The sequence below is a fragment of the Hoplias malabaricus genome, chromosome 4, assembly GCF_029633855.1.
Source record: "Hoplias malabaricus isolate fHopMal1 chromosome 4, fHopMal1.hap1, whole genome shotgun sequence".
In the NCBI taxonomy this organism is placed as follows: Eukaryota; Metazoa; Chordata; class Actinopteri; order Characiformes; family Erythrinidae; genus Hoplias; species Hoplias malabaricus.
This window is the reverse complement of record NC_089803.1, coordinates 27764027-27908205: the sequence shown is the minus strand read 5'-3', so window position 1 is coordinate 27908205 and position 144179 is coordinate 27764027. Positions and strand designations below refer to the sequence as shown.

The 144179-nt window shown below is 38.2% G+C and overlaps 1 long non-coding RNA gene across 1 annotated transcript; it reads left to right on the top strand.

Moving 5' to 3' along the window:
* Positions 1 to 29824: 29824 nt before the first annotated feature.
* Positions 29825 to 102019, top strand: LOC136694081 (uncharacterized). Its single transcript, XR_010802139.1, has 3 exons — positions 29825 to 29875; positions 80112 to 80182; positions 101920 to 102019. It is a non-coding gene; the product is annotated as an uncharacterized lncRNA (long non-coding RNA).
* The last annotated feature ends 42160 nt before the right edge of the window (positions 102020 to 144179 follow it).

Sequence of the window (144179 nt, the reverse complement as noted above, 5' to 3'; positions counted from 1 at the left end):
ATAATTAGAATCATAATGAGCCCCTGGATTGTGAGTGAAGCTTGCCTGCTGAATAAAAGCGTAAAACAAAGTCCCCAATTGTTACAGCACCAGTAGGAACAAGTAAGTATTTTATACTGATTCCTGTAAATATTAATCTGTTTGTTATGAGAAGGTACACTGTGAGTACCAGTTAAATCCCCCTTTAAAACATTGAGAAGATGCAGTAAGTGTCAGGGACGTACATGTAAAATTGTAGGCTGGTAAGTATTTTAGCTGTACGCTGTAAATACATTTTAAAATGCGAAAAGATACGTGTCGGGGACATACTCGTAAAAACAAGTATTTTAGATGCACTGAATTGTAAGGGAGGTATGGGAAAGCAAACTGTAAGTACCCGTTAAATACACTTTTAAACACAGGAACGTACACCATGAAACGCATGAAGATACACAGTAAGTGCCGGGAAAGTACACATTAAGACACGGGCTGTATTATAAAACGTTACCAGAAATCCTGCTGTTTCTAACCTTCTGGACCTAACACATAGGCTTAAGTTTAAGGTTATTGTTAGGGTTAGGTGCAGGTTTGAGATTAAAAACTGAGAAGGCATCACAAATTCACTTGCATACTCAGGAAGCATCACCTATATTTCATATAACTAGACCCCATGCCCTTGTGTCTGATATAAACAGCCATTTTCACCTTAGCTTTATCAATGTTGGTACTTTTGGTACAGATGATTTATAAGTTCATGAAACATGTTCTTATGTTTAAATACATACTGAAAATATGAAATCTAATCTGTAACTGAGGTCAGATTTTGACTTAGATGAAATGCTATTTTTCTGGGGTACAAGATGTGATTCCCTCATTTTTATAGCCATGCCTTTAGCCATAAACAAGATTACAAAATACACAGTTTAAGACATGCGTTATTCAATGCTGCTAAAAAAAGCCACATTTTGTGTTTTGATAATAAGTTTGAAACAAACACAGCTGTAGAAAATGTACTTGTTTTACCTTTTTTATATTTTAAATATTACAGAGGTGGCAGACAGTTGTACAAATATAGACAGTATTCACTCGATCTAGTTTTGAAAGCTTTTTACAGTTACAAAACTGTAACACTAATTTTATCCACCCTTGCAGCTCATGTATCACATGACAAGTTGACTAAGAAACAGAAAAGAAACTTTGCAGTGTTGTGCTCTTCTCAACCTGGAGCTGGACAGCCCTTCTGTGTAGACCTGAAATTTTGATCTGTAGATATTTTCGACATCATTGTAAGGGGCTGGTTAAGGCTTCAGCATTAGTAGAATACTTTGACACTTGGCATAGTTGAAAAATAGCTGTTTCTGTTCCGTGCCTGTATATTCCTATGTTACTATGGCAAAGTCAGCAGCACCTCTAGAGCCTGTACAACAAAAATCACAAATCCCAAAACAAAAATCCCATTCTCAACCTTATTCCAATGCCAAAATAGCCATTCTATTTTGGTTAGAATGTTGTTTTACACTAAAACAAGAAAGGTTTTCCTACACTGCCTTGAAAAATAGAATCTCAATATTGGTGCCAATGTCAGAAATTGATATTCCAGTGATATATAGGACCAGTTTGTGGTGAGAAATTGTGCCATTTGCCATTTTATTAGACTGCATTTTAGTGCAGGGAAAGGACAGCAAGGAAAAAGAACATTTATGTTCAGAAGTGCATCATGGAAGATAGTGTCTGCCCAATCCACATGTCTTCAAGATTTATATCTGTAGTATGAAGCATGAACCTTTTAAATACGGGTCAGTAAAACTACAGGCTCAGATAAGGCTGACCTCTCCTGACCGGCCCCTGTCAGATAAACTTAACTTCTCAGGAGTATTGCTGTGTGTGGATGGTAAAGAAACTATGACCTTAGCCATTTCAGCTGCAGAGAGGTCTACACCATCAAGGTCCTTAAGGGACCAGGAAGGAAATGGGGAGGGAGGGAAAGAGAAAGAGAAAGAGAGCAAGAAATACAAACACAGGTGCCCATTTTGTAATTATTTATTTATTTATTTTTCCTGTGGATAAAAAGCACAAGGTCAAGTGCTTCACCCTGACATTTCTAAACATTAGTCTTAAAGGCTGGAACACTGCTTTGCCTTCCATTATATTCCATATGGCATTGTATTAAATTGGAAAGCAGTACTGTACAAAACTTAGACACCATCCTCCTTGCATTTAAAATCCTGTCATAATATCTGTGATGTGCAAGTTATTCATTTTTCAGGGATCCACTGTGGGGTGTGGGGGCCCTGATCATTGAAGAGCAGGGTAAAATGGGAATAAAGTATGCAGAGAAACAGGTGGCCTGTAATTATAGACCTAGAAAGTGCTCTCTTATGGTCAGTAATCCACTCACATAAGTTACTGCAAACAACTGTAACATATAGAGGAAACGTAATTTCTTATAACCAAACAAGTCAGGGCAGAACAAAGAAACAGAGTACGATGGGTGGGGAAAAAAGCAAGGCAACTCATTGCTTCAGAAGCCCTACAGGAAACTAACAAGGGCAGGACAAAAGGGAAAAACAGAAAGTAAATCTACAGTAAATAATGGAAATGTGAAATTACTTATAGTTTTCTGTCTAATGATCTTTTTACTGAATGATACCTGAAGGCTGTTTTGACTAGAAATTACATGATGGATGGTTTCTGACTTTTTATGGATGTGAAACTTCCACATAAAACCAGAGACATGGTGAAAGATTTTATCATAAATCGGTTGCATATTGATTTCTTGCCTTCTGAGTCATAATGAGTTAAACCAGTCTATGTCAGTTATCGATTTACATATTGTCTGTTTGCAAATCCTCTCTGAAGTCTTGCTCATAATTTATTTTTACTCCCTAACCAAGTTTTTCCCCCTCAAGGGTGGAATAGAGTAATCAAGGATGTCCAGGGGCTAAACATGAGTCCAGTTCTCCTGAGCTCTGCTTTCAACATGCTTCTAATCTCACTAGGTGTGGACAGATCGATGTAGCCAAGCCTTTTCAATTACAGAGCTTTGCCATAGCCTTTCTTCTGAGATTGAATTATTGACACTTCCATGTGTGACCCAACACCTTCAACCAAATCCTGAACACAGAATGTCATTTGTTTTAAAACATATGACCACAGGCTACAAAAAAAAAAAAAAAAAAAAGATTGTTTTTCCATGTGCTAAATCTGTTATGAACATATTACCATAACAGATCATCTGAACAGCTAAGGCTATATTTGATCAATTTCTAATCATTCTTTTCAATACTCTGCTCTAGTAACTCATCACTGGTGTTAAATGTAAGTAGGTACTTGACTTGATATCATTTTCAGTCCAGCATGAATAAAGTTAATAACATATCAGAATTAAAAGGGAGAATATTAATGGTGATGTCAGGGGACTGTGATTGCTTAAAATGAATGTCTGACCTTTAGCCTGTTGGGTGCATTTTTGGAATATTGGACACAAGTATATCCAGACGTGTAATTATTTGAGAAGAAAATGCTAACAGTTTTTGTCTGTAACTCTTGGCTCTCTTATGAAGCTGGGTGACTGTTATTTTGGGTAATTTTTTAAGCTGGGTTACTCTCCCACTCTCCCTCTCTCCCACTGATTTTCTGCAATAAGCTTATCATGTTTGTAAGTTAAAACTTTTTGTTTTAGTTATACATAATATCATATATGTTATAATATCATCAGCAAACTGCAAAGTTTTATGGGCTTCTATTTCTACATTTCTAATTTCTCTCTGAGATCAAAAAAGCATCTATCTTTCTAGGGCATGAAATTTGTTTACCACTCAGACAAGTCTAAAGTGGTCATGGAGTGTGACCATAGAGCTCAGTAACTTTTAAATGTGAGGATATGTCTGATTAGAGGGATAAGAGGGGTCTGAGAGCAGATTTACAGTAAACTATGACCCCCTCATGTCATTAAAAACTGAGTTCTGTGAAATCAGTCCACCTCAGATAAATACACTGAGGAGGATGTACTTGACAAAACATGCTCTTATACTGCAAAGAGTGTAGTTTTCCCCAGATATAGTTGGTGGTAGTTTTTGGTCAGATTTGGAAAAGCTCTTAAGCAGTTCAGATTTAGCTAGTGAAAAACATCCTAGGTGGGGCTGTTTGTGCCACGTTTTCAGCAACCAATCAAATGCAATTTAAATCATACTGTAACACACTAGAGCTCTTAATTGACATTAAAAACCGAACAACATAATTATCAGGATCATACCTTGCAGCCCTAATGTGCTCAGATACAAGGTATGTTACATATTAACAATTACATTACACATCAGTTCAGAAACATGCATAAATATGTGTAAAAAATGATTGTAAAACTGTGATAATATTTGACCTGCAGTTTCTTCACCAAATATTTTCTGTCAAAGAGAAGAGAGAGAGACCTTAATGAATTTGGTGGCTGCTGGAATCCTGTGCCCTGTTTATTACTGATAACCATCAGGTGTCTTTGATCCACCAATAAGTGATTCTGCTTTGGGCAATAAACCAAATGCCCCCGAGGCATCAAATCTGAGGACGCTGATTGCCTGAACTGATGGTGCTAAATGCATATTTACCGTTTTTCTGCTGTGTTTCTGAAATCACAGACCACATGAAATGTAGCAGAGCAGCCAATGGAAACATTACCCAGTAGCAAACGAAAAGATTTCTATACTATTTTATATACAACTTATTTTGTAACATACTAATATCTCAAATGTGTAGTTAATGATAATATAAAAATGTTTAGCTCATAAACCACAAATGGTTTTATTGCACCAGGGAGGGCAAAGCTATAGTGCCCTCTATTTGCCAGCCGCAGGATTGAGAGCTTTGGTTTTGTTATATTGTAAAGTGTACTGCTTGTATGACAATGTTTTCATGCCATTTTCTTTTAGAACCCTTATACATTTACCAGGTATTTCAGTGGTCATACAAACCAGATATATATTTTGTGAAACATGATTGATAAATGTTTTTCATCAGCATTATAGCTTGGTATTACAATGCTGGAATTCCTTTGTGGACCTTATTAATTGTGTACTGAAAGAAAGCATTCATTTGTACTATGGTATTACTGAATTATCACAGTTCAGAAAACTTTGTGGTTAGAAAAAATATAAATAAAATATTTGGAGTCGCCAATCCACCTATCAATGTGTGTTTTTGGACTGTGGGAGGAAACCGGAGCACCCGGAGGAAACCCACGCGGACACGGGGAGAACACACCAACTCCTTACAGACAGTCACCTGGAGCAGGAATCGAACCCACAACCAGGTCCCTGGAGCTGTGTGACTGCGACACTAAAAGACAAAAAAAAAATATATATATATATATATATATATATATTTATTTATTTTTATTTTTTTATTTTCCCCTTTACCCATTTCAAGTAAGGCCATGCTGACACTACTGCAGCTATCAAGGCACTGTCATGGAATGCTGACTACTGAGAAAGTTATTAGGAATCACAATTCGGAGGCATGTTTGCAATGCAAAGCAATTTTCTTGCCTGAGTGTCTGATAATTGTGATTTTTAGCTGCACTTGAGTGTTTGTCCCAGTTGGAAGTAAAGCAATTCTAGTAATTTTGCTGCCTCAAATGCAGTGACAAGACTGGGCCTCAATCTACATAAAAAAAACTCAGCTATCGAGCTTCTGGCTTGACTAAATAATCCAGCTTTTATTAGACTAAATAGATCGTGAAACATGAATGAATCACCATGCTAACCAAAAGCTACATGCTAGTGTGGGATGAGATGTTTAAATGCAAATTCATTATAACTGCGCCATGACCAAAGATGTAAATGTATTATAGCGCATAAATGTATACTCGTGTCTATAGTTCTATATTCCAGTATTAGGTTGATGTCCATGCAGCAATGACATTAAATGTATATATGTATAATATTGTAATAGTAGATCCATAGATTTAATATATTTTTTACCTTATTGTGACTAAGAAGTTTTAATCAATATAAGGTCACAGTACATCACTTGATTTTCTTTGGTTTTACAGTCATTTATAGCCTGTAATTTGATCCATTATTCTTCATTTTAATCCTTCATATTAAAGGATAATGATATTGATGTTGCCATAACAAAATATTCTTAATGTTACATTACATTATTTTGTGTTGTCTACCCTGGTCAACACACATTGATGGAGGTTTGAGGTCACCAGAATAGGATGCACAGTGGCTTCCTCAGTTGAAAGAAATTCTCCAAGTTGCAATGGTTGAAACAGCGCCTTTAAAACTGCTCGGGTCAAGACCACTTGTTCAAATATAAATGGACTGCAAATCGTGTTCATTTTTCTCACTCATTTGACCTCTCTGGGCCTTCAGATCTGTGGACATTTGGTAAGTGGATTTCTAAGATTAATTTTTGAGTGCACTTGATTTAGTGGGTTCTGTGTTTGAGTGCCTGTCCAGTAAAGAACATTTAGCTAAAAATCAGCATGTCTTGTTTCCGTTGGTGATTTTGCTACAGTCGCTTTACCTCTTTAATTTTTCCAGTCATAAAACCAACAATTTACCATTGTGTCTACACACAAAAGCTGCTCTCAGAAGGGACATATTAATTAACAAACATTTACACAAGCACACTATAGATGCTTTTAGTCTAATGTGAAACAAGAAAAGAGATGTTCATAATGTGGTTTGTGATAAGATGATCCACTTGAGTAAAAAGGTTGAAAAACAATGTGATTACTGGGGAGAAACAAGAGTTTCCAAAATTGGAATACAAACCCATCTTCCTCCTTCATTTTGCTTGAAGTTAAGTCCTTATTTAGAGAGTATAAAGAACCCCACCTCAATTAAACACTGCATTTAGAGCATACGTATGACATGATCTATATTTCACTATTCCACTGGTCTATCTACTCCAGAATGAAAAATGAGATATATACAGGTATGAGATATTCATTGTCGTGTCGGCATGGTTACAGTGACAGGCCGGACCCCTGTTCACTGCTACACCCCCCTGCTCCAGTCTGCTCCACCTGCACACACTTGTCTCTTCTTTCCTCAGTGATGGATGCTCACTGGTGCCCTGAGTCTCTAAAAATATTTGCTACTAGACACTATGAAATTAATTCTCTCTCTCTCTTCTCTCACACTCACACTCTCTCTCTCACACACACAGTGTTCTCTGCCTCTACAGCATGTCCTCCCCCGTCTTTCATTTTGATACATTCTTCTGCTGTCCCTCAGTGAACTCACTTTCTCTATTGTTCTCCTTTTCACTGTTCCTTTGTCTTTGTCTTGGAGTACTTTTGGGATGTGGGGAAATAGTCATATCTTGACAATAAACTAATGTTTTGAAATTTTTTTTTTATTTGATAATTTTATAATTAAAAAACGAAGAGAAGGTTGTGTTTAAAAGAATAAAACTGTATTATTGCAAAAATTAATCCGATTTATACAGAAACCAAGCTAATGTGACATTGACTCTCCTCTTTTACAAATCAACAGTGTGTATGATAATTTGAGATAATTTGAGGCATTAAACAAAATATTTTATTTAAAGTTATTGTTAAAAATACTTTCAGTATTTTCAGGACCAGATGGATTTGAATGTTTGAATGTCACACAAGAAAGCATGATTACAAGTCAAACAAAGGATATGGGAATATCTTGAACAGCAGTTTTACAGGTAAAAGAATTATACACTTTTCACCACGATTAAGAGACTATACTTTTCATGGTCACAAGCCTGTCAAACTGTTTTGAGCAGTGTTGGGCAAATCTCTAAACTATGAAGAGTTTCTTACATTTGTGGATCAAAATGATAAAGTTAATTCTCTTCAAAAGAGAACCTGTGCCATATCGTAATCAGAAATGGCTTGGAGATACCTTTATTATTCAAAGACACGCTGAAATGAATGGGAGTGAAGGGAAAGCTACTCTCAAATGGTCCTCTCATAATGCTTCCGCTCACTTCCTGTAGCATGCTTTTGAAGGCAAATCCTGGGGGCCTGGGTTAATGTGGCCCCACTGTTAGGATTCTGCCGGTTGCATTTTGACTGGCTACCTGCCTCCTTCTACACGTCATGTCAGATTTGTGATTGGTCTTTTGTTTGATAGTCAAACTTCTTTTCCTGCAGTAGTAGGGGGTTCTTTGCCACTTTAAGTGACAAAAGGTACTACACATGCAGTGGGCACTGATGCATGCTCATACCATGAGAGATTGTGTTTTTCACTGATATTAGTCCAGATTTTGTCTTTGTCACAGAGAACTCTATTATTGATTTTTCTGAAAACAATGTGAAATGTGAACTCAGCTGAGGGCTCATACACTCAGAAAAATGGTTTGGTAGAGATACATTATTGTAACTAAAGGTACTCACAGTTTAAATGTAACTTTAAAGGTACAACAGTGGTTTTGTGTTCCCTAAATGTATATTATATTCTCTTCTTCAGAAGCAGAGGTCTATATTTGTAATCTTTCATTACTGAACTGTGTAAAATGAATAATAAGTTATTATTTTACTTATTTATTTCTATAAGTCTTGGAGATGTGGCATATGAAATCAAAACAATTTTAAATCTACAATTATAATTGACTAAGTTACAAAAGAATTCCCTATGTAAATATACAGTATATGTAAATTTGCATGGCAGGAACACACTGTGTGCATGGCACAAGTTCACCATACGGCAGCACACACTCAACCTTTCACACATATGGACACTTTTCAATAGGTATTCTACCAACTATTGTGTGTTTCTCAACTGCTGGAGAAAGCAGAGCAGATTGTGAAACCCCATGCAGACAGTGACCCGATGTAACATTTGAACCCACAACCACAGAACCCTGGAACTGTGTAAACACAACACTACACTCTCTTATCTACTACTTTGTCATTCTCTCTTAATATTTGTCTTTTTATTTTTCCTGGCAGGCAATTGGGCGGCACGGTGGCGCAGCAGGTATTGTCGCAGTCACACAACTCCAGGGGCCTGGAGGTTGTGGGTTTGATTCCCGCTCCAGGTGACTGTCTGTGAGGAGTTGGTGTGTTCTCCCCGTGTCCGCATGGGTTTCCTCCGGGTGCTCGGGTTTCCTCCCACAGTCCAAAAACACACGTTGGTAGGTGGATTGGCGACTCAAAAGTGTCCGTAGGTGTGTGTATGTGTTGCCCTGTGAAGGACTGGCGCCCCTCCAGGGTGTATCCCCGCCTTGCGTCCAATGATTCCAAGTAGGCTCTGGACCCACCGCGACCCTGAATTGGATAAGTGGTTACAGAAAATGAATGAATGAATGGCAATTCCAGTGCTCTCCTCTGTCGTTCCTGGGTCTTTAGTTCCTTCTCTCTGTCTTGAAGCAAGTCATGAGTTGCTTTAAGTGTTACTATGTATGACTTTAATTCCCTGCATTTGTGTTCTTGTACAGGGTAATGAAGATTTATCTTTTCACATACTGCTCTGGCCATTGTAGATGGATGACTTTATACACAATAAACATGTGGCTTTGTGTAGCTATGAATGGCTGTGTTTAACTCCTCACACCAAGTATGTACTTGATTTATGTGTTTAGCTTCCAAAAGTCCACTGTGCTTTTTCTGTTGGTGTGTTTTGGAGCTAACACTGCAACCGTTGACTGGATATCCCTAAAACAGTTTCAAAAGCACAAAAACACAATCTTCCACTACGTTCCTAAGACATACACCAACTTAGATCTGTGTAGGAATGAGGGACAGTGTTATTTACATTTCTAAGATTAGGATATTGCCTTTTTCCATTTCACATGACCATTTTTTTGGCAATTCTTATTTATTTATTATATTATTATGTTCCTTATTGTGTCAGGATTTAACCTGAGATCATTCTTCAAACCTAAAATAGGAGAGAGTCTTTTAAAAATAGATTTTATGAGCATGTTTGCAATGATCCATGGAGTTATGATTATCATTATTAGGAACTCACAAATCATTACAGGGAGAGTGGTAAAACAAAGTCTCCAACTGTTTGGGGCTGTAGAATTGGCTATGCAGTGAGATAATTCCCTGGCAGCTGTGAAGAGAGCAACAGAAACAGCAGCCAAAAATCCAGTGGCCATTACAAATGGTGCTGTCCTTCAGAGAGAGATGGCAAGGACTGTGGGCCTGCAGGAGATGAGACAGAGAATCTTTCCCACCTGGCTGGGGAATGCTGTTTCTGGGTAAAACATATGCCAGCACCTGCCTCATCATGTCATTGTCCACCCTGAGGGCTGAGAGATGGACCGCTGCCACTGGCCCAACTCCTACTGTCCTGGAAGGCTGTCTAGAAATGGAAGAGATGATCAAACATGGGCAGAAAGGCACATTGTGATTCAAACATTACACAAACATTTACATCAAATCATTACAGCATTTGTTTATTTTATTTTATTTAGATTTAATCATGCAGCAGACATAGGCTAATCAGATTCAGAAATACTTTGTTGATCTCAGAGGGAAATTGCTGAAATGCAACACAGTGCATATTGCCCAGGATGTAGTGTAGTGTAGATGTAGTCTTCTATGAGGAGTGTAGTACACTACATTATCCCAGCTCTCAGATGTGAGTTTAAAGGTTTTAATACACAGAATCACATTTTTTGTAGTGGACTTTAGAAATACATTCAGCAATAAATGAAAACCTTAAACAAAACAAACAGTTAAAAAGAGACAGATATGCAGTACAGTATATGGTTGGTCTCACAGCATGTATCCTGTATAAGCTATAGATTTATACTGCACAGAGAGCCACATCGTTGTCACTCTGTTTATAAGAAATAAAAAGCTATACATTTGTATGTAGCTCAGTGATTGTTGATGTTACATTGTCTGAACAGATTTTTGAAAAATCCATCTGTACCATAGGTAAGCTTTTAATTCATGAACAGGAAATGGATGCTTTACTTACCCAAACATTTCATGTCTGAACATGCAACATGAGAAAATATTTCCAGTATCATAACTGCAAATCTGTATACCTGCAGTTCTCACAAATGTATCCATTATCAATATTCTCTCAAACTCCTATGATATTATTTGTTTCTAAGTTACTCTCTAAAACAAGCACAGGCAAGTACCAACTACAGCAAACTGAAATTTTATGAGGTCAAGGCTCTCTCCTTCTGCATTCAACAGACTTTTTTTATATCACTGTGATTAGACAGATGTTTTCACAGATGTTTGCTTCTACTTGTGATTGCTCTGTGCTGTTCCCATTTACAAAATGCTTATTCACATCTCAATTTTTATAGTCAACTGATGAAGGTTGAAGATGCGCTCACAATTATGTAAGAACATGTAGAATTATGTATGTTATGAAAGAACAGTTTAGGATAGTCTGTAAAGAAAAAAAATATTTTTAAATGTATTGAGCTGCGAGTTGAGATGTTATTATTCAAGTATTACATTAAATTTTTATACAAATACATCTTCACAACCATAAGTCATGAATATTGAAATACATAGCTGTGTTTAATTTCACCTCAGGGCTAACAATTTACTGTAGAGTGCTGTTCTTAAGGCTACATGACACCTACAAAAATCCTTAATGACAACTGACATAAGCATACATGAACATTTTTAAACGCTTATTCCAAAAGGCTGCTTTTGTCAGCTTTGATGTCAAGTTGACGTAACAGCTATGTCAAGTGACATTAAGGTGTGTCACAACATTTTCTGGGGTGACATGACATAGTACGTTGTGACAACTGACACTAGCTTTTTTTTGTTTGTTATTATGTTATTCTATTGTACTCTTTATAATCTATGGATTCTAAATCAAATGGCACAATACCGTTATGATACCTTTATGTATGATTTCACTGGCCCATAAAGAACGTGAGTTCTATTTTATTCTTTATAATATACTTATACATTGTTATTGAATAAGCCAGAACTTGGAAACAAAAGATACATACAAAGTTCATTCATTCATTGCCTGTAAGTGCTTGTCCAGAGCCTACCTGGAATCATTGGGTGCAAGGCAGGAACACCAGTTCTTCACAGGGAATGTATACAAAGAGCACCCAGAGGAAACCCAGGCAGACACAGAGAGGATACACCAAACTCCTCAAAGTCACCTGGAGCAGGACTCGAACCAGCACCTCCAGGTCCCTGGAGCTTTGTGACTGCAACACCAGCTGTGTAGGAGTGGTGTGTCTGCGACGCTACCTGCTGCGCCACCGTGCCACCCTCAAAAACACTGAATTCTTGACAGGTTGTTCCTTGACCAAAGAACCAATTTTTATGTGACATAACGAAAAGGAAAAATGAACTACAGCATCAGTTGTCATGTCATTTCACCCCAAAAAATCTATCTGAACTTCACATAGTTGTTATGTCATCTTGACATCAAAGTTGACAAAAGCAGCCTTTACTGACGTCATTTGGAATAAGTGTTTATAAATGTTTATGTATGCTTATGTCAGTTTTCATAAAGGTTTTATGTAGGTGTTGTGTGATTTTCATACTCTTGTATGGTTTTTTGATTTTGGGTTAAGTAAATTCTATAAGTTCATTTGCTGTAAAATTTTTAAATAGTTAATGGCAGATCAATTATGAAACAAATGGAAATAAACTGAATATCATCACTCTCATGACCATATGTTGTAATTTGTAGGTGCACCAATTTTTTGGCTCTTTCATTGTTGTGTGTGTGTGTGTGTGTGTGTGCTTGTACATTAATTTTGGCTTACTTTCAGAATCTGATGGGGGGGGGAAAGCATTTTTGAAATGTCCCTGAGTTGCCACCTCATCAGTGTGTTTACTGCTCTGCTTGGTGTTAATGCAAGTCCAGACACCCACATGTTCTCCTGGAGGATAAAGAGTATTCAGCACATTCTCTTTAATCAAACCTGCCATGAAGGTGACATTTTCAATTGATCCACTGCAATTTACTTCACCCAGTGTCAGGCCTTTTGTTCATTTGGTGCTGTTTATAGGTGGGCAGCTAGCAACATGGCTGCATGTGTGGAAAAACGTTTTCGTTTCTTTCTCATTTCTAAACGCACTGGGTGAATTCTCTTCATTCTGTGTTCCAATGCTGATGTATGTATACAAGTGTGTGAGGCTGTTTACCTGTTGTCGATCTGCAAGATATAAAATGCTCTTGATTTTGATTATTTTGACTGCTTTTGTGTCTATTGCCAGGGTGATGAAATAATTGGTAGGGAACTATACTGAGTGCTCTTCTTCTTCTTCTTCTTCACAGACAAAGTAGCTTTGTAATAAAGTTCATTCCTTTTATTACAATTAAAAAGGGACATTTTTGTAGCCAAAATACACACATTTCCGAATGGGTCCATTTCATTGGCCTTAAAAACAATAAACAACTAAATCAATAAAGGCTTGTTGTAATCCTACACCTTCACCTTCATTCTGTATGTGTAGGTCAGTGAATATGAAATTGGTCCCAACCTTCTCTTGTAAGAAACCCTGGCTGTCTGAATCCTCCCATTTGAGACTTGGGAGCACTGCAGTTTCAGAAATATTCAGAAAGGCCGTTGTTCTGCCTCCTTATTTCAGAAGTGATAGATCTTCCAGTGTATAATTTATAAACAAAATGGAAATGTTAACAAGGTATTAAGGAAAAAAAAAGATTTTTAACTTGATTATTCTACTTGTTTCTTACATTGAGAAAGCATGTTTCATGTTAAAAATTTGCAGCTGTATTTTACATTAATTGGAATACAATCTTGTACCCTTTAAGTTTTGTTTCATTTAAAGCATCAGGTTTGCCTATAAAAATTGTTTACAAGTTATTGTTTCTATATCTTGTGCCATTAGTTTATCACTAGACTTCTCAATGGAAGTCATTTATTAATATTGATTGTGACAGCACACATCAACTCCAAGGCTGCCACTTCATCCAAAAACACTGTATCCTCTATGATCCTCTGATGATCAGTTAGAGAAAACAAATGGCCTATTGTGGCATGTATCTGATATGTCAGAGTGTCTGTTTAGAGGCTGGGGCTGGTGATGTGAATCTCATTTGGGTCAGAGTGGATTAGAGCCCAAGCGCTAGTGGGATAGACACCCAGCGGCTGTGTCCAGCTGGCTTTAGATCAGGGGCAAAATGACTGTGCATACAAACCTGGGACTCAACCAGAGAACAGGTTGGAGGTTTCGCAGCCATTATAGCTGGCTCTCACCTCTGTGTCCCCTTTTCATTTAGTGGGCTATTTAGTCCCAGTGATGTGAGGTCTTAATTAGCATGCTTAAATGCTGGAATTCACATCCCTTTTTGCGCTGGATCTGTTTCAAGGAACAGAAATGAAAATGCAAATGGAGCTAAATATTTCAGGGGGAAAAATAAAACAAGAATTGGAATTTAGTGCATGCTATTTTACTGTTTTTGTGCACTAAATCCACTGCCCTTCAGTGGTACTGCCTGAGAAAAGAGGACTGATAAGGTGTAATGGCTGGTGTAGCATAATGGGTTACACCTGTCTTAAGAGTTCACTTTTCATCCATGTAAGCACCATAAACCAATTTGAGTCCTTGTGTGAGACTTTTAATGTTGTATTTGCTTATATCTACCAGAAGACCCTCTGCAATGGTTCATGAATTTGTATGGAGCCAGATCGGAGGGTTTGGTGTGCTGGGTTAATCCATTCTCCTGTTATGCAAGGTGTGTGTAAGGGGGGGGGGGGGTTGGGGTTAAATCAAAATATCTGTTATAGTTCATCCCAAAGAAGCTATAATCAGGGTTCTTTGCGAGCCAGTCAAGTTCTTCCACACCAAAAGCCCCCGGCTATGCCTTTATGGACCTTGCTTTTGTGCACTGGGGCACAGTCATGCTGTAACAAAAATGCCATCGCAAACCATATTATCACAAAGTTGAAAGTGTACTGTTGTGCAAAATGTTTTTTTTGTGCGGAAGCCCTTAGTTCCCTTTACTGGAACTAAGGACTAACACCTGAAAAAATAACTCCATAACATTATTCCCTCCTCCACCAAATTTCACCATTGGCACAGTGCAGTAAAGCAGGTAATGTTTGTTCTGGCATTCACCAAACCCAGAAATGTCCCTCAGACTGATAGACAGAGATGGGAACATGTTTAATGTTTCCACTACTCTAGAGAGCAGTGATGGTGTGCTTTAAACCATGCCACCTGACTCTTGCACTGTTTTGGGGTTCTGCCATTTTGTAGTAGTGTCCAAAAATATAGTGGACAATTTTCAGTGCACTCAAACAATCCATGTACACTACCTGGCACTAGCGGACAGAGGATGCCCATAATGCACTGCACTGTTTGGTAAAAACCAGCATAAGTTAGTGTCTGAAATTGTTCACTACCCTCCTGAATTCAGTTCCCTATAATAGTACACTGTATAATAAGTAATATGGAGAATAGCGGATAGGGAACAATTTCGGACACAGCATTGGTGTTGTGCTTGGGGATGTAAGGCTTGCTACTGTCTTTTTGCATCAGGAGGGTGAAGGCTCTCACTGCCGTGTATGATGAGGGGAAAAAAATTATCTTTTGTTAGCCACATTAGCATTGTTGACATGTAATCTAATGGAACATTGTTAGCATGTTAGTCTCAAATGCATTTCCCTGGTCTTCTGACCAAATATGACATTTATATACACAGCTTCAGTAATCATGTTATTTTATTCATGTTGTCTTAGTGTTTAAGAGACAACAGGCACAAGCCACATATATTTTTGCCTCAGTCTTTCTCCCTGTTTATAGGATACATGATCTGGTAATGTTCTCCCTGAGCTCTGAGAGTTCAGCTTTCGAGACTTGAGACTCAGTTCTCTGATTTGGCTTTAAGTTTAACAAAGTAATTTTCTTTAGAAGGGGAGTAACTAAAAATATCCAGTCAGCAATGTCAGGTGGGCAGAGTCATGTGAAGGACTAGAGGATGAACCAATCAGCTACTGTTTCTGATTTTACAAGGTGGACTAATTAGGTAGGTTTGTCTAATAGGGTGGACACAGTGTTAAAACACTCCAGCAGCACTGCTGTGGCTGAACTGTTCATCCCAGCACAACAACACACCACCACCACCACCACGTCAGTGTCACTGCAGCACAGAAAATGACTGACCAAATAAATCATCTCTGCTCTGTGGTGGTCCTAACCATATTTTTATAAGCATGTTGGGATGGGAGTCCCTAAAACCCACCATATGGCTTCTCCATTATTAAAATAAACAGTACTCTTAATACTGTTAAAAATATAATTTATGATCAGTAGTGGACTTTACTGAAATATTTCCATTTTAGGCAACTTTTTACTTTAACTTCACTACATTTCAAAGTCAAATATCTTACGTTGTTCCGGTTTCCTCCCACAGTCCAAAAACACATGTTGGTAGGTGGATTGGCGACTCAAAAGTGTCCGTAGGTGTGAGTGTGTGAGTGAATGTGTGTGTGTGTCTGTGTTGCCCTGTGAAGGACTGGCGCCTCCTCCAGGGTGTATTCCTGCCTTGCGCCCAATGATTCCAGGTAGGCTCTGGACCCCGGTGACCCTGAATTGGATAAGCGGTTACAGATAATGAATAAATGAATATCTTACGTTTTATTCCACTATATTTTGAAAATCTGCTGTTCATTTTGGTCAATGTATGGCTAAAATAGTAAATGCGGAAACAAATCTCACTGCTCCACATAGCTCTCCACGTGGCACTGTTGCCAGGAGAAGGATGGAAGCAGTTGGAGTGTTAAAACAAGCAAACATCGAGTTCTGCCTAAAACAAAGTAATAAGAGAGGCAGCCTTTTTATTTTAACATATTTATTATTTTAACATATTTTAGCCTTTCAATAATCACTTGTTTCAGAACCATTATGAATTAACAAAATGACTTGTACCATTTAATTAGAGTCAGCAGTGACTACTATTCATTCACATTACACGGTTTATGGGTCTGTAGATGTCAACCCTTCTGTTATGTTAGTTTTGGCTAATGTTCATAGTGTTCTCAGTCACTTTTGACCGGGATCATTTTATTCTGTTATAAATCAACAGTAATACTTATATTATCACCTAATGTTGCATTAGATCTTTTTATCATCTTTTATCAACTTCTGCTTCTTATGATCAACAGTTTTGAACTTGTGTTTGCTGTTTATGTCCTGCAGGTCTCATTTGCTTGTATTTGTAGGGGAAAAACATTATATACATATCATAATGACTGTGTCAAATAATAAGATGGAACATATTGTAGTGTTTGTCACGGAGTACTTGACTGAAATGTATACCAAAGTTACTTTTTTTTTCTTAAACCAGTTAAAGTTTCTAAACTGTGGCTCAAAAAATACCAAAAAAAAAAAACATTTGTGTTCCCAGTCAAAACTGACCGGTATGATTTATTTATTGAAAAACAAAAGCACAATGAGTCCTCATCCTCTTGGTTGTGTCATCTTCAACCTCTGACACTTCCTGCTCTAAGGCCTCCTCACTGTCAACCTGGATTCTCTCCTCCTGATCATGGTCATGATCAAATATGAGGTCCAGAGCTTCAGCTGCTGTATATCTCTTGGCCACTGTGCTGTCACAGACTGTGAGCAACTGTGTGCTGTCACAAACATACCAGAGCTGGGAGAAAGTTGTACGATTGAAACAATGTTTCAGTTTCAGGATCCTGGGATTGTGGGTTTGAGTTCTGCTTCGGGTGACTGTCAGTGAGATTGATGTGTTCTCCCCATGTCCATGTAGGGTTCCTCCGGGTGCTCCGTTTTCCTCCTACAGTCCAAAAAGACATGTTGGTAGGTGGATTGGCGACCCAAAAGTGTCCATAGGTGTTAATGTGTGCATGTGTGCCGCCCTGTGAAAGAAAGGCGCCCCCTCCGGTGTGTGTTCCAGCCTTGCGCCAAGTGATTCTGTTTAAGCTCTGGACCCACCACAACCCTGAACTGGATAAGCTCTTACAGACAATGAAAGAATGAATGAACTTGTTTCTATGGAGGTTGCACATATAGAATAGGTCACAAATCAGTACAGCGAGATAAGTCCAAAAAGCAAATCCAAACATCAACATTTTCAGTCCAAAAGTTAAAACTAAACTTATTTAAGAAACAAGGCTTAGAATATCAGAAATAGCTCAAACAATAGGCCTACTTTGCAAATATGGAGACAAAGCAGAGAGCTTAAAGGAACTTTATATAATATTTTTTACCTTAAAATTACAACTTCAAAATTATTGCTTCACTGAGGTGTAATAGGGAGGATAGAAGCTGCACTTCTCTTCTGGAGGATCACAGTCATTGCGTTCTGCATTGATGCAACGTGTAGTTAGTTATATTTCTGGAGAGGTGCGAGTCAGGCTACGGTGTAGGGTTTGGTTTGATGTGTGCCCTACGGCGTAGGTTCAGCACAGAATCATAAATCGAGTTTAATACTCAGGAGACTGCGACCTCTGTTGGTTTGGAGGGGAAATACCTTGGGTGTATGTGACAGCTGATATAGCATTCATTGTAATTTGTCTTTGTCCCTTTCTGTTGTGTTCCTCAGTGTCAGAGTAATTAATGACATTCTATAAAAAGACAGGTGAATCAAGCGTGACACTAGAGTCTTTTCACCTACAATGTTTTAAGCATGTTTGTTGCAAAAATCATAATAGGATATTAGAACCATAATAAATCATGTTACCTTTACTTTCAAAACTTAAGTACATTTGAAGGTAAATACTTTTGTACTTTTACTCAAATGGAGATCTAAATCTAGGACTTATCATTTTCCTGTAGTAATATTTTACATTGAGTATCTGTACTTTAACTTAAGTACATGAATTGTATACTTTGTCCACCACTGTTTTATAATGTCTAAGCTCTTATAAAACTGGTAAAACTGGACAGGCATAAAATAAACATTCATCTACAAAAATGTGAGTGTACTGGGAAAAGGGCATAATACAAAGAAGTAAAGTTCAGTGTCTCAGCCCCCACTTGCAATATTCCCCATTTTCTTATTCATGTCTTTTACATATTTACCAATTTGGATGTATATCTTTCATGTTTTGGGATATGGTATAATGTATGCCAAAAAACATGTGAAATTATATAGAAATGAGAACTTGATTGGTGCATCATTCGTTTGCGTGTTCAAGTGGATCTTCATAGCCATCTTGATTATTATGTAAATCTGTTACTTCCTGGCACTCCAATCTGGCAGAGATGAACGCGGCCATATTTTACAGAGCTGAAATTAATTTGGTCAAAGTAGATTGCGTAAATCCAATGAAGTAGACTGGAATACATTATTCAAATTGTCTTGCTTCTGAGCACAAACAACAAGCTAGATCATTATAAACTGACCCCAAATCATTTCAGATGTCATTCTTCATGCGGGGACTGTCCCAAAAATGCTTCAAAATCACATATCCCTCTCTCTCTCTCTCTCTCTCTCTCTCTCTCTCTCTCTCTCTCTCTCTCTCTCTCATTCCCACCATTCTCTATTTCATTCTTTATATTCACTGTCTTTATATTCTTTTTATTCAATATATTTTGTCTTTTTCTCATTTATTATTTGACTCACTCTCTTCATTTGAGAGTTTTTCATCCACATTCACACTAGGATGAGGTGGGAATGTTAGAATAACATAATATATGTTAACATTAAAATGTACCAAGAGAAAATGCAAAAAAAAAAAAAAAATACTCAAATCTCTCCATCTCTTCTCTGTCTGGCACAGTCCCTGGACAGAAGGTTTAGCCCTACTTTTTTTTGGAATAAACAAGTTAAATGTTTCACATTGGGTTTGTTTTATGTTTTATTTGTTAAAGCAAATATCTGAAGGAACACTTCGTTTTTAATTGGTTTAACAGTGTTATGTTCTGTTAACCGTGTTATGCCCTGCCCTTACCATGTGTTCTGTGAGGAGAATAGCACTGAGAAATGAGAGAAATCATGCTTTGGAAGATGAAGTCAAAGCAGGGCTGCGGATCTGCATTAACCTTAGACTCTTGCTCACACTCTCTCACTCTTTCTCTCTTTGTGATTGGACTCAATACTTGAACCCCTGTACCGGAGCCAGTAGTCCACAGCAGCCAGTGTGTGTGTGTGTATCTCAGCTGGATCCCACAGGCGGTCCCTCGGGGGGTCTCTCTCTCTCTCTCTCTCTCTCTCTCTGTTTGTCTGTGTTTGTGTGTAGGGGGTGAGGACAGTGCTCTACCTGTGCTCTTAGCTTCCAGACATGGCCGTGTATTTCTCTCCGGGGAATGACCTCTAAGCTGGCGCTCGGCAGCTTTTTGCTTCAGTCAGTGGAGGAAAGTGGCAGCTGACGGATGGCCCTGCTTTGATGCCAGCGGCTCAGCAGCCACACAGCCACAGCCGGAGCTCACACATTAAAGCATTAGAGTGACTAGACTGCCTTTGAAGTAAAAGAAGATTCACATTTTTCTCTCATTCTTTGATGGGATGTCTGAGGCACTCCCAGGATTACTCAAATGGATTTTAATCATGTCATCTTCATCCATGAAGGGGAACTTCTGGAGCCTTTATTTATCTTTTTTTCTTATAGAAGAAAACTAAAGTCTATATAACTGTGATAAAACATAGTTACTGTAGTGCATTAAAGAAAAGACTCAATATTTATGAATAAATATTTTTTCCATTACCTTTTATTCAACTACCCCTCCAAGTTCAGCCTGGTCTCAACGTGAATTCATTCACTTTATTAAAAGAACATTCCCAGGATTCATTCACTGTGTATGAAATATAGTTCACCAGGGTAAGCATATATATATATATATATATATATATATATATATATATATATATATATATATTTTTTTTTTTTTTTTTTTTTTTCCTAACAAGGATTATCCATTTCTATGCATAATCAGTTTACTAGCAAAGGATGCTATAGGTTTGAAAAGTATCACAGGACATTGGCAAAAGTCAAATTTAACCTAATGACACCTCTGTCAAAGCATTTAAATTATGCACAGTAATAAAATTGGAAATAACACATTTGAGGTCAACTGACAGACATTATTAATTCACATTCTCTGTTTATGTTGATTTCTGTTGCAGGAGTGTACAGTGCTGGTGTGCTGCAGTATTTCATTTGCCAAATCTGTTTGTTTTTGGGTTAGATCTCCTTTCTTCACATTTTATGTGCAGAAGCTTTCCATTCATACAAATGAGCCTTATTGGCATAACAGTAAACTGAAATGCAATGAAGCATTTTCTCTGACATTTACCTAAGGCTTAGACAACACAGACACGATTAAACATATGTCAGACTGAATCACCTCCACCTTCTACTTCCTTTGAAATCCATTCTCCACAAAAAAAAAAGACATTAATTACCCCTCAGTATATTTGTAGTATCACAAGGGCAGCTTCATTATCATTCTACTAAACATTTTGTAGTTCTACTAAACAACTTTGCAGTTTTAAATCTGAAAGCAGGTTATCTGGCAATAGTTCTCAGTCTTCAGAAGCTTGTCAATAACCCAGTAACTTTTCAATTTTTCACAGCCTACCACTTGCAAACATATCATCAGGATTTTATGAGTTTAAAATGGCCAGGGTCCAATTCAACAACTGAAATCAATTCAACATAAAATAATTTGGGGTACATTGTTTCAATTAGGTCACCATTCCATCAGTAAAAAAGCATAAAGTATGTTGTTGAATATAAGAAATAGTGCATGTACTACACAAATATCACTGAATATATTTCATTTCCCAGCAAAAGTAATTAACAACTAAATATAATAACACATTGTAACAAATTCGATTCTTTCCTGTTGACTTGCATTACATTTTGCACAGAAATCTGCAGAATTATTTCCACATCTCAACTTTCAGTCTAGTATATTTACATTTGTCTGCTCCTCAAATATTCATTGCAAACTTCCACATGTTCATAAAACCACATGTTGTGTATGTGAATAATGTGTATATTGTGTAAATATTTTTAGAAATATATATATAACACTTTGGTAGGTGGATTGGTGACTCAAAATTTTCTGTATGTGTGAGTGAATGTGCATGTGTGTGTGTGTGTGTGTGTGTTGCACCCCCTCCAGGATGTGTTCCTGTCTTGTGCCCAGTGATTACGGGTAGGCTCCAGACCCACGGCAACCCTGAACTGCATAAGCGGTTTCAGACAATGAACTCTCTCTCGCTCTGTCTCTGTACAGTGCATTGCTTAAAGAAAATTAAACCAAATCCTCTTATATTCTCTGTTGTTTAAAGTGGTCATGGAGATTATCTATAAAGAAAACTGAATATGAAAGGAAAAAGTATGGAAAATGGGTATATAAATATATTAGAAATCCCTTATTAACTCACTCTAGAGCAATCTTGTATCTCAAATTATTAGATAGCAAATTACCCATTCAAATTTCCCCATGAAACATTTAGACTTAGACTTAGACTAGTGGGAATATACCCCCAAGATATAGCCCCTACATTACAGTCTCATTCAATATAGAAGATAGAATTGGAAAATTCTAATAAGTTTTAAATATGCCAGATCAGTATCATTCATGGAGCCACTAATCTGGTCATAAAGATTTTATCAATCATTAATGGTGCTGATAATAAGTAAGGTACAATATCTGGGAGCAGATTCTCTTTCCCTCCTTTTTTTCCATTGTCTCTGTTTGCACTGAATTGTTAACGATTAATTTGGTCTGGTTTCATTTACACGTTTTGCATTTGCAGATGCTTGTAGCCAGAGTGACTTACAATGTGTATCATGTTTTAGATGTAGGTGAATGTTACCATTGGGGGGGTTGTTATATTCTATGCTTTACCATTATTTATGTGACATGACTCTTATATTTTCAACAGCGCTGAGTCACATTGCATGATGGAAAACAGAATTTTAATGTGTAACATACATCAAAACTGCTACCGAGTGTAAACACTGCATAACTGCCAAAGATAATATCTATATATATTTTCTCAAATCTGGCAGAAAAAGACCCACTACTGGCTGATGTAATATTTCACACTATGCTCTACATTTAAAATTTATTTTTGACAGCAAAATGATGTTAAATCGTACTGTGTAATCCAGATAAAATTAATAAAAAAATCCATCCAAAGTGAGGATAATAACTAATCTGAATAGTTTGTGCAAATCCTTCTCATCTTGTTAGACTCAGAGAATGAATGAATTGTCTATCATCTCATAAAACACCATTATTATATAAACCCAGACATTGCCATTTTCATGACAAGTGCCAAATGTTACATTACTGAAAGCATGTGTGTGTGGGGAAGGATATGATTTTTTAGTACAGTAATAACAGTACAGCCTTAATAATCAACCATAATTTTAACCAACATTTGTTTAATTGTTTATATGATTAACTGGCAGTCTCCTACGTCCAGGTACTCACATGGAGAAGGATCTTTGAGAAGGAAGTTTGATGAAGATCTGACAATTTCCTAGCATGATATTTGAACCAAACACGACTTCGGAATTTTTATCAAAAGGTAAGTGCAGTGTAGAGCTTTTCTATTAAAAATCTAGCGACATAAACTAGCAACAAATTATCTGACTTATAATGAAAAATGAAAAATAAATGGTGTAGTTCAATTAAGCACTTTCACCAACTTGTTCAATGCATTAAATATTTTTTTAGTTTAGTGTTTGTGCGACATCAGTATAAACTTTTATTTAAATCTGGGCCCCTTGCTTCACCTCATTTGATTTAGAATTTCTCACAGCATTAAAACCTGCACAACCTGCCATAATCTTTTATATGTTATAGCTGCAATTCCACCACTCCGATATTTACAGTGCTGCTGTCATTTCTAGCAACCTAAGAATATGACTATAAGCAATGAGAACTTATCAACATGTAAACGCAGTTTTATATATGAAATCCTTATTACAACTATTTAAAAATTGGTTAATTAAATAAATTAAATTAAATCAACTGAGGTTTTTTTTGCCTATGCAATAGATCAACTCCACTCCTCTACTGTAGACATAACCCTATCCTGTTTGAAGATACTATATTTGTCCTCTATTGGCCCCTGAGTACTGTTTTAACTGCCACAGTAACGTAAGAGCACACGTTGTGTTTGTACCGCAGAGCGTTGGCCAGGCATTGGCATTTGCGCTAGTGTCCTTGTGTAAAACATGTTTTGGTCCTCAGTGCAATTACACGGCTCCAGCGTGGCAACAGACGTGAACACATACCCCCTCCTCGGCTGGCTCCATGTGTAATAAATGTGTTACCTGCAAACTCCAGTCCAAACTCTAGTCCAATGTGAAGGCTGCTTCACTCTTTGTAATGTATACTCATCACTCAAACAGGAGGTGTCTTTGTATTGCTTTTGCCGGATTCATTTGCATACATCTCTGCTCAACTTTAAGCCACAGAGGAGCAGTGTAAATGCACAGAAGAGTAAAAGCATATAAACATTTTGACGCATGTTTGTTGTACTAGCTGTCTCCTGTACTCCTGACATTTTTATTTCCTCAGTCCGTACTCTGGCCGAACACTTACATGAGGAGGCGCTCCAATGAGCCCCTTCAGCATTAATTAGTGTGGTCATTAATCAAGTCCAGTGCAGATAGCTGCCTAATCCTGCTGTAATGCATTTTTCTGGAGGGAAGCTCCTAAAGTTAATTGGATTTGATTGGATATTGCTATGATAGTCCCACATGAAACATCTTTAGCTATTAATTGAAGTATAGATCAATTGTTGCCTTTGATTAAACATTTTTCTACAAGCATGCACTGCAGACAGAAGTTTGCCAGAAGTCTACCTTTGGCATGCCCTCTAAAGGTTGTCTGGAAATTCTGAATTGATTTCTTTGTGTATGGAGGAGGATTCACAGCTTGGGTTCAATGAAGTTCAGAAAGGTTAGCATACAAATGAACTGTTCAAAGGCGTTTCACCAACGGAGTTAACACCTTAACACAATTTTTTTATATATTGTGGATTAGAAAAATATAGTTATGATTCCTGATTTTACTCCAGTCATTGCTTGGATTCATTAAGTTCCATCAGAAGAGACCGATGTTAGGTGGAGAGCTGTTGATTAGATGATGCAAGTACTAGGTGGTAGCTGCCCATTCTGCACTTCCTGTAAAGGGAGCTCTGAAAAAAAGTTAAGCTAGCACACTTACTTATTAGTGTACTCTGAATTTCATTTGGGCAGTGCCAGATCCTCAAGACTGTTTAATTTTGATTTTTCTTTATATGTTTCATAACACTGTCTTCTATAATTAGTCATGAATCTGACCAATGGAAGCTGCTTCTCTTCACTCTTTAGTGTGTCTGGCAGCTGTGCTGTACTTTTTGATTGCACATGTCATTTAGTCTTAAGTGGCACTGGTCTTAAATCTCATGGAGGCTTTTTGAGTCAGGGTACCCTCCAGTTTGCTTTTATTCTGCAAACACAAGCTTAATTTAGGACAGTATAAGAGGTCCTACACTCACACACACACACACACACACACACACACACACACACATGCACAATCTTCAAGGCCTACTCAGTGCCTCTGTTCTTATATTACCCTTTCTGTTCATGAGTAGACTTTTATTCTTTTGCTTGCTATTATTGTGTTTACTATTCATATATGTATACATTTTCAGGACAGGGTTGAGTTGAATATTTCCAAAGAAGGGTAAATAATTAGCTAATAATAATGGACACAGTGGAACTTATGGGATGTAATCGCTGTTTTACGAACCTCTCTCTTCCACCCACATATATTTCTGTCTCATTTCCCTTAAGTTAATCAAGTTGATGTAAAATTACTAAATGTTTTATGATCATTGTGCAAAGGTGCACCCAAGTAACAGTTGTGTACACACAGTTTATGTTACGACCACAGAATAGCTCTGCTCAGAAGCAGCTGCACATGAGCCTAAGATCATCTTGCTCAATGGCAGGTGAGGGTGAGAGGGATATTAAACTCACTAGCATTGGGTAGTGGAAACTTTCTCTAAAGTTGAAGGAACACCATCCTATTCCTATGAAATTACAGGAGCATTCAGTATTTCAGTACCTCACTATTTATTCATGGCCAAATGCAATCAAATCCCAGCAGAAATCGTTCAACATCTAGCCTAAAATATTAAATAGGCCGTGTTACTGCAACAGGGACAAACTATCTGTAAATATCTTTGGATAAGCATGTGTCTCTACCTTTGGCCATATGCTGCATGTCCTTTCCACTCGACTTTACTCCACTACTAAAGTACCTTGTGTAGAAGAAGCTTTTTCCACACACGTCTTGATGGAATGGATTTCTCACACTTGCCCTCTTTTCCTATGGGGGATTTTGAAGTCATGTTGTTTATAAGAGAGTGGAGAGCACACCTCAGAAAAAAGAGCGATGAGGTTTTCCTTGCACTCCATTATGAACCTGTAATGAATAGTGGGCTCTGGGATGGATCTGAGTGCGTTTCCTGTGAGACGGATGATGAGGAGGCTTATGGTTTTAATAAGCATCTAAGACCACGTCCTCCTCTTTCACCATTTTGCTGTAAGCCCTCACCAGCTGCTTTATAATAAGGCAAATTCCAGACACACCCACACACACACACACACCACACATGCATACATGTACTGACTCATATTCACATACACTCATGCACATTTAAAAAAAAAAAAAAGCTTTGTTCATTCTTACCAAGAAGCCATACAGTTTCTCACTCTGTGCACTCTAGTCCATATTATTTAGTCAAGTCCTGCTCAAAATGGCAGGTGTATTGCGATTATTGCTGCTTGAACACTGGTAGGTGCACTGAAACTGACCCCCTGTCCACACATCCCCCGAGAGGGACGACTAACTATCAGGTTCAGAAAAAAGAGTCAGGGAACTTCTAGGTCATGTCTGCAAACACAAGATCCCTCAGAGAACCTCTGATCAAAACCTGCTGTCAAATCCAGCTTCAAGGGTTCTTCGGTCTTTCCTCTTCCTTTCTTTGCTCAGTTGGAACTTCTCCCTTGATTTTTGTTGACACCATTCGATGAACTTAAAGGACCCATATGTCAGGAAACTAGACTTACTCTCCTTTCCCCCCGAAGAGTTCAAGAGTTGGATATAGCATGTAAACATTGTCGAAGTTACAGAGAAACCTACTTCCCAGTTAATGCTTATGTAAATTGAGCTCAATTTGAATAGTTTGTGATAAAACAATAAAACAAAGAGCATTTACATATATTCATTCCATTTATACTGGAATAATGAGAGTTTTAGCCCAGAATGGATTCTAATTGAAGCAAAATACAAGGCAACCAATAAGTTTTAATTAAATAATTAATTAATTCATTCATTCGTTCATTTACTCACTCATTCATTTTCTCTAACTACTTTATCCTGTTCAGCGCTGTGGTGGGTTTGACACCTGCCCTGGATCACTGGGTGTAAGGCAGGAACATACCCTGGACAGGGGAGAAGGCCAAAGGCACCTTCGAGTGAGCAGTACAGCTCCAAGTGGGAGGTACAGCCTGACCCTAAAACAATACCTAACCCTAACCATAATTTCCCACTTGCCTACTTGGTATCTGCCTACTTATTCCAGCCTGTATGTCCCTCCCATTTGCTGGTCTCCAGTCTGCAGAGATATATAATTGTGGAACAGGGCAGCAGTCAATCATGCATAAAGGCATCCTTGTCAATTTAAGTGTTTACCCAGTCAAGAGATCACCAGTCCAAAACACACTGCCATAGGGGGCTGGGAGTCAAGAGTTGAACTCTCATAATTTTTCTTTTTGTATCTCTATCTCTCTCTTTCACTCAGAGTGGGCAGGTAGGACAGCCAGATCCCTCTTGCTCACCACTCAGCACAATGCTGGCCATGGTTTGAATCATTGGCTTTATCACTGCACGGAATTTACTTGACTTACCTTGGCTTGTGTTTATTTTATTTTTTTTTTGCTTTATAATTTATATATTTATTTATTTATTTAAAAAAATGATTCCCATAAAATGATAAAATTGGGAAGGAATTTATAGACATGTATGTATTTGTTTGTAGGCTTTTCACCAGTCACTGTTTTTTTAGTTCACATGTTGCTTCATTATATGAATAAATGTCATATAAATGTATGAATACATAGAACTATGGTTTTGTAAGGTAGATTGGGACATATAAACATGAATTATGAATGTTGTGGCATATAACCCACTGCAACAGCAACAACATTCATGGACCAGGTTGGACCTACATTTAAGATGCAGTCTTTTTAAACCTTCCATGAACTGAAAGTACCATAGATTAAACTATATGAGGAATGTCTAGACCTGATTGTACTGCTGCAGCAATCAGCAATATTACAACTCCAATCAGATGTCAGATGAGGAGATTGTAGATGGCAGGGGCTTGCACAGCATCACTGTGAAAGGCTTGCTTGACTTAGTCCTCTTACATCATGGCCTATGCTCCAGGGCTTGTGTGTGATGGTTCATTTCAAAATGCAGGTCTTTGGTAGTGCTTGTCCTACTTTAATTCCATTATTACCCATATATTAGAATAACCATAATGTCCACATGTACACACTGGACCCCTGCTTACCCCTATACGGCATTAAAAGGCTTCATTATGTTATAGAAATGGCAAACACAATATAACTATACTGCTCTTTAAAGTAGGCTCAGTGTAATTAGGCCAGTGTCCCTGTGGTTTTTCACAGGGTTTCCAAGGACATAGCTGTCTATCACAACTTACTGCAGGCACTTTGACTCACAGCAAGAGAAGCTGAAAGTTTCCATTGTGACGTATGGCAGAGGACAGAAGGACAGGATGTCCAGTGTTGGTCAGAGTGACATTCCTTCAGATTTTATTACCAAACAAATTCAGAGGGGCTGCAGCTAATCAGAATGGGCTTACCAAGGTCATTTTTCAAGTTCTTCAAAGAGTGTCCTTTCCTTACCCAAGAGGGAAAGAATTACTATATGGATATTTGAATATGATCAATAAATACAATGAATACTACTTTACTACCTATAATGATTGAGATCTTGGCAAATATAAATATAATGGCCCGACACTGAAAAACTCCCTCCTAAAGCTTGAAATGCACATGCATACATACTTTTGGCAGGAAACCAAAGACAACAGTGTTTTCAGAAGACATGTAGAAAGGTACTTTTGCCAACTGTGAGGTAATCATGGGGCTATATCTGTAATGTTTTAGGGTCATTTTATCTTCAGAGGGCCTGGGAATCTTGTTAGGATTCACTATATATATATATATATATATATATATATATATATATATATATATGAGAGAGAGAGAGAGAGAGAGAGAGAGAGCACTCTCACCACAGAATCAAGCTCTGCACAGGCCCAATCCTCTGACCTTCAACTCTGTTGAAACTCTGTGGGCTAAGCCTAAGAGAAGAGTCCTTTAAGACTCCGAAGTATTAGGGTATCAGGAGATTTTGTATGAAAGACTGGTTTCGGATCCATTCTATTTCTTCTCATACATTATTAGATCCAGCATTAGACTAGAATCAGCACTGTTATCTTATGAAAGGGAGGTTCAAAATGTATTTAATGCAGGTGTGTCAGAAAGAGTCATATTTTTTAAAGGAATACAATGCAGAATTTTAACCCTAAAATTATAACTTCAAAATGACATGAAATAGGGAGAAATATGACTGTCCCACTGCTCTCCACAACTAGACTATGAAACCTCAGAATCATGGGGAGGAAAACTCTCATAAGAACTACATAACCCTTTATGCCACATATCTCATGGGTGTTTAGCTCGCAATAAGAAGAATCTAGCTCATTTTCCGGCAAGGACATTATGGCAAAGGGAGCAGCGACACCGATTCCTGTGTGTGTGTGTGTGTGTGATAGAGAGAGAGAGAGAGAGAGAGAGAGAGAGAGAGAGAGAGAGGGCCATACAAGAGTTGGACTGACTTTACTCAGTGGAGGGAGGTGAGAGATATGTGACACAAGACAGACGATGACTTCTTGTTGGACTAGTAAGTAATACCATGCTGCTGTAATTTCTTTATGTGTTGTTGTGTTAGTTAATAGTTAGTATTGTTAAAAAATGTGTTATAATCATGTTTTGAGAGTTACTGAGCAGTGAGTCAGGCTTTGCGGTTGCTATCTTTAGCCAAATTATCAGTCTTTCCCCTAATTCCGGCCACTGCTGTATATGGTGCAATTCCGCTCTCTCTCTCTACGCCAATCTCATTGGGTAAAACAATAAAACGTAAGTTCAAGCCTTAGTAGGGCATTTAAACACCAGTCTTGCAAGAAATCACATATCTAAACAATATTTAAGTATCTCTAACAGTGTTGTAATTATTTGTGTGCAAAACTGCATGTAGAACACAACACATTTCCGTTTAAAGACAGATATTTCCCTCAGTGTAAAAGTTAGCTTACTGGTTAGCTTCCTTTTCTCTGAGGGGAAAATCTACCGCTATTGTAATCCTTACATGTAGAGTACGGATACCAACACAGGACAAACATAATCTCATTGTGAGACTCTCAAAACCACTGAATGTGGTAACCACTGTCTCATTTGACTGTCACAAGCAGGGGAGGTGGCCGAAGTTAGGGGGCACCAATAATCTTAGCAGTATTGGCACCTACTTATCTAAAAACATATTTTCTTTCAAAGTCAAGCAAGTCTTCGACATTAATCTACACATATTTGACTCCTGAAAAATGTTGATTTGAGTGAGTAGAGTACTTCTATTTATTTACAGTTAGCTAGAATTTTCAATACTGTAATTACAAGTGGCCGGAACGAGGGGTCCCTACGCTAACTTACTTTTTAGCGTTGTACATCGGTTCTAGAAAAAAGTGTTTTTCTGTCGGTTGCTGTGTGGTTGAAATGGCTAAACTACCACTAAAGTTGCCCTTTAAACTTGTAAAACCGTGGTCCAATGAATATCAAGAGTGATCTATAGCATTTTCTCATGTATTTAGCAGCATTTTTTTGATTACACACATTCCCCAGGCTCAAATTTCATATGTTTAGTAAACATAGCTGTCTAAATAGGTTGGAAATGTCAGCGGTATTTCAGCATATGTATAACATTCTCATTATTTTATTATTTTTATTTGTTTGTTAAGTTCATAATTTCTTTAGGCTATGAGTGAGTGAGTGATCATTTCCTGACAATATGGGAAATGTACATTACCGTCAGTCTATGTTTCCTGACAATATGGGAAATGTGCATTACAGTCAGCAACTGGTAGGGGGATGCAATTCTATAGTATTCCTTTAAGGAAAACATTCATTTATAATAATTAATTTTGTTTATTTTACCTCAGTCAAACGTTGCACATCACTTACACATGAGTCAGCCATAATTTTACATTCACCTCCTATCAGCTCCACTGACCTCACTGGTGCACTTGGGACTGCATTGACACTCATGTGTTGGTAGTGTGTTAGTGTGTGATGTGCTGGTAATAGTGAATCATAAACAGCAGTGCTGCTAGAGTTTTAAAAACTATATGCACACTAACTAGCCACTCTGTTAGACACACCTTCTTTGTTGATTCACCTTGCAGATGTAAGATCATCTGTTGCTGCACAGTTTGTGTTCATCTTCTTCTAGTCTTTAATCAGCGGATACAAGATGATGTTGGCTGGGTTTTTTTTTTTTTTTTTTTTTTTTTTTTGTGTGTGTGTGTGTGTGTGTGTGTGTGTGTGTGTGTGTGTGTGTGTGTCTTTTCAAGTAAAGCAAAAATATAGGCAAATTAATCCAAACAATAGTAACATACAAGGTTTTCCAATGGAAAGCAAATTTAAGATAGCCTAAGAAATGTTGGACCAATTCTGTTGACCAATTTATTTGGAATTTTTCACACCAAATAAAGGGCAAAGTGGTATTTTCTAATTATGTTAAATGAAGAAAAAAATATATTATTTCTTGTACTTTTTTCATGAACCCACATGGCAACAGAATATTTGTAGAAGAGAAAATGCTGTTGCTATTGTCATTCCTATTTTTTCTTTCCCTGTTCCCACCCTGTTGTATTTACTTCATCCCTTGTCATGCAGTTACATAGAATTCTGCATTCAGTGTATCTCTCCCCTTCATGCTGCTGCTAATCCATAATTCAGCTGCACTCAGTGGGGTCTCTGAGGCCTAGATCAAACGAACTGATGAGCTCAGTGTGGCCCAGGTGTGTAAGAGACTCTGTGCATGTATGTGTGTGTGTGTGCACGTGCATTGGAAGAAACAACGCCCAACATTTTCTCATGAACAAAACCATTATCCATGCTGTCTGCAATTTTTTGAAATCCACTACAAAAACAAGAGTGCTTGCTTGTTGCAATTACACAATTGAATAATGGTTGTATGTTTCTGTCAGTGTTGAACTAGAGAAATGGTTTTGTCCCAAATCCATGTGCATGGCACAGGTGGGAATTATTACGATGCTACACCAAATAGACTCATATATATATATATATATATATATATATATATATATATATATATATATATATATATATATATATATATTTAGTTAATGTTTTGTATTTTGTACCTTATTTGTATACAGAATTTTTTAGCATTCATTTCATTTCTTATCAATTTATCTATAAACCCCATTTCCAGAAATGTTGGGACATTTCTAAAAATGTAAACCAAAACAGAATGCAGTTATGTGCAAATCATTTAAACCCTCCGGGTGCTCCGGTTTCCTCCCACAATCCAAAAACACACATTGGTAGTTGGATTGGCGACTCAAAAGCGTTCGTAGGTGTGAATGTGTGTATGTGTTGCCCTGTAAAGGACTGGCGCCCCCTCCAGGGTGTATTCCCGCCTTGCGCCCAATGATTCCAGGTAGGCTCTGGACCCCCCGCAACCCTAAATTGGATAAGCGGTTACAGATAATGGATGGATGGATGGATGAATTAATGAATGAATTAATGAAAATTTCCTGAGTTTCATAATCTACAGCACATTACAGTACAGAAAGATGTCTTCATGAAATGGATAATGCCCAAAACCAGTATTAGCTGGCTGTGATCTTCTGGCCTTCAGTTAGCACTAAATTAAAAACAAACATATTGCTTTATTGTAAATCACTGCTTGGGCTCAGAAACACTTTTGAAAAGCATTGTGAATATGGTATTCCACTGCATCACCTTTGCATTTACTCTGTCATGTAAAAACTAACCGTATATAAACACCAGATCCAGAAACAGCACTACATTCTATAGGCCCAATTTCATTTAAGATGGACTGGGACGTAAAACTGGGTCCTGTGGTCTGACAAATCAAAATTTTAAATGTTATGTTCTCTGAGCTAAAGAGCAAAGGGACCACTTGGGTTGAAATAAGCACACAGTGCAAAAGCCAGTATCTGGGTACTTCAGTGCACATAGCATGAGTGACTTACACATATGTGAGGGCACAGTTAATGCTGAGAAATATACAGGTCTTGGAACAGCATGCTGCACAATGTATTTTTTGGGAAGGCCTTGCTTATTTCAATAAAATAATAATTACATAATGTAATGGAAGACAAAACAAAACCCTAATCCAATACCAAGCAAGATATGGAATTCATTTCAATTTTTATAAAGCTGTTGATCTCTTTAGTTCTCAAACATTTACAGAGTGTTGTTAAAATATTTTTCAAATGCATGTTCTAAGTTGCAACATTTGAAACATTTAAAATGATTTTTTTTTTCTGTCAACACGTGGTGTTTGGCAAATTCACTGTGCAAAATTATGTGTATGAGGGACAGGGTGTGTGTGATGCCCTGTGATGGACTAGCACACATGTAAAGTATGCTTCTGCTTTTCACCCAATTATTTTAGGCAGTCACTGTAAGCCTTATCAAGATGAAACAGTTAACGGAAATGAATGAATAAAAGCTTTTATAACTTTCAAATGCTGAAATCTTATATACTGTTTACAAACATAAAGAGATCTCAGATATAAATTTTGAATGAAAAAAAATCAACTGAATTTCTTCCCTTGTTTCAATGTTGAATGCAAGAAAAATCCTTATGAACCAAAATTGTCTTATTGCTAATGAGAACATAACTTCTAAATTTAAAACAAACAAATAAAGATAACAATATAACCCTCACATTGTTAGCTTGATATAATTGAAAATAAGGTGTTAGATAACTAAACATTACTCTTCAGGTAAAAGTTAGAACAATGGTCTGGGAGTCTAGAAGCATAACTTAACCAATAGACATATTCGTACCTTTTCATAAATGAACACATTTTTAAATGTAAAATAGATAAAAAGCCTAAAGACAAGATATGGTAAATATTGCTCAATGCATATTGTAGTCTTCCTCTCAGCACTACTCTATTTGCGTATTCTATTGACTGTAAACCATCGAAACAGTCTTTTCACATTTTTAGCAGGGCTGCAGTTATATTACTGAGCTAATGTTCATGTCTGGGGACACATAAATACTAGTCTCTGTGTTGGTTTAGAATATTGCATCACTATATCTTGGAGCACTAACACCTTGCCTTTATTTCCTAACAACCCTTCATTGTGCTATCCCTGTCTCAGGGGGTTTTAAAATATGGCAGGAAGCAAAGTAAAATCACAGGCAAATTAAGTTGCACAATGACAACAACCATGACAACAGGCACAAATATGAAGAAATGTGAGTAATTCAGTCAAGGTTTCCGGTGGTTATTTCCACAGCAGTTATGCAGAATTATGCCATATGGAAGATAATGGATATAATTTAGTGTAGAAAGCAATGTTTTATTTTCTGTCTTTCATCTGATTTTTCTCTGTTCAAAACAAATGCTTTCTCCACAATAAAATCAAAATAGCATTGAATGTGCCTGCACAGAGTTTATTTGATTATGTTTTTAATTTATTTATTTATATTTGATTATATTATTTATATTGATATTTCAAAGTCAATTCAGTGTTGGTAATTTTATTAAAGTGGACTATGACCGTAGTTCATAGATCATAGTTAAAACCAGAATCCACTAACCATTCACCAGCTAATGTTTGTAAATCCCAGCATTCTTAAGTAAGTCATTTATTTATAGAGCACATTTAAAGGTGATGTTCATGATTTTAATCAGAACAAATTTTATAAAACTCGAATGTTTCCATACCATTAGCTAGCACCCAGATATGTTTGGGTGCTGAAAAGCAGCATAATGTGTTTACGAAATCCTAGTGTCAGTTAATGAGTAAAAAAACAAAGTGGGCCAGTCAGACATGCCAAGCTTCCTCTCTGTTGACTTATTTATGTTGTTTCACATTACTTAGGTAACTGACTTTAAATACGAGAGAGTGCCAATTTAGATACACAGATCAAAAGGGCTACACAGCTAAACAACTAGACTTAAAAATGAGTTTCTGTGGTCATTCAAACAGTGAATAAAACTTACAGACAAGTTAAATTTCAGCCATGTACAACTAATGTTTTATTATTCCATCTTTAAAAACACAGAGTTTCAGAATCTAAACAGTCCAGAGAGCACCCACAATTACAGTTGTTTCCTTTAAAACTTATACACAAATATCCACAAAAGTACAACATATACACCAATGAACAGATAGTCATTAGTTGTTTCAAGCAAAAACATTTCCAGAAATGAGTACAAAAAGGATGAAAAGTAGCACCCCATATATTAATAACATAAAACAGAGCCTGAAACATCTTAGGGTAAGGTTAGTAATAGGGTTAGGGGCTCAGCTAAAGTTCACTTCTCATGTTGGGTAGTTGTCCAAAATTCGTGCGTTTATCCACAAAAGGTGACATATATTGTATACATTGTACAAATCCAGGGAATGTGAGTTTTTCTTTCTTTCTTAATTTATAAAAACGTTCTGCTCTAGATGTTCTCTTAAGTCACTTAATTCTGTAATATTCTGTTTCATCCTCATTGTTGTACATTGTTGTTCTCTCTGTTCATATCGGCTGTGTCTGAAACAAGCTGAATGCTGTTTACTAAGGCAGTGTTCTGAGGGAGGAAGACACAGAGTCATGTCTGAAATGAATGCTTCTATAAATGTTGCCTGACTTTCTGCTCCAATATCTTCAAAGTACTAATTATTTTGGCGAGGACTGTAGGTGTCCTGATGTCCTGAAATAACATGCTGAAATATATCTGTAATGCAAAAAAACTTAATTTCAAAATACTACCCTGTAAGGCACAGACTTGAGACAGCAACACAGCATGTTATTGAGGTTGCTGCCTTCAGTTTCAGACACAACTGTGGCTCTAGGATGTTCACATTATGCAATCAGTCCTAGAATGTTTTACACTATCCTCACAGTTACTCATTCTTTAATGTTCTGCTCACTTATACTTTTTAAATATTTTTATTTTATTTTATTTATTTATTTATTTTTGCCTGTCCCATATTGGGGACCCTTTTATTTCAGAGTGGTTTCAGAGTGCAGCACTAATGTAAACAGATCTAACACAGCTCCTCTCCCTGCACTGGAGAGAGTGTTGTAACACCTAGAAGCACAGGTGTCCACCGCCTCTTTGCACCAGGGGCATAAAAGTGCCTACAGACTGTTAAAATCTGTTAGCCACATTAGCATTTTCTTAAGTAACTAATGGAAAACTGTTAGCATATGAGACTCTAATGTGTTTCTCTGGTCTTCTGCCTGAATCTGAGTAGGTTATTCATACAGAGATCACATACAAGCTTCAGTAATTGTCTTATTTAACCCGTATTTTCTTTTAACGTGTAAGAGGCTACAAACACAAAACACAATCTTTTGTTTCATTCTTTCCCCCCTGTTTACAGGGTAAATCTATCCTGCTGTCACTGTGCTCTGAGGGTGACACAGATTTGTGGAGGATAATGTTGTATTTTGACTGTCTGCTTAATTGATTCCCCTGGTTGGGCTTAAAGTTTAATAAAGTAGATCTCCTTGTCTGGAAGTGTGGATGATCATTTCATGTCACAGCAAAGCCTAGGCCAAATCCCAAATGTCTCCCTACACCCTCCATAGGGCACAGTCAGTCATATAATAATGGTTTCTGCACTCATGTAGTGTATTTTAGGTCGAAAATAGAGAGCTATAAAAAACAAAACCTTTATGTGAGCCATACGTTTCATATTTCCCTGTCAAATTAGGATCCATTTGCTGTCTAACTGCTGTATTATTTTTTATCTGTGATGTGCACTATTTAGGGTGTAAGGCTCTACTTTGGGACGAGGCATGAGACCAAAGCAAACAGAGCTCTGTTTACAAACATGATGTGAATAAATGGGTCAGGAATCCATAGTTATATTTCTTTATCATGTAAATGAGGACTAAACGTGTTGAGAGAAACAATAAAACCATTTTAAAAACCCCGGTTGTTATGAGTTGCATGATTGAGTAATGAGTATGTCCCCAGTATTACTATTTACCCCACCCCCCCAAATAAATCAATACATACATGTATTAATTAATCTGTCAATCAGTCAACGTGGTCACCAGTGTAGCAAATGATTTAACATTATAAAAATGTATGAACTGACTAGGACTAGGCTACACCTTCAATTTGGCATTTATCATTCAGTAATTTTGTTTTAGGATGAGCAGTAAGAGTTAATATTGTAGTTATTTTATTATTATTATTATTATTATTATTATTAAAAGCTGTTCCATTATTCAAAAGTGTCAGGAAAGTTATGTTGTGCATGCTTCTGTGGTCTAAGCCTACATAGATTTCCTTTATCTGTTGCTTAGTAACAAGAGATTCACAATGCTCTTTGATATGCATTCAGCTGATGAAGTTATCAATTGCTTTTCCCTAGAAAGTGGCACTCTCAGCATCGCTCTCGAATACCATTTAATAATTTGAACATGAAAAAATGAAACATGAACATAATGAAAAAAATGGCTAACATATACAGTGGCACTCTTAAACAACCAGGGTATTAGAAGGTTCTTTTTGAATCCTACTGGGTACCACTATAAAATAAGGATACATTTATAAAGATGTATAAATAGCTTTAAAAATATGTTTATTACATGGTTATTAATTAGGTTGTAAACCCCTTAAAGTCATTCATTATCATTTGTTACACAAAGATAGAAAGGGCAACAGTGACCAATGTTTTTGCTAATACAGCAAGTGTCAGAGAACTTACAGAAAATGTGAAAGTAAAGAATAAGCTGAGTAATGAGAATGTGAATTTATTCATTTCACATGTTGAGGTAAATCATATTATCACTAATGTATTAATTAATGTATAAAGTTGTTACACATTTATAAACACATATTGCAGAATTCATAATTACAGTTTTGAGCAGAACCAAATAATACTGACAGGAAGATTGTGTAATTACTGCACTGGTAACAAATGGTAGATGAATAAACAAAGAAAAAAAATGTGTTCAATTAAATTCGGGTGCTATACATGTATAAGTGACAGGTTAAGTGATTGATGTGCTGAGATGGACTAGCACCCTGTACAGGTTGTGTTCCTGCCTTGCTCTGGACCCAGAAAAACCCTGATCAGGATGATGCAGTTACAGAAGTTGAATGTATGTTATATGTATGCGCTACTCAAGAGATGCATAAAAAGGAATATCTTGATATACTTGATATATTGATATATATTATTATAATGTCACACTACGATGAAATTTAGAGGTTGGCTCTTGTATCACTCTCTATGCCTACCCAGGTGATGGCACACTGACTTCTACACAAAATCTAAATGTTATACAGGGAGTTATGCAGCTTATGGAATGTGATTAAAGTGCTTCATATTAAAACATATTATACACTACTTCCATAGATGCTGGCATTTCATTGATAATTAAGGGAGTAAGGAGACAGTTTTCAGGCATGCTTGGGTTTTTAATTGCTTTAGAATTAAGCGCAGGAAAATGTATTTCAGATGTGCTTATTATTTTTAAGTTTTCTCCAGTTATAAACACAAATATTGTTACCTCTGAAGACGTGCAAAACATAGTCACCTTCTCAGACTGGGAATGTAATCAGATACTGCCATTTCCATGATCATTATCCTTTTAGCTTATTATTCTTTTTCCCATGGCTATTATACAATTCAACTGGACAGAAATATCATTATGTTTTCCGTTCCAAATGAGCTACTAGTTAGAATATTAACAGATTATCAGGTTATACATACACATAAACATTGTGACATAATCTGTGTAGTATAGTTGTGCTTGGTACTGTATAAGGTATGTGATGAACCCAATGTGGATTAGTGTTGATTGAGAAATGTTGGATCACTGTTCTTTACCTGCTGGTGGTCAGATCTCCCTGTAGATGTTTTCTGCTATAAATGGAGAAGGATTTACGATAATAGTCATGAAATACAGTGACAAGTAGGTGCACAGCAGTCCTTATGCCTTCTTTTATGATCATATCTTTATGGTCAGGACATAGTTGTGGGCCATTTATATTCCTGTATTTGACAAGCCATGTGCCCCACCATGTGTTTGGCAACAGGCCAGTAATATGTGAATGTGACTTAGGAGTGAAATGAGTGTTTTCAATTGTGTGATATATGCGATAGTCGTGATGCCACATCACATTGCAGAATCCATTACAAAGGTTTATAGCAGAACCATATATTATTGACCATGTCTAAACAATTAATACAATACATTTCAAAGTGATTCAGCCTCAGTAGAAAATGTTACTTAAAAGGTTACTCATATAGATAGCCAAATGGAGAGATGTTAATTGTTTCCCTGTAGAGGTAGAGAAAGCATTTGTGCCTTGTACATGTAACATAATTGAAACTCAAGGGTCTGTCCCTATATACAGCACTACATTCTTCAAAGAAACTATAGAGTTGCTTAAAGCTGGCACCTCTACAGCTGAAATTTAACGGCTGGGATACAATTTATTCCACAGATGAGGATTAAAAAAAAGAAATCATACATTTGTCAAGCCTAATTTCTTTTAGTATTACCCTGCTTGGAAATTGTTTTCAATTCGTTAATATCTGAATGCTGTAGAAGGCAAGCAAATGAATACAAAGCACCACAGCTTCCACAATGACTGGGTCTTTCAGTGAAGGCAAATCTTTATATTTTATCACTCCTTTGGACTGTAGGTTCGGCAGTTTTCAAGCTGTGTGTGTGTTTGTGTTGAGTGTGGTAAGTGTTATTTAGAATTGAGTGCATCTGAATGTGCTCTTCCAGAAGTGTACTGGAAACATGCAGTAATGAATGGCTGTGTTTGCATTAAACAAGAAAAAGAAGTCATTTATTCAGTGATTTCGAAGCATTTTCCTCCACACTGATTCCACAGGGATGCAGCATTTGCACAAAGTGTAGAAAATACATGTTTCATGATCGTATGCACAGTTTGACTGATTTTTTTCTCTCTACTCTGAAATCTGTATATTTTGATCTTTCTTTTTTATTTCACCATATGGAGAGCAGTACAAGCTATGAAAGATAAATTGTGGGAGGATTAATAGGGAAAATCTATCAGATGTTCAACATGTTTTATAATAAGCAAATGCATCATGGATCTGATAACAGAAGCTTTAATATTGGATTTGTTCTTTATCATTTTTTAATGCAGCTAGTGTTTAGCATATACATTGATCAGGTTTTTTTTTTCAATAGAATTTATTTGAGCATATTTACAACCCTATATCTGAGTTGGGTTTTTAAGAGCCATAAAAACAATCTATGAATTGTTTGTTTGTTATTTAACTGAAAAAAAAAATATATTCTAGGTTTTGACTAAACAATTAGATTGTGTTTATATATATATAAAAATAAATAAATTGATGTATTCGATGCAAAAAAAATGTAGACAGATATGTCAATATGTTTGCAAGTGAAATTTTGCCCAATGTTTGATTCCAGCTTCTCAACAGTTTGTGGTTATTGTCTTTTCAATAAGTAATTTTCTGATGCGGCGTGAGACAACTCTGGACTGCATGCAGATCAGTCAAGCACAAGGACTCTGTGTGAAGCTATGTTGTTGTTGCACATCCTGAATAAGTCCTGTTGTTGTCTTACAGGAAAGACAAAAAACAAAAACATGGACTTCCCAGGAACAGCCATCACCTTATCTCTCTAAAATCCAGAAAATATGCAAATTATTTACACATGCAAGTTACCCAGGCTGTGGTTACCGATGCACTCCATACCATCACAAATGTTAGTTTTGTAACTTTTAACAAAGAGTTGGGATAATCCCTTTTATATTTTGCAAATAAAATTCAACTTATAAATATCTAGCTATTTTTACATATGATCTTTGAAATTTCCAGAGAAATGTGGAGTGGTCATTTCACACATGCAGGACACTGTTGGAGATTTACCGTGTCAGACATGTTCTCACAGCAGGAAACGTTCCACGTGCTTTAGGCATGGGCGGCGCTTGTGCAGGGTGTGAATGAATTACAGAATAGTTCCCAGAACATTCCCCCTCATATATGTTCAAACATGCGCTCAGAGCAAAAGTCCAGGACAAATGTTGCGGGTGTTTGCATTCACACATAGAGCTTGTCTGGGTAAACTCCAGAAATTTTCTGGGTTACTGTGGATGTGTGGAAGGGTAATCGAAGTTCTCAAACGTCACGCTAATTCGGCAGTGTTTTCATGCCTTGCTCTACACAGACTGAAATTTCTCTGGATTTCCTGAATCCTTTCAGGCACTGTATATGGTAAAACTCACATATTGCACTGAAAATTGTTATTTTTGAACTGTTTGACAATCCTTTCAAGGAGTCTGAACATTTGATCTTTATTCATCTGCTCATTGTGGCCAGTAACCTGAATAGACCATACATTTCATACCTTTTTTTTTTTTGGTGTGTGTGTTGCAGTCTTAAACTCTATATTGGTCTATATTTAGTCGCTGAAAACTTTCAAGTGAATTAAAAAAAATGTAATATTTTTGTTTGTAGTGCATATTAAAATATGTCCAAATTTCTGGAGATATATACTTAAGGCTTGAGCAATGCTGAGGTCTTGACTCTGGTTCCAGTCCATTGTTCTGAGAACATCAGCAGTGCCTTTGTTTTGTTCTGAACCAATAAACAAGTAGAAAATATAGTTCAACAGTATCAAAGTTGCAAACACCAGCTCCAAAGGAATTATACCATTTCAGATTTGGACACTACTGGGTTAAACACAGACAAGGATAACATCTTACCCTTTAACTTTTGACTTCTTTGTTTGAATATCTTGTACAGGTGTAGAGTATCTGAGCATGTTTTAAGTGGGAAAATGGCGTAAACATGTTTTCCAGCTCTGTGTTAGGATAATTAGCGGCTGTAAACTTGGTTTGTGTGAGAGTCTCTTCAGAGCTGAATGTGGACTCACACTGCTAAGCTGTCTTCGTGGAGTTGTTCAAATTGCCTGTTTGCTTGAATTACCTCTGTGAAGTGTTGCTCGTGGTGTCTTTCTTCTGTGTGGCAAAATGCCACATCTGGGTTTGATTATAGGTTTCTAGTTAGCTGTTTTATTGCAGGTCTATGGGGGAAAAAAAAACTAAATAAAATACATTTAAAAAACTGTTAGAGAATATGTGAGTGAAGAGGGGAGGTGGTGTCGCCTTCACTGTGTCACACTGTCACATTTCATTCAGGTGCTGTTTCTTTTCTCAAGTTAACTGTGCAGTAATTAGAAGGGACACAGACACTAAAAATGGCTCCCTGATGCAGAGGCCTGCCAAGATGGTCTTCTGCTTAAGAAAGAATGGAAAAAAGAGTAAGAAAACCCACTAAAAAGGACTCACAGGACATGACTCATTAAATGTTTCAGCAGGTCCAAGATGGGCACATGGTAAAGTCTGTAGGCTGTGATCTGCTCTCTGCTTGCTGCTCTTGATCCAGGCTTGTAAACCCAATAAAAAGTGCAATACACCACATGTCTTCACCTCCAGAAGCTTACAGGACTTTCAGAACAGCAATGTGCCATGTTTGACTACTGAAGAATCCTAACTGTTGTTATGAAGCGTAAATGTTCAAATATAGAACACTGTGTTTAATTGTAATCTCAGTTGACCACTCCATGCTTTACCCACAGCATTGTTCTTTTATATCAACTTTTGCAAGGTCAGTTCAAGCCATACACAACCATAGAAAAATCCCAATATGTCTGAGAAATTAGATAGCTAAAATCTGTTTTCTTAATTTATATACACAGTGCCGTTCATGGTGTTGGGACAAAGGAATAGTTGCCTCTTTACCCCAGAGTTTTAAATTAATGCTCAAATAATTCACATGTGGGTAAAATGCAAGAGGTTCTTTGTTTGAAACAAAAGTGGAGCAAATTTGGTACAAACCACAATGTTTCCACTTTAGAAAAAATCTACAACAGGCAAAGAACTATTGCCTTTACTTAAGAACCATAGAGAAACCCATTTTTAAGGTGCGAGATGAAGCATGTTTGGTTTATTCCACTGTATGATTAACTAAGATTAGCATACTGGTAAAATGGATAATGTTGCTTTTGAGTAACAAGATTACTACAGTTTATGTTTATGCTTAGTGAAGCATAATGGAAAGCCAATGTTTCTATCACTGTCTCTAAACAAAATGAACCACATTCTGTGAACCTTCCAACAAATGCTGTGAATGAAGAGGTTGTAGGTCAAGCAGGAATGGATCCGTTCCAGATGTTTAATTTGTACTTTAATTGTACATACCCTTATTTTACCATAGAAATGAGTGGAGGATTGTGAGAAGCAAGTGATCTGAGGCTTTCAGTGACCATTAATCTCAGCAAGTACTTAAGCACATTATTTTCACACCCCAATGAAATTTGCCTCACTTAACTAGAAGTGATGGTCTAGGAAGTCCAGTCACCTGAGAGCTGAGAATACAGTGGGTTCAGATTTATTCCTATGTATATTCCTATATCTGACATGGAAAGACATTTATGGGTCACTGTGAGGGCGTTTTAGAGAAAGAAAGAAATAGAAAAACACATCTTTTACTCTGAAAGTTTAGGCAATGTGACAGGGAGTTCTTTCCAGGATGGCATGGGGTCTTTTACTGCAGAAAATCTTTCTTTAGTTCATCTGAAAGTTCTGCAATCCTCAATCTTCACAAACATCCAAAACATGTATTTCAATATTAAAGTAAAAATTATCATACTGAAAAAGGAAAAGGCTCAGAAGATAAACACAGCCTGGAAAGAGTTTCACTCAATTCTGGTTTAAATGCTGAAGCTAATCAAGATTCTCAAAACAAACAAACAAAAAACTTTAGCAATTTTTTACTATGAACTGAAGTTGAAAACACATTAAAGTTTTAGTGGTGATACATTTATAGGTTTAGCAGCTCATTCATTCATTGTCTGTAACAGCTTATCCAGTTCAGGGTCGTGGTGGATCTGGAGCCTAACCGGAATCACTAGGCACAAGGCAGGGGTTTAGCAGCTATTTTCGATATTTAAATCTCCTTGGGAAATTTTCTTGAAATTGCAATTCACAGTGAAATGACTGAACATTGGAATCATCATTGTGGATTAGAAATGAGGAATATTTGCAATTAATGTATTGCAAAATTGTATGTCTTTTTGACTGGTCCTGCTAGTGGTCACAACGGTGTATCATTATTTGCATTCGTTTAGTCACAGGTTTTATGCCAGTTGCCCTTCCTAAGCCAAACCTTATCTGGGCTTGAGACCAGCATGTTTACCCAGGGGTTGGGATGTTCACACACTAGTGGGCAAATATACATAGCCAGTTGTTCCTACTGGAGGAAACCCACACAAAGGTAGAGCACAAAATAAACTCCTCACAGATGGTGACCCAAGGCAGCGATTGGACCCAGGTCCCTGGAACGTTGAGGCAGTGACATTACCTGCCTGTAGTGCCACTGTGCTGCCTTTGGATGAAATGTGTTACCTGATTCTATGTTCATCCAGATTTTTAAATAAATAGATAAATAGGTTGTAGATTATTTACCAAACTTTCAAATGTTCAAAAAGGATTCAGACAGACACAAGCCTAGCTTTGTTGATATAGCCTTAATAATATGCCTGCACGTCTAATTCCCTTAGCAGCTATTGTGTTCTTTGACAGGGCTTGAGGGGCTAATGAATATGAATGTAATTATGTAGCCAAGGACAGAAATCTTCCAACTATTTTAAGCCATGACATGGGAACCACTTCAGTTGTATGGGTCTGCCAGACACTTTCTGTATAGACCTGCCAGTGAAATAAATCAAATCCTGGAGATGGAGGTTTTGTAAGAATTCAGTATTTATCAATGCTTCTTTTTCATTTACATTTAATGGCATTTGGCAGGATACACACTGACTTCTTTTCCACACTGATTTACAGTTTTAATCCTCAGAAGTAGACTAGTGTAGCATTAGGGATTTTGCTCAATGACTCCAAGTAGGGTTTCCCAAAAGCACCTTAGAACAAAGAAGATTCTGAAGAGTTAGCATTACACGGAACAATTTCACTCCCTGTTAAGATGATCGTAACACTAAGATTTTTTTTTTGTGTGAGTGGGTGGGTGGGGGGTGGGGGGTGATCTTACCCAAGATGGAAATAAAACCATGATTTTCTGTGTGGAAATTAGTGATGTTAACTATTACATATACACTCCACAATATCTGATCTTTCATCAGTAGTCACACTGTAACTATGACCGCTATGTGATACAAGTCCATCCTGTTATCTTTGAGCTTTTCAGACACACTCTACCATCCAGTAAAAAAACAGACAGCTATGATTAAAGCACAATCATGCCAGTTGCACAAGGCAGCATTTGATTTGCAGACCTCACACTTTGGCGGATGTTAATCAGACTCAGTGCAGCAATAGATGCCCCACTCAAAATCTCTGAGCACTCACACAGGGAGTAATTATGAAAGAAACATTACCAGACACATTTATTCCTGGAAATGTTTCACAGGCAATCTTAGGTCCCCTGATGTCCATTACTCAACTAATGCCACTTGCTTATGCAGCCAGATATGCAGATCTTACCTTTTAGAGGTTGGAGTGGCTGTGGGTGGTTAAGATGGAGGGTTAGTAGGATTATATTTGCAGGCATTTAACTTAGTTGGAAAAATAGGGAATGAGTACTTTAAGTAAGCCATAACATTTTATTGTACACTCAGAAAAATGGTCACTGTGGTTGTACTTTTTGCTGTCATTGTGGTGGTATCCTTTGCTGCCACTGTAGCGGTACACCCAAGGGTACATATCCTTTTACTTTAGTTACCATGTTCTATAATTGTAGATTTTGTGTTTATTTCATTGGCCCTATTTCGTCTATTTCTAGAGAAGAGAATGTAATGTACGTTCAGGGAACACAACTGGACTTTAAAACCACTGTCATACCTCTAAAGGTACATTTACACTATTTACATTTACACTTCAAAAGAAAGTCCATAAAGAAAGGTTTGTAGATGGATTTGCTCTGTGAAATCCACAGACGTCCACAGACGTTCATGATTGAATGTGTCTGTGTTTTATGCCATGCAATGGACTGTTGCCTTGTCCAGGGTATGTTCCTGTCCTGTGGAAACCAGAGCACTCGAAGGAAACCCACACAGACACATGGAGAATATAACAAACTCCTCAAAGATCCACAAGCTCAGGACCTTGGAGCTGTGTGACAGCAACACTACCTTCAAATGCAAGATCAGTGTACAAGTTAGTGTTTAAAGACAATAAGGGACTGTAATTCTGTGTTTACATTTTTACAGTAGATGAGTGCGTGTAAACCAAAAAATGCATCATTATATATATATATATATATATATATATATATATATATATATATATATGTTAGAAAACTCTCAAACTCTCCAAAAAAAGTTCTTGGGTGTGATGTAAAAGAACATCTTTTCCCCTGAAAAAAAAACCTCTTCTAATGTACATCTCACACAAATGAGCAATATGAATGTGGCAGCTTTTCTGAGTCTTAAAAGACTGCTATAATGTAATGATTTTCAGGATTTACACATGAGCCCAGACCAAACCTATGATCTTTAATAGCACACTGCACTTACCATTGTGGTGCCGGGATTATGGTTCATTGATAGTAAAATGGACATGTACCCTCATTAAGAGTCCAAAAAAAACCTCATCTCATTAAGAGTCCAAATAAAAAACAGTCTAACTCAGTCATTTATAGCATGCATGTCATTTATTAGACTGTAGTGAGCAACAGCATTGCCCTTAAAGAGCCCCTACTGCTCCCAGCAGGTGCTCAGGGGGAGCCACTCTTCCATGTAAGTGAGTCATTATCAATGTTAAAGCTCAATGATACTGCAGCAGTGAACCTGTAATACAGCAACTGATACCCACACTATCTGCTGGAAACATGCATTAGCTGTCGCAGACAGATTTTCTCCGGATTGGAAATGGTGTTGCCTGAGCCACAGTAATGTTATATAGCAGTGCCATGGATCTGGGATGAAGAAAAAAACTCTCTCTCTCTCTCTCAAACACACACACACACACACACACACACACACACACACACACACAGAGTTTATCATATCAAAAAACTGCAGCTGTAACACATTTGTTAATGCCTCTGACACCATTCGATTACATCAGCACAGACATTGAATTTGTCCTGCTTTTTTTTCTCCACTCTCTATTCCCTTCCTGCATCTATTTAAATTTGACTTGTCACGCTCCAAATGCTGCCACTGACAGAGTAACGGTGATCCAGCGAAGACTTGATGTGCAAATAAACATATACCGAAAGAAGTTGAATGTGGTCAGCACAAGCTGCTTCTACTCGACACCTAAAAGTTATTAGATGCAGAGAATGTGGAATATGGGGCTTTAAGTCTTGGATTAGACTGTGCATGTACCCGCCTATCCACTAGCAAAAAAAAATGTAGCACAGCCTTAGGGATCTAATAGCACTGCACTGAATTGTGGTAGGTGGCGAGAATGTGGCAGGTGCTTATGTGCGAAGGTAGCTGTGCTTCCGCAAATATCAGTTCTGCTCTTATCTGCTGTAATATACTCTGGTGGAACATGGGCCAGAAGTCGAGGCGAGGCAGGGGGAGATAGCTGCTGGTTCATTGCTAGGACGTGAAAGGCAAAGAAAGCCAGCTGAGGCCTAATACCACACACACACACACACACACACACACACACACGCACACACACACACACACTCCACCACTACCCTAGTCACTCCAAAATTTTACTTTGTCTAGACCCTAAAGAAGTAACAAATGATTTCTCTTTTTTTTTTTTTTGTTTTAAAACATTCTTTACAATGTCATATAGTAACTTGTATAGCAAAATCTATTTTATATATTGCTGCCACACTCTATGGAACATAAACTGATTTATTTAATGACTATATATACAGTCAGCTATTAGCAGTATTTTATGTACACCACACTGAGAGATATCTTGAAAATATATCATTGTCTTCATCTTTGTCAACAACATTTTCTTTTCAATCCATTACAGGGTTTGAAATATCTATGATAACAACAGTAAACATTGTTATTTAACAGCATGAAATGTCTGTCATAAACATTTTTTTTTTAAATTTACACAATTCATCACGGTCATACATGTGGAATTATTATTATTTTTTTTACAATGTCCTGGAATGTGATTAGTCAAACCAAATTTCAGAAGTTGAACGAGCCCAGCTTATGTGAAATAAGTTTTCCCAGAAGTCATTTGAATATCTGTTTCTGGTTGTATATACTGTTCATTCTAAACAACAAAGAGTAGCAGTTAAGTATACGGTGTTGACTGAGCCACTTTCCCTACGAAGCTGCTATACTGTAAATAAGCTACTGATAATCAAATCATTCAAACACAAACAAAAATTCAGCTTAATTGCCTCCCATTCGATGCTTGATGTCAGGAGTTTCAATAATCCATGAGGGCCCCTTCAACTGCCTCTACATCAGGCAGTTTTGAGGGTTCCAGTTTTAAGGCAATTAGGTTGTATTTTTTGCGACTTTTGTCAGCTGGTGGCAGGCTCCCTCCTGTTCAGCTGCTGTTTTGAGTTTAAAGGCAGTTGTATAATTTATGCACCTTTAGCTTCTGTCGTCAAATGCCGCCTGTCTCAGGAAGCTCTGATTGACTCATCATGGTAAGAGACAATGAGCCATTTCCCTTCTGATCACACGAGGATAAAGCCTTCCAATTTAAATGAATAATTCCTCAGCTGATTTTCTCTCTAATCATGAACGTGAGAGTGAAAAAGATGGTCTAATCATGCATGAATCAGCCAATGCTCCATTCTATCCAAGATGACAGTTCCAATAAGTCCACAATAAAGACACTGTAATCTCATCATTCAGTACTGATCAGACAATTACTATGTGCAAAAATAAAGCTAGATAACACATAATTTTATATGTTAAAACACCAGAGTGTGTCCATCTTGAATTTGAAATTGAAATTGTTTCACAAATTGAATTTAACATGACATTTTTACAGCATTTTAAAACATTTTAAAAAGTTTCTTTCATGATCTTGGAGGTAAACTAGACAATTGTGTTATGCTTTAATTGTTTTAACACAGCTTTCATATGTTAAAAGACCGAATTCTTTTTGTTCATTGTACTTAACATGCATATTTATTTATTTATATATTTATTTATTTATTTAGCTATTTTTATAAGGAGACAGCATGCACATGAAACACCATGAACACTTTGTGTTTGGACTGCAGTTCACATAATACAATGTTTGTTAAACCTGCCAATACAGTATTTTATTTTTCATGATTAAGGATTGTCAATATTATTTCCTAGTAGAGGTCACCCTAGGCACTGTGGAATATCAGCATTTTGTAGAACAAATAATGTTTGTTTCCTTAAGTGCATTATATTCCTACATTATAGTTAGGTATTGCCAGAAGAGTGGGGTGAATTGCTAATTGCACATCCTCTGATTGTACATCATGTAATGTTACAAAGACCCTGATGTGGCTTTTTATTTTTAGAAACAAGTGATGAGCATTTGATACTGTTGTGAGCACCAGATATCATCAAGTGAGAGTACAATTCTCCTGAGTAAGCATAAAAAAACTATCAGCTGTACATCAAATTTGACCAAATCCAGGACAAGACGCAACATCATGACGTGAGCACCAAGCATTCATTACTGAGTAACAGCAAATGCTGTCAAAGTCTATGATCACCATATACTCTACGATTTGCAACAGATTCTATCTAATGCTTGCTGCATACTTTATATACAGAACTGCAGAGAGGTGTTACTAATGGGTAAGTTGGTATCTAATTTACAATGGTGATTCCAGAAATTTATTGGAACAGCTATTTCCCCTTCATTCGTTCATTCATTCATTCATTCATTGCCTGAAACCGTTTATCCAGTTCAGGGTTGCAGTGGGTCTGGAGCCAACCCGATATCACTGGGCGTAAGGCAGGAACACACCCTGGAGGGGGTGCCAGTCCTTCACAGGGTAACACACACACATTCACTCACACCTATGCATGCTTTTTGAGTCCCCAATCCACCTACCAGCGTGTGTTTTTGGACCGTGGGAGGAAACCGAAGCACCTGGAGGAAACCCACACGAACACTGGGAGAACACTCAAAACTCTTCACAGACAGTCACCCAGAGCTGGACTTGAACCCATACCCTCCAGGTCCCTGGAGCTGTTATTTCTCCTTCAGCTGAATGGAATTTTTCTTAGTGTTTAATACATTTTTCTCAAGTTAGTGACATTTCCTGTAGAAGATTTAAAAGACAAAAACTCAGAGATAACTCAAAAAAAATCCAGAATGCTGATTCCACTGTGGTCATTAATGGACAGGTTTACTTTCCTGCAGTGTTCTGCCTGCAATGTAACTGGCCATATAACCCAAGGCTGTGGAAGAGATGGTGTCTGTGAAATAGCCTCGAAAGGTTCAGCTGGTGAGAGGGACACAATGTGGGTTAGATTGTCTCTCTCCGCTGCCCACAACTCTGAGCTGCATGGAGATGGCAGGCAGCCAACATGTTTTTCTTCTTCAGCTTTCATTAATTGTGGCATTACTCCCAGTGATTCTGCGTCCCCAAGGCGACCTGGCATTAGCATATGTGCAGGTGCTGTAGATGCCACAAGGCACAGTGTGTTAAGTGCAAGAGGGGGAAATCGGTGTCTTGTGTCCTCTTTCTTTCTCTCTATCTCTGGATTGTGTTTGCTGTTTGGGCCATTAAGAGGCCCATCAACACGATAAAACATTGAAGATTGATGCATGTAAATAACATTTTCTAAAATATTCTATTCTCACACAGATAACAGTGAACTGTGAGTAAACATAAGCAAAAAAAAAGTCCTATTCTTCTCCAGCGATCTCAGAACATTTGTAAATATACAAGGAAAAGCAAGCTTTCATGGCACTTGTGCACAGACAATTTTTTTTCATTCATTGTCTCATCCAGTTCAGGGTTGTGTTGGTTCTGGAGCCTACCCGGAATCAATATGCGCAAGGCGAGTCCATGGTTGGGCACCACACGCACACATACATTGACGACTATGGACACTTTTGAGTAGCCAATTCACCTACAACTGTGTGTCTTTGGATTGCAGGAGGAAACTGGATCACCCGGAGGATGTAGCATGTAGATGTACATCCATGAAGGCCAAACTTCATTTTATACACACTGTATAAATCCTGAGTATACAATTTTTCCTTTCATTTGCATAGCCAGAAATTGACCTTTGGATGGGTTTGGCCATAAGTAGGTGGGCACAGTTATTCTTTCTAGGATAAGGAATTGATTTTGGCACATGGAAGAGCCAGCGCATCAATGCCAGAGTGGAGAAGGAAATATAGTTTCTAAAATATTGTGCTGTAATAAGCTCTATCTAAAAGCAGAGCTGTAGGTTCCCAGTGTTCCAGCACTGACCTGTTGCCCTCTGCAAAACAAACCCCTGTAGTAGGGACTGTGACTCCATTGGCTGCAACATTAAATGATGGACAGCTCACTCTGGCTGCTGATTGGCTTAATAAAAGTGACGACCGATGAGAAATGCAGTCTCTGTTTAGCAGTCGTGTAGTAAGGGAGAGGTGTGGGGCTTCTGTCTATATCAAACAAACCATTGATATGACAATTTAGCCTAAAAAAAAATGGAATTTACGAGTCCCTATCGATTCAGTACAGTATGCGGTTTTTAGTGTCCAAGTACAGGACAATTCGGTATTTAACAGGGCGGTTGGCAACTCTAATCTTCCCCTCACATTAAAAGAATACAGCATTGGCCTAATGGTTAGAGGACTGGGCTTAGTACTGGAAGGTTGCTGGTTCGATCCCCAGGACCAGCAGGAGCATCCATAGCTGAAGTGCCCTTGAGCAAGGCACTGAACCCCTAAATGCTCCCCGGGTGCCAGAGATGGCTGCCTGCCATTCTGGGTGTGTGTTCACAGCCCCTAGTGCACTAGTGTGTGTGTTCACTGCCACAGATGGGTTAAATGCGGAAGACACATTATGTTGTACAGTGACAACTGATTGCACATTTCATTTCAATATAAGAATTGGCTTTTTTGTCTCCTGAGCTCCCCCAACCAGCAGCTGAGTGTAATTCATGTTTACAGTACCATCGTGAAATCAAGTCTCACGCCCTCAGAACCTTTGTCTGACATGAAAAAGTGAGCTAATCTTGCAAAAGATAACAGAGTTATGTGTTTCTCGCAATAGCCCTCAGCTCCGTGATTCAGAAGTTGCTTAGTCCAGTAAACCAGGCATAGCAGCCACAGAGGCCCTATTCTCTCTATTACATCTCTGTGGAACATCACAATTATTTAGAAGCTGTAATTTTAAGGTAGAAATACTGCAGTGTTTTCACGGTTACTGTTTTTTGGCTGGACAAACAATGGAGTTCGTCCTACTCCACTTTAACACTACATAACTTAAGTTCTACAAGTAGTAGAATGATCATTCAAGGCTTAAACGGATGTAGACACTTGGGTAAGGCTTCAGGCTTTTCATATCATTTGAGTTTCCAATTAAGAACGATTAAAAACAGAAAAAAATGTAAAAAGCGACTATTATTTTAGGTGTAAACAATGCGTTACTGGGTGCTGAGGATAACAGACCAGCCATTTTCTGATTGACTAGTGTCTTGTAAGACAACTTACAAAATTTAAGCAGAAACAGTCAAGTATTATAAAGTCTGAAAGTAGACAATATGTACCTGAAACTTTCACAAAGCATAAAGGTTTTATTTTGTTGTTCTGCGATAAAACAAGTAAATTTAAGTTTATTCTAAAATATTTTGGCCCGGATGGCGTTACACGGCGCTCTTTCAGCCATAGGCACTCCTTTACTGTGCGCCTCTGGAGCGCTCCTCTAGTTCCCAGACTCCCCCTCCCTCTCCCAGGCCCAGAATGTGTGTGATCTCGGCATATTGCTTTATTTTGTCGTCGTCTGAGTCCCTGCTATTAGTTTACAGAGGTATCAATCACTTCTGACCCGCCTGCTGGGAGCTGTGAGGGAAACCATGTGGGGAGCGGTACATACAGCAGCACACCCTTCCCCCTGGTAATAGGACCCCACTCACAGCCGGCAGCCGCTCATTCGTCCACATCTACACTGAACCTAAGAAGGAACACCCTCAGCATTGAATTCACAAAGCTTTTACACAAACCTTTACGTAAAACTTTCCCATTACCCGGGCGCCAGGAGCTTCAGAACAGTGCGTTACTGTTACGCCGGAAATAAAGGCACGTTAACTGTGATGTGGTGAGCAAGGGGTTACCTTTTGGAGCTTTTTACTGACGCAGGTAATTTCCTCAGACTGTAAGTGATAATTTAAAACAGAATTTGAAGAGATTTTACAAGTCTGTTATTGTTTAAAAATCCGAGTTTAAATGGCGTCCTACTCCAGGTGTAAAGAGTCAGCACCAAACGGTTGGGTGTAGGCGGCTGTTACCTGTAACATGAGTTGGTGTTGAGGGCTGTGTGATAAAGTCATTCGACGTTATCAACTAATACATTTTGATAAAAGAAAAAAAAAAAGGTTCCGCTGGCGTGAACTCGAGTAAATAGGCTGACTAGGTGGGACTTGGTCCACTCATGACTGTACTCTGAAAAAATATTTTTCTTATAATCCAGTTATGATGTGTTACATATACAAAAATGATAATATCTTCATCTGCATGTTTCACTTACATTGCTTTACCCAACATTTAAACCATAGTTTAGCCATTGAATTGTGTCAGCATTTCCTGATTCCAAAATAATTCAAAATGATTATAAGTTGCATTGAAAATCAGTTTTCCTCCTCTTTTAAAGTATTTTTTTTTATTTATTTAATGTATTTAATTATTGAATCACCACAGTCCAAAAACACACGTTGCAGGTGGATTGGTGACTCGAAAGTGTCCGTAGGTGTGCGTGTGTGTGTGTCTGTGTTGCCCTGTGAAGGTCTGGCGTCCCCTCCAGGGTGTATTCCCGCCTTGCGCCCGATGATTCCAGGTAGGCTCTGGACCCCCCGCGACCCTAAATTGGATAAGCGGTTACAGATAATGGATGGATGGATGGATTATTGAATCATTTTATTTATTTATTTGCAAAATTTAGAAAAATTCAAATCAGCAAAAATCTGTTGATTTTGTGATACGGCCCATTTATTCTCCTTCAAAATGTCTGATGCCATTAAAAAAAAAAAAAAAAAGTAAACATAAATATATACCAAACACTTCCTGAAAAGACACGTGTAAGACATTCTGAGAAACCATTGCCGCATGATATTATGGCAAAAAAAAAAAAAAGGTTTACACATAGAATATACATGACCCTTCATGGCTGTATCTGTTGTCAGTCGTATGAAGGCAGCGATTCCATACTTTTGCTTTGACTCTACTTTTCTGATAAATATTTTAGTGAATGTGCCTAAAGTGGGAGGAAGCTTGTTCACAGCCGTTTATTTATTTATCTCTACATTCATGGGAGATATGAATAAGGAAAAAAAGACTCCAAACATCTTACAAATAGTGCCTAACACATTGTAATGTGTGGTACACTACAGCAGCATAAGTACGAAAGATGACCATTACATAAGACTCGAATAAAACATTTTAAAACTCACAGCCACACTGATAACATACATCAATTAAGCTTTTATAACTATATCATAATATATATTCTACAATGACAGACATTATATATATATATATATGCCCACAAATACACATGCTCAAAAACATACACTTACTCTCTCTCTCTCTCTCTCTCTCTCTCTCTCTCTCTCTCTCTCTCTCTCTCACACACACACACACACACACACACACACACACATGCTCAATAGCATAGTCATACGTTCTCTCACACACACACAATACACACTACAGAAACACACAAACACAAATGTCCATAGGTACATTATAGTGGTCTATACTGATATTCAAAAAACACTTGTGCACACACCCAGCAAATATCACTTAAGCTTTTACAACAATGGCTTGAAGTGACTGAAGAATGAATGTTAAATCTGAAATGTTCATTCAATAGCTGTGATTGAAACATAGATTTAAGGCTATTTTTAAGGGAGTTGGAGTGGTTTATAGGACAAAACTACAAATATATCAGAATGGTTTCACAGTCGATAATGTTTCTAAAATTATTTATTTTAGCATTTTGTAAAAAAAAATTAATTAAAATGAAATTTTGGGAATCTCACACATTCTGCATATGAGCTAAGTCGGCACCCTTTTCCACACTGATAACTCCATCCATCCATCCATCCATTATCTGTAACCGCTTATCCAATTTAGGGTCGCGGGTGGTCCAGAGCCTACCTGGAATCATCGGGCGCAAGGCACTGATAACTCCAGTAAAGGCAAATGTGAATGCAATAAAGCAAGGATACAATAAAGGATGTTTTGATTATTATACACTATGCAGTACATGATTAGTGTCATGGGATTACATGACTCCTCACTGCAGGAGCTGCAATATACCCCCCTCCACTTTTAATGGATGTTGTGCATATTAGGATTATTAATGAATGATCAAATGCAATTAGTCTGGGGATCAAACACGATGTTGTGTCCACTATGAAATATCACACTGTGCTTAGCAGGGTGAAGATCTATACTGGATGTGTTGTCAGCATCAGACCCTTAAGAACTGATGTATGGAGTAGCCTAAATCTACAATCTACATTAAACTTTTTTTGTTGAAAAAATACAAACAAACAATATATATATTATAGATTTACATACTGAATAACAGAAATAGAAGAGAAAATAATATTTCATCCATCAGTACTGGAATGAACTGTTGCTACCTGTTCTTTGATTTCTTGATTCTTTTAAGTGTCTAAGTACCAAAATAAAATGTGCAATCAGTCAAGAAGCAATGCCACAGTAAAGAAATGAACATTAAAATATAAGGTGCATTGTATGAGACTGGGGAAGTTCTAACTATTTTTTAATTAAGGTATTATTTTTGGTAAGTTCATCAATGGCACTAGTGGGATTTACAAAAAATAAAAAACAAATACACACCCTCAAAGACATTGGAAAGAAAATGTATTACTCTGGATTTGGCCAAAGATTGCCAAATTTTGGGACACACTGAAATTGGTTGCTAAATCCAGGTTGGTGCAGGATAAAAGCTTAAAACTGCCCCACCATATTTAATTCTAAATTTTGAAACATGACTTTCAAAAATTCTAAGATCTAAGAGGCCTGTTAGGTTACTACTCTTCCAGTTCCATCTTTCAGAGATGTGTTTTGGTCCTATGTTTTTGAGTAATTTGTACAAGAGAAGCAACAAGTTTAAGTTCATTTTTGTAATTGGCAGCCAGTGATGAGATCTTACATCTGGCTAAATGTGCTCAGTTCTTTTTTTGCCTTGTTGAGTGCAAAGCCCTATTCCAGCTGGATTGGTTTTACCACAGGAGGTCTTGTCTTGATTTGATTAGCCAATTTGTACAGGAAAAAGTGTCTGAAGTAACCAGATTTCCCAAATGTAGCAAGATAGCAAAGATTGAAATTTCTGGATGCAAATATCTGTGTTATGTTAAAAGAGAAACAGTTTCAACTAAAGAAACAATAACACATCAAGGTAAAGCCAGAGAATGGCTTATCTAATACCAGCCAGTTAAATAATATTTCATTGCCTTGCAGAAGGCTCTTTCAAGATATTTTTCCTTCTCTTACAAATTAGCCCATGACCAAACAAATTAAGTCGTCAACAAACAGAGTGTGATGTTGAATTAAACAGGATTTATAAGTGGAGCCCAGGTTTTGAAACATTATAGATGTTGGTTGGATTCAAATCACAGATCTACCTGGTAATCTTTGAAATATCAGAACCTCGGTAGACCTACTCCCACTTGAATCATGCTGTAGTAAGTAAATATACTTAGTTGCTACCCACTTGAAGCCATTTATAGTTTTGAACACATTGTCGCTATACTCTAGGCTCATGTGCATAGGCTAGAGGCAGGTGTTTTATCAAGTCTACTCTTATCCCTTTAGACTGCTCACTTTCCTTTTCCGGCCTCACCTGGGGGTGTGTGTGCTTTGCGGCTGTCAGACAGGCGATCCTCTGAGGCAATGTGATTTATCTCTGGGCGGGGGCACATAGCCTCACCCCCCGTGTTGCACCTTGGGCCTGGTCCCAATCCACCCTACATTCCCCTGAGCAGCACAGAGGTGGCCCCAAATGGTCTGGCCCAGAGGGCCCTTAGCAACCTGCTTCATCATGAGGGGATGAGGACCAGTGTGTCCAGTGTGTCCAACACACACCAGCTCATGGAAAAGTAGGGCATGGAGTTTGTAGAGTGCTACACTGAGCTAGTGGCTCGTGTAAAGGGTGGATGTTCCACATTGGCTTTGATTGCAGAAAGGAAAGAGCCTTTCAGAAGAACACTGTAGGAGGGCAATACTGGCCTTCTGTTACTCAAGCAAACATTTCACTCCATTTCCCCATAAGGACCACTATCTCACATTCCAAATGTGGGTTTTGATGGTGAATCTGTCAAAAAGAAAAAGGAAAAAAGTTTCCAGCGTTGTGATTAATTGCCGCCGTTGCCATCACTTGTCCTTTTATCCTCGCTATTTCTGTCTCAACTAAAACCATTAGGAATTCTTTCATATCTAAATGAGTTTCTCCCTCTCTTGTTTCAGTCCTAACTGTTTGGAGTTCAAACTGGGACAGTAGAGGGTTTCATGGGCGGATAGTCAAAGGTGTAGGAAGTTCTCGCGGGCATTCTGTGAAGCACTGAATGCTGGGAGGTCAGTCCTAGCCAATCAAGCACAATTGTCAAGAGGGCCTGTTAATGACTCCCCATCTGTTGAAGTGGCCCAAGATCTTGCTGGATAAAGTGTATTTTTACGTGGGTGTGTGTGTGTGTGTGATGTCTGTTGCAAGATGGTATAAAGAGAAAAAGATGAAGTTCAGATACAGAAGAAAAGCTGTAAACCTGGAGCCAGGGAAGTAAGCAGTTGGCATAATTTAATAGAAAGAATGTGCTTACGCTGGTAACTTTTTTTCTCTTGTGAACAAATGAATACTTCCTGAATAGCCACCAATATTAAATAAATACATACATAAATAAAAGTAACGCTTCTCTGACTTCTGGCATTGAAGTGTATAAGCTTCATTTCTGTGGAAACAAAAGCCGAACACAATGAAAGCATCATTCAGTACAAATTATGGTTGTAGTGTATTGTCATCCAGAATGTCGCCATTAAACTGTAATGAATCATATAATAATTAACATCTTTAATAATATCACAGATATGTTATTGTTTGAGGTAGTGAAATTCTCTAAAGCCCTTTTTTTGCCTTAGGTTATTTGAAATGGCACATCGTCTCTTCTGTATGAGATCAGTAACATGATTTTGCTTATGCCTTATTATGTGAAGACCTAAAACTGTGTTGTCTTATATATGAAATCTGAGGCTGTCCTGAAATGGGTGCCATGGTACTTAATGCCTTTTGTAGAGTAGCCCACAATACTACATACTTAAAATATCAATTATGACTACATGTGGGGATAATGTCTATGGTTTGTACAAATAACAGCAATACGTTATAGGATCAGTGAATGTGGGGCTGAAAATAAACATGCAGTGTACCGGCTATAGCAAATGGGCTGAGAGTGTAAACATCCCAGATGAGACCAGAACAAAATGTCAAACATGTCCTCATTTATAGAACAACCAAAATATCTGTACTATACACGTCTCCACTTATTCCTGTATTAAAGAAGTGCTTGTGATCACAGGGGGACTTCACCATGGATTCGTCAAGTCATTTGACTTTCTAAAATTTAAACCCAAGGCCCTCTCAGTCTTAAGAGCTAAGGAATCAAAACTTTGCACTTAAACTTTCTCACTCCAAGGCTTTGCTATTGTCCTTGATCATTACCCACGAGTCATTAGCAAGTTACTGTGTGCCTGTGAAAATGAAGTGGGGCATTCTGAAGTGAAAGTACTGTGCTGATGATTCAGCAGATATTATGAAGCGCTGTGAGGGGTATTATGTGTTGGACAGCGTGTTACGCTGTGCTGTGTATGTGTGTATGTTTTCTCTCTCTTCCTCACTGTCTCTTGTCAATTTTTAGGTTCTGCATTTTGTTTCAGGCCAGGTTTTTGCTTATCCGTCCAGAGTTCAATCCATACTCCAGTCCATGTGTTCTGTGTCTGTGTCATTGCTTCCTGTACGTCACCTCCCCAGGAATTATAAAAGACACTGGTCTGAACGTGGTTGGGCAATTGTGTTTGTGCTCTCTGTGTTTTGTTGTAACTCTGTTGTTGGGGTGGGGGAGAGAGCAGAAGCTGGGCCAAACTTTGGACTCTGTGCCTACGATTGGTTCAAAGATTTTCTTGCAGCTAATCATTTAGAATGTTGCTTCACTGTGTCATATCTCATTTTCATAAAGTTGCAAAAATCTCAACTACAAATTGCGTTTGTCCATTTCCTTGTCACCTGCTAGTGTGAACAGGGGGTTAGGGAGCAAGTCAAGAGATTGTCTTTTGTTTCTTTTTGTGTATATATATATACACCTGTCATTTTAGTGTGGGAGGTTTTATGGTTAATTGGAGGCCAATCTCCATTAATTGCACATTGCACCAGTAAGACCATGTGCATCCAATGGTTCAAACATTGTATCCTGAAGGAGGTGCCGTGTATCAGCCGCAAAAGGAGGCCCTACATCATACTAATAAATTATTGTGGTCTAAAATCAGGTGTTTCAGTTTCATTGTTCAACCCCTGTGTGTATGTATGTGTGTATATATATATATATATATATATATATATATATATATATATACAGTGGAACCTCTACTTACCAACGCCTATACTAACAAACTTTCCAAGATATGAACTGGGCATTTGAATATGTTTTGCCTCCATCAACGAACCATGAATCTAAAAAACGAACCTGAGCCTCCGCCGAGCCAGCGGCTGGAAATGGCCACTGACCCCAATAGGCGAGTCTCCCAGCGCGCCCAGACTTGAGTCATTGACCCATTTTCTCTCGTTCTCTTGACCCCCGAGATTTTAAGATTAGCAAATTGTAGTTTTAGCAATTTAGCATTAGTGTAAATAGCAGACATCGAAATTCGTGCTAAGTTAAGCCGTATCTACGCTTCGTCTCCCCACATTCACCCGCTTTCTCTCCATTATTCCACCCACCCCCCGCCTCCTGTCATACAGCCAGCCTGTGTTACTCCTCCAGCCAGTCGTTTATTACTGTTACCACTGTATTTCTTTTTATTTTTAGTAATGCTACATGAATTTTTTACTAATCTGAGAGTGTTGTAAACATATATCAGTGCAAAAAGGGGGACTTTCGGGGTGGGCTGGAACGCATTAATTGGTTTTCCATTATTTTAAATGGGGAAAATTGACTCGAGAAATGAACTTTTCTACTTACGAACCCGGTCACGGAACGGATCAAGTTTGTAAGTTGAGGTTCCACTGTATATATATATATATATATATATGTATTTATTTATTTATTTATTTTTTTTGCATTTTTCTACTAATGGTCTCTTGTCAGTTCTGTTCTGCTTATAGACCATAGTCATTCAATTTTGCATTACCATATTCTAGCCTCTCTTTATTCTTCTGTAATGTGGCATGTATTATTTCTATTTACTGTACTTTTAAGATCAAAATACATAGAGTTGTGTGGAAAAGTCAGAGATTAGCCTTTAACTTATGGCATTAACTGTCACAATGGAGAATATGTACAGATTATTCATTTTTCAGCATCAGGAGGATAATATTTAACAAAATTAAACAGGACCCTTAGCGATGCTCATACATTACATTCTTTACTGGATACTTGTTTAACCCCCAATATTTTATAGATTTGTTTATCTGTTAGAACACAAGGTGAATAAGTTATATGAAATAATGTCAGTAAGTAGATTCTTTTTAAAGTACATTTTGAATGTTGTTGTCCTCGTTTCTCTGTCTTCAAATCTTATTTTAAGTCATTCATACCTCCCTAAAATGGTATAGTGATCAAGAACAACTGTTCAGGCGTTATTGGCTTGATATGTGATGTGACAGGCAGAGCCCTTATCCTCAGACCCTCAAATTTTCCTGATGGTAGATAATGCTCTGCCGACACCAAGCCCAAAACACACACAAATACACAACAGTGCAACAATAACCCTACAAGCAGCTGTGGCCTAATGTTTAGAGAAGTGGGCTTGGTACTGGAAGTTCACTGGAAGGGGTGAGAAGAAATGGCACTGACCTTCGAAGTCAATCCATGACTGAGGTGCCCTTGAGTAAGACACCTAACCCATAACTGGGTTAAGTGCACATGAGTGTGTGTTCACGGCAGTGGCGATTGCTCTAAGACTGCAAGGGAGTCTCAGTTTCCTCTAAAATGTCAAAAAATAAGTGATCAAATATATACTGTTGTGTGAACATGTCATTGAATAAATGTGCACTACAACGCACTCAACTTTTGTTCAGAATCATCACTGGTAAAGACGCGGCTTTCCTCTCAATCATTCCCGCAGCTTCACAGTGTTTTAAACAGTGAGAATTCTGAGCGTCCACGGAGCGTCCTGGAATAGACGCCTTATTGGTACGACAGGGTCACAGATCATTTTCTTAAAAAGGAACGGAGGGTAGAATTTATGTATAAATAAACCGACACATTTTATTATGTAGGCCGAAATTGAGGTTCCCCTCCTTGAAAGACCAGCATCCGCCACTGGTTCACGGCCACCAATGGGTTAAATGTGGAAGACACACTTTGTTGTACATTGAAAAATAACAAATAATTGCACACTTTCCAGTTTGTGACTGTCATCACAAAATTAACTGAAAAATAGTTTTAATATTGTTACATGGATTCTGGTAAAAAGGGTGATATTGAAAGGCACATTCCAAGATTTAAACAGCATTTAATTTTTTTTTTCTTTTACTTTCTCATGCCTAAACAGGGCGGCACGGTGGCGCAGCAGGTAGTGTCGCAGTCACACAGCTCCAGGGGCCCGCTCTGGGTGACTGTCTGTGAGGAGTTGGTGTGTTCTCCCCGTGTCCGCGTGGGTTTCCTCCGGGTGCTCCGGTTTCCTCCCACAGTCCAAAAACACACGTTGCAGGTGGATTGGCGACTTGAAAATGTCTGTAGGTGTGAGTGTGTGTGTTGCCCTGTGAAGGTCTGGCGTCCCCTCCAGGGTGTATTCCCGCCTTGCGCCCAATGATTCCAGGTAGGCTCTGGACCCCCCGCGACCCTAAATTGGATAAGCGGTTACAGATAATGGATGGATGGATGCCTGAACAGTATATAACGACTTTTGCATTTTCATTAAAACCATTGGCAGATGCACAAAATGATAGACAGATTTTTCAGACTTTTGATTGGCCAATGAGATTTCTGGTTGACAGATCATCTTTGTCTAAATGTGTATAAATGGCTGATGCAAGAAATGGTTGCTAGTATCTCCACTAGTCACTTTGTCCATTGGGTTTTCCGGGCTATAGATACACATACCTGAATATTAAGGTAGGACATTGGAGAAAATTAAGGAGAAAATACTTTTTGTTCATGATTATTAATTTACAAATCTGTAAGTAGTATGTATTTTAGATATATTTATTATAATATTTACATTTCTTAAAAGCTTGACACAAAGCTTGACATCAAACTTTGTCCTTGCACAAACCAAAAAGATTTCATCCACAGACCTCGAAACCTGGGGTTTTGTGCACTAAAAGTATGATGCACTGATGGAAAGGTTTTTGTGAAGAGTGTTATGGAATAAGTGAAATGTGCTTTTCAGGGCTCAACACAATGGGTTTTGACTGCTGCTCTTGTGTAGAGCACAGTGCTCTAAGCTTACACAACGATGGTTGCTTTCAGAAATGAAAAGCAATGTTCCCAAATATGTAGAGTTTACTGTCACATAAATTCATTTATAGTCTTTTGCTCCAAATTTAATAGCAATGACTCTCCTCCATGCACTGTTAGTGGTATAATCCAAATGATAAATTGGCCATTGTCCTTGGCACTTCACTGCCCTGGAACAGCCTTCTCTAATGCATTGAAACTGTTTCTGTCTGCGCTATCACTCTTTCATAAGCAGGTATAAAAAACATGAAGAGATGGCATAATAGGCCAGAGAAGATCTGAAGAAAGCGAATGTCTTGTTATCTTTCTCTGCGACTGGCTCTCATTTCACTCAGCAGGCAGGCAGACAGGACAGAAGGTCAGAGTTACTCCCTCAGCCAAAAACTCCCAGGGTTTTTCCCTTCTCTCTCTTTTTTTTTACCCCCTCTGTCAATCTTGGACCACCTAATGAGACTGTGTTTCTCTGACTTACCATCTGCTCCTCTCTTTGCCTCTCCGACTGTAGGAAATAAATAAATGAATAAGCAAATGACACGACAGATCTTTAGAATGTGATTCATTAATCCATTTTGCAACATTTGACTGTGCGTCAGCATGCCCTCAAAGTAAAGCTTCACAGACTGCTGTAACAAAACCTTGCTTCTCTGCAATTGTTATATTGTAATTATTCTTATCCCTATGTAAAATAGTTTGGTGGTGCATGTGAACATAAAAGTTTTAAAAAGTGTCATACATTCCAAATCCAAACTGTTCATTTATGGAGGCCAGGCTGCAAAAAGAACACATTTTGGCTTCATTGAGTTTGTGATGTCACAAAATACAACACATTTCCATATCATATCCAGGCTGGTCGCAAGGTGACTCAGGATACACTCAATTCGTGCTAAACATAACTGGAACTCATAAAATGTGTACTACACATATTTGTGGATGTTGTGGTGAATTTCAGGCTACCCAAAACAAAATAAGCCTTTAAACTTCCTCTAAACCTACACTTAATTTTAAATTTAACCATGAATCTAACTCTAAACTCCAAGAGGTTAGTAAAAGCAACATTTTATTCTTATAGTATTACAAAAGTATAAAATGCTGCTGCTTCTAATAGTTAACTCTAAACCTAACCTTGGCCTTAACCATACCTAACCTGACACCTAAATGTAACTGTAATCAGACTCTAAGTCCCGAAAAACATATGCTGTGTCCAAAAATGTGTCATAATCACTACAGAGTCCACTATTTTGGGGTTCTGCATTTTTGTATTTGTGTCTGAAAACATGATGGACAATTTCCTGTGCACTCAAAAAATCCCAAAAAGCACTGCAGAAAGAAGTGTATAATCCTTATACATATGTGGATAGTGGATACCCATAATCCATTGCACTGTTTCGTAAAACAAAAAAAAAAGAACAGTAGAGCCATTTCACACAATGCATCTCTCTTAAGATATTGAGTAAAATAAATAATAATAATTATTTAAAAAAATCAAATCATATAAAAAATCAAGCTATAAATCAAATCAAATCGTAAACTACTGTTACAATAAATATTAAATGTTACAAAATATGACTATTTCATAAGTGTCATAAATGGTTCAATAGAACACATGCCTTTTGATGCAGCAAATCTTTTTCCAAATAATTGGCCCATTTCTACTGACCTATTCATCATTATCATGCATGTGTAAGGGCAACTGGCATTTTCGAACATGTAAAAAATATTCTAACATAAATAGCTTTTTTGGTATAATGATATGCTTCATAACTGGTTAAAATGATGGTACACACAGAAGTCTTTGTTTACCTGCCTACTTACTTTGAGATTTAGAGTGAGAATTATGTACATAGAAACTTAGCGTTATTGAGTCCCTTTGATGGAGGTCATTACACAGATAATGTCACTGCATCTTTGATATTTTTAAGCTTGTAATGGCAAGAGAAGACTTGATCAAAGCCTGAGAAAATGTCTACAGCAAGGGATACATGATTAACAGGCTGGAAAATATCCTTCTTATTAATATCAGGTTTAAGGGAAGGGCTGCCCTTAATTCATTTCTACCCCTCTAATATAACACTGGACATTTAAAATGCAAAAAAGCAAAAGTGAAATCTGTAAAAGCCAGAAAACGAGTAGTTTGTCAATGAATGTTACAGGATAATTTGTTAGAAATCATTTTCTTAAGAAACAGTCCACAAAACTGAACAATTAAACTCTGTTTCAACCCGTAGAGGAGCTGTGATCTTGATGCTGTCTTTCATCAGCGCTGCAAAAGCTGTCTGGCTCTTTTTAATATTTTATGGTGAAGTCAATGTGACTGCTAATATCAGCTTTAGTTCAGCACTCATCGTAGTTTCTGAATGATAGGCATGAAAATCCTCAGCTGAGATTCTGTCTCTTTTTTAGAACTGACATTTGCTGAAGTTAGCCTTGGATTTTAGCTGAAAAGCAGTATTAAGGTAAACATTTGGCTCTGTAGAAGCAGGCTTGGATTTTTCTGTTCATTTTCGCAAAGCACTGAAGACCATCACTCGTTTGTCTGTTGCATTTAGTTCATGCTCATTGGATTTGCTGGAAGCTATATGGATTTATCAATGGAATTTTCTTCCTCATGGTATACAGTCTGGAGACAGCAATGAACCATATAATGCATCATGAAAGGAAAGCCTCAGGAATAGTTGATGTCTGTTTATCAGGCTTTTAATTTGGTTCCTTTTGTTACCTCCAGTTTTATAGATTTGTTCCAATTTAAACTGATTTTAAGATTCATTATTTGCTGGCAAGCAATGTTTTTGCTGTATTGTTTGGTAATTGTTTTTTTTTCTTCTATTAAAGAAAGAAGCTAACTAGTATTTATTATTCTAACAAAACAACACTGAAAAGCCTTAAAAATCAGACTAAATAATGAAAATGAAAAATTATACTTTATTAATCATCTCGGGAAAAATTGAGTCTCCACATTTAAACCAGGGACACACCTTAATAACTGGGGAGTAGTTGAAGGTTAGATGCCTTGCCCAAGGGTATGTCAGCCATGGACATTGAGGAAGGAAAAAGCACCCTTCACTTTCCACTCTCCGATAGTCCTAGACCTGGGGATTTGAAGTACAGACCCCTTAATGTTGCGTCTCCAACCTTTATGCCATGGCTGCCCACAGTGAACATGGTGTCTGGGTGGCTTTCCTCCTACGGTCCAAAAACATGGAGGTTAGGTGAATTGGCTTCTCTAATACGTTTCCTAGTGTGTGAGTGAATGTGTATAATGCCCAGATATGGATACGGTGGCCAACATAGGCAAAACACATTTGCAAGCTGTGAAACACTTTTATCAGCCAAAATGGACAAAATGGAAAAATGGACAAAAAAAAAAGGTTTGACATTACCCTCCCAAACTCCATTCATTTCTCCCCCGCGAAGCAGTTTGTGTATTTTACCTACATTTTCCATCCGATTTGTCATTTGTAAAGGTGTTTTGGGCTGGTAAATGTGTTTTGGTCATTTTTAAAAGTGTTTCGGGTTAGTAAAAATGTTTCAAAGCTTGTAAATGTATTTTTACTTTTGTAAATTGTTTTTTGCTCTGCTCGGCCACCATATATGGATTAGCGCTCTACCCTAGGTGAAACCCAAGTGTTGATGCAGTCTTCCAGATGGACGGTCGTTCCTGATTGAGAGTACACTGTGCGTGTTTGGCTGCCGCTTTCCACCAGTGGGTGTGTGTGTATTGAATGTTGCATTCTGTGCAGTGTTGATTGTAAAGCATCTTTGGGTTTCTAGAAAGGTGCAATATATAAGTGTAATGATAAATGATTAGAATGAATTTGCCAAGTATGTTTTGTTTTCAAGTTGGTAGAAACATTTGCAAGAAAATATGTCACTTTCAGCATTCTACATGCATTACTAACTGCAAGACCTAGATGCAGCTTTGACAGTTAGAGCCAACCTTAATCTGTTTATTCAGTTGTTAGATATGGAAAAGAAATTGCAAATCAAAGTCACTGTAAAGCAGTGATATACACTGTAGAATATGTATTATTTTCGTTTACAGACTTCAAATAAACCATGTAATTTATTATACAAGTGTAATGTGAAATATTTACAACAGTATACTGTCTTATACGAGACACAGAAATGAAATATGTAATGTGTACATCAGTACGCAGAGTAGTACTTATGGACAACTAATATGGGCACTACAGCAAAATTCTGAATTACCACAGAGGGGTTATTTACTCATGCATTTTAACCAATTTTTGACATTTATGGCCTGAAGTGCATGGTTTTTGTACTAGTTGTGGTCCTCTAACACCAACAAAGGTCAGGAAAAATGTTCCCAGCTGGTGTGCTTTCATGGTGACTATAGAACTGATTAAAATGTGTACTCTTTTAGTGCACTTAAACTCTTTGAGTAGTATAAACAAATCCAAATTTGCACAGAACAGATGCTTTTATATTGAATAGTTCCTCTCCTTCCCTTTCTACATTTAACAATAACCCAGTGCCATGACTTGCTATGAAAAAAATGAATAGTTTGGGTTTTTTTAATTTTTGTTTCTTTCTTCATATATTAGATAGATAGCAGTGTGCTATATACCTTCTGTGAGAAGTGGGAAACCCTGCAAAATAGCTCCCACACTAGATTGGATAAGCTCAGGTAATTAATTGCTTAGTTGAATTAAGTTGGCCTTTGTCCTCAAAACTACCTTACATAAACATTTAACTGGAAAATGTGAGTGATCAACAGAAACTATTTTGGGAAGTAATACAATACTGAAGTACATTGTGAGTGCACTAAGCAGAACTTCATGTAATCCTCATTTATAAAAAGCAGCCACACACTGATTGGGACAGGAATGGAATCTTTCTCTTGTCAGATGGCATAAGAGTGCACATGCTGTGCAATGAGAAGTGACAGCAGACTAGCCATGGTAATCTACAAATGTGCAAGGCCGGTTTATATTGATTAAGAGTTCAGATAGGAAGGGATTTGGAAAGCCATGGATGGAGAAGATGATATGAATAAGTTTTACATTTTGAGTCAAACTATCAAAATGCAGAACACAGGTATTTTTCAGAATATTTAAGGTTACACATTAGATATTTAGAGTCGTATAGGCTCCTGTATCCTCTGGTGATTCACTCCAGCTGTTTTCAGAACGGCAGTGAGTCAGACAAACCTTCCGGGCTTCAGTGGAACTAGGTCTACTAAACCAACACTTTTCAAAACACAATGGAAAAAGGGTTCTTTGAAGCAGTACCCTGAAAGAACCAATGTTTCTTCTCTAAATTTTCATTGGAATTTATGGTTGTTGTTAGTGAGATAAGAACACAGAACTTGCAGTGCTCTTTACCTTGAATTATGTGATTCATGTGTCAACACATTTGTGTCACAAATTTCCCTTAAAAAAATAAACTTTATTCATTAACTAATTTATTTATTAAAGTTCATAACTTTATTCATTAACAATCAGTTGCACGAGTCACATTTTAATGTTACACTGAGAAGCTCAGTATGTAATTAGCGCTTAGCCATCTAAACTGCCTTCAAAATAAGCTCATCCTGAGTGCATCCAACAATAAAAGCAGCCTTGAACATTTATACAGTGACAGAAAACATGATAGCAAACACAATTTTGATAAATTCCCCAAAAACATTCTGTTGGTACTCTTCAAATTGGAATTTGGGTCCAAGTTTAAAATGAAAAGATCCACTTAATAATATTGAGGTTCTATACACGTTAACAGCTATTCTAGAACTACTCCCAAACTGAAAGGCATTTAAGATCACATATTTATTACAAACTTCATGTCCCAGAGTGCATTGCGTTAACTACACAGAGGTTGCATTAGCTACACATGGTGCTGTACTTTTAAAGTAAATGGATAATTTGCTTCATAGAGTTAACAATTCCATTTGAGATGAAGCATTCAAAAGTAAGAAACTGAAGTATATGGACGTGGTGGCTGAGGTGAGATGTTAGGGGATTTGTAACCAAGTCTACCACATCCCTGCTTGTGCAGTTTGGCATTAGGGACTAAAATATAAGGGCAGCTATGAGGGAGTAATCAGAAGTCAGTGGTTGTGGATAAGGAGAGCACAGAGTATCTGGAGACAGACACTATAGAGATGTTATTGTGGATGTTGGTGATGTAGCACATAAAGATCACATGGTGGCATTGAGCATGCATTAACGGTGCAACTGGGGTACAGTCTTAGACACCAGGGAGGCCAGTGTAGGTTTATGGTTGTTGATGATTAAGGGGATGGTAGGGCTGTAAAGCTTGGAGTGGGGGTGGGTTGTTCTGGAAATCCAGACTTCGCTGATGAGCCTTCTGGAGGTGTTGTGAACTTAATTAATTGAAACACAGATGAGGGGAGGTGTCTATCTGATGACCACTGTGAAGAGCTAGTGATGCAGTGGGTGGTTTGGGTACTCATGGGCTGAGTAACCTTGGTTGTTAAGGGTAGCTGGTTGCTGATTGGATAATAAAACGTCACAGAATTCTTACTGTTTAGAATTTAAACAATAGGTGACAACAGAAATGTTGTGGCTGCAGGTAGGAAGAGAGTGGAAGTCCTAATGGATTGGCATAGGATATTTTACATCTTATCTTGTTTATGATTATAATAATTAAGAAAATAGAATTGATGATCAAGATGATAAAGCAGTTTTGACATTCAGAAAAACAAATGATTCTGTATCATTTAAGTGCATCTAAAAATGAATATATACACAAGAGTCTACTACTGTAGACTCCATATTACTACTGTAATATGGCTTAATGATATTCCAATAGCTGTTTTTGGTGCATGTTAGTTTCAGTTTAATAACAAACCTGACTGTGATTTTACCTCAGAATTCAATTCTTATTACATGTAAAATACAAAATCACTATGTCAATATAGCATGGTCTTATCTATCCAAATACACCAAGCCTGTTGGCCTTTCATTTTAGCATTTACAGCCATATGAATACTGGAATCGATAGCAATCTCAGGCCCCAGCATTCATTTGATGGAAATCAGATAAAGGTCATTATTTATGTCTATCTTGACAGCTCTGCTGTTTTTCATTAGATGACCATGTGCACCCTCAGCCCATGATGTTATTGGACGGTGAAGAAGAAAAAAGAAAAAGAGCCATCAAGCGTCTAACCACCAGTGACTGAATGCACACACATATGGACATATGCATCAGTGTTTGTATGACTTTTTCAATAAATATTAACCAATTCCTTCACTGTCTTCCCTACCACACACACACACACACACTCACACACACACACACAACGAAAGAGCAAGCACACCCATATACACAGAGACAGAGAGAAAGAGATCAAATACTTAAAGGTTCTGTGTAGACTAAACTCAAACTCACAGTTTGGTGTTGCAGCTTGAGAGATTAAAAATGGACACACAGAGACAGAGTTTAGTATGGAAAAACTGTTTTAAAAAGGCATTGCCATCATCATTATCTGTCTGATGCACTAACAACTGATATTCTTTTGAAGGTTTATGGTTGCACTGGCACTGTATCTTCACCAACCCACCCACTATGTTCCCCTTAATGAGTTTTCGAGGCCTTTGCATAGAAAGAGTCTGCAGATTTCATCATCAACTTCTTGTTCAATGTAAAATGCAGGTAGTGTTTTCAAGCAATGTCTAAAAGTAATACAGTTCAGAAAAGTAGGCAGTGTCATGATGCTGGGAAAAACACTACATTTCCAAATTACCTGGGAAAGAAACACTTCTGGACGTTTTTCGATCTGAAGAATCAAGGAACCTTTCTCCTGTCTCACAGGAGGATGAATGAAAATGAGATAGTGACACATATATAATACTTTTATAGACATCCAAAGCACTTTACAACTCAATGATGCCATGGCAGACAGTACTCCCAACACACACACACCACATATCAGCTACTAGGTACAGAGAGAATTAGAGGGAATGATAAAACCAGTTTATTGAAGAAGGGTATAACTAGGAGTGATCAGAATTAGCCACAGTGTTAAACTTAGCAGGACATATTAGTCACACCCCTAATTTCTGTATGATAATGCTCTGGGATTTTTAATGAGTGTCATGCATTAGGTTTTATATCTTATCTGAAGGAGAGTACCATTTGTTCAGTTCCATGTCCCCATTACTGCATTCTGGCATTGGATTCCACACAAACCACGGAGACAGCATCTCCTGTTGGCTTCACCAACACCACCTCCAGCAGCCACCCAAACTTTCGTCAAGAGGTCTCCTGTCTCAGTTCTATCCTACTAGCTTTAAGCTTGACACCTTTAAAGGGGACATTTACAATTGTGGGGAAACGCAATTCTCTCTGTTTACATTCAGGAGCTGGAATGCTATGTTTGAAAGAAAAACTCTTGTTTGAATGTTGCTGAAGTTTAACTTGTCTGTAAGTTTTTATTCATGGTTTGAATTACCACAGAAACTCATTTGTAACTCAGTTTGTTCAGTTTTGCAGCACTTTTGTTATTGCAGTCACCCATGTGCTGAATTTGCAGATGTTTAAGTAATTTCGAAACAGCAAAAAATAAGTCTATTACCCATCTACGCAGGAATAGATCAATATCCTCATCTCGGTTTGTGCTTTTGAATGTTTTGAGTACTCTGCGTTGCCTAAAACAGATGACAACTAAGAGAGAAAGCCTAGCATACTGCACCGAAACCTTTATTTTTCTTTTTTTTCTTTCCTTCTTTCTTTCTTTCTTTCTTTCTTTCTTTCTTTCTTTCTTTTTAAATAACTAATTTACAGACACATTCTTTGTAAACACATTAGACCACTTTACTTTCCAGCAAACAAACAGACTCAAGAGCTGGCAAATGGTGAGAAAACATCTGATTTTTATGAAAAGTGTTTTTTGATTACAATTGTGAACCTTGCTTTTAAGTACCGTTTACCTCATAGTGGCAGATTTGTTCTCTACCATGTCTTGCATGGTTATTTAAAGTTTGATTTTCCATAAACTATTTATTTATTTACTTATTTAGTTAGTTTTCTTCTGTCACTGTCTGGGAGGAGATTAGTGTGTTCTCATCGCCCATGTGCTCTTTCCCGCCATGTAAACTCACTCGTTGTTAGGTTGATTGGCTGTGTGAAATTGCCCATTGCTGTGAATGTTTGAGTGCCTGGTGAGATAGTGGCACCCTTTGCAGAATGTGTTCCCGCATTACATCAAATGATTTTATGTAAGCTCTGGACCCACCCCAACACTTTACAAGATGGAGAGGTTGTGATGAAACTTTTCTATCATAAAATAAAACTATATTCTTTTCTTGGAATATAGTTTCTATTCTATTTGCAGTGTTCATGGTAATATTGCTTATCTTAGTATGCCACAAATTTAACCAATCTTTTATCTATTTATTTTATTTTATTCTGTAATTCTTCGTTCCATAACTGACTGTGAAATCTCAGAAAGAAAAAGATACAGCACATGTCATTGACACTAAAGGTACTAACAGTTTAAATGTACCTTTAAAGGTACATCAGTGGTCTGGCCATTTTCCCTAAGGGCACATTACATCCTTTTCTCCAGGAAGACGTGATGATAATTTTTTTTGTAAAGCTTTCAATATAGAGCTGTGTAGAATAAAATAACACAATTTTAGTCCTGGTGATGAAATGGGGCATATGAAATCAAGACAACCTTAAAATTTACAATTAATGTAGAGTATGGTATAATTGGGTTCCCTAACCTAATGTACTGAAATGTACCACCACAGTGACAGTTTTTCTGAGAGTGTGTCCTGTGTGTTTTGAGCCAAGTCTGAGAAAAATTATAAGTGGGCCAGCAGGATGCAGGCTGGATTATGTGCATGCTCTTTCACGTTGTCTCAGATAACATGTAATGAGTTTAGATGAGCCTAAGTTATTGTCTCTGTGCTGAGACTGAGACGAGACATCGGTGTGATCAAGTACACAGTCCAGATTACCTTGAGTATAGACCGCCCTGACATGCAAGGGGAGGAGATGGATTTTTGGCTAAGAACCCAGTGAAATGTAGAGATGGTACACAAGCATAGCACCTCTCTAGGGTGATCTCTCACTCCCTGTCTGTTTCCCACTAATTATCGAAGATCTGCAGGCTACCATTTGGCAGTATTGATTTGTACGGTCGGACAAGAGCATGCGCGCACACACACACATACACACACTCCGTTTGCCCTTGCTGTGGAGATTCTCTCTTGGCCTCAGGCCATAGAGTCATTATCTGCAAGAATCATGATTCTCCTTGTAATCGTCTGCACAATAAAAAAGGAGTAAACAGGAAGCTACAAGTAGGAAAAACAGTCATAATGTGCAAGTCAATGAATGTGGATGTGTAGTATGTGCAAGAGAGTCCACAGGACTTGCTGTACTCTGTCTGACTTCGGTTCATTTAGTTTATTTTGAAAACATCTTTCTAAGCTATGCAATCAAGCATTCCATTGAACAAAAAGACTGCTATAGCTTTGTAAATCCATTAATCTTATGAAGACAGAGGCTAAATAAATAAAATTGAAGGAGGCAGATGCTTACAGAAAAGAACACAGAGTACAAATGGGTCAAAAGTGGGGCGCATAGACAAGGGATAAGACATTATTTAAAATTGTTCTGTACCTGTTATGAACATTGTAGCTGTCCAAAGAAAAATATGTCTGTCCATAAAAATTTTGAGCAGAGCATCATTTGTGCTTTTGACATTGTGTGAAATTTTCATGATATGTTGTCAAATAGAAACACTAGTGATGTTCGATACCACCAATTTACTTTCCGATTCGATACTGAGTAAAAGTCAGGCCGGTACCTATCTGATACCGATACTTTGTACAAATACACCTAATGGTAAATCTAAAAAATGTAGTGTATTTCATCTCAGCTTCATAAAGAATACAAGACATCAGAGTTATTTATTTATTTATTTATTTATTTATTTATTTAAAACTCTGAAGTATATTGAGGTAGTGGCCTCATTTACAATATAGCTGAGCTATAATTTAATGATGCCCAGTCTATGTAATTCATTTTAAATGATCAATTATATAGGAAGCCTTACCTGAATAAATATAGTCTTTTTTGCAAATGTGAGATTATCTCAGTGATACACATTATTACTCCAAGCTGAACTCATGCAGCTATTTGTTGAAGCATGTATTTATTTATTTACTTTTTCATAACCATATTTATTAATGTGAACAACTCATACAGCAACAGTGCTTAGCGCCACTTAAAGCTCCACATTTTCTCCCTCTGTACCTGGATAGTGCCTGCCTGCAGCTCTGAAGGACTCCGCCAGAGACTGAAGAGAGACAGAGCTGAGATAGCTCCACACATCACTCCATTTACACTCTACCATTGTGTCTTTCTTCAGACCGAGTGACTGACTGCCACAGCACTTATATATTACACACTTACCCAGGCGGAAGACAAAGTAGTTCCCACCAACCGCGTAGCATTTAGACAATATTTCAGTAATAATTACTTTCCTCTGTGTTCCTGTTAATGATGCACATAACCTCAAATGACTGAAGTATCAAAAGTATCAAGCATAAATATCTGGTATCAGAGGTATCGATCCACACATCACTAAGAAATGCTCCAACATTAATTGGAATAAAATCTGGATACATTGACTTCCGCTATATGTTAAGGGGGTATTTATTATTTAAGAATATGTATTTTGAAAAAGTTATTATTTTGGAGATGCATGTTTTACTTTTTCTGGGTAGGCTCCAGACCCACCGCAACCCTGAACTAGATGGGCAGTTACAGATAATGAATGAATGTTTTTCTTTGCGGATCCTCCAAGTCTGAAACCGTAGTTTTCTCTTGAGTCACAAAGCAAAGCTCTCAGTTTACCAGACCAGTCAATGTATGTACCCACTCTCACCTATGTTCATGTTCCGAGCTGAAATTAGTTTTCTCTAGCGGGTTGCTGGACATACTCTCTGTGATTGTGTGAGGAGCTCAGTGATTAGGGAGGAGCTTAGATTAGAGTCGCTGGTCCTTTGCCTTGAGAGAAGCCAGTTGAGGTGGTTCGGACATCTGATAAGGATGCCTCCAGGACGCCCTCCACTGGAGGTATACCTGGCATGTTCAGCTGAAAGGAGGCCCTGGGGTAGACCCAGGATATGCTGGAGGGATTATATCTCCTAGCTGGCCTGGGGATTCCCCAAGAGAAGCTGTTGGAATTTGCAGGGAACAAGGATTCCTGGGCTTCTCTGGATCAAGCGGAAAAGAAGATGAATAAATGAGTGAATGTTTTTCTTTGACTTTCTTTGTTTCATACCCCACTAGCTGACATCTGGTACTGAGCATAGTAAGGTTAGGATTGTGTAGAGCTTTTTTTTTTTTATGTGATTATCTCAATACTGCAGTCCTAGATCAGAGTGTCCCAGGCTATATCCCAGAGCACTATTTCCCAGCCTAGCTCACTTGGGGACCCACGGCACTGCACACTTCAGATGTCTTCCTTGTCTGAACAAATCTGATTCAATTCATTGGCTCATTAGTAGAATGCTTGATGAGCTGAGTTGCGTGTGTCAGATCACAGAGAGCCCTAAAAGTCCTGTACACCCCCAGGAACAAGACTAGGAAACACTGTCCTTGAATACCTCCTCACTCAAATGTGGACTCTTTGATATTTGGTACTATTTCACAGCTAGTCATAAGTCTTTGATGAGCTCTGCAGTGCAAAACCACAGAACCCCTTTCTAGTGCATGGATGCTCCATGACTGGGACTCTACATTCAGACCAATGGTTCTTATATCTTGTATCTGCTCTTCAGGACTTAGGGTGCAAATGGACTGAAAATACATTATGGATTGTATGTCATTAATATGTGTAATTGTAATTTTGAGTATATCTGGATTATTTTTGAGTATTCTTTAAATGTAGCATAATTTGTAAGGATTAATTACCTTAAAAATAAAATGGCCCATTTATTTAATAATCTTTGTACATTCACTTACTACATTTGTGTACCACCCATTCGTTTCTATAAACTAATCAAACTTTATCCCACAGACAGTCATATTTACTCAAGATAGAGCAAAAATATCCACCCTCTGGAGAATCCTAGAGACCTGTTTGGGAAACACTAACATAGTTAAAATAAGATAAATTGTAAAATTATTTCTACTTGTAGCTAAATATATATATTTAGCTACAAGTTAATTATTTATTTTTATTTTTTTCTCAATCAGATTTATTTATTTATTTTGTATTTTCTTATGACCACTGGTTCTAAAACCAGGTCAAAGCCATTGAATGCGGTTCAGGTGTGTTTGGATTTATGTTAAAACAATACCTCTGCTTTAAACCCAACTCCTTTCATTGTATGTTCAGGAATTCCCAGCCCACATCAACAAATATTGCCAGTTTAAAAGGACAACTTCTACATGAAAGCTTCCAGACCATTCCAGAATCTTTCTCAGTTCTTGGATCTGCGTGGTTCCTCCCTACTCAATGTACTATTTATGGGCTCAAATATACTCCACTGTTTACTTATTTACTCTGACTGGTTCTGGTATAACACAACAGTCCTGGTTTGTTCTACACTGCTAACCTTGTTTTTCATTTTTTCCTGTATAACGATTATGGATATGTGTGTGCTGACCCTGTGTATCTGTTTTGATGGAGCCCTGCGGGGTGGGGGTTGGGTGTTGGATTCTAATAAAGCTGGTTTCCACTGCCATGCACAGCCCCTTGCTTTCAGATGTTACACAAGCCTTTTATTCTAAGGTGCTCTAGATATAGACAGGCAGAAGTTGACATGTCACACAGTGTTTTCACAGACTTTCTAGCTTCTTTGAGATGACAGATTAAGATATACGCCTTCTGGCGTCTTGCAGAGAAAGCCTAAATATTTCTGAGAACTCCTGAATATGTATATTTTTCCATTTTAATTTAATGGAATTGTCTTGTATAGTGTATGTAATTCCTGGAAGAAGTAGAAATCTGATTTTGTTACATTTTAGCTGGAAAAAAAATGTTTAACATTTTAAACATCTAGTAGACAATTATACAGTATAGACACTGCTAAGCTAGCTCAACTACTTTTCAGTCTGAACTGAAGGCTAACTACCAAAATCATAAGAGAAAGTATCAGTGGGATCCATCATCCATGTGTTTTTTGAGAGGGACTATTTTTGGGATAAACATGTCAGTCTAGGCCTTTTTTCTAAATAGAAACAGTAATCTTCCCGTGACTCATTTCCAATGAACATCCGTCAAGGCAGCTTCATGCTAGGTGTCTTTTCTGCAAGTGTCACTTTAAAACTGTAGCAAAATGTGTCTGTGTGTGTGTAACGCAAAATTAACACATGATTAATCTAGAATGTAAATAAATCTTCAAATTTGGCCAAAACATCCACCCATAATTCACTTGTTTTCAGAGCATAGTGACATACTAGCAGTTTTATTATGTAAGGGTAAATTGCATTGTTTTTATGCTGTTGTTTGTAAATTAAGAGATTCCACATCAAATATCATTAAAAAAAACTACATTGACATGTAATAAAGTAATAAAATATTTCCTCTAACCACTTTGTCATGTTTGTCAATCTTCGCAATGATTTGATTTACCTCCCTTTAAAAAAAAAAAAAAAAAAAAAATTTGAAAAGAAAAAAAGAATTTTTGAATTGTATATATTACATTGTAAATATAACAGTTTTAAATAGATTCTTATAGTGTGACATTAGGGCTGAATTATAAGGACTCTGCAGATATTTTTAGTCTGAGAAGACAGTGTCTGTTTCCAGCAGCATGGTCAGGATGTGTGGTTGCATAAGTAACAATTCTTCCCCTCATCACCCTGTTTGTAATTTTTGAGCACACATGGTTTTGACATGTGTTTTATACTTAGGCACAATCGTAAGATAATAATAATAATAATAATAATAATAATAATAATAATAATAATACATAGATAAAATGAAGTACATACAATCACCTCTGATTTTTTCCAGAAAATTATTTCTCCCAGAAAATTATTTCAATTACACATTTTGTTATACACGTTTATTTCCTTTGTGTGTGTAGGAACAACACAAACAATTGATATAATAAATATAATAAAAATAAAAATTGATATAATTTCACGCAAAACTCCAAAAATGGGTCAGACAAAATTATAGGCACCTTATGAAAATTGTGGGTAAATAATCACAGATAAACCAGATAAAAAGGAGAGAATTTGACTCAATCTTTGCACTGTGTGTCTGTGTATGCCACACTAAGCATGGACAACAAAAAGAGGAGAACTGTTAAGTGTTGTGGTTAATTTTGCAGCAAACAACTTCAGGGATTGCACAAACACTGTCATTACCTGTCTGTGTGATGCTGCAGGTCAGAGGAGAAGTGTGTAGCAGCAGTTTGGCCCAGTGCTAACCGGAGGAGGAGGAGGGAGGGGCAAGGTGGGAGCTTGTGCGTGCTGCAGATCAGATTGTGGCAGAATTCTCACAAAAACTCAGTGCCCGACAAATATCAAAACACACTTTTGTGGGGAATTGATGACAGAGAAGGTAATTTCTATTTTTTATATATTGATGAATGAAGAAAAAAAGGGGCTCCAGCAGAAAAGGCAATTTTCTCATCTAGGGCAAAAGGGCAGTAGGGGTCTATATGTGCTCGCTGGACATGGATGGAAAAGAGAAATTTGTTGGAAAGGTTGAAACACAGGATAATCTGAAAGGGTGGATAAACAGCCGCAATCAAGTTCCAAAGAAGTTCAAGCTGTCCTGCAGGCTCAGGGTGCATCAGTGTCAGCGCAAACTATCCATCGACATTTGAATGAAACCAAAAGCTATGGCAGGAGACCCAGGTGAACCCCACTGACACAGAGACATAAAAAAGCTACACTGCAGTTTGCCAAAATATACATCAGTATGCCAAAATCCTTCTGGGAAAATGTCTTGTGGTCTTTTTGGTAAAGTACATCATTCTACTGTTTACCGAAAATGGAATGAGGCCTACAAGGAAAAGAACATACTACCTACAGTCAAATATGGTGGAGATTCAAAAATGTTTTGGGGTTGTTTTGATCGCACTGGGTTCCTTGACTGTGTGCAAGGCATCATGAAATCTGAAGATTACCAATGGGTTTTGGGTCACAGTACAGGCCCCAGTGACTGGGCTTGCATCCTAGGTCATGGGCCGTCCAGTAGGACAATGACCCAAACATACTTCAAAAAGCACCCAGAAATGGTTGAAGTGGCCAGCAATGAGTCTGGATCTAAATCCCATTGAACACCTGTCGAAAGATATTAAAATTGTTGGGAGAAGGCACTCTTCAAATATAATAGACCTGGTGTAGTCTGCAAAAGGAGAGTAGTCCAAAATTTCAGTTGAGAGGTGTAAGAAGCTTGTCAATGGTTATAGGAAGCGATTTGATTTCAGTTCTTTTTTCAAAATTGTGTGCAACCAAATATTAAGTTGAGGGTGCCAATAATTTTGTCATTTTGTCATTTTTGGAGTTTTGCATGAAATTATATATTTCCCCTTTTTTCTCAGTTTTTTGTGTTGTTCCAATACTCACAAAAAATAATAATAATAAAGTAAATAAACATGCATATAACAAAACATCTGCAACACTTTTGTATGTGTGTGTGAGAGTCAAGTAGATGTTTACACAGTTAATTAGCAGTGCAGAGAGAGGGAATCCTATAGAGCTATGGCAAAGGTTTTTCACATTAAGCTCATTTCAAGTGTTCATATCTGACTTCTACCAGTAGGTCTCTGCTGGGGATTATTGCAGAGAAACATCTGCTTTAATTTACCTCGATTGACACTCTCTGCTTCTACTTTTCCTCAACATGAAATATGCTGTTAAAACACTTGTTTTGCAAGTGTATGTTGTTGTCTTAAAAATGCAGCTATACATGTGTAGAGGAATCAGTTATAATTACAGCTGTCACACAGCTCCAGGGTCCTGAGTTTGTGAGTCCAGGGTTTGTTCCTGCCTTGCACCTGGTGAACTTAGCTGTCCTGTAATGCTGGAAAATTGTTCTTGTTTCCCTCAAGCGCTTGAAGACAGGGCCTGATGAACAACACCTTGGAGGTGTGTCAAAGGACTGAGTGATCCTGAGGGACGAGTAAGTGAGTATAATCTATCCCCAGTTGTCAACACTAATTGGAGGCATGGGTTTCCTCTTGGTGCTGTCTTTTCTTCCCACTATCCAAAAACATATGCTGGTAAGTGGACTTGCTACGCAAAAGTGTCCATAGGTATTACTGTGCAAGTGACTGTGTGAGTGTCTGATCTGGTGCTCTCTCCAGGGTGTGTTCTCGCCTTGCACCCAGTGAGCTGGTTAAGAAGTTACAGACAGTGAATTGTAGAATTAATATTTTACATATCCTTTAACCAAGAAATGTCCCCTGTTTAAACGTATAACTATAACAATCATGAAAGTTAATCATTTAAAAATTGACATGACAATATATTAAACCTAAACAACATACTATAACTTTTTAATTGTTTTTTTTTTTTTTTTTGAAATAATGTTAATTAATACATAACTGGTAAATGGTAGGTGAATTGGCGACTCAAAAGTGTCCGTAAGTGTGAGTGTGAGTGAATGTGTGAGTGTGTGTGTTGCCCTGTGAAGGACTGGTGCCCCCTCCAGGGTGTATTCCTGCCTTGTGCCCAGTGATTCCAGGTAGGCTCTAGGTCCACCGCGACCCTGAACTGGATAAGCGGTTACAGATAATGAATGAATGAATGAGTACGTAACTGTAATCAGGGTGAAAAAGCTCTAAATATATTTCAGTCTGGCAATATATTAACATCAGAAATGAGCCAGATAAGGGTCCACCAAACATTTGTTCACTGAGCCATGTGAAGACCTAGGCCTGAGAGTCAGCCATGTTTTCAAATCTTACAGTTTTGTAGATACTGACTCTGAACTCCGGTGATCAGATCGCAGCACCCCAGAAAACAAAAAACAAATTGTGAATTTTTTTTTTTTTTTTTTTCAAAATTTTGCACAATGCACTACAGAGTGTAGGAGTGAAGGTATGGTGCTATGATCTACACCAAGATCAGCACTATGCACAGTACAGAAAGGCCAAAACAATTCTGGATACTAGGAATACAAATAAGCTTCAAGCGTTCTGGAAGATGGTTTCTGAAAAACAATATAAAAATGTGAAAAAAAGCTATAAATGATATGCCCATGATGTTAAACTTTGATATAGCTAGTGAAAGTAAGATCAGAATATATTTTAACACCAATTTTTCAGACTCCGGTTTGTTTTTTCTGCTGGAGAATTGAGATTTCCACTAATACAAACACTCTTCTCTCTGGTGCCAAACACTACAATTTCTGTTTTGTCCTTTTTCTTTTGTATGAAATTTTGGCTCATCCACATATTTATGTACTCCAGACACTGACATGAGTCTATTGGACTGTGATCATCTGGTGAGCAAGCCAAGTCTCATAACTATGGTAACAAGTGTGTTTGTTATGTAGAATTTGACCCCAAGGCAACATATAATAATTAAACAGAAGATCTCCAAGAATTGACCCCTGGGAAACACATTATTTATAATGCCTACCTAATGTTAAAAATCAGCCATAAACCTGCCCCTAACTCCTTACCTAACACTAAACATAAAACTGACCATAACCATAAGCCTGACTCTATGTAGGAGCAGGATTGTTTCATGTGTAATGTTCTCTCACAAGAGTTTATCCATGAGTTGCAATCACATGGTTCATCTCCATATTTAGTAATAGTTCCATATTGGGGGCTGTTTTCAGCGTGCAGCACTAATGTAAATTAATGGGGAAAATGGCTACATTTATCTCATACACTGTTCCTTCCCCTTCACTAGAGAAAGTCTTATAACCAGTGGCCGCGTATAGGGGAAAAAATTAGGATGATTCTAAGGGCCTGTGTGTGAGAGGGGACCTAAAATATATTAAAACGTTTTTATTGATTATTAAACTATTAAAATGCCATCAACTGTATAATAGTTTATTCATTTGTTCATTCATTGTCTGTAAATGCTTATCCAATTCATGGTTGCAATGTGTCCGGGGCCCAGCCAGAATCACACCCTGGAGGGTACGTCAATCCTTTACAGAGTGTCACACACTCACACATTCACACCTATGGACACTGCTGAGTAGCCAATACAGCTACCAAAGTGTGTTTTTGACCATTAGAGAAAAGTGGAGCACCCAAAGGAAACCCACACAGACACGGGGAGAAAACACCACACTCCTCGCTGATAGTCACCTGGAGCAGGGCTCGACTCCACAAACCCAGGACCATGGTGCAGTGTGACAGCAACACTACCTGTTGCGCCACTGTGCCGCCCTTATAGTTTATTTAAAGCATTACAAAATAGAATTTTAATTTTCTTCTTTGACAAAAACTTAACATCCATAGCACCTCATTTGTTTCTCCACTATGATTGCATGAAATGGTTCTGTCCACCCTCTCATCGGGTGTGAACTGAGCAGGTGGGTGCAGTGTGTGCTGCTGCGAGTTGGAAGGAAAAGATGATGCTGTTTAAAGAAAAATCTGGTTACAAAAATGAAAAAGAGGAAGCAAAACAGGAGACAGAATGCCAGATTTTCAGGAAGAAAATTGGGGGTAGCCTGTGAGTAGTGATGGAAATCAGCCGTGTCCAGAGGCTAACATTAGTTTATTCATATCTCCACAACACGTAAGTGTTTACATTTCACGCTTCTTTTAGCCAACGTTTAATCGATGCAGGCAAACATTTCAGCAGCTATTGAGACTAAAAGAGTTGGTCCCTGCCTCTGCCCTTTACCAGGACAGACAGAAGCAGCCTTTTCTCCTCATCCCCATGTACTACTCCCAGCTGAAGGAGATGAGCAACAGTGTGTCCAATCACTTGTCAGTTGTCAAAATCGCTGGGTCTCAGTGGAAATTAATATTATTTTTAAAATACCTTTACACTGTATTTAATTTCCCACACCCTGCTGCTAAACAAAAGCACAGACCATCATGCCTACAGGTGGTTGTCCAGCATAACTCCAGAACATGGCAAATAATGACAAACCTGTTATTGTTTAAAAATGTTTATTATATAGATGATGATGTTATTTTATATTAAAGTTTTATTGATTTTAAGTTATTGTTGTCTGTGGGTCCAGAGCCTACACGGAATCACTGGGCGGAACGTGGGGAAACACCATGGAGGGGGCACCAGTGCTTCTCAGCGCGATACACACTCACACATTCACTCACACCTCACATATCAACACCTATGGATACTTTTGAGTCGCCAAACCCACCTACCAATGTGTGTTTTTGGACCATGGGAGGAAAACGGAGCACCCGGAGAAAACCCATGCGGACACGGGGAGAACACACTCCTCACAGACAGTCACCCGAGGTGGGACTCGAACCATCCAACCCCAGAACCCTGGAACTGTGTGACAACGACACTATCTGTTGCGCCACTCATATTCGATAATTGTACCATTAAAATTACATTTAAACTGTAAGATATGGTCTTCAAAATTTTTCTTTAATTAGTCTTTCATCAAATGCTATAGGCTAATAATCCTGTGACTCTACTGTACTCCGGGCAACTGAATAGACATAACCCTATATATATATATATATCTTACACTTCTATGTAGAAAAAGTACTGGATGCTTTGATCTATCTATCTATCTATCTATCTATCTATCTATCTGTCTGTCTGTCTGTCTGTCTGTCGGTTTCTGTCTGTCTGTCTGTCTGTCTGTATTATTTCCCATTTCCTATAAATATGGTCAGAACTGTGACCAATTTGGTCATTTGCTCTTACATATTTTGAATGGATTAAGCTTAGTATTCTGACAGGTTTTCCAGTTCTTGCTTTGTATTATAGTTCTGCTGAAAGATCAACTTTCTGAGTGGGAGTTTTGTTGCAGCAGACCAGCGAGTTCCATCAAAATCTCTCTCTCTCTCTCTCTCTCTCTCTCTCTCTCTATATATATATATATATATATATATATATATATATATATATATATATATATATTGTGCACCATTCGTCTTCTCAGCAATCCTGATATGATTTCCAGTCCCAGCCGCTGAGAAGCAATCCTATATTATGTACCTACCACTAGTGTACCTTACAGTGAGCATGGAGTTATCTGGCTTAGCCTTCAGGCAAGTATAGTCTCATTAGACTGCAGCACTGTCAGGGCTCCCGAGTGGTGAAGTTGGCTAAGAGGGTTGTGTCCTATTGCCGGGACCGAGTTTGAATCCTAATGATGCCATAGCCATCTGTGGCCTGGAGTCCAGGAGAGCACAGTTGGCCCTGCTGTGCTCTGGGTGGAAAGGATGGCTTAGTTCCTATCTCCTGTTGATCTGCAGCTGTGCTGGCCAATCATGGGCACCTGCCAACTTATGTCCGAGACGTTGTGTAAGCAGCAGCTCAAAATAAGATCCAGTGGCCAGCTGCCTATATCTCAGAGGTAATATCCGATTGGTTTTCTTGTCCTGCATTGGTTGCTAGGGCACAGTGTGGAAGATAAAAACAGAGGGTGGGAATTGGCAAAGATTAACAGTGCAGAGATAATTAGGCAAAATATGACTGCTGACAATTGGCCACATATCTGCATGGTTAGGTAATCTTGAAAATGTTTTGCTGCAAGGTGTAGGAATGTTTCATATGTCAGTGACATTTATATTTTGAGGATCTGAAATTCAAATTTCATATGTGTGGAAGATTTAGGGGTTTTAAAATAGATTTTTAAAGAGGTTAAGGTCAGTAATTTGACTGTTTTAGTCAGATTTTGGGCTATTGCAATAGATTAAGGTTAGTACAATGGCAGTAACTTTTGAGAGATAATTGGGAGAAAAATGTAAAAGCCACTCAGTTTGCCACATATCCACACAGTCTCCTTGGTACTGTGGCAATTTTCTTGCTGCAAAGAATAAGAACTTGATTACTCTTGGCACCAACTGCCTTAAGTTCATCTGATGGCAAGAAAATGTAAGTGTTATTTGAATGAAGTGGACGTCTTCCATCAGTTCCAGTGAAAGACATTAGCATTAGTTAAATGGATATTTAAATGGAATGGGTTTGAAGTTATTATTTCAGAAGTATGCCACATTTTCATTTGATTTACCTGATGAAAGAACTCCAAGGCCTTTGCTTGTTTCCGCTCATATCCGGGATGTATCTGCATGTTTGTTAGAATGTTTGTTTCTTTTGATCGTATACTTTATCACATTTATTTGTATGTTACTATATGAATCTGCACTAGTCTTTGGGCAAGACTTCTAACATTCCATTTGCCTGCTTCTGTAACTTTTGATAAAATTGTACGTTTCTTCCAAAAAGAGCGTCTGCCTAATGCCATACATTTTAATGTAATATTAGCTGGTATTGAAGTCTAGCATTTAGTGAGTTTGGTAACTCAGCTGAGTAACTCTAGAATTCACAATACTCTGTTTTGGGTTTTCCTTTATGGAGCTGGTCCTGACATATTCTGACAATTATTATGTATGCATTATCATAAATTTCTCCTATTAGCTGTTATTTTTAGACAATTCAGCTGCTTCTCTAAAAAAGTCAGTGTTACCAAGCATCTTCTAAGAGACCTAAATTCATTACTTCTTTTAGAACTACTTCTAAAGCATTGTCATTGGACACCTTCAATTGCTTTGAGGAGAATACTGAAACAGATACTTATATTAGCCAGAGTCACACTGTGTAATGGAGGGGTAAAAAGAGACGTCCTACACACCCAGAGAGCTATGACTGAACCTGAAATTCCCCAACTGACTCAATGCTTAGGTATCTGAGTCTAATGATATGTGACATTTAGATATCAAGTTATATAGTCTACCTCCTTTCAAATAACACAATGCTGTATATAAATTAGTGACACAGTTTCTTTAAAAAAGATTAATTCTTTTTCAAAGCACAGGTATGTCAGAGTATGGTATGATTTTTTTTTCTCCTCCATTTTCAAGTACATCAAAGATCAGCAGCTTTTCTAAAGGGTGATGAAGCATGTGGCATGGCAGATGATTTTAACAGGATGAGATGGTCTGGCGAGATGGTCTGTTCTTTTTAATCATTTTTGATTTATGGGCAGGTTTCTTGGGACAGTCAGTCCTTATAAGCCATCAGAATGCGTGGATGACCGCACTCAAGTCAGGGGCTTGGACATTGAATGCAGGTAATACTTTTTTCATGTTTAATTTCATGCTTTATTTATTCCTCCCATACCATCAACTTAAGGCTGAGCGAGGAAAAATAGACATCAGAATTTACTCGCTGTGACATCCAGTCAAAACCTAATTTTTTCAGCTTAAAATGGCAACTGTACTGGGGGCTCGCAGAGCTGCAGGAACACTGCAAGGCTTTACATAGCTTATATTCTGTAGCACCAAACACATAACCATATTAAATGGAAAAAGAGTGATGTTGAGGAAAAAGTCAGACATTGCCAGCCAAGCTTTTACAGAATATGAAATCCAGTTGTATGTTTTGGTACCAGAGGCTTAAAAGAGGTTTAAAAATATGTAGGTTTGAGTGCTCATGTCCCAAATAAATAAATAAATAAATAAAAAGCCTTGTTTCATATACATTTCTGTAAAAACGTCATATACAATATCATACAAAGCATTAAAATAACCTCCTTGTTTCTACACTTTCCATTTTCACACACACACTCCCCAGCACCCAGGGAGTAATGTGGGTTATGTGCCTTACTCAGGGTCACCTCCATAGACTGAGGAAGGAGGATAGCAGCGTTCTTTCTCACCCCCCACCTTCACATCCACCCCAATTTTTTCCTGTCAGTCATGGGGATTGAACTGGCGACCTTCCAATCCCAACCCAAGCTCACGTCTCTAGGCATTAGGCCACAGCTGCCCCTAGAGGTGGGGATTTTATTATATTGTGTATTGCATTGGTATGAATGGATCAGATCCAGCAGTGCTGCTGGAGTTTATACGCAGTGTGCCCACTCACTGCCAATCTATTAGACCACCTGCGTTGTTGGACCAATTTATAGAGGTAAAAATAGGGACTGTAGTTCATCTGTTGCTGCACTGTTCGTGTTAGTCACCCTCAAAGTATGTAGAGCAACATATGGACTAAAATATGAAACTAAATAGATATTTCAGATAAAGAGCAACAATAATAAAAAGAAAAAAACAATAGTATTTATTTATTTAGTGCAGTTTGGTGTATGTAACAAAGCTGCTGGTGTTCTCAGAACAAAGCACTGGCTGCAAAGTTCAGACCCCAAAATCAGGGAATTAATAGTAATTGAGTGTTGTGGGAAGCAAAGAAATGATAAGACAGAACTTTGCTTGTTCTCACAACAACTAAGAAAAATATCCATGCATACTGAAAAATTTAAAGTTCATCACAAAGAATGGGGCCGTCAAGGCTTTTTGTGTAATTTCCTTTTAAATATATGTTTTCTGCCTTTGTTTGTGATACTGGAAGATGAACAATTGCTCATTTTTACTGGAAATTAATGGGTGCTCTCCTACATTAATTTTTACACAGTGCTGTATATTCATTTATCGAGTCTTTAAAAAGAAAATAACACTCCTCTTGGCAGCAACATACAGTTCTATAAAGACTCTTTGATCCGTTTTAACTGTTTATAATATGTGGATGTTCTTTAAATTTTAACAAGACTTTCATTCACACCAGTTACAAAATTGGTTGTTTAAAGGACTAAGAGTTTATTAGCAAACCGGTATTGTTTCTGTTCTAAAGGACCTTATTTGGATCCATTTGCCACATTGATTTCTTAAAGTATTGGTCTATGTTTACAGGTGAGTTTGGAGTATATTAAGTATTTAGGTTTATAAGGTTATAATGAAGTGTGCTGATGAAAAAGATGTTTACACTACATTGCTATAAGTAGATGGACTGGAGGTGCTTGAAGCTATAGTGCTGTAAAGCCTGATGTTGGCTGTCCTGCTGAGTTCATATTGACTGGCTAAATCTCATCTTAAGGGCTGAGTCTGCTGAGTCCCGCTGGGTGAGAGGATGCTGCTCTGCATGTTACTGTAGGCTCTTAGGGAGGTGGGCTGGATTAGAGGAATCTCAGGGTAGGGGCTTAAACGCCAGGTGAGATGCTTTAGACCAGACTTGGAGCTCAAGCACTGTAAATAAGGCTTATGGGATTCTTTGTATTTTCAGGGAGTTTAGCTAACTGCTCTCTGAAGTTTGTGTAAACTTGAGGGAGGGAGAGGGCGGCAGAGGAAATATGACAGAAGCTTGCATGCTTGGCAAAGACAGCATGATATGAGTCTTTTTTTTTTTTTTTGTAGCAGTGTATTTGTTGTAAGGCAAGATAATAGCAAGAGTGTATTTCTGCTATATTTTAATTTTTCATGTGTCATATCAGCAGAAAAGCTAGACTTTGTGTCAGAATTTCATGAGGAATGCTCCAAAATTACTCAGAAAGAAATCTTATTCCATTATTGTACACTGTACAATCTTAAAGGAAAAAAAAATGTTTCTGTGGTGGTCTCTTTTGCTGTCACTATGGTGGGACTCTCAAATTCATAAATTCCATTCCAACTCCCAATCTTTATTATGTTTTTCTATTTAAAACCCTTCTGTTATACATATTCAGCTTACTTTCTGGAGAACAGAACATAATGCATCTACATTTGAAAGAATATTTACATTTTCTGGACATTTAACAGACTGTCACTATGGTGGTACACTAATGGTGGTACTATTTTTAGTTAGGGAACATAAGCATACCTATAATAATTGTAGAATATAGATCTGTGTTGATTTCATACTCCCCATTTCATCTCCAGGACTTATTTTATTTGGCACAGTTCTATAATGAAAGTTTTCAAATATTGTAAAAGAATATAATATACCTTTAGGGAACACAACTGGATTATAAACCGACTTTTTAAGGTACAATTACACTGTTTGTACCTTTGGTGAAAATAATTAACCTCATTCATATCTTTTTTTTTTTTTTTCTGAGAGTGAAAAACAACATACCATTCATTCATTCATTCATTATCTGTAAGCGCTTACCCAGTTCAGGGTCGCGGTGGGTCCAGAGCCTACCTGGAATCATTGGTTGCAAGGCAGGAATACACCCTGGAGGGGGCACCAGTCCTTCACAGGGCAACACACACACTCACACACACACATTCAACATACCATGTATTTGTTTTATATATATTTTTTGAAAGTGTAAGTATAACGTTTTGTGGATTAGTGAATTCTGCCAGTTTGAGGTGCACTATCATAAGCTACATTTTTATTTTTTGATATTAAAAAGTAAATTACACTATTTATGGTAATTTATTTAATTACATAATATCTATACAGTGCAACTCATTATCTCATTTGAATTGCACTGTGCAGGGACTCCAAAGCAAGTCCCCGAATGTACTATATCATGCTTTATAATGTGGGTCTTACATGTGAAAAAGGGCTGTTTAAAAAAAATAAAAATAATAAAAAATCAGATCATGATATATGCAGGTCACTCACTTTGTGTCAGTATAATTACTGTATCATACCACAAGAATCACTGGCGAAAATGACTGATTACTATTTTATGCACAGCTTATAATCTCCACAGAACTGCTTTACATGAAATAGAAGGCACTGAAGCAGCTGTACATGACCTTATGTCTTCTATAGGATATACATGTCTCAGCACTGGGCTGTGGACAATATATTTTCTAGATCTTCCAGTCTCCTCCATGTAGCACTGTTTTCTTTTCTAAATAACCTGGAGCAAGGGCATAGAATTAGCGTGGACGGAAGTGACGTGTCCCCACCAATATCCAGTGATTATTGAATTCTCCCCACCAGTAATTTGATCCCTCTCCAACAAACAAGACTTTGATTGGCCCTGCCTTTACCTGCTGTCACGTGAGACTCTGTAGCTATGTTTGTTTGTTAGCAGCATCAAAACTGGAAGGAAAACTTTCCAGTCATATGTGAGATGTACTGTGCAAGATTCAGGCACAACACGGGTGACACATGAGTGAGGATGGCAGTAAAAAAGAAGAAGGTGGACAAAATGAGCTGTTTTTCAAAGAAATGTATAAGTCACTTAAAGTCAATTTCGTTAAGTAAATGAGTCCATCATAAGAGCATTAATGACAATGCTAGTCTTTGGTGCATAGCATACAGTAGGCTACAATCATCTGTAGCTATGAATAACATGGTTTGGAAATTAACTGCACAACAAACTGCCAACTGGAACTCTCTATGTAAGAGAAAACTTTAGCTTTGTGCGAGGATCTGGAGAGTGTTTTTTTTTTTTTTTCTGTGATTGTTACTTTGTTGGTTTTGTGGAGATTATGCAGTGCTCTATCAACTTTTTTTTTTGCCGATGTATGAGACCTGTTCCATTTGTACTATGACTGATGTGAACTGAAGCCTACACTACTTTTTTATCAGTCATTAGTTTAACATTAATTTAACATTATATGATTAAATTATGAATTGTTATTCAGAATAGTTTAAAAGCATGAAGAATAGCAATTGTAGTATATCAGTCCTTTATCGTTTTATCATGGAGCATAAAAAGGGGAGAGCGGTGGGTCAAGTGCAAATCTACACCCTTGACCTGGAGCCTTCAAACCTCAGCTGAAATGAGGTTTATTATCTGATAGCACAAAGAATACCTGCAAGATAGTAGTCACTCTGTGCTTGGTTCCATTTGAACTTAGATTATGGAAAAAAAAGACAAAAAAAAAAAAAGGTAAATATAGTTACGATATTGAACGTGACAGTTTGTGACTCACAAGGCAGCTAAAGAAAGGTCAGTGGAGACGCGGTCATGCTATACTCCCACTTGACAGGTGAGCATGGCGGACATAAATTCAGCCTCTTCGCATGGGTAGTAAAGGCTATACACTTCATCAGACATAGTCTGTATTATCAGTGAAGATACTCAGTTCATGTTATATTGTAATTATAATATTGCCAGTATCTTCCATATGATCTTTTCTTACCAACTTTTTCTTCAACTCTGATGCACACTTGCAATTTGGGGCACATTAAGGGGTCAAATGGGCTGTTCATAAGTAACTCTTTTGGGAAGTAATTACAGAGTTACAGCTCTGGTTCTGTCAGTACACATTCTATTAACAGGGGCCAAACGGATCCGAGATAACATCAGTTGTACTAAGCAATCCAGAGGATCTATACATGGTAAAACACGTGCATGACTAAAATGTGCATTAACACAGTGCATTAGTGTGGTTCACTGAAGGTTCCTCTTCACCATTATATTCATCATGCATGATTTTAGTTGTGATTTAAAATATCTAAGACAGTGCAGGGGCATATAGGGCACGGATGGTTTTAAGAGACTATAGGGCTTCTGGGGCATAAATGACTTTAAATCACACTGGCCTACAAATTCACTAAATGGCTGGATGGCCTTAGGGTCATCCCCCACCCGCCCCACCACCATTTTTGTTCTTCTCCAGCTCGCCCTCCATATCTCAGTGCACTGACCGGCTCTTTTTTTATTATTGCACCAAACAGAAACAAGAGGTTTAATATGACCTGCTATTTATACAGAAATGAGCAGAGATCAAGTGTCTTTTGCAGTAGACCCATTCCTCTTCAGTTTTCCTCATTTGTCATATTATTTTCCCAAAGGAAGTAGAAGAGTCTTTATGTATATTTTTCTCCTGTATTTCCTGAACACCATCTAATGATGAAAAGGTAAAGATCATTCCAATACTGTGACCCACTTCAGTGCAGTACTCTGTATTCTGAACAAGAAGCTCTGTTAATTTCTATAAAGAATATTGCTTTAGAAGAAAGCTGTTTAGAATAAATACAGTGACACAGACTAATGTTATGGAGTTTGCTTGAGCTTGAGTTCCATACACATGCATTTCAGACTCTAAAAATGCTTTAGATGTTTTCCTTCTGTCATGGAATTCATTAACCCATCCCTCTGTGGCTGTTTCAGAAAAGGATTTATGGTGTAAAAAAGATAGACAGCTTTATGTTCAAGTTTTATGACCCTCACCTTGGGAGAAAATCACTACATGTCCCATGGCATAAGAAGTGATGTCAGATATTGTACATAAGGACTGTAAACTAGATATGTATTGTTTCTATTCATATAATGTATTCATTATCCATAACAACATACCCAAAATATTAGTTGCAATCCTTGTGAATTTAAAATGATCATACGATATATCCACTAAGTTTTGGATACTTGTTAATCCAATATTTGTTCTGATATGAAGGACATTCACAGGTCATAAGGAGTGTATATGAATGATTATAAAACAAATAATAATAGTTGAATTGTGAATGTGACGGTTTAGCTTTTGTCTTCTTACAACTCATATATTTAAAAAAAGGAAAAGTCATCTATTTTCTCATTTAAAAAATAATAAATTTGGTCTTATGCGTTTCGTGGTATGTGATATATTACTAATTAATTAATATTAATTAATAATGAGGTCATGAAAACTCTACAAAGCATCCATAAGCAATTATAACTCAGAGGATAAATAAAGAGGGCAACAGTGACCCCTTTGCCAAATAGTGAGGCTGTGTTATTAAACCAGGGATGCACCAATACCACTTTTTCCCTTCCAATACCGATGTTTCATGTTTAATTATCTGCAAATACCGAGTATAGATACCAACTCTATCTTAACTACTAGATAAGTGCCTGTATGTCCAGATATTTATATTGCTATAATGACAGGTTATATTTTTTTTAAAGCAGTGTTCTGTATTGCTAATAGGATATAATAAGCTTGAACGAACAACATTTACTTCTTTAGTAACTTGAATGAAGTCAGTGGTTTTTGGCATGCTGGGGTTACACTACACAACTTTTTTTTTTTCTCTTTTGCCTCAAAATTGTGTTTCAGACCCGTCACAGCATATCTAGCTGCATTTAGATAACTATGCCCTGTCCTCAGGATCTCTTGATCCTGATTTATCTTGGTAGTGACATCACATAAAATTTATGACACTTGACAAGACAAAGACTTAAAGACGATCCCTGTTGAATGACTCCCAGAATTCTGAATCATACTTTTGCAATATAAAAGATTATATGTTAACACCAAGTAATATCATTCAGACAAAACCATGTTTTACATCATTCTTAACAAAATGACACACAGATTATGTGGCTAATTTGGTTCCTACATATAAAAAAGTGATTTTAAACATATGTAAATTAATTCCACCTGTTTTGATTGAAATTAATTTTACACAGTTGTACCCATATGCAACTTGTTTACCATGTACGAACTTCAGGATGTTTGACTCTTTTAGATTTAACAGTCTTTAAAATGTGTAAGAGGACATGGAATCAAAGTGGAATATCATGTGAGCCTGTGTGTCTCTCTGCATTCTGCATTCTGCAAAAGTTCCTTGGAGTTGCCTGTAGTGTCAGTTTTTATGACTCACTGATACAGACCTTTAGGCACCAATTTGGGCCCAGTGCTTGTTGGCAGGGTTATCTCAAATTCCGATCTAGGCTTGTGTGGCTTGGAGATGTCTCTGAAGACCAATTGAAAGTCTGAGTATTAAAGTCAAATCCCAGAAAGTCAAATGTCTTATTAGAAATTAATACACATTCATCATAACACACAACAGCGTCCATATCTGCTTCATGGGGTGTGTCCCAAAAAGTGCCATGTGTACGACGGGCAATTTCCAACACACCTATGGTACTGGTGCTCTCTGTAGCCAATACTGATACTGTGTTTAAGTGCCGATACGGAATCAGTGTCAGTGCAACACTATATTAAACCTTCAATCTTGTTAAATCACAGCTTCATCAGATATACATATTTAAAAGATATATTTTCTGCAATTATTTATTATAGTATTATTATTAACCATTTAAATACTTTACATTTACAGTGCCAACAATAAACTCATAAAACATTAACAGTCATTTAATCAGCTCTTTTATGTGTTGTACATTGGCCGCAAAAACTTGGTCATTATCTTCTGAAAACAGTCACACTTGTGTTTCTGTTTTTAAGCAGAAAGGCATTTAGGCCTTTCATTTTCTATCCACACGCTCTGGGTAAATGAAAGATTGAGGGTTATAATTACAGGCCACCTCTGATAGGCTATTATCCCATGCCCTGGAGATAATGGGAGAATTAAATGCAATTTTTGTCCTGGTTGCCTCATATTGATGCAAATGATTAAAATATTTTACCAGCAAAAGCATCTCGTAAAAAGATACCTTTACATCTGATGAATTAGATATCCAATCTGTTGACTGTTCAATACTCTGCCTTACAAAACCACATAATACAGATGTGTAACAGTATTTCTTCTACAATACAGTCAGTGTCCCCTTTTTGATTTTCTACATTGCTTCTACCCATCAACTGCTCTATACACTGTAAATGTCCAATAGGACCAAGGGAAAGAGTTCAACATGAATGATCAATTTGATCAATTTACAAATCTATTTGCATAAATTTACAAGTATGTGAGAATGTAAGAATATTTTAAATACATATTTTACAGTATGACATGACTTATCCAAGACAACACAGATAAGCCATTTGCTATATTTGCAGATGAATTGTTTATGGCTCTATTCATAGCTGGGAATATGCACTCATATATGCAAATATTTGAGCAACCCAGGCATATGAAATACATGAAATGTTATTCACATTTCATTTTAAGCACCAATATAACTTGTTCCTTGTATTCTGCAGTCATACGGCACTGTGGAGTAAGCTCCCAGTCTCAATTAACACTTGTGGGTTTATTGTTTGTTTGTTTGTTTGTTTTACTGCAATGAGTAAGATGCAGAGATAGTAATGTAAATGTATTTTTGCTATAAATAAATTACAAATAAATTGTACACTCTGGAACAGATGCACATGTACCCATAGTCACAATGCTCAATACCAAATGATGTCCAGGTACTGGAATGTGGAGCAGAAGATCTGGGTTTTCTTTAGCGATAGAGTCCAATCCAGTACGTTTGGGTTAGACTGGCATTTGTGATCCAAAACTAGTCATCCGACATCTCATCTCATTAATGCTCTTGTCAATGCTGAATGCCACTAAGTTTTCACAAAACCTTCCAGGCAGAGCAGAGTGTGTTACTATTAAGATAAAAAAATAAATTTTGTTTTTACCTTTTGCCCCCATGTTCTAGGCTTGTTCACTATGTTTATTTTGCTCTGACTCACACAAGCCAGCCAATGTAATTCAATTCTAATTACAAATAACTAAAGTGCTTCATGCCCTGGCTCTTACTTCTCATTATTTTAATGTAGACTATATATCCAAATTTAACAACTGTAAACTTACTCTCTCTAAAAAACACTTCAGAAAATCATTGAACATAATGCTTTTAAGAACTTTTCTCCATTAGAACACAATTGCTATGGCTCTGTTTAGGTGTTAAGTGACTGCCCTATTATTGACAGTAATTATAGGCCTGTTTAGGTGTCTATGACCATGCAACGTGTTTAATAATAATGTCACCTTACATTTGGCAGCCACTTCATTTTTCATCCCTGTACTAATGTGGAAAAAATATGATACCAAAAACAAACGGGATGTTGAAATTTGCCAATTAACACTCGTTCCCAAAATATCCAGATTTTATTCCCTCTCTAAAATTCAAGAGTGAATCTATCCATCACCATGGCCTGGTGGTTAGGGAACTGGGCTTGTAACTGGAAGGTTGGTGGTTCGATCCCCAGAGCAGGCAGGTCATGACTGAAGTGCCCTTGAGCAAGGGCACGCACCTTGGCTGGGGCTGCACACCGCTCCGGGCATGTGTTCTCATTGCCCCCTTTTGTGTGTGTGTGTAAATGTGTGTTTCACTGCACAGATTGGGTTAAATGCAGAGAACAAATTCCTCTGTGTGCAAACAAAGTGGCCAATAAAGTGATCCTAATTCTAAACTTCAGAAAACATGAATTTGTTTATATACATATATATATATATATATATATATATATATATATATATATATATATATATATATATATATATATATATATATATATATATATGCTGTGTCTGCAGTGGGGCATACTCTATATTGTGAAGAAGTTTTGGATAATCAAATCAAATTTATTTTTCAGAATCAAATTTATCAAATTTATTTTTGCTTTTTACAGCTGATATCATGAAGCAGCTTCACAGAATTCCAATAAGACAAGGTTTTGACATGAAATATAAAAATTTAAAGAGTGTAAAAATCCCCCAGGTGAGCAAGCCAAGGGCGACAGTGGCAAGGAAAAACTCCCTCAGAGCTGAGGAAGAAACCTTGGGAGGAACCAAGGCTCACAAAGGGGGACCTATCATCCTCTGGTCAATCTACTGGTAATAAAAGTAACGAGTCCAAGAAAAGTTCAGTCTAGGGCGGGCAGCTCCAAGGCATTAGGTGATGGCTGGAGTGTAGGCAGCTGGTCTGAAGCATGGAGCAGGAGCTCGATAAATTGTTTAATTTTACGAATTGATAACGTTCCGTTAAGTAAGATTTGAATCACGACAGGGCTGTCCCTGTGATTCCAGTTATGTTTTATAGCCTTTCTAGGAGAATATTGTGGTCTATAGTATCAAAAGTTGCACTGAGGTCAAGAAGCACCAACAGGGATATGAGGCAACAAGAAAATCATTTGTAATCTTGACTAGAACTATCTCAGTGCTATGATGTGGCATGAATCCATATTGGAATTTTTCATATATATTATTCTTATATGAACTGAGTTGTTGAGCCACAGCTTTTTCTTGGATCTTGGATAGAAATGGTAGATTAGAAATAGGTCTGTAATTAGACAACATGCTAGCATCATGATTTGGTTTCTTGGTCATAGGTTTAATAACGGCTACATTAAAAGTTTTGGGTACATGGTCCAGGCTAAGGGATGAGTTTACTATAGTTAAAAGAGGATTGATAATAGCTGGTAGAACGTCTTTGAGTAATTTTGTGGGAATTGCATCAAGTGTGCAAGTTGTACAGTTTGCGGAGGTGATACTCTTCTCTAGTTTTAACTGTGGGAGTGGGCAAAAAGTTTCAAGTCTTTCTTTTACCATTACGTTATGTTTTATATAAGCCACATCAGATGACAGCCAGGTCGGATTTAATACTGTGGGCTGAGTTTGTTGTCTAATATTCTTGATTTTATTAAAAAGTCCATAAAGACTTTACTTGTGAGAGCTGCCGGTGGTTCAGTACCTGCCTGATATTTTGTAGTTCTTGAAAACACTAGGATTATTTTTATTATTATAGATCAGTGAGGCCAGATATGCTGAGCGAGCTTTAGTGAGAGTATTTCTATACTCTATAAGGCTGTCCCTCCAGGCGGAGTGGAACACTTCCAGCTTGATTGATCGCCATTTCCACTCTAGGTTCCATGCTGTTTGTTTTAAGGTACGGGTTTTGTCATTGTACAATGGGGTGAGTTTTTTCTGTTTCATACTTTTTCTTTTACGTGGATAAGCAGATGTCTACAAATGTTTTGCCATCATGAAGTCTAAGCACCTATTCCCACAGACATTAAAAGTGTTTTTGCATTGACTGCTTTCAGAATGAGGCACAATATAGAGCAAGGGATTTAGAATACAGGTAATTTACATGTATCAAACGTGAAGGCACAGTAACCACCAGCAGCCTGTTTACTTCTAAGGAGAAAAAAAAAGTTGGAGAATGTTCATATAAAGTGAATAGTGACACAAAACATCCACAAATGTTATAAATGAGCCTCAGATGAGATGAAAATAAACATATGGAGGATGTAGAACATTATTGTGCTGAATGTAGGATTTTTTTTTAAGCAAATATCCTACTTCTTTCACTGCAATGTGTTTACTCAGATTCAAATGCTCTTCTCGGTTACCTAATACTTGCTAAAAATATTTCACTTTGCAAAAATGAGCGAGCTTAGTTCATCTAGCCTGGAGGCAGCATATACACACATACTCTCACACATCTCTCTTAAAGTCAGGTTTATGAAAATGAAACCTAACGCTGAATATAACCAAAACCTTATGATCACTTGTCTCTCCCACATCTTGTCTTTTTACATGAACCCATAGGTATGAACACTCAGGGAATAGAGCTCCTTAATACCCCTGTAGTTTCTTCTAGACAATAATGAGATCGGCTGGAAATATCATGGAGATTTTACCTAAGTCTCCTGCTGTTCAGGTATTCCTGCAGAGAAAAAGAGCTTAGGAAATTAACCTGTGTCTCCTCTTTAGTGTTAGTAGACATTTCAGTAAAACCTCGCACTGCTCAAACTTTCTGAGATAATAATGCTTATTTGTTAGTAACTGATGTGAATATAGGAACCTGACAATTTCTAGCACAGTAAGACAATTTGTAGAGACTCTGTAGAGATCTCTACAAATTAGTACAAAGAGGAGAACCCTGGCTATTTTAAGCTTCGTATGTTATGAGACATTATTAGATATAAGCTCCTGTCCATCAGAGGCACTGTTTTAACTAAATTGATTCACATTTTTTGTTATCCACCCAAAGAAGAATTATGGAAACAGTGCTATAAACATTTTTGGGAGAATGTTAAACAGAAGAAAATTCTGTTGCTTCTAACCTTTTAGAGTTTACAGTTAAGCTTAGAATTAGAGTTAGGCCTATGGTTGGTGCAGGGATGCATTTAGAGTTAGGACTGGTTTTTCATGCTTAGTAAGCACAAGAAATACATTCCTGAAGGTTGAACTATACTTTGTACACATTGTACAAATTCAGGAAACTGATGTTTAGTTAAATATATCATAGCTGTCCAATTAAAAACAGGTATTTCCCAATGTAGTAACTTTACAGGCAAAGGAAAAAGAAAAAAAAAACATCTGAACTTTCAGTAAAGGTCAATGTCATCAGATTTATTTATTTATTTATTTATTTATTTTTTGGGAACATTTAAATTGGTCCGTTCATCTCACACAATGTGAAGGATTCCAATGATGTAGTAAACAAAAAATCCACAGAAAGAGATACATGTTTTTGTTGGACAGTGACGATATAAAAATTCACATTGAAAGCAGGTGGAATCGCTGTCATTCTAGAAACAAATATCTCAACTCTCATTTGGGTACAGTGTTATTGCTCTTAAAGAATTTTAGGAGAATCTCAATTAAACAGCTTCTGAGCAATAAACATCACTCGTGCATTCTTATTTCACATCACTTTTATGTGGCTTCACGTCACATGCAAATGAGTTTGAAAGTGCAGTCCCAAGCTCTTGTCTTATTTTGACACACATTTTTTTTTTTTTTTTTTTTCATATTTCTAAAAATATTCATTATGTATTTCTGTGTATAGTGTGGGACTTTCTCTTTAAATGTATTATTCAGTGCATTGCAGGGGTAGGGCCAGTAGGACTGGAGAGCTCTCCAGAGCCATGCAGTGGGGCTGAACAGAGGGTTGTGGGGGTTGGGAAATGGAGCGTCTGCCATATCCAGATGCCAAAAATCTGCTCCCTCGCACTCTCTATTCCTCCCTGTCTCTCTCTCTCTCTCTCTCTCTCTCTCTCAGATAAATGGATGAGTTTTCTGATGTCTGCAGGGCCGTGGCTGTTTCTTTCATGATGAAACAAACAGAAGGCTCAAGCAAAACTTTGCCTCCCTGCTCTCACAGTTATTTTCCTATACATTTTCTCAATATCCAAGTGGATTGAGTCATTTACCGAATCAACTCCCATCTACGCTGCTTTCATATTTGAAATGTGGCTCCCCATTGTGATTCCCTGGAGCGTTTGTGAAGATAGCACAGAACACGTTTGTGCTTCACAACACTTAAAATGATGTTTATGGGCAAGGCTAGAGCTCGTTCAAAATCACACAAATATCAGGATTTCACTACATGAGGCCAGGAGCTACGATGCAAATCCTGTCTTTTTTATTTCTGAAAATCTGTGTCATACTCTGCCTCGTACCTGGATCATCATCTTTTTGCTATAGCCAGTGTATGAGCTGGAATGAGTGCTGGGGAGTGGGCTCCTTCATTTGCAGTGCTGCTGGTTTAGCTCCATAAACTAATTGTAAAAACTGGCTGAATATTGCACTAGTAACTACATTAAAACCTGGGGAAGCTTTTTCAAAGTGACTTTAACGAAACTATCTATCTAATAAACACCTACATTCACAGCAGAAAGGAGGAAAACAAATAACTGCATGTTTTTGCCTTTGCTACTATTGCCTGTCCATGTTCATTCTTTTTTAAAACAGTATGTCTAAGGATATGTCATTTGATAGCTAGCTCTTGTCCTCCTTAGCCTCTGGATCAGCTTGAGGTCTATTACCATTTCTTCCACTAGCATGTAAATATGTTCCCATCCATAACCACCACTGTCTACCCTATAGGTAGGCACAACTATAGTTCCTACCACTGGTGCAGGATTTATGTAGTACTAAAAGGATTCTTTGACTTGTGATAACAATGGAATGATTTAAAAGCAACTACCACACCCAAAATGATCTGGCGCCCCCTCAAGGGTATATTCCTGCCTTGCGCCCAGTGATTCCGGGTAGGCTCCGGACCCACCGCATCCCTGAACTGGATAAGGGTTACAGACAATGAATGAATGCTCTAATGTATTTATCTACAAATTAAAACCACTTTCTGTCCAAAAAGGGCCTGGTCCCTGTTAAAAATAATCATAATTTCTCTTTACCATATTCCTTCCTTACCTTCATCTCTTCAGCAGTTTATTCATTCACATCACCTACAACTGAACAAGTAGGCCAAGATTCCCCTGTTCTCAATGCCTTGTATTGGATCCTCTTCCACTGGTATGGCCCATTGTTTTTTTTTTTTTTTTCTTTTTTTTTTTTTTTCTTTTTTTTTTTTTTTTCTTTTTTTTTTTTGCCTTCTCAATGATTTCTGTGCCATCAACTTCTACTCCTCCTGCCTTATCTCTCCTCTCTCTCCTTGAACTTTCATCACTCTGGCATTTCACTTTGGAGATATCATGGCTCCTACAGCTATTCAGATCTGTGCAGTATCTTGCTAGAAGCAATCTTCTTTCAGGGCTTTCTATACTGAACCAAGCTTGACCACAACACCTTCACCTTATCTTCTTTCTTTGACTTTTTTTCTCACAGTTTTATATATTGAGGGCCACCCCAACAATGTCATATACATTACGAATTAGGGATGCACCAATTGCTCATCTTTTTCACCTGACATCATCAGACCCTTCCTTATGTCTACATTTTTTAGATGACCTTCGGGATCCTACTTTTTTTTAACACTGGAATGCATTAAATCTTATTGGGGTTCTGTCCATCCAAAGGACTTGCATACTTTCACAGTTTCTTCTGTAGGTATAGGTTCCTGCTACATTCTTGTTCACCTCTTCCTGACCCACTGTATCTATTGCCTTGAGGCCATGGACACCTCAGCACCAAAAGGAGTTTTAACATACTGTTGGAAATCTGTCCTCGGGGCATTTATTAAGACTAATATATAATTGAAATGTTCATAGTTTTCAAATTGCTACTTATTTTTTTCATTTTTTAACATAATAAAAATACAGATATTCAAATTAATCTAATACAATATGTTTGCATTAATGTACACTTTAATTTAAGTTATATTTCCTTTACTAAAATGTTCTTTACATTTTTGGATATAGTTTTTTTTTTCACTGATAATAAGAATATCCAAATTTAAGACTTTGAGAAAGCTCATCTAGACTTTCTAGAAGTAGCCAAACCAGAATCCACCTACAATTCAACTCATAGTTACTCCCATTTTATCAGATTTTACAAGAATTCTGATACTCTCTTCTAGTCACTGCAATTTCTTTTTAACAGTTATTGTAACCCATGACCATCTTGTCCTCCCTCTACTCTCCTACTCTCCTTGATCTTTAGGATCACTGCTGGGAACTTCAAGCCTCAACCTGAAACTGCATTGAAACCCAACTCAAGTTTCTGGATTCTTTCTCTTTGTGTGTTAAAATCACTCTTCAAAACACAGTCATTAATAGAAGGCAAGATCTGCACTCCATAAACCACCATTAGACTTGAATAATTAAACGTAATTGCTGATTATGTTAATTGTACACCTACTAACTGATTGCCTTTGCTGGCAGACAGCACTGGAAATATACATGAAAATCCATATAGGGACGACAATACCATTAAAGCAGAGAGAGCATTGACCAATGATCACCCATCTGTATTCAGCTTCATCTCAACATGAGCTTGTACATATTTATTTAAAATATCCTTCTCATGACTTGTACACTGTGTAGAAAATGTATTTGTCCCTTTGTCAATGTGGATGTGAATTCCTAATAATTATCCTTGCACATTGCCCTAACACCTAGCCATAAGCCTGCTCTTAAATCTTTAACCTACTGAAGGTTAAAAGTGTCAGGCTGTAAAATTTCACAATTCTCCCACAACAATTTACAGTGCTGTTTCTGTAAATCAAGTACATGAGAGTGTGTGCATGGATTTAGTGAAAGAGCACCACCAGTGGATGGGAGATCACATAGTAACACACAAAAAATGGTTTGGACAAATAAAACACTGTACAAAAACACACTTGACTGAATGTGTATTTCAAAATATCAGCAGCTTATGCGTTGATGTCTGACATTAGTTTTGTCTAAAGTAAAGCCTGGACAGTGATTGATGTCTGAAGAGAAAATCTAAATCAAAGCAAAGCAATCATTGATGCTGTCTAGGCACCTGAAAATTAGAGTGCTGCTTTAAAATATTCTGCCATAATCAGCCCTCTGTAGGTACATTTAAAATATTTAATAAAAAATAAAGTAAGCAAAAATCTAAAATTTGTTATTCATAAACATAAACATTCATAAACATTACATCAAACGGAATAGCATAATGTGATGCAAAGAGAGGCTTATATATTATTTCCAGATATAGCATTTAAGCCTAAAGTAATTACGGTGCCCTTCTAGCTTGTTATCTGAATTCAAGCTGTTTAACACACTGGTCCCAATGCCCACTTTATAAAGTGAATCCAGTGGGTGCTGATTCGATGCACAATGGACCAGCCTGGGGCAAATAACAAAAGCACCTACTGCCTTCTCAATGTCCTGCCCACTGGTGGCAGAAAAAAAGTTCAGATTTCAGCAAACTGCCCAGGGCCAATCCCACATCTTTATTAATAATAGGTCAGTTGGGTGGGAAACCACTCAATCTGGCAACACTGGCCTGTATATACTGCATCACTGTGTTGGCATCAACCATCTCCTTTTTGGATCTCCTGGCGAACTGCACGCTGTAACTGACATATTTCAAAATAATGAAAAATAACACTCTTAAAATAAAGGTGCAACAAGCGGACTTTGAGTGATGCCATAGAAAAACAACTATTGGTTCTATAAACAACGATGTTTCTTTAGATGTGTGAGGGTGAGAAGCCTTTGATAGATAGATAGACAGACAGACAGATACAATAGGATATGTAGACAGATGTACGTATGTTTATAATAATTTTTCATTTCACAAAGCCAGCAAGAATGGAACGTACCAGGTTAAGTTGTTTGTGTTCTTTTTCTCCTATTGCCTACAGAATGAAAGCCAGCTAGTAACGAGCAGCAGATTGTGTTTTAGTGCTGGGAGGCAGTGAGAGCAAGCACTTCAGCACAGTTAACACTGGAGTGCAAGGTGCACAGACATTTCCTAACCTTGGAGAGAGTGGGGTGGATTGCTGCTGAAGTCAGGAGAGAATGCACTCTCAGCCATTAGGAGGCTCACTTCCCATCTCTCTTGCTTGAATGACAGCTCTCTGATGACAGTAGCTGAAAGGGGTGTCGGAGAAGAGAAAAACACCTACCACCACAGAAAGAAAGCATGAAATGGGGCCATGGAACACTTTCTCACAGATGCATTCCTGGCACACTTTTGCACGATTGAATGATCTTGCAGATAAATCAAGTGTCTTCTGGTTTTAAAATCTTAAACCTTGGGTTTATTTTCCAGTTATTAGCCTTTTAAACCATAAAGGTTCATGTGACACATTCCTTTATTTCTTTATGATCATAACTGCATAGCTATGCAAAGTAATAGTAGATGCTAAATAGATTTGAGTGGTTACTATAGAGTACTTACTCATGGGAAAGAAGAGAAACATAATAAACATGTAATTAAGTGGTTATAGCTTATTTGGTAATGACTGTGTTATTTTCTCACATGAATTCTCACATTAATATGCATATTTATTAAATGACAGTTTGAATGTGCTTTTCCTATAGAGATACCGGTTTTATAATTATACATATTTATGTGAGTGAGGATGTGGCCTTGAAGAGTTAAGGGCTTAATCTAGTAATTCTTTCATCTCTAGTCTATGAAACATTATCATCATCATCATCACCACCAAATTAATCATCATTAATATGACGAAATGTAGGCTAATTATACACATAATTATGGCAATTATACCATCATTGGCAGAAAAAAGAAGTAAAAAAACAACAAAAAATAACTTGTATTTGTACTTATACCTGTCTTTTACATTTTGTGGAGGTTCTTTATATTATTTTTATTTAATGACTTATATTTATTTAATAACTGTTAATTTACATGCAGTAACGTATTAACTTATATCACACAATAATATAGAGATAATTATATAAAGACAGAGTTGATGAATGTTTGTATCTACATAAGCTTTATATTATTAAGGTGTAAATGTTATAACAGGCTCCTTATTTAAAGTGGAACACTTTATTATACGGCATTAAAAAGAGATAACTAATTATGGGAGGAAAGATGTATAAGATGCATACGAACAAGAAGCAAACCTTTGTTCCTGCAGAGACTGGTTTGGTTAGAGCAATTGTACTGTGCAGTAAATGAGACTATACTTAAAAGCTACAATGGTATAAGAAAAAGTTGGCTCTATTTCAAATAAAGAACATCTGGTCATTGTAATTAGCATAATTTAATTAATGGAGTTGTGTTATATATGAATTAACACATTTATTTGTTATTATTACATTATTTATTATTTTTTAAAAAACTTTTTAATGCAGTGTGGGTGGAGCCCCTTTTCTGATAAAGCCAAATAGCACTGAATAATAAATCTACACTTCTTACTGTAGTTTTGTGCTTCTACATAGTCTTATGACACAAGCAGCCACACATAGGTGAATGTTGTTGTTTTTTAATAGACAAAATAGGTTTAGGTATTGAATTTATTTATTAATACAGCCTTCAAACTGCACTAAGCAGTGTTCTCCAGCCATTAGGTAAATGAAGCGATGCCCTGCAGGGTTCAGTGATTGTTTCTTGAGAGAGTAAGACTAGCTTTAGACCCCTCCATACAGACCTCCTCAAGACTGTTTGTCGAGACAAGATTCAAAGTGACATGTTGTGTTGGCTTTTTATTTAACTGCTGGGATTACTACTGTGCAGGGCCATATTGCTAATTAAAATGCAACTTATAATGTCACTGGCCCAGCAGGGGAGAGTCTTCAGTGCTAATCTAGATGCTTACCTCACCAAAGTTATGCTCGAACACACACGACTGTCCTCTTTCTGCTCATGGCATGCTGGTCTCTTGTGTGTAGTTAAAGAACTGAGTACATGGACAACAAGCTCTAAACTGCACATGTATAATGTTCAGTGCCTAGAGTCTGTTACAGGGAGGTCGGCTACAGGCCCTGCACTGGGCTGTGAAGGAATTGTACTGCATTCTCTGGATTTTCAGGATCAAGGGTAACACAAAGCTCATCGCTAAGAGGTAATCAGAGTACACTCGCTGTTTAACTGTCACTGTGGTTTTACTTACCACTGTTGACCCTTCAATGGTATGGTTTGTACATACAGTTGGGAGCACCACAGTGTCCTGTGTTATTTTAGGATATTGAGTTTAATTAAATTGTTAAATCCCATTTCAACTCCAGACTTTTATTTTGGTTTTATATTAAAAAAAAAAAAGATATTCAGCAGTTTCTAAGAATATAATGTGCCTTCAAGGTACACAACAATGTATTTACACCAGACACATATCAGGGTGAAAACATTCATAATTTACTAAAATAATATTCCCAGGATTCTAAAATGTTGTACAAATTTGACATGAATATCTGGCAACCCTGTTTAAAAGAGCATCCTTAAAACTACTCCCCCCTAAACCTAACTCTAAAATTAAACCTAACCCTGACCCTAAAAGTTAACCTAACTCTTATCCTGAAAACCTAACTGCGAAGTTCAGACAGTTAAAAGCAGTGTATTGTGTTTGTGTAATGCTCTGCTGTTTCCGTATCACTTCTTTGGGCATATAACAGGGAGTTTGTGTATTTAAAGAAACTGTGCCCCTAGTGGAACATACTGTAACTATGAATTATGATGAAGCAAAACATCCTCAATATACATTGAATTAGTAGGCATGGTCATTCAGAAAACAAAAATTGAAGTGACACCAGGTTAACATGAAGACAACATGTTTATTTGAAAAAGTTTCTTTAAGGAACTTTTTAAGGAATACTTTTTAGCTGTATATGAATCCTTGAACAAATGGTATTTGGAAGCAATGGACAATTAAATATAATGAACAGATCACTAGTCTGGTAAATGTCTGGAATTGCTGAACATGTATATGTGTGATCATGACATGTCTGGTAATGTTTGAGGTATGTCCAAGTTCAAATGGAAAATGAATTAGTGAGGGTCTGGCTCTGTTTTTATTCCATAACTTTCTAATTATCAGTTGGAAATCTGTGCGAGTAACACATTTGTGGGAAGTAATAACTGTCACTCGCACACACTTTCACAGCTAGGAGTGAAATCATTTAACAGTATTACACAGCATTCTTCTATTTTCTTTCTGAGAGATAGGATCTGCATTTCTAATTGTTCACATCATTACAGACGATAGTAATCTGCATTTATTAGCTGAAAAGAAGCACAGTTTTGCAAAATTGTCCTGTATTTCCTAACAGGGAAGTAGGAGAATGACTTGTTACAGTCACAGCTTGAAATAGATGGGTTATGGAAAATATTTCCTAATTGTTCACAGAAATGTTTTATTTAACTGTAACAAAAAGTGTTAAGTCAATAAATACAGAATAATACTTTAGTTTAGGTCCATTAAAAATGCAAATAATGAGGACAAAGATATTTAGTCTTGTACAGTTTGTATATTCTTCACAGAAAAGCATGAATTTGCATGAGCTGGTGAGGTCACAATTCCCAATGCCAAGTGCAGACACCTTATGAACTCCATCCCACAAGATCTCAGCAGGACAGAGCTGGAACTATGTCAATATTTCAGAAAGTGTACAAGGAATAGTGGTTCCAAATATCAGGTTGAATAATAAAGAAGTGAACATAACCTGAGAAGAAAATCAGTAATTTATACACTGCCAAAAAATGTCTATTTAAAGGGGATGTCTATGATTTTGGGGAAACATTGTGCTCTGGGTTGTTTACATTCATGTTTTCACATCCTTTAAGGTGGAATGGTATGTTTAAGGGGAATACAAGGACTGTTTGTACGTGGATGAAGTTTAAATTGAAGTTGGAGAGCTAGCAAATGGTGAGGAAACATCCTCAGACACGTATAAATGTGTTTTAATTAAAACCATGGATGTCATATTTACCTGAGAATTCTGCTAGGTCTGCAATTCAAATTATAGCAGTTTTAACTCCAGTGAGGGTTTTTGTTGATGTAATGATAAAATAGCTGTAAATCAAATAACGTATACATTTAATTGTGGTGTGAAGAGTTTGGTGTGTTCTCCCTTTATCTCCGGTAGATTTCTCCTTCAGTTCCAGTTCCAGTGTTCCTACCACAGTCCAAAATCATATACTGGCAGGTGGGTTGACTGTGTGAAATTGTCTGCAGATGTGTGTGTGTGTGTGTATGTTGAAGTGCATGATGTCTTGTGATGGACAGAACCCCTGTCCAGGGTGTTCCTGCATTGTACGCAATGATTCCAGGTAGAATCTGGATCCACTGTGACCCTGATGAAGATGAAGTGCTTCCACTAGATGAGGGAGTGAATGAATTTAAATTTTGTCATGCCAGTACTATGCAGAAAGGCACATAGGACAAGTGTTTTTAAAATTAGTTTAGATCAACATCGCATCTAAAAGAACAAAATCAGTAAACACGGTCTCAGGCATCAGGCAGTGTATTCACTCCAGTTCCCCAAAATAACTGCGTGAGGGAGCTTTTACTGAGAGAGGTGACTCAGCATCGCACCCCATGAATGAAACTAATCATAGAAGCTTTTTCTTTTCTGAGCCACCACAGAGTCTTGATTCTCCACTCATCACTGGCTCTGTGCCTCATCCACTGGCACAAGTTGTTTTATGCACAGTGTAGCCGGGTCTGACGGTCAGATAATGACATTGTTAACTTTCCAGTGGAGGCTTTGATGTTGACTCCATACTGTGGACTTTACAGTAGCTATTGTTTAGTGTGAGGTTTGACCCTGCTAGCAGGTCCCAATACAGACCAAACAACAAAAGAACTGGAGGACGGAGAAGATTTATGTTCCCCCATGCAGAGTCTGCAGGACCCTTGGTCTCCTGCTCAAGGACAGAGGAACATTTCCCAGCACACAGTGGAAGGACATTTGTAAGCATCATTATTTAAGGTGTTAGAGTGCACTTTTGATATTTATCCAGGGGTATAATGTTTGATTTTCTGCAACCTTCATTAGATCTTTTAAAATATATGTTTCATGTTATCTTACTTTCTCCAATAAGCATTCCATGACAAAACTACAGCTACAGAGTCTACCCTCTGGGTCTCAATACATAATAGCAATTATTATAGATACGGAATTTCCATTGTATAACACACTTTATGCACAAAGGTTTGGAGACAGTATAATTAGTGTAAATTGCCTACTTTAATACGCTGTCTGAAAAACTGTCACCGTGTTGGTTACCCTTAGTGGTACATATTCTGTACTTTTAGTTGGGGAATATAATTTTACCATATTGTGTAATAACATGATAATAAATGATAAAGTGTGCTGATTTCATGTGCCCAATTTTATTTCCAGGATTTCTGATATGTTATTTTAATGTACACCGATGTGTAATGAAATTGTACAAATATTCACCCCTCTTTCTGGAGTAGAGAATGTAATGCACCTTTAGGGAACACGACTGGACTCTAAAGCCACTTTTGTACCTTTAAATGTATGTTTACAGTGTTTGTACCTTTAGTGACAATAATGTACCTGTACCTTACATTTTTTTGGAGAGTTTATGCACCTGTTGTGAATAAATACAAAGATAACTGTGCACCTCCACAAAAATGCAGGGAAAAAATGGGATGATCTGGAGCAGCTAAATATGAGGCTAAGTTCACCATACTCAGTGCTAAACGTGGGCTTGAAGAGTATAAATGAACCCAGCACTTCTGGTGTGTTGAATCAATACCAATTGGGATATATTTTTTAATCAGGAACTATTAAATAAATATAAGTCCTTGACCTCAGTAATAGCTTTGTAGCTTAACTCCAGCAAATACTAACAGAATTGTGCCAACACTAGGTCTAAGTCTACTTTAAAAATCAAAAGCTTTTTCTAAAGTAGTTAGGAATATACTACTATTTAAAACACTTGACTGGAGAAGAATTTTTGGATGAGCTTGTGTCCAAAAACCTTTGCCTGTCTGGTGTAGATTTGTGTTGGGGTAAATGAATGGATTCTAGACGTCAATCCAGTTCTGGTCTCTTTGGAACAGATTTGTTTATGTGGAAAATAACCCCAGCGTAACGCTTTGCGTCAATCACCAGGCCCCCTGTCTCCCTGCAGACAAATAAATGGTTGCATTAAGATAGATGTTATGGTCATTCAGACGACTCCCACAGAGCAAATCACATCCTAAGCAGAATGGAGTGGTCACAGGAGAATCGTTGGATGGTGATAAAATGAAAGCCTTCAATCTAGACCACTAGGAAGGCTGTCAGTAATAGGGCTGCTAGCTATCATAATGAGCTGGATACATTATTCATACTGGAGCTATATGGGAGTTGTGGTTTTCTCACGCACATGGCCGTAAAAACAGCTGCTGCATTAATTATGAAGTAATTCATCTTTCCACCCTAGCTATCGTCTGCTTAACAAGGTCGCTCTGTTCAGGATCCTTGAGGATGAGGTACTACAGATTTGATAATACACAGACAGCTCAGGTAGTGCACTTATTAAGAGAAATATAGATGCAAAGCACAAAATAGCACCTCATTGTGGTGCAGCTCCTACAACAAGATCTTGGAGAATGAGTACATGTTCTATAAAAAAAGGAGCAGCTCAGATAGTGATCGCTTAGGTAATCTTTGTTATGACTTACTTTAGTATAATTATATGAGCTACTGTTCACCTGCAGAGCTGCCTTGCTAACGCCATGCAAATTATTTGTTACACATCTGAAGGAGAACTGCAGAAAGAGCATAGTGTTGTAAAAGGATGTTAAACAGGAAATCTGCAAAAACAAATCCTGCTGTTTCTAACTTTTCAGAGCTTAAACAGCTTTAAGGTTAGGGTTGGGTTACATTTAGGGACAGGACTAGGCATAGGGTAATGGTCAGATTTAGAGGCAGAATTAAGCAATACACAGTGGGCAACCTATAATGTGGTCACACTGAACCCTAGGAATAGTCATTCCGGAATTACTGTGTGCAAGGGGGGAACACACAGCCAGTCCTTAAGGGCGACACACACTCACACATTCACTCACACACTCACACCTATGGACACTTTTGAGTCACCAATTCACCTACCAATGTGTGTTTTTGGACCATGGGAGGAAACCAGAGCACCCGGAGGAGACCCACGCAGACACGGGAAGAACACAAGGAAACATACCAAAATATCTACTTTACAAAAATAATGTTTTACCATGATGCCTCACTGGGATCATAAACAAGGAAACCACACTCTTTAAAATGCTGGTTCCCTTGGTTTACGGAATGGTGATGTTAGGACATGATAGTAATGTTATTTGCCACTTTAAGGATACTTCTAAGTACCTGTACATTATGTGGAGGTCCTTTGCATATTCATTAATTAATTCATTCATTGGCTGTAACCGATTATCCAGGTCAGGGTCGCAGTGGGTCTGGAGCCTACCTGGAATCACTGGGCGCAAGGTGTCCTTTGCATATGTACACAAGTGATCCTTCATTCCTCAGAGTGCCATATTTTATATCTGTTAAGCATGCAGAGCTGCTACCCATTGTCAAGATATCAGAAGGAGCCAATCAGACAGCAGTAAGCAGTTGCTGCTTCTAGTCCATATTAAGCTGCAGTAGCCTGTGTGATGGGCAGGTGGACAGCTACTCAGGCAAATAAATGATGAGGTGCCGGCAGGGTTGGTGGAAATGATGCGATGCTGACAGGCACGTTTCGCTTAAGGAATGAGAATGCACCTCACAAAGACACAAACACAAATGCCACCCCGATATATGTGTGAGAACGAGCTGCCGTATTTAAATTTGATCTACTGCACCCAGCAACTTAGTAATTTTAGTGTAAACAGCTACATAAATCAATGTCAGAGATAGTGGTTTAATAACATGTTTATAATCATTAATAACACCCCTTTACTGGAATTTAAGTTCACATTTTTTTTATTATTGTTTATTTATGTTGTATATATTTTTATATATATATTATATATAAACCATATCCGGGTCCCCAACCTTAAAATAATCTTTCATTGTAAAGAACTGATATTAAGGAGAGTGTGCATGGACCTTAATATATTACTTAGTTTGATGGAATGCACAATGATCATAAAAAAGATCAAGTGCCGATGCAGACTGGTCTCAAAGTGATTTCTCATGTTGTACTACAAGTCCATTCCCAGGATTCCTGAAATGAGCAAGAAATATAGATTTTGGGATGTTCACATGAAATGTTGCCGTCCCAGGGTGAGCCTAACAATGCCCTCACTATATACCTCATAACTTTAACTGAAAACCTAAACCTAAATATATGACCTCCTCCCTGTTTCTACACTCACTGTCCATTCTCTGAGTTCCACTGGTGAACATTTTGTAGTTCTATAATTACAGACTATAGTCCATTTGTTTCCCTGTGTACTTCATTTCCCCCCCTTTCACCATGTTCTGCAATGGTCAGGACCACCACAGAGCAGGTATGATTTAGATAGTGGATTGTTTTCAGCGCTGCTGTGACACTGACATGCTGCTGGGTTGTTTGCACGTGTTGTGATGGTACGAGTGGATCAGACACAGCAGTGCTTCTGAAATTCTTAAAGCCTTCAGTGTTAATGCTGGACTGAGAATAGTCCACCAACTAATAAAATAGCCAGCCAACAACATCCTGTGTCCATTGATAATGGACTAGAGGATGACCAACACAGGTGCTGCAACAAATGAGCTATACAGTGCTGAGAATGATTCACCTCCCAAAGGGTGGAAATAAAGTATACAGAGCAACAGTTGGACTGTAGTCTAATTCTAACACTATGGTCAGTGAGTGGAGAAGCAAGGAGCAGGTCATAATGTTATGGTTGCTCTCAGCGTATTGTAAATTCAAGTGATAGCGTGTTCCTATAACTGCAGCCCAACACCTCGTGTCTACCAAGTTGCCCTGGTTGACATTTCATAATAAATGTACCAAGGTTTTTTTTTTTTTTTTTTCCATTGACTTCCATTCAAATGTTTTGGGAATAAAGGGATATCTAGACAAGAGTCAATCAGAATCACATTTTCCTTGAGGACTTGAGTGGAGAAAGTCACATAAGGGCTGGGGACTGTTTGGGAGAAATGATGAAATGAGACCATATATAGAAACTGTGCTTCCTTCGGGAGTCTGGACGCGTGTGAGCAGCACTTCAGGTGGTCGTGGGTTGAAGATGTCAAGATGGGCTCAAGGGAGTCAGTAGATGGCAGTCGTGTCCCTTTTGCAATAGACAAGAAGGCTGCGGACAGTCTCTCTCTCTCTCTCTCTCTCTCTCTCTCTCTCTCTCTCTCTCCCTCACACACACACACACACACACACACTCACACACTCTCGCGGGCACCGGCTCCGCAAAAAAACGCGCGTTCACATTTCCACGCGACTCCCCCCACAGTCGGACAGACGCGCTGTGCTGTCCAGCGTCCAGCGCTTATTGTCATTGACCAATCAGTGGCGGGCTGATGGGAGGTCATTGGATAATTGTCTTTCACCTAAGCGCGCGAGAGGAATTGTTATATAAGAAGGAGAAGGGGGAGAAGGAGCAGCAGCAGAAACCCACCAACTCGGGACCATCTCCTACATCCGAGGCAGATCGCGCGAGCCTTCTCGTCGAGTACCCGAGGATGAGAAAATAATTAATTAATAGAGCCCATCCCCCCACACACGCGCGCGCGCGCGCGCGCGCACACACACACACACACACCACACTTGCAGATCGGTGGCGTTGCTCAGAGCGGAGCCTGGACGTCCGAGAGGTGGGAGCGCGTGGGCACGTCCGGCGGTAGGTCCGCAGCGATCTGGCGGGGGACTTGAGCACGTCCGGCCGACGCTTGGTGTTGGGTATCCTCCGCCTGTAGATGTCCCTGCTCGGTGGATCTCTGCTCGTAACCTGTAGCGCCTGTCATCGTGCGGAGCGGCTTCCCCACGCAGCAACATCATGAACGTGTGGATGGTGGTGGTGGAGGAGGTGGGCCAGCGGTGGATGGGCTTCTCCAGAGAGCCGCTGAGCGCCGGAGCAAACTCTCATGGATGTATACTTCACCCCCAGAGCCCACGAGTTGACGTCCGTGTCTGAGGGAGCTATATCAGCATGACTTATTGTTATTTATTTGATGATAATTATTATCATTGTTGTGATTATTTTTGGTGGATGAGGAGCAGTGGTGCGCGCCTTTGAGTTCCGCTGGAAACCGTCAGACACCTGCCTTGAGGATGTGTGAGGGGGGTTTTGTTTGAGCGAGGTTTTGGGGGTTGATTTTTTCTCCCTTTTTTTTTTTTTTTTTTTTTTTTTTTTTTTTTTTTTTTTCTTTCTTGTTCTCCTTCAACGACGTGCTTAAGCATTCCTGAGGACATCATGACATTTGGAGGAAATGTAAGCCTGCTGAGATCCGCACTGGGCTGTGAGTAGAAACCTAATCAGATCTTGCGCGTTTAGAGTGGAGGGGGGCGAGAGTAGACGAAAGAAGAACAAGAAAAGAAAGTTGCCCCCCCCCCCTCCCCACCCCCACCCCACCCCACAAATACCTTGAGGATAGTTTTAAATAAAGCACAGCCGATGGTTTGTAGTTGTGCGCTGTGGAAGGAGATTTGCTTTGGAGTCAGGAGGGGGGATCTATAACAGATCTAATCCAAGCAGCGAGGAATGGGACCCTGCCGCGTGTCTTTGGGAAAAAGAACGGGCACCGGATAGCGGACAGAAATAAAAAGCGATGACCGCAGAGCTGTCCGCCTGACACCTTCGCACCGGGTCTATGGAGAGAGTGCCAGGTTCAAGATGCTGAACGCCCTGTGGATACGCACCGGCCGCTGAGGGATCTATAGCTCTCGCTGGACGCCGACAAACCCACAAAAAACTCGCCCCGCTCGAGGCATTCGGAAGCTCAGAGGAACTGTGCGCGCGTGGATCCTGCGCGGGGAAGTTGGCGCGGAGGAATCGCTGCAGTTAGCGCGTGGAAGAGCGCGCGCCCTCGCTCTAATTTCGAACTGCGCCTGGTTTTCTGCTTGGGGACAAATACCAGAAAAAAAAAAAAAAACCTCCAGAGAAGAAAGTAAGTAGGGTGTTATTTCCCTTTTGCGTCAGCGGGCCGCTTGGCAGGCGGCGCGTGCGTCACTTTGGCGCGGATGGTAGAAATTTTACAAATATTTATTTATTTATTTTAACCTTTCTTATTTCTTTCCTGTTGAGGCTGCTTCGCTTAGCAACGACGACGGATGTTTGAGGAGCTGAGATGTTTGTGTGTGTGTGTGTGTGCGCGCAGTCTATTATAAGCTGTGGGGAGAGTGTATTGCGCTGTGGCCACCTGTACACTGTGACCATTAGGCTAAGTCATATTTAATTTAAGAGCAGTCTCTCTCTCTCTCTCTCTCTCTCTCTCTGTGTGTGTGTGTGTGTTCAGTCTTCCACGTTCAGTCGATGTGATTGTTATAGATTAGAGAATGCCACCGACTCCCCTTGTTTATTTTCCTTCCTTTCTACCACACCAATGGTCTTCTGCACTTAATGACCGTGAATCTTTAAAATCCAGCGACTTTGCCAATATGGTTTATATAGAAGTGCTGTATGTGTGTGTGTGTGTGTGTGTGTGTGTGTGTGTATCTGAATATATCTTCTATAAGTCGATCCACGTGCTGGTTACCATTATGTAAATGATTACATTTTAAGCTGAAGATACTTTTTAAGATTGGGGTTAGGGTTAGGCTTAGAGTTAGGCTAATAGTAATTGTGAAGAAGGTAACCTATTTACACACTCAAAGTGTAGGGATTCTGTACCTGGAGATGGCCCACAAATAGTCCCCACAATGTAAATAGTTACATTTTAAAGTGAAAGTTCTTTAGTGTAATGTTAGGGTTGTGGTAAGTTTTAGTGTTGAGGTAATGGTGATTAAAGAGAATGTAAGGGAAAGGTTTCAAATAAGATTGGAAATCTATATAATGGCACCCAATGCATGAAAACATGTGTGTGTGTATGTGTGTGTGTGTGTGTGTGTGTGTGTGTGTTTCTGCTCATTTGAATATGTAAAACATATGTGGCATCTTTAATATACTAATGTAGCTATTCCTAGCTTAATCCACAAACTGACTGTATTGTTGGCATTGTGGAAACTAGGCCTTAAATGAATTAATTGCTTACAAAATTAGTGCAGTATGCTCTGAAACCTTTGCCCTTACCTTTGTTCATGTAATACCACAATGAGCTATTGATCTAAGCCTGGCTTTGTGCACTAGAGTGCTTGCTTGCTTGCTCGCTTGTCTAAGCAGAGTGGACTTAAGGAGCAGGGCCCCGCTCTGGGAGCTGTCCAAAAGACTGTGGTGCTGAAACCACTGCCAAACAGCCCATTGATTAGCGTGCGCTTTCCTCCACTGACAATATCAGCCCAAATGATTTATGTTTAACTGAACAGATTGATCACAAAATACATATGGACACATGCTTGAGCTTGAGTTTGACTTTATAAATTGCTGGCGATATATGTGTTAGTTGATAATACTAATTCATTAGGACAAATAGTATGCCACTGCATGAAGCGAGTTTGATCACAGTATGTATAGGTGTATGCTAATGGGGCTTAGATATGTTGAGGTAATAAGCCTCATATCCTCCTAAATTCCTAAAGCACCTTATATTTATATTATGCATACATATTGTGATGAGACGATCAATAAATAATAAAGTTATCCTGCTTTACTTTCATCCACTTTGGATGACCTTGCATTTCCATAAATTAAACATATATTTTGCATTCTCTTGTAAATTTCACAGGGGCTGTGGTTTTTAAAATCTAACCCATGTCATTTCCAGAATATACATGAGGTCAGATATTAGCAGCACATTGCTGTGTGAGTCCATTGACATATTGACTGCTGCTTTTCACTGACAGACTTAAAATATTCCATACCAAGAATATTTATATTACCTAATTGGGTTTGCTCATCCTTGAACTATTGAAACATGTTAAAAATAATCCAGAGAGGTCTCAGTGCTTCTCCAAGCTGTTTTTAATGGAAAGGCAGGTCCCTGACAAATCTAATTCACAGAAGTTATATTGTGCTCCTCTTTTTGAGGTCATGGAGTAAATTAGAAATGGTAATTTTAGGTTCCATGAAGGCTGAGGCAAGTTAATTACAGACACTGGTATGTGTGGTGAGTGAACTACTTCCATCAGTCCAGTGGAAATGCTCCATTTTGTCTTCTCCAGGCAGCCAAAGCACACCCACCCACACACTGTCATCCCTTTGTGAGAGCTTCCTGTTGGCGTAATGCCCGATCTGAGGCTTAGAAGGCTGTGTCAGTTCAAGCACTACTTCCTTTCGAGCTTTCTCAGGTACACGGGTCATGCGTGTAGAGTAGATTTGTATCCATTCATTACTCTAATCATAAAAAGGGATAAGTAATCTCTATTACTGTAAAGAGCACATTCAGGGATCACTCGTTAAGCTGTGGATAGATAATATACTCTGGTGGTCTTGTATGCAGTCTAAGATTCACAGGAATAGGAAGATAAGAGGTTATGTAGCAGGTTAGAACACTTCCTTAGTATTTATACACTATCCACTTTTATATGTCCAAACATTTGAATCAACCCTTGTAATTAGTGAATAAAGTTGTTTTATTCACTAATTCACAGATCTACCCATTGTGGACACAGATGTTCAGTCGAACATAAAACTAAGGACGTCATGTTAAATAACAAACTGCTCTTTGGGGGTTTAAAGCCCCTGAACATTGGGCTCTGAAGCCATTTAACAGTGTTCTCAGGAATGAGGGCGCCTTTTCAATACCATTGGGATGGTTTAGAGTAGTTTTTGGTCTAAAATTAATCACCCAGCATAATTGCATGACCCTTGTGGGTGAATACCATCATATACTTACATACAGGGTACATTCCATGTAGGACTTTATACTGTCACTAATTACAATGTAGTTACACATGAACAGACCATGTAACAACAGAATCAATGCTGTTTCAGCTAGCAAGGTACACTTTTGTCAATAAATTAGACAAACCTGAAGTTGATCATTGCAGTCTGTATCACTGTATTTAATTTATAATAATGACTAGGTCACAAGTAGGTTGTTCATTTGTAACTACATATTTATTATAGATGTTTAATATAAAATGCTTTGTGCTTTAATCCCATAGCACAGAACTTGTAAATTTAGATTAAACCTGAAGAATGGCCCAATGTTCAGCAGTCATTGGCATTTGAGCTTACGGATAAATAGGCCAAAACCAAAATAAAGAGCCCTGACAGTCCTCTTGTTAAATTAAAGAAACAAACACCACATTCATAAATGCAGCATCCTGTTCTCACACCTGAAAACACATGGCTCCTATTCCCTTCGGTGAACGGAATATTCTTCTTTCACCACACAATATGTGTGTGTGTGTGTGTGTGTGTGTGTGTGTGTGAGAGAGAGAGAGAGAGAGAGAGAGACAGAGAGAGAGAGAGAGAGAGAGAGAGCAGTGGGATGATGGAGGAGCATTGCCTTGGGGAGATGAATTAGCTGCTCATTTTATGTTCTTCCCCTGTCAGTGGCTCCAGCGTGATGAATCTGCACGGCTGATCAGAAAGATGACATTTGTTTGTTGGTGAATGATGCAGAGTGATTCATGTCTGCACAGAGGCACTCCATTATTTACCCTCTGCATCTCCTCAAACTTTTTCTCACATCCACTTTGCCTTGGGCTTTAAATACCTGAGACAAAAATACTCTCAACATCTGGCTGTGCCAATAATGTGGGGTATGCAGCTTAGTTTTTTTGAAGTGACAACTTTCCAGACAAATTAACAACCTCTTTTACCTTCGAATGGGATTTTACAGCATTAGATTGGTCAGTTTTCTGCCCTTTTTATTGGTTCATTCTTTGTGGAATTTGAACATATTAACTGTGTTTACATAGACGTGATTACATTGGAATATTATAGAGAGCATCATCAAATTAAAGCTGTTATTACATTTAAATATCTGATAGAAGTCTGAAATCTGGAGTCAGATATAGCTTAGTAATCAATGTTTTCAGTGCATGTGCACCCTTACTTTAATTCCTTTAGTTTTAAATTGAATTTTGTACAGATACATGACCAGATAAATACTAGCAAATATCGAACACCTACAGCCATGGAACAGGAACAGATTGATTAAATAAAAATGCTGTCACAGCTGTGAAACATTTGCTGATGGGTTACAACTTTATAAAACGGTTTGATTGGACAAAAACATTCCCTGACAACTGATTTACATATACAGCTAACTTTGGCTGAATGTGAATCACTGTGTAGATAAATATACATGATACAAAGCAGCTGGCATGTGATAACCTAGACCTAGAGAAAGTAGCAAACAAGCCTGCAGGAAAACAGTCCAGTCCCATTTTAGTTGTGGAACTCTCTGTGTGAGCAGAGTTCAAGAAATTATTGCATCAACAAACGAATGAACATCTGTTGTCGCAAATTACTGATAATAATAATAATATTAATAATAATAATAATAATAATAATAATAATAATAATACTTGCTGAACTGTTGCATAAATCACTCAAGGCCATGGCCTTCTGATCAAATCCTAGTCATTCTGATATTCAGTAAGATGGCATTTGCTCTTGTGTGACAGTACTTAATTACTGGCTGACTCTTTCATTTGTCAGATATCTTAAATGCTTATAGCAATGTTATAATCAGCAACATTTTAATGAATAAATTGATATCAAAATCTATGTCTTAAATAAATAAATAAATAAAGTTGTTGAAATGATTGGACATATTTCAGTCGTCACTGTGTTTACTTATTTTATCATTTAGGTAAGAGAGCAAAGGAGATGCAGTCCCCAGAGTCTTTTGGGTTGTCTGCATGCAGCAGACTGTGCAATAGCAGGTGCAGCATGGATATCAACAGGGACATTCTGAGAATAAAGCCCTCTTTCCATGTACTATTAGGACCTTTTCTAAATGGCTAATTTGTACATGTTGCTTATAGCTTGTGCCATCAATCGGAGCAGTGGATTTGCCTCAGATAACAAAATAATCTCTTTATCAACAAACAGTTCATGTCCAAATATTTGCAGACAAAAAGAGTGATTTATGCTACTATGTGATGCACCCATTGATGACAGAGGCATATAACAATTTGACAATACTTTTGGAGCAGCCACAAATGGGCCTAAGGTCAGTAAACTCATTGCCAAGCATCAGTCAAGTGTGTATTTAGACCCCCAACATTTGGCTTTGGAGCAGTGCATTCTATGGTGCGATGGAGCACCATCCAGAGTTCTAGAAATTAGTTGAGTACCTGACCACACTAACATTTATGTGGCTGAACACAAATAATACAATGTTGCCTGTCCAAATAGTTTATATATCTCTTATAATTTTACCATTTTGTTACAACCGCTGTGATAGTCATTTCTATAGTGTGTAATCCTTTTCCCTCCAGCTCTTTCTCTGGGTCATCTCTATCTTTTTCTGTCTTTCTTTTTAGCTCTCTCTCTCCCCTCCTCTCCCTGTGTGTTTTTTTCATTCACAGCCATATAATTTTGTGTGAAAAATTAATGAACTTCTCAAACAGAATGAAAACCACATAAGGCTATCAGTCTGACAGAGAGAGAGAGAGTGAATGGCCTGTACTTTTACCCTCTGCTCCTTGGCATTTCCTCAGATAGTCTTAGGGTTCAAAGCAGGACCACCATATAGTTTTTCTTTTGTAATAGGGGAAATACCCCCTGTTTAAAAAAAGGCAGATTAGCCTATGTAAAACCCAGCTTAGGCGAGCATGAGCATTCATCCCTTAAACTGCTTCAGACTTCTATCAATAATGGAACCCACCCATCAATTTTTCATCTCCTTGGGGTATACATTTTCTCAGGGGATTTGATTCAGCGTGAAGGGGAAATTAAACAGTGAGGAATACCCATGTTATCTACTTTCTTCTCCACTATTATCTACACCTCATAGGCTATAACATGGAGTAGTTCTCTATTCACACTGACGTTACAGCAGCAGTGAGAATAGATTAGGCACAAAGCAGGAAAATCAGTGTATATCAGATGGAAAAATATCACTTATAAGCTGGTATTGTGCGAATTATGAAATAATATATAATAATATATGGGATTTATCTACTGACAATGGCACAATTAACAGAGATATATTGAAAAGGACCTTTTTAACGTAGTAATTTGAAATGAAACTGAAATCACAGATGCAAATAATTGGAGTAAATATACTTTCATACAATGCAGTCATATTGTTGATTAAGCATGAATAACAGCCATATACATGCTTTAGAAAAGTATAACTCAATTTGGAAAAAAGTACTTAGTATATGCTGAAACATATAAATGAATTACTGTTGACATATGGCGACACTATTCAGGGAAGTGCATAAAATGGAGGTTTCATGGCAGTTCCTTGGAGTGATTGACTATCTTTTGAAGTTTAAAGAACCTCCATTTCATATAACGAGTCTAAACCAGTCAATTAGTCAAGTCAAGTGCACTGTAAAAAACGTTACCAGCTTCAACTCAAAGGCTTAAGTGGAAAAGCTGCCTTAAAATTTAAAGTTAAATCCAATTAGAATGACTATTTATTTCAGCTCATGACTTTAAGTCAAGTTTGGCTTTGAATTCCATTCTGCAAGTTGGTTTGACTTTAAACTGCCTGCTGTTTCTATTTAACTATCTGTGTTGGAGGTCATGGAATTTTTCCATTCAACTTAGGAATTTAAGTTATAATTATTATCTTTGCTTTTATTATTATTATTATTATTGTGATGATTACTGTCAAGAAGAACTATCCAGCTTCATAGCTGCCTTTAATACTCTTAAATAAAACTCTCTGAAAAGAACATCATAGCATTTGGCGTGGCTTGTAACGAGACTCAGCCGGAACCTCACCAAAGCTGCTGTGTTTCACCCTGAGGGTAAGGCCTCTGACAAAACACAGTTCTCACTTCAAAGAAAGACCTAACAGATCCAAACACCAGTAAGCATCCCATATATTACTCCTACGCTCACTGCACACAACAACAAAAATAAATCCCCCAAATAAACCCCAAAAAAGTGAAAAAGGTGGGCCTGCATTGCAGGCTGGGTGCTCTTCCCTAGCGTACCAAAACCCTGCCCATAACCATAACTCACAATTTCAAGTTAATTCCAATCCTTCAAAACATCTTGTTCATTGTATCAATGAAAAAACTGAAAACTCATATTATCAAGTTAAAGTCACAAAACTTTATTTGATAAATTAATGTAAATGACAGAAAGGTGTTGTCATGACTTATTGCTTAACTAATTTTTTACAGTGTGGATGTTCTTGTCATTCAGCTATATACAAGTACACAATGAAATGAAACAAAATTCCTCCAGGTCCATGGTGCCATCATAAAGAGATGTGATGCAAAAATACAACCCAATTAAAGTATAGATCTATACTGTGTATGAAAGGACATGTGGGCACCCTGAGCAGTACAGAGTAGTTAAAGTAAGGTGGGACATTGAAATGTACTATGACATGTTTAATATGAACAAAGCTATAAATGAGGTAGAAAGTGTAATATGGCAAATGAGCAAAGAACACAAGCGCATACATAATGTAAAATGTGCAAGAGTAAATGCATTTAGATGTTGTTAGTTGGGTTTTTCTTTGTCTGTGTGACTGTGTGGAGTGTCTGATTCTTGAATTAAGAGTCTGACCGCTTGAGGGGAAAAGTTTTGCACAGTCTGTATTGGCTGTGGGGGCCTAAATGCTACAGTACCCTCTTACAGATGGCATGGGAGTGAAGAGATTGTGTAAGGGTTATGTGAGGTCACCCACAATACTGGAGGCTTTGTGGATGCAGTGTGTGGTGTAAATGTCTGTGATGGAAGGGAGAGAGACCCCAGTGATTTTCTCAGCAGTCCTCACTATGCATGTCAGAGTCTTGCAGTCAGAGGCCAAGTGCAAGTAGTGATGCATCCACACAGAATGCTCTCTATGGTGCCTCTTTAGAATGTGATTAGGATCATAGAGATACTGCTGGGCTTTCTTGGTTATGGAATTGGTGTTGAGTATCCAGGGGAAGTCCTCTGTTAGGTGAACACTAAGAAACGTAAGAATGCTAAGAAAATGCTCCACAAAGGAGTGTGAACAGAAATCGACAAACTTCTCCTTAGTTTTGTTCAGTTTGTTCAGAGACAAGTTGTTGACTGTGTGCCAGTCAGTTTTCATCTCTCTGGGTGCTGACTTGCCAGTCCTGCCTATGAGACCCACCACAGATGTGCTGTCAGCAAACCTGATGATGTGATTGGAGCTGTGCGTTGCTGCAAAGTTGTGAGTCAGAGGTGTGTATGTTAAAACACAGCACTGGGGCTTCCAGTACATAGCAGTGATGCCGGAGATGCTGCTCCCAAACTGGACTGTCTGAGGTCTTCTCGTTAGGAAGCCGGGATCCAATTACACAGGGAGGTGTTGAGGCCCAGAAGGCTCAGCTTGGCAGCCAGATGCAGAGGAATTATGGTGTTGAATGCTGAACTGAAGTCTATGAACAGCATTCTGACATATGTGTCCTTTTTGTTCAGATGGATGAGGGCCAGATGAAGAGTGCTGGCAATGGTGTCACCCGTGGAACAGTTGGAATGATATGCAAACTGCAAGAGATCCAGTGTGAGGTGTAGATGGGTCTTGTTGTGCCCCATGACAAAGCTCTGTAAGCACACAGAAGAGTTCTTTGGCATGGGGATAGTGGTGGTCATCTTGAAGCAAGTTGTAGCAAATGGTGCTGTTTAGAAAAATGTTGAAAATGTCTGTGAGGACATCCACCAGCTGGTCTGCACATTCCCTGAGCACTCTGCCAGGAATGATGCCTGGACCTGTAGCTTTTCCCTGGGTTGGGTGAAGAGTTTCCTCACAAGTCACAGACAGACACAGAACATGCTTGTTGGTAGGAATAGTTTTCCTCAACACCATGTCCTTCTGGGCTTTAAAGCATGTGCAGAATTTGTTCAGCACATCTGGGAGGGAGGCATCACTGTCACAGGTGTGGTATTGCCTTGTAGATGGTCATGGCCTGAATTCCTGCCACATGTGCTGTGGATTTTCTGAGCATGTGCCATTTTGCCTCTCTGAAAACATGTGACAGTCTGGTTCTTTGTGTTCTCAAGGCCACTTTGTCACCAGCACTGAAGTCTGAGTCATTAGTCCTCGGAAGCGCATGCACCTCTGCAGTCATTCATGGCTTCTGGTTTGTATGTGTGGTGATGGTCTTGGAGACAGTGACGCTGTAAATGCACTTGCTGATGTAGTCAGTCACTTGTGCTGTGTGCTCCTCCAGACTGAAGGCTTATTTAGCATTAGTGCTAAAAGGTACACTGCGTCTATGACCACCATGATGAATTCTCATGGTAGGAAGAAAGACCTATATTTTATGATCAAATATTCCACAAATGTATTCACACACAGGCTCCATGCTTGAGTCTAGCTGATCAGAGCTGCAATCTTGTCGGCGTGAAATAAGGCTAACACATCCAGCTATGTATTTGGGGTCTTGTTGTTAAGCCATAGTTCTGTTAAAACTAAATTTAGCATTTAGTTCTAGGTTCACACTTGGTAGAGATAAGGCATTGCTAACTCTGGATTAGCTTTTGCCTACCACAGCCCCCCACAATGCTTCTGTTACCTCATGCACTACTTCCTGCATCCTCTCCCCCAGACCCTGACATCAGGTGATGCCAAGGAATGACTGCCTGGTCCCCATAGCAAGCCAAGTCCACATAGCCTCTCCAGAAGGTCATGCTTTTGGGTAGATCTTCAGTTGTTTTGTGCACAGGGTCACTAGTTTTTTCATGTCCTAGTGAATGAACAATGTGTAAAAGTTGGGCTATAACAAGAAATAGCACAATGTATTGGACCGGAGCAGCTGGAGCAGACGCCACCATCTTGGACTTAGACTTTTTTCCCAACACCAGGCTCTCAAGCCAGCTCCAATAAATGGACCTTTATTCTAAGTTTGAAAACATTTGTGTTTTTGATTTGATTGATTTCAGCAGGTAGTGTCACAGTCTCAAAGCTCCGGGGACCTGGAGGTTGTGGGTTTGATTCTCGCTCTGTGAGGAGTTGGTGTGTTCTCCGTGTCTGCGTGGGTTTCCTCCGGGTGCTCCGGTTTCCTCCCACAGTCCAAAAACACACATTGGTAGGTGGATTGGTGACTCAAAAGTGTCCGGAGGACTGGCGCCCCCTCCAGGGTGTATTCCCACATTGCGCCCAATGATTCCAATAAGCTCTGAACCCACCGCGACCCTGAACTGGATAAGTGATGAACTGGATAAGATAATTAATGAATGATTTCACTGTGAGGGATTGTCCAAAAGCAGCTGACTATTACTATATATATATATATATACACACATCTCTCTCTCTCTCTCTCTCTCTCTCTCTCTCTCTCTCTCTCTCTAGCTCTCTCACTCACACATGCCCACACACACACATACTGTGGCTACCATGCTAGTCACCCCTCTCTAACCACACACTGCATGATTACTGTATATACCTCCTACACATATTCACACTTTATCACCCTCACTGGTCTCTCTCTCTCTCTCTCTCTCTCTCTCTCTCTCTCTCTCTCTCTCTCTCTCTCACTCACTCACTCACACACACACGTCCAGTGACCTCTCATTAATCTCTCTTGCCAACCCAAATGTCTGAACGTTGGAGCGTTTCTCCGGAGATCTCTCCCATTGGCAGCTCTTTCTGCAGGATGAGCGCAGCACATTCTCCTAGTCAATGCCCTAATCAATCAGCACTCTACCTCGCACCATCAATCTCTCTGAATACTCTGCCCCGACATCATAAATCACCCGTTCGGATTACCCTGATGGACGTTTCTCTGAATTTGACCTCTTTGCCTTATGAACCCTCGCAGGACTGGATCACTTGCAAACCAAATTTTTCGTTCTAGTGCTTTAATGAACCCGTTTGTGCCTAATGGAGCAGGTCACCTGCTTGGGGGCAGCCAAGTCTGACCATGTTTAAAATAGGTTTAGTACAAAATCGTTGATGCAGCCAGGCCACTAGGTGTCAGTAAGATGACTTATTACATACCATGGAGAAAAATTACTGAAGAATATCAATGCTGTACCCTTTACCCGTCCTTCACCAACCAACCTTGTCTACCATTGGCCAACATCTTCAAAGTATTCTGCCACAGCAGAGTCCTTTACATTAGATGTAGTCTATTTCACCATCCCTCTACCTACGTAAATATACTGCGTAGACACTGGTCTCTTCCTGATGATGTAGAGATCTATGTCAGTCATTCACACTGTAAGCTGTATCCACTTCTAGACCACCAGCAAGCAATGGAATGCTAGAATGTGTCTCTACAGCAAAGGGCAGCTGCTGTCAATGCTGTTGCTGAATGTGGAGGAGTGCAGCTTTCTCCTCGGCAGCGCTAGCCGCAGTAGCAGGGCCATGAACACCAATAAAGCCCAAATTAGGCCTGATTTAATGACTCAGGAATGTGGGTGCCCTCTGCTTTCTGAAGCTCCACTAGAGCAAATGACCTGAATTCAGCTCAGAGCATGAGTCACGTGCACAAATGTCGTCAACCGCCTCGACAGCCCCTCTTTAGGACCTGAACCTTACATCCTCTCTTATTTCTGTCCTTCGTCCTTCATTACAGTCCTCTAACAGATACAGCCTTGTTGTTATTGAATGGCCTTGTGGATGAACAGGTCTCAGCTATGGAGAAAATAAGGCATGTGTGCATGTGTGCATGTGTGTGTGTGTGTGTGAGTAAGAGAGAGAGATACAAAGGAAGCTGTGACTCCATGCTTAAGCTGCACCTGGTAGGCATCTGTTTTATGTGATATGGCGCTGGGTCACTCTATTAATTCTACCTGCTAATTTGAAAGGTTAAAATAGGCTGCGCAAAAAGGTGACACAGTGCTGCTCACCTGTTCCTCACGTACCAAAGCACCTGTTTAAAAAGGTGAGGTTCAGAAGGCGAGATAGAGAGAGAGAACGAGAGAGAGAGAGAGAGAGAGAGAGAGAGAGAGAGAGAGAGAGGGACAAAGACAGAGGGACAGGAGAATATATATATATATATATATATATAAAGAGAGAGAGAGAGAGAGAGAGAGAGAGAGAGAGAGAGAAAATGTTAATGAAAGGACCAGGAAGAATCCACATTTAATAGGTTAGTTGAGAAAGCAGAGAAAGGGAATGTGCAGCTGGAGCTGATTGTTCTTATCATAGTTCATTAATGTAATTTCCTCTCACAAAGGGACTGTACAGAAAGCTCTCAGCCTCAAATAATGGCTGGATCAGTCCGATGCAGCCTCTACCATGCTCTGAACAACCAAGGAACTGTCACTGCCTCTCTCTCTCTCTCTCTCTCTCTCTCTCTCTCTCTCTCTCTCTCTCTCTCTGTGTCTCTCTCTCTCACACACACACATCCACACACACACACACACACATATATATCACAGAGTTGTGAATATGTTAATGAGTGAATGCAATATTTGTATATTGGTGTAGTGTGGCAGCAGCAAAATCTCAAAAAAATAGTCAATTTTTTCACAGTGGGTAGCCAGACATTCATGTTAACCTCCACAGATATCTATGTAGTATAGTATTTTTACATTTGCCACACATTTCTGGGAATCCTAGTAAGGTATTTAAGTTAAAAATAGATACAAATTATGTCTAAGCTGAGAATCAAATCTAGAATTACCAACTGCCATCTACTAAAGCACACATTGATAAAGACATGTCTGAAGAGACCTGAGGTGCATTTTCATTTTATTTCCATTTCCTGTAAATTTTTGGAAAATATTTTGAAAATGTTCTTATCCACACTGACAGTTTATTAACATTAAAACTTTGCAGCATTAAGACCATTGCCCAAGGACTTTGGCGTTTGTACCTGAGCAGAGAAGCACATGCTACATTATACCAAAGTACAAGAGGTTACAACTTATTATGCTTTTTTACCTCTTACACAGCAAGTACCTACTGCCTGTTCCAGGCTTCCATTCTTCACTCTTATAGCTGAAGAATTATGGGCCAGTTTGTGTTGTTTTCCATCTGGTTACTGAATAATAAACCTGGGATTTTATGGGGTTAAATTGGCAGCTGCGACTCTAAAGCTGAATGTTCTTTGGAAGTGACTTGAAAAGTTGAAACAGGTAGGTCTTCAATGCTTAGTTAACAAATCAAATAATAACCATCCATAATGTCAGTTTTGGGGAAAATAACTGATGTTGGTTATGTAACATACATGTTGGTTATCAAGATATATATATATATATATATATATATATATATATATATATATATATATATATATATATATATATATATAAAACAGTTCTATTATCTTTATATAATAAACTCTATATTCTGTTTGCAGGGGGTGATTTTCCTTCTTTATAATATTATAACATTTTTTTTATGACTGTATAATGCTTTAAAACAAGAAATGATTTGCACACACCAGCAACATTTAGACGAAACTGCAACAACATCAGTAATCATTAATGAGCAATCATTAATGAGCAACATCAGTAATCATTAAAGATCAATAATCAATAAGGATCAGTCTATTCTGTCAATATGTGTTGTTTGCAGTGCTAAGAACAGGGATGACTTGTTTGAAGGTGATATCTATTTTAAGGTCTGTTTTCATTGCTGCTGTGGTTCGTCAGTGTTTTCACTGCAGCCGTCTCAGAGCTTCCTCTGGGCTATGACACTCTACTACACTTGCTTACTTATTAGCAGGTCCTGTTGAGAAAACACGAGCAACAATCAAAACGATATCAGAGAGGAGCACAGAAACAAGTTGAAGAGGTACTTAGACACAGCTGATCATATTTTTACCATTCAGCTGCTGAGTTACAGTATATATCCAAACATTTGTAAAGCTCACCAACATTCATTCATCCATCCATTAATTATCTGTAACCGCTTATCCAGTTCAGGGTCGTGGTGTGTCCAGAACCTACCTGGAATCATTGGCAACACAGACACACACACACACACACACCTACGGACACTTTTGAGTCGCCAATCCACCTACCAACGTGTGTTTTTTTTGGACTGTGGGAGGAAACTAGAGCACCCAGAGGAAACCCACGCGGACAACACACCAACTCCTCACAGACAGTCACCTGGAGCGGGGTGACTGTGACACTACCTGCTGCGCCACCGTGCCGCCCTGCAATAATTTTTAAAATCATTCAAATAAAGTTGCACACAAATATTATGAATATTATGAAAATTGGGTACTGATGAAGGGTGATCATAGACTCATAAACTCTGGCTCATCCCAAAGACACCATTCTAGCACACACTTGGCACTGAGCTTATGTTCTTACATTTCTACAAAGATTTCTGTTGTTTCTGTTGTAGTAGAGGCACATTATTGTCACTAAAGATTCAAAGAGTGTAAATGTGGTACAACAGTGTTTTTAAATTCTTTTCCCCTAAAGAAGAGTTGAATAATTGTAAGATTTCATTATAGATCTGTGTGAAATAGTGGAATATGATTCTACAAATTCTACAGATTAAGTGGGTCGTATTAAAATCAACACAATTTTAAAATATACAATTATATAGACAGAATATGGTACAATTATGTTCCCTGGGAAAGGTATAGGATATGCACCCTTTAGGGTACCACCACAGTGACAGTTTCTCTAACACTGACTTTTTTTGTTTTCCTAAATCTTGCTGTTGATACTTCTAAAACATCGTTTGTAGCAAATGGCATTAGTAGGTATGAGCAACCATTTCAAAGTCTAAAGAAACTCTTGATAATGTCACCATTTGAAGCTTTACTACCCTCATCTGTGCTAAGAACCCAATTTAAAAGTGTAGACCAGGAGCAGCTTCCTGCTCCGGGGTCAGGCTTTGATGGACTCATATGTCAGTTTTTATAGCTGTGAAATGCAGTGGCTCCAGGTCATAGCTCCAGGCAGCTGTAATGTGGCATATGGCAGTCTGACATCAGTCCCCTAAGGTCAACCCATTTCTGCTTCAGTCGCAGAGCTACTGAGAGTAAATCAGAAAATTAGTAAGTGTTAAAAATCCTGTAATCTCCGCACAATGTTGCTTTTTAAATTGTGTTAAATAATAAAGCATTTATGTGAAAGCATACATATTTATGAGTGCATTGTGGATGTATGCCTGGAGCTGACATATTCCAATAAGCATGAATACATGGGATTTAAATATTTCAGACATCTTGTCACATCTTGTAGGTTTTCTCACAGTCAGCAATACAGAATGACAAACATTGCCTTGCTCTAAATCATCTAAATGTAAACAGAGGATTTTAAAGAGTTGTTTATTGAGATGTATGTGCTTCTTCTTCTATCCTTCATATTCTTATATATAAGTTGTAACACACTCACTCACATTTAGCAGGTTGAAGGTTCACCACAAGTGGGTGCTATTGCTACTCATTCTTATCACTTTTAGTATTTCACATTTCACAAGGAAGCAGCTTCTCATCAGTGACACTGTGTGTCCTTGTTATAATGCTAAGTTAGTCTGAGTCAGAGCTCTGGCAAAGATAGCAATCATTCAAGAGAGAGAAAGTGAGAAAACAACCTGTGATAAGTGACCAATGTGTCAGGTATCAACCATGTAATGAATGAGGACTCATTATGCAGAGTTGTACCAAATGTTCCAGGCTCTGAGGATTTAAAAATATTGAAAGCTGAATAACATTTAGAAAATATATCTGGCAATAAAAGCACGAGGGAGTGTGAATTACAAATGCTTAACTTTTAATCAGCACCACACTCATGTTCAAAACTAGTAAGGGAAATATGTTTTGTTTGTTTGATGGACATTCTCTGAAAAGGAAAAACAAACCATTACGTCCATGTTTTTTTTTTCTTTCATGAAAACAAACAGGTGCAGGCTAAAATTTGTCAACACAGAACATATAAATTGTATGTACAGTGTAATTAATGAGAGGTTAATGATAATGGTATTGTGTAATGATAAAGGTATTGTGTATTTAAATAAATATTCATTCATTCATTGTCTGTAACCAATTATCCAGTTCAGGGTTGTTGTTGGTCCAGAGCCTACTCTGAATCACGAGGCAGGAACACACCCTGCAGGGCTGCCAGTCCTTCACAGGGTGACACACCCTCACACATTCACTCACACACTCACACCTATGAACACTGTTGAGTCCATATGTCCAAATGTGTGTTTTGGACCGTGGGAAGAAACTGGAGCAAACCCATGCGGACATGGTGAGAACACGCTAAACTCCTCACAGACAGTCACCCAGAGTGGGAATTGAACCCACGACCTCCAGGCCCCTGGATCTGTGTGACTGCCACCCTATATATAGTATTGAGAATGAATAATAATACTAGCTTTTGTCTTCAAGTGTTAAAGAAGTGTTCTGGTTCCATGCTTGAAATGAATTAGCTTGTGTAATCCTGAGTTAAGTCCTGAGATTGAAAACTGAGTGATTTATGTATAATTTAACAAGTGGTCAGTCTGCCCAAACCTCTGAGTAGTATTTATTTTATTGGCTACTTTCTCAGTTTCACACCAATAACACTAAAGCTCTGATCTTTATACTTACACCCAGGGATGAGTGAATCACCAATTAAAATTATTCAGTAGGGTTTATTCTGGGACTGGGAAAAAGAAACCTCCATTTTCTGTGGACAAATCAAAAATCTAGACAAACAGTACTTTCTAGTCCTAGCTATAGATTCAATTCTTGGGATAAACAGCAATGTCAGTGTTGCCTCACCTTTAAATTTCCTATTTAGCCTAGGTTTAGACTTAATCTTGGCTTGGGAAATGTGCTCTGAAGTTGGGTGCTTCAAAGGGCATCCTTGTTGTTTTCCACATTCCAAAAAAACAACAACACAGGACTGCAAGGGCTGTCGAAGTTCAGTTCAGGAATTTTTATTTAGATACTAGAGATCATTTCAACAAAGCGTATATCAGAGGAAAAATAAGCCAGATCAAAATTATTTAATGGGGCCACAATTAACAGGGAGTCAGTATGTAATGTGCATAGCAAACCACCTTTTGTCCTTTTAGTTTGGTGAAGAACATCATGTAAAATTCTCAGAATACATTAATAAACCTGCATTTATCTGAGTGGGCCTGAGTTGCTTTATTAAACCATGCTTATTTATCCAAACTATGGCACAGAAATGGAGTATTGGCCACCACAATTATGTCCAGTAAAGGCATTGTTTTCTAGCCCCTCTGAGTAGACAGTCACTGTCAAGACAATGCCTTGTATCTCTAATTTTGTTGTTTTTCATTTTTTATATTATTTGACAAATTCAGCTGCAATTAATAGTGTTGTTGTTTCATAAACAAACAAATAGTAATGGTCCAAAAGTGTGTTCCATCGGCTTACATTAAAGGGACTGCTAAGTGGCCCCATGATCTTACGAGAGGAAAGCAGGTTAGAAACCAGGTGAATCTTCATTCGTATGTGCCCAGCAGTCTTAGAGACCATAACTAGTCTCATTCTCTGGAGGGTATTGTGCCTTCACTGCTGTGCTGCTCACCAAGAGGCTGGAATTGGAGAAAATTTTAAATTGAGATGAAAATGTGGCAAAAAACTAGGGATAATAACAAAACTAGCAAAAACACACCAAAAACATTATATTAAAGCCAATCATTACCATTTTTGAGACACAAGGTTTTGTCCTGACTCACCAATCCTGTACACACAGCTGATAATGCTCTATAAACTGTAAACTTAGGTGCCTGGGTCAAAAGATGAATCCATACAGCAAAAGAAAGCAAACAACCGGCAGATCAAAAACAGAGGGCTAGACAGAGCTGAGAAGAAAAGAAATCTTGAAGCGGAGATATCAAAATTTATTAGTCGACACAAAGGGTGCACAGAGAGCTATAAAACAAACAGACTTTTCAGTCAGCAGACTTTCATCAGGGCTTCACAAGGATACAACAGAGAGCAACAAACACTATAACGACACCCTCAGCTAACAGGGCTCTGTATTGTACCTAACAATGCCTTGCAATAATAGCAGATCTTTTTTTTTGGACTTTCAGAAACTCTTTTTTAAAGACTTTTAATAAAGTACACACCACATGATGGACATCACACAAAAATGATGTTTACAGGAACATCCAGATGTTTTTTTTTCCCGTATGGTCAAATGGCAAGGTTTGCTTATATTCTACTGAGAAAATAAGCACATCCCCCACAAAGAATACCAATTTGTCATATTGGACACATCAGTAATAGTGGAAATGTTATGACAACTTTTATGATTGATATTCTTTTGCTTTATGAATAGTCTTAATTCACAAATAGAATAAATGATATATTCAAGTGCAGCTTGAATTAGTTTATTTCTGTAATGTACAGATGGTTCATTGTATACACTGCTGTTTTATTTATGAGAGAAATGCAGTTCAGAGCCTGAGAGTCTGCAGTCATAAAATCTGCTCTTTCTTGTCCTTCATTAAAATGTATCAAATATTTCTTCCAGCTCGAAATAATATTCAGATGAATAGGCATACCATGGATTTGCCTAATGAAGAGATCAAATATAAGAATATTATTATATAAAGATTTGTATTAATATTGATGCATTGATATTCGGCTGATGTTGACAGTGATGTCTACATTTACCAGTGTGTACTACAGAACCAGAAAACATCACTTCTGAGAGAGTGTCAAGACTGATACTAATCTTTGCAAGATGGACTGCTGGATTAAAAATACACATTCCTGATGTTAACCTCATCCAATGTTTCTTCTGAAATCAAGGTTATTGATAACCAGTTTGACATTTTTTTGCTGCTCTTAGGATTTAATGGTATGCAGCCAAATTAATGTCAGGCACTGGTTTTGCAGGATCACAGACTGTACTCCAAGCCCTCCACTGAGCTTCACAGCCCAATTAACAGAAGTTTTTATACTCCATTCACCACTACTTGCGGTTGGGCGTGGCGACCTTTGACTTATGTGTGGCTACTCTAGAGCATCCCATTCTGTCCAGTGCTTTTCTCTGGAGATTATGCCAGTAACACCATCTGAAAAATAAATGCGCTTCAAAAGCTTCTATAAAGAACCTTTTTTGCTATACATCGCTTAAATAAATATGCTACTTTATGGAACAAAATATGGTTCTTCATTGGCATTAAGCTTTTGTTGCACCTTTATTTGTAAGAGTGCATATGTAGGGTTGTACAGTAATAGGTGTACATTACATTGTACAGTAGTAAACAAAACAGATTTGGCCTCACTCACCTGCAGTGTGAATGCAGCCCTGCATTCACCAGACCAGCATTTATAGTCAAGCCCACACTCATCACAGTACAACGCCAGCTCAGTGTTTTTAGATTTGCAGGACTGGAGTTATTTATCAGATAAACGACAGAGTCACAAATGTGTCGTTATTGACCACAGCAGCCCATCAGCACACACGAGACCCTGCTCCTGGGCATCTCCTCTGATGAGTGTGTTACGTGACCCATCATGAGGGAACTGTGTTGCCATGACCTGGCAGTGTTATGGATGTGTGTATAATACTCTGGAGTCCAGTTCCTGCAATAGCCGTGGTGATGGAGTGCAGTGTCACAGTGTGTAGGTGAAGACTGTGCTGGGATTTAGCCGTGTGTGTGTGTGTGTGGTTAGACTGTTCAAATACAGACATCTGAGCCAAATTTTGAAACCTTTACCTGACAATTAAATTAAGCTTTGAGTTGTGCATAACTAGGCTAGATGAGGATCTCTCTCTCTCTCTCTCTCTCTCTCTCTCTCTCTCTCTCTCTCTCTCTCTCTCTCTCTCTCTTTCTCTCTTGCCCCTAGGCTTAGGCACTTACATGTGGATGGTGTACAGATGTGGCAGGCGCCATGATGTGCTACAATTGTGGACACACTCCACCGTGTTCAATCCTGTCTCTCCTGCATGCCCTGACATACTCTGTGTCGGCATCTCTCACTCTCTCCCTCCCCCCTCTCTCTGTCTCTCTCTTTCTCTGTCTCTCTCTCTCTCATTCTCTCACTCAACTCTCGTTGTCTCTCACCTCTTTTACTTCACTGTAGATTGTCTTGCTCTTTCGCCTGGTTTGGCTTGTCATTCTGTATCAGACTCTTACTTTTTACGGCACCATCTCCCTCCGTCTCGCCCTCATTTCCCTCCCCCCTCTGTCTTTTACCTCTATCTCTCTATTTCATCTCTCACTCTCTCTACATCTTTTTTTTGCCCTCACCCCTCTTTCACATTTATAACATCTCTCTCTCTCTCTCTCTCTCTCTCTCTCTCTCTGTCTCTCTCTCTCTCTCATTGTCCCTATGTAACCTTTTTAAATATACGATTTCATATCTTCAGCAGACTGACAATCCTTAAAGATTAAAGTCAAACACAAACAAGCTGCAGACAGGAATAGTAGTGATTTGCCTAAACAGAGTGATTTCAGAGATGGAGGACAGGTGAAGTGCTGGAGTGTCATTGGATGTTGGGGTGTGTCCTGCCATGTCCTACCTTGTCCAGCCAGCTTCTTCCTTACATCTAAAATTTAATCTGGCCCTTATTAATCCCTAAGAAACTGACCACTATCATTAAAAATCATGTGGCAACTGCTCTGCTCACATATGTACTTTGTCACAGCAAATGTGGCTTTAAGAAAGTTGGTAACAATCCCATTCAGCTTGATTAGTGCTTGAACCTCCCTGTCTCTACATTACTCAGCACAATGCCAGCCAGTACAGAGCATTTAATGTTCTCCTCCAAGAAATGTTATTAATAAAAACTAAATAATAATGTCATGTTTGTGGCAGTTTGAAAAGATACAATTGCACTTCACATGTCTTTGAAGCTTTTACACTCACAGGTAGTGTACACACTTGGTAGGATCATGTCATTAGAAAAAAGACCTAAATAACAGAATCAATGGAGAAAATGGGCTAAAACAAACAAATAATAAAAAAAAAACAAAAAAAAAAAAAAACAGAAAATCACAAATGCCTAAGGTAGATAATACACCATTGATGGCACAGTGCAATTTGGAAATTCAGCTCTATGTAGTGAATTGATTTATTTATAAATGTGGCCACTTATTAAATTGTTTCAAGGAGATTTGTGTCAGCATTCTGTAAGGAAACATAAACCTGGGCAACGTTTGTGGGCAGAACACAGATTGACCAATTCAGTATAGTGTGGTAGTATAGTGTGGTCCCATATTGCCTTTATGTGATAGTTTAGCTTTACAAGTTTAGAGATTGTAAGAGACAGACTGACAGCAGACAGATAGATAGATAGATAGCGAGAGAGAGAGAGAGAGAGAGAGAGAGAGAGAGAGAGAGACAGAGAGAGAGAGAGAGAGAGAGAGAGAGATCTCATCTGCAACACACTTGTGTCAAATTCAAAAATAGTTATTCCTAGAATCCTGCTCTACATATGCACATGACCCCAATTTTCACTCAGTTGCGTGCTTCAGTCAGGAAGCCATTGCTGTGATAAGAGGTGGTCCTCAAGAATTGGCTGAATGTAGGCCATATTTATGAACCATAATGAGACATGGGTGGCAATTAATTTGAAATGAAATATTGATAAGAATAGATGTCTAATTATGGCCCTGTATGGCTGGATAGGCCTAGACTCTTTTTTTTTCAGCCATCATGCCTTTCACAGTGATGGGAGGAAGCAGCTCTAGCTTTGAAAGTGAATTGAGAGAAATCTGATTGGTTATGGGAAGTCCCCTGACAGATAAATGATGGAGCGACTGTGCTCCAGTGTCCATCTGTCAGTTTTGGGTGCAGTTTGTGTAGTGATGTGATTTGTTAGAACGAAATGTCTGTCTTGTATTTGAAATGTCCTCCTGTCTCTCCAAAAGTCTAGTTGATATCATTTCAAGGTGAACATTTTCAGTGGATATTCATCTATTTCAGTACCATTTAGAATCTGGCCATATGCTGTTTTTTTTGGAATTTTGGCATGTGTTGTTTGTAATGTAAGAAAAAAGCAGAAGGTCTGGAAATTCACATCTGATCCTAAAAAGGCAAACAGTAATGTGGCAGGTTACTTTCCATTTTGCAACTAGCCCTGATTTTTTTTTTTTTTTTTTATCAGTGCTATTACCAGGTCAGTGCCAGAGAAAACAGTGAAAAATTAAACCAAGCTCACATATTTGTATTTATAAAAGCAACATGATTTGAGTGAAAGTAGTATTAATGAAAGAAAGTAGTGCTGAATATATCTATTACTATACACTCTAATGTACACCTATTACTGTAAGACATAATGCACTTTTAAAAATAAATGTGCTACAAAAGCTTAATGCCATAGAAGAACCAGTATGATTACATACACTGATAAAAATAAGCACTGGTTCCTAATAGTTTTACATTATGGCTTGTTACGAGATGTGGTTAATTGAAATTTGTCCACTGGTTGCATGTATTATGGTTCCACAGAAGTTTTACAGAAACGGTGCTCAAACCTGTTGTGGGAGAACAGCACACAGAAGACAATACTGTTTGCTAACTTTACAGGTTAGGTTTAGAAGTATGGTCAAGATTAAGTTTATGTAGTTGCCAACAATGTAAGTGTACACTCTTAAAAATTAAGGTGCAACAAATGGTTATTTGAATGACGCCTTAGAAGATCTAATTTTGGTTCATAAAGTTCATAAAACCATTTTTGCTAACATATTAAAATGGGTAAAGAACGTTAAGGTTGAGTGATGTATTTTTAAACCCTTAAAAGGTTCTTCGCACTCACACACCATCTTTTATGGAACCAAAAATTGTTATTCTATGGCATCAGTCAAGGAACAGTCTTATAGTCAAATATTTACTACTTCAGGTTGAGACCAGGTTGCTCTAAACAGGTTTAGTTTATAAACACATTTACATAAGAAGTTCATTATAATAAAAATATATTCTGATGATAACTTCAATCTACTTTGAAGTTAATGAACCATTTCTACTGGGTCACATTTCTATTGTCATGCGGTTTTCAAATGGTGTAGATGAACGCAAAACAAATGAGTCTCAGTGTTTGAATGTGACAGAGATGATATACCGTTGGAAAATGATGAACGTAGAGAACGGATTTCAAGCGGTTGCTCTATTCATGAGCTCTTGTTTATTTCACTCGTTCCCAGAGCAGGCTTGGTGACTAATTGCCCGCATTCCCAGCAGTCGCTGACACAAATGCCTAATAAAGAGCATAATGACTGATCGCTTTGTCTTACTTAACCAGGATCTGAATAAAAACCACCCTCGTTTCATCCTGTAGTGTACAGTACCTGGCACTTTCTGCAACTAGGCAAGCCCTGTGTGGTCACCTATACATCCCATTTTCTCCTGATCCTTCAACTAACCCAAACTTTGTAATCTTTTAGAGAGGTCAATGATGCATTAAAAGGGGAAAAAAGGGAGTTCATGCTGAGACTTGGCAAAGACAAATGAAGGCTTAATGAAGACAGAGAGCAGCATTGTTTCAGCTGAAGGCAAGGCGTAAGATCTAGTGCATGACTTTGGCCTTCACTGATGAGGCATTCATTACATCCAGTTAGCAATGGCAGCTATCAATCCACAAATGAACCATATAAGTCATATAAATTATTCTCTAAGCATGAATTGTGCACTCATAAGTGTCAGAAATGCAAATGGACTTCAATGGATGACCGGGCTGGCTCAGATGTGGGTTTTCTCCTCCAAAGCTGGGCAATCCCACCCCCATCCCTCCCACCCACAGCCAATAAAAAGACCTCTAGAGGGTCTTTTTGCCATTTAGTCAGAGCAAGCACCAGCTCAGCATTCCCCACAGGTTCCCCCTGGTCAGCACTGAAGCCTCAGCACAGTCAATGGGGTTCTAAAGGCCTACACTGGGCCATGCCACAGCAAAATAACTGCTTATGTATGTTCAGGTAGTGATATAGAACTCATAAGGTTATGCTTTAATTATGCAGATTTAATTGTGCAAATAATCTGTTATAACTGTGCAGTAACAATGTACCTGCATAATTGAAATAAAAAATAATATATTTACAATAAAAATATTCAACTATTATAGCAATCTGAAGGTAATAAAATGTTTTAAAGCTCCGAAATAACAATGGATACACATCAAGTAAACAAACGTTACTCATCACTGCTCATTTTGATGAGACCTAAAATAAGTTTTGCTTTTTTTCCCTTTATATATTTATATATATATACCTAATTGAAGAAAACATAGTGTGTATTGTACAAGCTAACTGAGTAAAACTACTCTCTAAAAAATAAAGCATCAGACCAACAAAGAAAATTAGGGCATAACTCAAAACGACTAATGCAAATTGTTGCCTTACTTTTTTTGTTGGCCTGTTTTCTAGAGTCAGAACATTGCATGGCACTGCATTTTCAACATAGCATCTCTGTTTACAAAGCTAGATTGTTAGTTTTTGCCTTCCGACCTTCAACACAGCCTCAAAACATGTAGTGTATCTCAAAGCAGTACCCCCATGTGTTATAGAAATATTTGTAACAGATAAAACACAGTCTATAGCCCCTTTCACATATAAACTCCTTAGAAACTACAGAGAAACTCCACAGTATCAGGTCCGGAGATGTTCCAGAGTGGTCCTTTCAACACGCAGTGCACAACAGGAGGTTTTCTGCATCAAACGCGCTCTCTCAGCGTGAAATGTGCTGTGTGCATGGAGCAGTGCCTGTTCAAGGCATGCAGGAGAATCTCCAGCGGCTCTGTTCTCATGTGTGCTGACTCGGACCTGGTCTCTTGGGGCTAGCAGGATTTAGTCAGTTTAATGCTTGGGACGAACGTTACAGGTGGTCGTGTTCACACACACACAGCTCCTCTGGATAAACTCCGGAACATTTCTGGTTTACAGTGCATATGTAAAATGGGCTTATGACTGACTTAAGCTGGCTGGCTGGTTAGCTATAGCTAGCTAGCTAATTACTTTATGCTAATGGAAACTTTCCACATAGCAAGTTGATTGTATCAGAAAAGCAAAACACCTGTGTGGATCATAAAATTGTTTGTAATGGAAATAACACTCACCGTCCTTATGTGTTTTTTGTAGTATGCCAACAATTACGAAGGTTTATGTCGGGAGAAGTTGCAGGGGAATAAAAACGCAATAGTTCTCAGTAAAAATTAAGTTCTCAAAACTTTAAATTAAGTTGCCAGAAATGTATTATTTTATTATTATTATTATTATTATTATTATTTAATCAAACATTTTAAGCTTGGATTAGTCATAATACTGTGTTGAAACAACACTTTTAATTTTTCTATCACCTGAACTTAATGAAATAACAACTGCAAATAAAAACCTGGCAAAATCAAACAACTTGATTTTTATCTTACAAAAGTACATATAATTACATATTGGGGAAAGGTCATCTGAATTATTATTAGAGTCTAAGGTCAGCTCAAATAATTGTGATTACAAGATTCCACTATATTTATAGTGACACACCAATGAATGTCTGTATCAGCATTTACGCCCGTGTTATGATGTGCAGTAGAGGGGTCAAGTGTGGGTTGTTCAATTCCATGTAGAACTAAGTGAAATATGAGGTCAAAGAACAGTATTGCCTTACTGGATGCGAGCAAAATGCTACGCTGTCCCTGCACAAGTATGCCAACCATGCAATGCAGAGTCTACTGTACTTTAGTCTCTCTCTCTCTCTCTCTCTCTCTCTCTCTCTCTCTCTCTCACTCTCTCTCTCTCTCTCTCTCTTGCTCTTTCTCCCTACTCCACCTCCCCATATCCCTTCTTCCATTATGCTTTTCCATATCAAACAATAAGTGTATGTCTGTACTGGTGCATTTACACAGAGCGTATCCCTCGGGTCTGGGATTCCTATGTTCTACTACATTGTATGTTTTTGTTATACTAAGAGAGGTCAAGGAGAAAACATGTTTTTTTTATTTATTTATTTTTTTTTACATTAATCAGAGTTATGTGCTCTTGCCATGTGGTCTGCTTTTATTTGCAGCCGGGGAGCTTGCATAATTGGCATTTGTTTGTGCTTTCCCATTGGACCCTGGCAGGCTTCCGTAGCTCCATTATCATAGGCACCCTTTGCTCAAGAGAGCAGTATGGGCCATCTATTCTGAACCCTCCTTGTTGAAGGCCTGAGTGTGGACTGAACCGGTGGAGAGGGAGCAGGGTAACACACTCCTCAGGGTCTCTTTCTCTCTCTCTCTCTCTCTCTCTCTCTCTCGGACTCAGGCACAAACAAGCCTCCATGCTGGGGTCTCTCAGCCGGAGCCAGCCTTCTCCTCCCCTTCACTCTTGTCTTCTTCCTCTCCTGTCCTTTTCTCTCTCATCTTCCTCCTGTTCCTTTGTCCTCTCACGTCCTTCTCACCTTTTCCTCCTGTTCCCTTGCCCCCATCCCTTCCTTCTTTCCTTTTTAATATTTCCCATGTTTTTTTTCTTCCTCCTCTCATTTTCCTCACTTTCTTCCTCCTTTTATTTCCCTCTCCTGCTCCTTTCCACTCCACTTCCCCCTGCCATGTCCTCCAGATACAAGCCGCATGTTATATGCGTTTCAAAATGAGTCTCTCCCACACACACACACACACACACACACACATTGAATGTGTTGTAGATTTACTATGAATGTGTTGTAAGTGTGCTGTGAATGTTTTGTCAACATATTGTTAATGTGTTGCGAATGTATAATAAGTGCATCGTGAGTGTTGTGAAGGAGCTCTGTAGTTTGCTGTTGTAATTGGTTTAGGGGGATGTTTTTTTTTTTGTTGTTTCTTTGTGTCTTTGCTCCATGTGAGCCAATCTACTCACACTCAGCAGACACACTGCCACTGTGCATTCCCCCAGCACCTTTCCATAGGTAATGGGAGCAGCAAGGAAGAAGGATGCTATCTGACAAACACACACACACACAAACACACAACCTAACCATACACACATACGATCCGAAAAGCTGGAGCATGGATGCTATTCTTAGCCCATGCAGAGCATTAAGGAAGTTGATAGTGCGGGCTGTGCCAGAATTGTTTGCAAAGGCAAGCACTAAACTACCCTACCAATAACAGCTTGCAGCTACTGCTGTTTTTTATTTACATGTGTGTGCGTAATTTATTTAATTTATTTAGTCTCAGGATTAAACCCACAAGAGCCAGATTATGATGGTCATAAAATTTTGGCCAGAGCATCTACAAAATGGCAGGTGTTGTGGGTGTTCCCCAAATGCAGTGTTTAGAACCTAGGAAAAATGCTCCAAGGAGGATCTGTGAAATGGCCGCAGGGTCATGGGAGCCGAAAGCTCACAGATATGCCAGGGAGCCAAGGGTCAGCACAGATGCACAGCCCCACACAGCAATTCAAGATGTTCTAATGAGTTTCTGTCAAATGCAGAATTAGTCCTTTTCCAACAGTTTTTCGTTTTTGTTTCTACAGTAGCTATTGTGTGGGATCAGACCTGATAACAACTGTTATTCTTTGGAGCACTTTTGGTAGATAACCATTGCATATTGAAGCTTTGCTGTGAGGATTTGATTGCAATGAGCCATAAGAGCATTAGTGGGATTTGTACTGATGCTGGATTAGTACTGTATCACAATTCCAGCACAAACAAAGGTCTTGCCTACAGGGATTAAAAAAAAAATAAAAAATTCTTGCAGTTTCTTACATAGGTTTTCAGATTAAAATAAAATAAAATAAAATAAAATAAAATAAAATAAAATGTGGAGGAAGTGGGTACACTCCTTGAGTCTTCTAATCCGGCTAATCAAGTCAACTTATATTTCTGCACCATGCCAGAGCCTACCCGGAATCATTGTGCGCAAGGCAGGAACACACCCTGAGGGGGGCGCCAGTCCTGCACAAGGCGACACACACTCACACATTCACTCACACACTCACACCTACGGACACTTTTGAGTCACCAATCCACCTACCAACGTGTGTTTTTGGGCCATGGGAGGAAACTAGAGCACCCAGAGGAAACCCACGCGGACACAGGGAGAACACACTAACTCCTCACAGACAGTCACCCAGAATGGGACTTGAACTTGGACTTATTTCTTAGGATCCCTACATTATTAAAATTATTCACATGAAGTCTGGTCTAAATCTATTTCACTCCTATCTGTGTGAAATTGTTCAGGAATTTTGCCTGCATTTCAAAGCTGTAATTCTGTTTTCTGCCAGCAGGTGTTTCTCTGTCATGTAATCCTATTGTTCAGGCACAAGATTAAGGTATTAAGCACACACCACAAAAGCACCTCATCAACTGTCAACAGCTTGACTCAAATGGTCAGGTAACAGCTGACTGTGGGACATCTGTTGAGAAATTTAATCCTTATGTGCAGTGCTCCATGTTGCCAAAGAACTTAATTTCACTGCTCCATAGCTGGGAATTTATACCCTACTGGTCTACATTTGGTATCGGATATGTTGGCCTTAGGCTCATGTTTGGCAGCTTCAGAATATATAAGCTTACTGGTCTTAGTCAGTCATGTGTGATTTTTGCCCATGACATTACCAGCATGCCATTATCAGAGAATAGTCACAGTGAAAACACTGAAGAACACGTTTAGTCTCAGGCAGCAGAAACAGCACTAAAACTGGAGAAGCATGAGCAAAGTGAGAGGATTCCAAAACAAAACAAACTCAGGAAGGATACCAGGGCCTTTTACTTGGATAAATATTCAACTTTATCTATTTTTACATCAATCTTTCTCCATAAAACTAGACTGTAAATTTGAAGCTGCTTTGCTGCCTTCAGTGTTGGCCACAGTTCTATTTTCTATCATAGAAAATATTACTCATTTTCTATGTACAGCCCTGAGGCTGAAGCAGAAATTAACAAAATATTTTAAAGGATTAAAATAATCCCTAATGGTTAACACCTTTAATTTTCCAAGTGTGGGACTTGTACTGCAGTCTTACACACAGCAAAATCATTTTTTTTCTTTTTTTTTTTTTAAGTAGTAAAAGGAATAGCTCCAGTGCAGACTTGGCCATTCATGGTACATCATCTGTCAATAACCGATCGGTCAGCGTGTTTGAGCAATGTGGCCACCTTACAACGACTGAACAGTTCATTTATGACCTGTGTTATATGTTTAGTGGCTCTTTTACCAATCTAAATCAGTCAGTGACACACTCTGCTGTTTAGTAAATATGTTTAATCACTAAGTGCTGCTAGATTGAGAAATCTATACTGTCTATATCTGTTGAGAAGCATATTTCCATATATTTGACTGGATTAGCTGGTGTCCTGAGGATTGCTGTGGATTAGATCAAGTGCTCGGTTCAGTAAGCATGGGTGGCAGCTTGAAGTATGACTGCAGTCTTTTTTTTCTTTTTTTTTTTGTGGAGGGACTGGAGGTGAGATACAAGTAGAGAGAGGGATGAAAACAATCTATGAAGAATCTATCATAGACACACACACACACACACACACACACACACACACAAACACACACACACACATCCAACAGCCATGACTGATTAGAACGCATGATTAATTATGAGACAGAT